The 121896-nt window shown below is 38.1% G+C and overlaps 7 protein-coding genes and 1 long non-coding RNA gene across 10 annotated transcripts in view; 5 read left to right on the forward strand and 3 right to left on the reverse strand.

The window, feature by feature from the left end:
• LOC119767049 overlaps positions 1–49205 on the forward strand; it is an 86083-nt gene extending 36878 nt beyond the window's left edge. Inside the window, exons 2-3 of the mRNA XM_038254352.1 lie at positions 5314–6039; positions 49158–49205. Coding sequence (XP_038110280.1) covers positions 5610–6039; positions 49158–49165 — 438 coding nt within the window. The 5' untranslated portion in view covers positions 5314–5609 and the 3' untranslated portion in view covers positions 49166–49205. The remainder of the gene's footprint in view (positions 1–5313; positions 6040–49157) is intronic.
• Positions 49206–51653: 2448 nt separating this feature from the next.
• LOC6043219 (protein limb expression 1 homolog) lies at positions 51654–87428 on the forward strand. 3 transcript variants are annotated; one of them, XM_038254350.1, is made up of 6 exons: positions 51657–51917; positions 67154–67512; positions 69569–70561; positions 85737–85900; positions 85982–86172; positions 86239–87428. In XM_038254350.1, the coding sequence occupies exons 3-6, from the start codon at positions 70486–70488 to the stop codon at positions 86603–86605; spliced, it is 798 nt and encodes a 265-aa protein (XP_038110278.1). In that variant the 5' UTR covers positions 51657–51917; positions 67154–67512; positions 69569–70485; the 3' UTR covers positions 86606–87428. The 3 variants fall into 3 exon arrangements, with proteins under 3 accessions (XP_038110279.1, XP_038110278.1, XP_001857706.1); XM_038254351.1 differs by lacking the exon at positions 67154–67512 and having other exon boundaries at positions 51654–51670; XM_001857663.2 differs by lacking the exon at positions 67154–67512 and having other exon boundaries at positions 69723–70561.
• Positions 87429–93089: 5661 nt separating this feature from the next.
• LOC6043220 (cytochrome b561 domain-containing protein 2) lies at positions 93090–94080 on the reverse strand. Its single transcript, XM_001857667.2, has 4 exons — positions 93856–94080; positions 93593–93797; positions 93386–93526; positions 93090–93314 (listed from the first exon to the last, which is right to left on the reverse strand). Exons 1-4 carry the CDS (start codon positions 94030–94032, stop codon positions 93160–93162), a joined length of 678 nt encoding a protein of 225 aa, XP_001857710.2. The 5' UTR covers positions 94033–94080; the 3' UTR covers positions 93090–93159.
• Positions 94081–98628: 4548 nt separating this feature from the next.
• LOC119766344 lies at positions 98629–100531 on the forward strand. The gene is made up of 2 exons (XM_038250834.1): positions 98629–98863; positions 98914–100531. Exon 2 carries the CDS (start codon positions 99038–99040, stop codon positions 100529–100531), a length of 1494 nt encoding a protein of 497 aa, XP_038106762.1. The 5' UTR covers positions 98629–98863; positions 98914–99037.
• A 437-nt stretch (positions 100532–100968) lies between these two features.
• LOC119767867 lies at positions 100969–101361 on the forward strand. The gene is made up of 2 exons (XR_005277753.1): positions 100969–101227; positions 101278–101361. It is a non-coding gene; the product is annotated as an uncharacterized LOC119767867 (long non-coding RNA).
• Positions 101362–110589: 9228 nt separating this feature from the next.
• Positions 110590–111321, reverse strand: LOC6043225. The gene is made up of 3 exons (XM_001857673.2): positions 111212–111321; positions 110990–111151; positions 110590–110932 (listed from the first exon to the last, which is right to left on the reverse strand). The coding sequence occupies exons 1-3, from the start codon at positions 111284–111286 to the stop codon at positions 110597–110599; spliced, it is 573 nt and encodes a 190-aa protein (XP_001857716.2). The 5' UTR covers positions 111287–111321; the 3' UTR covers positions 110590–110596.
• A 361-nt stretch (positions 111322–111682) lies between these two features.
• LOC6043226 lies at positions 111683–112365 on the forward strand. The gene is made up of 3 exons (XM_001857677.2): positions 111683–111757; positions 111815–111979; positions 112030–112365. Exons 1-3 carry the CDS (start codon positions 111683–111685, stop codon positions 112363–112365), a joined length of 576 nt encoding a protein of 191 aa, XP_001857720.2.
• Positions 112366–118131: 5766 nt separating this feature from the next.
• Positions 118132–119079, reverse strand: LOC6043227 (ATP-dependent Clp protease proteolytic subunit, mitochondrial). The gene is made up of 2 exons (XM_001857680.2): positions 118914–119079; positions 118132–118852 (listed from the first exon to the last, which is right to left on the reverse strand). Exons 1-2 carry the CDS (start codon positions 118953–118955, stop codon positions 118217–118219), a joined length of 678 nt encoding a protein of 225 aa, XP_001857723.2. The 5' UTR covers positions 118956–119079; the 3' UTR covers positions 118132–118216.
• Positions 119080–121896: the final 2817 nt, after the last annotated feature.

Here is a 121896-nt window from a genome sequence, read left to right on the forward strand (position 1 = left end):
GTTCTTTGAAAAAATCTACCCGTGTTATGCTTTAATTTTTCTGATAATTTTAGACCTAGTTTATCTTCTTATCTTAACTTTTTGCTCTACTATGATATTCATATTTTAAAGTTTGTGCTTGATTGTAATCATTGTTTTGCATATTGGATTATTGGATTTGGATGGAATTGTGCAGTTTAAAATTTCGTCAATCTGGAATACAAAAAGCAGGGATGCCAGGTACATCATTTTGTCTGTGTTTCACAGACTTTGGAAGTTGTTGTCCAAACATTTTGTGATGCACAGACAAACACAGACTTTTTAAATTGGAAACAGATATACACAGATTTTCCAAAAAATGGAGTGAACATTCGATTTTTGAAAATCATGATGGTTTTGACAACACTCCGCCCCCCCCCCCCTCGTCATTTTTTTAAGAGAGGATTGTTGATGTTCGAGTTTAGGTCAAGTATGTGCACAGACATGCACAAACTTTTTTCACCCAGTAGTTCAGACTTTTCAAATTCTGACCTGGCATCCCTGATTCAAAAGAGGTCCACTTATTATACTTATTTCACTTTTGGTAAACATTAAATAAGTCCAGCTTCAACATTTACCGTGCTTCCCCCCCTGAAATTTTTGGAAGACATAAAGTAGAGAGGGATGAAAAAAAAACAAGAAAAAAATTCTTCTTTCAAGGAATCCTCCTACAAAACAGCCTATCTTTCTTAAACCGGATCTCCTGACGATCTGGATAGTGGCCACCCTGTGGCCAATTTAGGCAAAGATCAATTTTGTAGTCTCAAATAGCTTGCTTATTATTATTTGAGATGTCGCTTGGCGTGTTTTGAAAAAAAAAAACATGAAAATGGCCATTATTACGGGTTCCCTGGGGGATCTCCTGGGAGGATCCGAAAGTGGTCAGAATTGAAGATTCTTCAAATAATGTATCCAAGTAGCATTTTTATGACATTTCACGAAGCCGTCGCAAGCCAAAATCCGATTGAAATCGAGAATTGGCCATATCAGTAACCCCCGAGCATGGTATCAATACCAAATTTCGGTATTCCTGGACCCTTTAAAATTTATCTTAAGGATTATGAAAGAGCAAAATGTGGTATCATACCAATTTAACGGTGCACATCAACCAGAGCTTTTGCACCAAGATGTTTGTTACAGATATTTTAGTATTTTGGAAACTACGGGACCTATCGATATAATTTTTTATTCATCTCCTAAAGTACTGTCTACGAAGAGATTTACAACAAAATTTGCTTATTTTTTCAATCAGATTGTTGCAGGATTGGGTCCGTAAGTTTGTCAATTTTGGAAAAAGAAGACAACAACTTCCTTGGTTGCTGTGCACCCTTAAGGGTATTGTTTTGATATTGCAAAATTGCAGAGTTTGTCAATGGTCGAACACCACATTATGGTATTCTTTTGGTATTACAGTATTTTATCAATTTCCTCTGAAACTATGGGAAAATTTTGACCAATTTTGACAAAATAATTAATTTTGCGCTAAAATGATGTCTCAAAGCAAATGTTTGAAAACCGGAAATTTCAAACTTGATTTTAAGCATTTTTGATATATCCCCTTAAAGAAATGACTTGAAATTGTGGAAAACTTTCTAAGTCAGGATGCCTAATTTTGGTATTGAAGTGTTTCATGAAATTCCTCTGAAACTATGGATTTTTTTTTAATTTTGACGAGAAAATGAAAAGGAATTCAGCGCTTGAAACCCAAAAATGTTAAATCTGTTTTTCAATTTTTTTATATGCCCACTAAGATTTTTTTTAGGTCGTGGAAATTTCTCTAAGTCGGGTTAACCATTAACTTTGAAAAACGAGTCAATCGACAGATTATTGAATTTTGATGAATTTCAATCCAGTTTCATTTTAATAACACATTCGCGGACGTGAGGTCGTGCGGAACGGTCGTCTTTATTTTTCGCTCGTGAGTGAGGCCTAGTGGTGAACAATAGCCCCTTGTGGCTATTGTTCTATTAGCAAAGTTTTTTTTTTACAAAGCGGAATCTTCCACGGAAGAGTTAAAATGGCCAATAGTGTGCGAAAGAATACCGTGAAGCTAGTTTTTGGACCGGGAGTGAAGGTACCGTCGTACCTGGACGTGCTCAAGTTTTCGATGGATGACTTGAAGCTGTCCGTAGCAGAAATCCACAGCATCTACAAAGATGAAAATGGCGGACAGTTCTACGTGAAGCTCGTGGACGAGGAAACATTTACGAAGTTCATTGCGGCCACAGACATGGAGTACAATTTCAAATTCGACGACGGAACGTCGGCAAAGGTTTCGGTCCAGCAGGCAGCTAAGATCTTCCGGTATGTCCACCGGAGATAGAAGACAGCTCGATCCAGTACGTTCTGGGTCAATATGGTACGATCCGTCAGCATGTACGCGAGCGGTTCCCAAGCGAAATGAAAGTGGACATCTACAATGGCGTACGTGGAGTTCATATGGAAGTATCCAAGGAGATTCCGGCACACCTTTACGTTGGTCATTTCAGAGCCCGGATTTTCTACGAAGGCCTCAAGAACAAATGCTTTTTTTGCAAAGAGGAAGGACACGTGAAGCAAAATTGCCCCAAGTTGGCGGCGATTTCTTCAGGCAGCGGAAGTTCGACACGACCATCTGGTGCTGCTATCCTGGGTAGGCCTGTAAAACCAGTCATCGATTCCAGTGAACCGATGACCCTGGAAATGACGACGTTGAACCAGCAAACTACCATCACCACAGAATCATCGATGAAGAAGCAGCATCTCACCAACACTCAAGAACCATGCGCCTCCATCACAACCACAACGCCGACCGGAATACCGCCAGCAGCGCCCAGTATTTCATCTACGAACATCACCACCACAGTCAAATCAGCAGCTCAAGCTACAGCCAGCAGTAGTGTTGATGCAGCGGAAGCCGCGCAGATTGACGGTACTAACACCAACGAAGCCGCGATCGTCGGCTACGATCCTGACATAGACGACCCGAAAATGGATGATGAAGCAAGCGAAATCGAACGGCAGAAGATCTTGAAGAGAACAATCAGCACGTCTCCAGCAAGCTCTGGTGGCGAAGCAAATCAGCAGAATGAAGAAAAGGGAAGGGGTGTTTCAAACGCCAAGAACGCCAAGAGGGGTTCGGGAAAGAGAGGAAGGAAGAAGAAGTAACATTTTCTTGATAGTTAAGTTAGCAGAGTGAATGTGGCATTTGTAAACTAACTTTTGTCAAAATTAATTACAATTTTGAGCTGAATGATTAGTTTGAAGATTATGCTGAAGAGAACAGGGTTCTAAAGCATTTTGTAGTACAGAAATGTTTATAGATCTGCACCTGTGGCGAAAATGTTAATATAGTTAACCAGCATAAGATAAAATTGTAAAACTCATAACTAATATTCAATAAAGAAACCTCTGAACAGAAAAAAAAAAAAAAAAAAAAAAACACTTATCTTGTTATTTTTCAGAAACTTCAAGAACTTCAAGCACACAGACATCAATGACAAATGCATTCGATGTGGTGAAGAATATCACTAAAAACAACATGGAATCATCAGGTGAGTAAATTTGGTTGTTGCATATGGATCATTTCCGTTTTTTTACTAACTGCAACTGCTGCACTGAAAATGGTATGAAAATACCAAATTTTGGTATTACTTGTGCAAATATCAGCGACCAAAATGTGCTTGTGGTTGCCCAGTTATAGATGGTAAAATACCACGAAATCATACCCAAATCTTGTGGAAGACCACAGGAATACCAAAATCTGAGATTTCAAGGGCGCGGGAATACTTAAAAATAAAATCATGGCAAAGTTTTGGTATTCAAGCAATGTTCAAAAATCCAGAAAACCTCAACTTGGTATTGAAATGGTTTTATTTTGAGGTATTATTTTACCCTTGGAATAACATGGTTTGGTATTGTTGTGCCCTTCCACATACAAGACTTTGGTATGATTTTATGGTATTTTACCATCTATTACTGGGTAACCAGGACCGTGGTGTAGGGGTAAGCGTTGTTGCCCGGTGGTATTTTTCGAGACGAGATTTGTCTGACCACGCCTTCCGTCGGATGGGGAAGTAAATGTTGGGGGGTAATTTGTATCACTTTCAGGAAAAGTAAAATCTAATCTCATCTAAAATGGCACGCACTGAAAAAGGAAGCTTTTTGACGCGGTCAATGTACCTTATTCCAATACCTATTTAAAAACTAGAAAAAAATCCTTAAATTGCTTCTTGCATCATCATGTTTTGTCCAATTCCTGTAAGTGATATTTGTGTTTTTTTTTCTGAAGCCTGAGATCACTTATCTGAATTTAATCAATTTCCGGATCTATCATCCGAACTATTGTTGTATATGTTGCTCGTTGAATTGTTTAAAGACATATGGTAGAGAAATCTAGAGACCATGAATTAGTCTGAACTTCGAAAATCTAGCAGTTCTGTCTCAGATTATCATGTACTTTCAAAAGAATTTATTATTCAGATAAAAATTAATTGCTCAGATCTTTTTGTGATCCAAGCTGTTATTAAAAGCCAAGGGAAAAAATAAGATACATTTCAAGAAGGCTTATTCCCGTTATACAATTTTAACTTATTCGCCAAATCCAGGTTGACGACCCTATCCGCGGTCGCGCGAAATTTCAAGCTTCCGAGAAGCCGGCCAAACTATGCCTCGGCCACGACTTTGTTTTGGACAATGTTCTTTTTCAAAGAGTTTTCCACCTCCTGCGCGCATTTCGTCTCGTCTACATGTCCATCAGATTTGGTTGTGTGTCCTTCCAGTACAAAAAGAGGGGTTCTTGTCCACGGTGTACCACGACCGGTTTTCAGCTGGACGGTTGTTTTATAGCGTGCTGCTGATGTTAAATCAAAAATTTGGCGACACTCTAATCGTTGCATGAAAAATGTGACAACGGGTAACAGAAAAGCAATCAAATAAATTCTTCCTCGTCCAGGCCCGGATGATGTGTGCGGGGTTGCTCTCTGATCGAAGCTGATCAGAGTAATGGAGTGCAATTTAAACAAGAGCCAAATTATAGTGTTTTTGTCGATTGTTTTACATAACTTTCAGTAATACTATGCAATCGCGGCGGTTGAACCACCATACTACATTGAAGTTTGAGATAACAATTGTAAATTTTTATTCAAATAATTTTTCCCCAATCTGGTTAAGGCTAATGGCGAAATATTACGTTTCAAGAGTACAAGTAAATTTCATATCTTAAATTATATTTTTCAGTTTGAAAAATTTGTTATAATAATACACCTAAAGTTGTTTATATCAAGCTAACGTAGAACTGTTTTCTTCTTTTTCCAGAATGGACGAACGATCGCGGCCTCGATAAATCTGTGATAATGTCACGCTCTTCCCCAGCATCTGTATTAGCGTTAAGTAGTGTACCTGAGTAGTGTTAGCAATAAAAATAAAATAATGGATAGTTTGTGATAGTGGCCACCGCCCCCACCCCTCACAATCAAGAATGAACAGAGCATCTAGCCCGTATGGTTGTGGACATCTAGGATCAAGGAACGTCTCATGCATAGTAGAGCGTGCCAGTTGTTGGTCGTTTCCACGTCCTCGACGACGACAACAACGGGACCACCGCAACGAGAATGAACCAGGTTCAGAGTGATCTAGTGACGTCCGTAACATTATCAGCCACAAAAACAGCAACCGCAGCCAAACAAACGAGTAACATCATCAACGGCATCGTCGGCGGCAAAACCGCAAATGCCAACCATCTCCTCAGTACCAAATCAGCAGCAGCAGCAGCAGCAGCAGCAACAATCCACAACAACAACAACAGTCTCAACAGCAGGAACCAGAACGTAACGTCCGGACCGGTCAGCAACAGCCACGGTGCGCACAGTGTTATTCATATGACAAACGTCAGTGTGCCGCAGAAGCTTCTGGTCCCGAATGGGAAATCGCAGGCCCCGGCAGCGCCCTCGGCACCCGATGCCCGCGCCAAGCAGGTCCTAAAGGAGGCAGTCGATGCCGTTGTAAATAGCTTCGCCAAACACACCCAGGGATACGGTCGAGGTAGGTGGAACTTTTTTTTGCTCTGGAAATGTATTTTTGACTTTTAAATACCTAGCAGTAGATATTTTGAGCTAAAGCCATTGCAGAATCAATGTTAATAGTAGTTTATGCAACAAGTTGCATAGCCTTGTTGGATAAATACGACAAGTATAGGAAAAATCGAGTTTTTCAACGAGATGCATAATAGTAGTTTATGCAGTTGCAGTTCCAAAAAGAGGATGATTTCAGCACGAGTCGTACATTTATCCAACGAGGTTCACCGAATGAAACAAGTGCTGAAAAGTTCAAGAAAATGACAGGAAAAGTGAGTAGTTTCACGACGGAATTGCAAAAAACATATTTATCATGGATATGATTTTTCAGTGAAACGCTTAGTTTCCAGTTCTAGTTTGGCGTCCATGTGTTTGGTCAACTTAAAAAAAACCAAAACAAAACAGTGTCGAAAAGTATTGCTTTCAAATTTTCAGAACTCGAATGAGTGCTATAATAAACTTATCAGCAATGTTGAAATTGGTTTAAAGAGTTTTCGCGATTTCGCAGGACACGTGAAATCCGTGAATTTTGTGAAATTTACTTTGAAATTTTTTTGTATCCCATACTCTGAACTTTTTTTTTCTAATATTTTATCCATGAAGTTCTAGTTACATCTACCAACTCACACGAAATTCGGAAAAGTTGCCCGACCCCTCTTCGATTTGCGTGAAACTTTGTCCTGAGGAGCAACTTTTGTCCCTGATCACGGATCCGAGGTCCGTTTTTTGATATCTCGTGACGGAGGGGCGGTACGACCCCTCTCGTTTTAGAGCATGCGAAAAAAGAGGCGTTTTTCAATAATTTGCAGCCTGAAACGGTGATGACATAGAAATTTGGTGTCAAAGGGACTTTTATGTAAAATTAGACGTCCGATTTGATGGCCTACTAAGAATTCCGAAAAAACGTATTTTTCATCGAAAAAACACTAAAACAGTTTTAAACACTCTGCCATTTTCCGTTACGTGACTGTAAAATTTTATGGAACTTGTCATTTTAAGGGAAATTTAATGTACTTTTCAAATCTACATTGACCCAGAAGGGCCATTTTTTCATTTAGAACAAACTTTGTTTTCATTTTCGAAATAACATTTTTGCAACCTCTGTGAAGTTAATTGTAGATTGTAATAAGTCGAACAAATTGCTTCAAAAAGATTGCAAAAATATTATGTCGTTTTAGAGTAATCGAAGACATACAAAGCGTAACGCCTGCGCACTATGCTAGGTTTTACTGTAGACAATTTATCAGGATTTCCGTGCGGGCAAAATAAAATAAAAACTATGCAGAGCCGGATATTTTTTGATTATAAGTTTTGGTGACGATAATTAAAATAAAATGACAAATAATACATGTGTCGATGTAAATGTTAACATTCGTTTAAGTTTTTTAAATAAAAAGTTTCTCAATTTTTATTGTCAACATAAAAAGATGTAAACAGTACTGAAAATGAAAGAAGTACAAAAACTTCAAATAATAATGAATAATTAATTCAATTTAAATGCAATCAAAACATTACAAAACTGAATATTCTTTTTCAAGTTTGTTTTAAGCCATTTTTTTACGAAACTTCAAAGTATATTTGTAGTTGTCATTTTTTTAAATTGCAATTATTGATCCCGTCAGTGGGGGTGACTATGGGTCAAAAAACGATACACCTCTCGTCATTTGTTAAAAACAAAATCAATTTAAATAACATAGAAAATCTTTCAACGTAGATTTGTTCTTAGATAGTTTACTAACATTTTCCCTAAATATGGTGGATTTTGATGAACACTACCTTAAATGCCAATAGATTAAAAATTGACCCAATCTCACCCCTTAGAAGGGGTGACATTGGGTCAAATGAAACTAAAATGATGCTCAAATACAACGATATGGTAAAAACAAGTCATCCAACAGTGTTTCTTGTTCGAGGGAATCGTATTGACATGCTACAATGTTTGAACTGGAGATTTTCAAACATTCCAATTCCAACTTGGGATTTATTTTTTCGAGAGGTCATTTTTGGCCAAAAACGTACCTAAACTTCAGACAGCTGCCAAAAAAACAGGATTTGTTCTAGGAACGAGATTTTTTCAGCGAAGTCATCTTAAGATGTCCCCTACACAACCATTTTAACAGAATTTAATTTCATGGAGAATAACCTGAGAACCTGTAAAATTATCATTTAAACCCAAAATATGACCAAAAATCGATTTCACGACACTTTGAGTCGATTCTGAGGGCAGATTCAGATTCAGCGGGCAAAATTACATTGAAAAACATATATTTCAAATGAAGATATCTCAAGTTTGAAGAAAAACACCCCTAAGAATTTTTCTGCGTTTGTAGTGCTGGATTTCTTCTTTTAAATGCAATCTAGCGCTTAAAATTTGGCTTGCGCCTTTTCGAGATATTTAAGTTTTAAATTTGCATCTTTGTTACCTTAAAATCACTGTAACTTTTGATCCTTATGTCCAAATTGACTTGTCAAATAATAAAAATATTTGTTTCTTAGAGCTCTAAAAGTGCCCCGAATACCACTTTTCTCTAAAAGTTAACCCTGAATTGCCACGTCAAAAAAACTGATTTTTGAAGATTTGCTCAGATGCTTTCTATAAATTTGGTCGTAGAAGGCGTAGATAACGAGATAAAATTTTGGTGTCTTCGACAAAGTTACTTGGATTGGCAAGCCCAACAATTTTCTAAAAAACGAAAAAAAATCCCAAAAATACTCCTGAAAAGTTAGATTTCCAAAATCACCCTAATAGTGAACCACAATAATTTCCAAACAAACCAAAAGTTGCCCCTTTCCATATGCAACAACTCTTCTGAAGACACCAAAGCTTCAAAACTTCATCATTTTACGGAAAATCCATTTTCCACTTAATTTTGCAATCTGGACCACTGTGCAATGGACGCTAACGCCAATTCTAATAATTGTTTGTTTTACTGCACTCTATCTTCCCTTAACTTATCCAAAAACTATTAAACTATTAAACGATAAATTTGTTCATTGTGAATCAAAAGTTTATTTGAAGTTTTCAAATATTTGTGATAAAAAGCCGTGATGAGAAGAAAAACACACACTTTTTGGAAATAATAATTTCAGAACCATAATTTGCAACATAATTTATTATGGCGCATCAAATGCCCTTGCCTGGATTCTAGGCTATCCTTGGAAGAAGAAGAAGCCGAAAACCGACTCCGATCCTTTTGCCTTCCTCACCTGAGGTAAGGCTATAATCCTGCTCGGAAAATGAACTTCTTTCAGAAACGTCGTAGACCCACCTTCATGTATACCCATCGACTCAGAATCAAAAACTGAACAAATGTCTGTGTGTATGTGTGCGACCAAAATTATTACTCAGTTTTCTCAGCACTGGCTGAACCGATTTAGGTCAAACTGGTCGCATTAGACTCGGTTTAGGGTCCCATACGCAGAGACGCATCGAGCTCTACAGGCTCAATAAAAACTCCTTACCTGCTCTGTATGGTAGAACAGAGCTAAGCTCTGTATGCAGCGAACAGAGCCAGCTCTGTATGGGGAAAAATAATATTGAATTGCATATATCTCAAAAACGATAAGTTTTAGAAAGTTGGCATGTTCTAGAATGTTGCTGGTACCAAAAGGTTCTATATTATTCTCTTAGACGTCATTACAATTTGATTGATTTTAGTCGTGCAAAACAAGTAAAAGCTATTTATTTTCTAAGATACAAGATATAGAATATTTTTGTTTTCGACAAAGTTGCTTAACTACCAAAAATGAACTCTTCACTGTTTTCCTCTGCTAGAAAAATTAAAAACATATTTAGAATACAGGTAATAAAATGACCTCTAATAAAAATAAAATGGCAAATTTCCATAGAGAGCATTTAGAGCTGAAAACTCTTCACTGTTTTCCTCTGCTTGAAAAATAAAAAAAATATTTTGAATACAGGTAATAAAAGGGCAAATTTCAAAAGAGAGCATTTAGAGCTAAAAACTCTTCACTGATTTCCTTGCTTGTGAAATAAAGAAAAAAATGTGGTTTGCTATTTAATTGAAACTTTCCAATGGTTATCTTCCTTAAAAAAATAAAAAATATATAGTTTTTTTCTGTTGAAATGTTAATTGATTTTCTTTTTATAAAATTTAAATAATTGTAAGAAGCTTTAGTTTTTATTTTTTTAACTTGCATATTTAAAATAGTTTTTATCTTAATTTGTTGAACATTTGTTTTGTCAAGACAAACATAAAAATAGCTGTAAAATAATTTTATTGTTTCCAATATTAATTACTTACCGGTACAATATAAGAATATAATTTTATAAATGTGTATAATTTTATTTGGAATTTCTTTCAACCATCCAGACGAGAGCATTTAACATAAAAACTCTCTATGGACACTCTGCTATACTAGTTTTCACTTCAGACGATCTCTACCAAACATGCTTCATATTACCTGTGCCTACGACGCGGTCGCTTTGTGTTTGTTGCAAGCAGTATTTATTATAAAAATATTTTTTATTTTTTATTTCAGTATCTATTGAAGATAGAGCTTTGGTTTCTTCGAGAGAGTTGTTCATTTTTGGTAGTTAAGCAACTTTGTCGAAAACAAAAATATTCTATATCTTGTATCTTAGAAAATAAATAGCTTTTACTTGTTTTGCACGACTAAAATCAATCAAATTGTAATGACGTCTAAGAGAATAATATAGAACCTTTTGGTACCAGCAACATTCTAGAACATGTCAACTTTCTAAAACTTATCGTTTTTGAGATATATGCAATTCAATATTATTTTTCCCCATACAGAGCTTAGCTCTGTTCTACCATACAGAGCAGGTAAAGAGTTTTTATTGAGCCTGTAGAGCTCGATGCGTCTCTGCCCATACGTCGCCATTGAATTGTTTGAAGTTTCGATAAGTAGTTCAAAAGTTATGTGTAAAAATGTGTTCTCGCAAATATCCGGGTCTCACTTGAATGTATGTAAACTATGTCCGAATCTATCATCCAACCCATCGTTGGTTAGGTAATCGAAAGACCTTTCCAACGAGTCCATAAAATTTATAATCTGGCAACCATGTCTTGAGTTATTACCACTTAAGTGATATTTATGTATCTTTTTGAAGCCGGATCTCACTTAAATGCATGAGCATGAGCATGAGAGATCACCCATGGTTGCCCCTCCGTTGCTGAACAGAAACGTAATATCCTTTCAGCACTACTGATTATAGGCTTCGACGATCTAGTGGTGTTTCCCTTATCAACAGCATGTATGAATGCGCTGAAAAGATAAAACACCATGATTGCTAAGGCTAGATCAGTTGCGAACAGGTAACAGTCATTGGCCACCAACGGCGCCCGCCATGTCAGTTTGTAGACCTCGATTTTAAGGGACGGGAATGTTAGTTAGCGCAAGTTGCTACTAGGGCAGCTGATTTACTCTGTGCTTACACCCCACGAGCGCCAGGAACCTGAAAACTTGTTAGTAGGATAGGGTGTTTGGTCAGGATTCATCATAGAAGATGATGATGCGACCCAAAATCATAGTGTTTGTTTAACGGTATTTTGTTTTATTCTCAAGGCAAGCAATCGGATGCTGCGGATGAGACATTTCCCGTTTATCTGTTGTTAAATTTTAAATGAAATGGTTTAGTCTTAGACAGCCGGCTGTGGAAAGATAGAACCAAAATCAGATGAAATTAATGAATGAAGGATTGAACAGTGCAGTTTTTAACTTGAGATGATTTAACGAGTTTTAAATTATTGATGTTTAGTGAGGTACTGGTTAACGTTGCGAACGACGAGTTACAATGTTTATCGAACTGAAATGGTATGATAAGGTTTTGTTGTTGTTGCACACCGACAACGGTCGCAAAAAATTTTGCGACCCAACGAAAAGGCATCGCAAATCGAACTGGCTAACTGTCATCGGGACAGCCAGAGCCAGCCGCACCTTCACACGCACGCGAAAGGAAGCATAGCATAGCATAGCATAGCATTGGTGTCTACCCGTAGCTGCTACTTCGTTATTGACCAGGACCCCCACACATTGCTCCGTGGACCACAGATGAAAAGTAGGAACCAATCATCACCCCTTCGCAATTTTCAAAGGTCCCTATCGTGCTGATCAATACCGACGCCGGCCACGACCAGTGGTAAGAACACGGGGAATTCGACCGCGATTCTCCAGAAATTCTCCGTCGGCATGCCTTCCGATCAACGGTGATGAAGGAAGGGCTTCATTCATTAAAATTATTTTATATCATAAGCCTTAAAACATATCCGTCGACGTGCCTTCCGATCCTCGATGATATGGAAAGGACTTAATCCAGCAATACGACTTGCTTGTCTCAAAAAACTATCGAAAACTATATAAAGAGAACAAAACTAAAATTCATCGGCCAACGAACGCGCGAACAAAAAATAAATGAAAAAAGAAGAAGAATAAATCCAATCACCCCATGCACTCGAACAGCGACACAAAAGAGACGGAAAATAGCACGAAAAAACAGGACTGAGCGTCCACACAGGCACCGCACTACTGATGCCATTATTTAATTATAATGACCAATCACCCCATGCACTCGAACAGCGACACAAAAGAGACGGAAAATAGCACGAAAAAACAGGACTGAGCGTCCACACAGGCACCGCACTACTGATGCCATTATTTAATTATAATGACCAATCACCCCATGCACTCGAACAGCGACACAAAAGAGACGGAAAATAGCACGAAAAACAGGACTGAGCGTCCACACAGGCACCGCACTACTGATGCCATTATTTAATTATAATGACCAATCACCCCATGCACTCGAACAGCGACACAAAAGAGACGGAAAATAACACGAAAAAACAGGACTGAGCGTCCACACAGGCACCGCACTTCTGATCTTTTTGAAGCCGGATCTCACTTAAATGTAAGTAAACTATGTCCGGATTTATCAACCTTTCCATTTTTTTCAAAACATTGATGAACTGGCAATCCTGTCTCAAGTTATGACCACTTCAGTGATATTTGTGTACTTTTTTATTCCGGATCTAATAAAATAGATGAAATTTGTGTTCAAATGTGTGTAAAGAGTGAGGAAGGCACCAACCACTTAGGTGGATTAAGTTAGTTTTTAACAAAAATACGTCGAAGATGAAATCCTTATATTTTTAAAAAGAAACTGATTTGGAATACACAATATTTCAATTTTCTAGCAGATAGCACTATCTCTTTATAGCATATTGAGGTTAATGATTTTCGAATTACACATTTTTTTCTACCCTTAGTACTTGCTAATTATTCTCCTGATGCATTCCCAAACCCACGGTTAATTGATTTTTTTTCTTCAATTTAAACAAAAGAACAAAAAAGTCCACCAAAATTCATAATTACAACACCATGTCACCGTCATTTTTTTCCATTTCCTGCAGCTGCTGGTGCATACTTTCGCGGCCAGCAATCGCTGCTCTAACTGTAAAATAGAGTTCGTCACTCTTTAGTGGGGTCATTTTTTCCTCTCTCATTTTTCGGGGGAAAGCAATTTTCAGTGATGTCCTGATATTTTTTTTCGTCTTGTCCGCCGCAACGACGATGCGCGCGTGTCCCGGCCAATGGCCCACGGTGAACATTGCACTCCTCCGGGACAGAATGCACCGGCGGAGCCCCGGACCATGTCGACGTGGTTGTCTTTGTCCGTCTTCTTGGGGCTCCCTTGTGCTTAATGAACGCGCGGCCAGTCATGTACCCGTACGCGGTGATGATTCAGCTACATTCATTTTTTAGGTTTTTTAGGCAGAAAATGATGTATTGTGTGATTTGAAAAGATTTATTTTCAATGTAATTTCTTTTTTTGCTCGCGCGCGCTGAGGTCCACGTTGCACACGGCACAGCACAGCACTCAGGGGGAAAGGAGTGGCCGCACGAAAATGAGCATCTTGTGGCCCCAGAAAAATGAGGCCTGGCCACCGCGGATGAAAGCAGGTGAAGTGTTCCATTTGTTGGACGATAATGGATTTCGGAGAAAATTAAATGGAATTGAATCCCGAAATGCACTGCCCCAAATTTCCATGTCAAAATGAGTGATGATCGACAGAAATGATTCGCCTTTTCTGATGAGAGCAAGCCATGTCAGGACGATGCGAATCCTTTTGAAAAAGGGCCTCTCCATCAGGCAGGGTCCCCTGTTCCGCCAAATGGGAGTGGCCCCCTTGACGAACGGTGTTGGTTCTTTATCCTTTTTTTGTGGCTGTTGCCGCGTGGTTGGCCCTTGGTCCACCACGATACGGTCGATGACCGTAATTAACCCAAAATTCGAGATGATTGTGCGAAACGTCAGCCGTGATGCACCGCAAATGAGTTGCGAAATGGAGGAGAAGTCAATCTGGAAGAGAAAAAGAAGAACACACGTTTCATCTGTTTGGATAGCACTATTTTGTTTGTTTGTGAAGAGTATTTTATGTAAAAGTATTAATTTTTACTCATAATTTATCGTATTTCTAAGTATTTTATCATCACCATTTTGGCCACCATCTTGGATTTAAAAACTAACTTAATCCACCTATGTGGTTGTTGCCTTCCTCACTTTTCACCAACATTTGGTGATATGATGGGTTTGGACACAATTTCTATCTATCTTCTATCTATATATATAAAAAATTTCGACGGTTTTGTTCGAACGCGAATCAATTCAACACAGAACGTCGGAACGAGGTGATATTTGTTGCGTTGGGTTCGTATAAGTCCAAGGAAGGTTCTTACGCCAAAAAGTAATAACTTTGGCCACTCTGGAACCGGTTCCAGAAAATCTGCAGATTATATGGAGAATGTTACGTAAAATCAAATTTAGATCACAGGAGGCTGAAGAAGCATAAGTGGTCATAACTTGAGACAGGGTCAGGGATGCCACATGATTTTTTAAAATGTCTGTGAAAAAGTCTGTGTATCGATGCCTCTGTGCTCTCTTGTACTAAGCATGCTGGTTTTCCTATCTAGTTAGCATAAGAGAGCACAGAGGCATCGGTATGTCTGTGTCTTTGTCTAAAATTCAAATAAATCAATTTACAGTCATAGAAATCTATCAAAAATTGTGTTTCTATGCATTTGAAGACTAACGAAATAAGTTTCGATTGATATTTTAACAAAATAACAATTTAATGAAGTTTTTAAAAAGTCTGTGTACCTCAAAAAATGTCTGGCACGAGCTCAAATGTCTGTGAAACACAGACAAATCTGTGTATCTGGCATCCCTGGACAGGGTTGCCAGATATTCAATGTATTGGACTCATTGGAAAGGTCTTTCGATTACCTATCCAACGATGGGTTGAATGATTGATCCGGACATAGTTTACATACATTTAAGTGAGATCCGGCATCAAAAAAGTACATCAATATCACTTAAGTGGCCATATCTCGAGACAGGGTTGCCAGATCTTCAATGTTTTGGACTCATTGTAAAGGTCTTTCGATGACCTACTCAACGATGGGTTGGATGATGGATCCGGAAATAGTTTACATACATTTAAGTGAGATCCGGCATCAAAAAAGAACATAAATATCACTTAAGTGGTCATAACTCGAGACAGGATTGCCAGATCTTCAATGTTTTGGACTCATTGGAAAGGTATTTCGATTACCTATCCAACGATGGGTTGAATGATTGATCCGGACATAGTTTACATACATTTAAGTGAGATCCGGCTTCAAAAAAGTACATAAATATCACTTAAGTGGTCATAACTCGAGACAGGGTTGCCAGATCTTCAATATTTTGGACTCATTGGAAAGGTCTTTCGATTACCTATCCAACGATGGATGTGATGATGGATCCGGACATAGTTTACATACATTTAAGTGATATCCGGTATCAAAAAAGTACATAAATATCACTTAAGTTGTCATAACTTGAGACAGGGTTGCCAGATCTTCATTTTTTTGAACTCATTGGAAAGGTCTTTTGATTACAAATCCAACAATGGGTTGAATGATGGATCCGGACATAGTTTACATACATTTAAGTGAGATCCGGCATCAAAAAAGTACATCAATATCACTTAAGTGGTCATATCTCGAGACAGGGTTGCCAGATCTTCAATGTTTTGGACTCATTGGAAAGGTCTTTCGATGACCTACTCAACGATGGGTTGGATGATAGATCCGGACATAGTTTACATACATTTAAGTGAGATCCAGCATCCAAAAAGTACATCAATATCACTTAAGTGTGCATATCTCGAGACAGGGTTGCCAGATCTTCAATGTTTTAGGCTCTTTGGAAAGATCTTCTGATAACCTAACCAACGATGAGTTGGATGGTGAATCCGGACATAGTTTACATACATTTAAGTGAGATCCGGCATCCAAAAAGTACATAAATATCACTTAATTGGCCATATCTCGAGACAGGGTTGCCAGATCTTCAATGTGTTGGACTCGTTGGAAAGGTTTTTTGATAACCTAACCGGCGATGGGTCGGATGGTGGATCCGGACATAGTTTACATACATTTAAGTGAGATCCGGCTTCCAAAAAGTACATCAATATCACTTAAGTGGGCATATCTCGAGACAGGGTTGCCAGTTCTTCAATGTTTTGGGCTCGTTGGAAAGATTTTCTGATAACCTAACCAACGATGGGTTGGATGGTGGATCCGGACGTAGTTTACATACATTTAAGTGAGATCCGGCATCCAAAAAGTACATAAATATCACTTAAGTCGTGATATCTCGAGACAGGGTTGCCAGATCTTCAATGTTTTGGACTCGTTGGAAAGGTTTTTTGATAACCTAACCAACGGAGGGTCGGATGGTGGATCCGGACATAGTTTACATACATTTAAGTGAGATCCGGCTTCCAAAAAGTACATCAATATCACTTAAGTGGATATATCTCGAGACAGGGTTGCCAGATCTTCAATTTTTTAGGCTCGTTGGAAAGGTCTTCTGATAACCTAACCAACGATGGGTCGGATGATGGACCCGGACATAGTTTACATACATTTAAGTGAGATCCGGATATATGTGAAAACACATTTTTATACATAACTTTTGAACTACTTATCGAAACTTCAATCTGTATAAAACTCGATCTACGGGACCCTAAACCAAGTCGAATGCAACAGGTTCGGGTCAAATCGGTTCAGCCAGTGCCGAGAAACATGAGCTAGTTTGTTGGTCACATACATACATACACACACACATACACACAGACATTTGTTTAGTTTTCGATTCTGAGTCGATATGTATACATGAAGGGGGGTCTACGACGTTTTTTTGCAAAGTTCATTTTTAGAGCAGGATTATAGCCTTACCTCAGTGAGGAAGGCAAAATCGGCAAAAAATCCGCAGAGGCAGTCCTTTTAAAAAAGGTGGACGATCTATTCGGTCGCAGAAATTACAGACTTGTTCAAATCAAGTTCTGCACATTTCAGGATCATCTAGACATTCTTACAAATCACTGGAAACAAGAATCGTACCGATTGGATGAGTAATGCCCGAGAACCAGCGAGTTGAAGTTACCGTTCCACCTTTTTTTGGAGGCTTGGGCGTCCGTGTAAGTTAGACATGCGTTGGGCGTTTCAGTGTTCATATTCAGTGTTTTTAAAGCCGTATCGCAGAGATGATTCGTAATTGGGTTGAGTTTGAGCACTGAGTGTTCGAAAAACAACACAATTCTGAATCGACAGGGGAGGAAGAAGCGTGGGGACACACCACCATACGCTCCGAGATTTGGTTGTATTCGTTGGGAGCACCATGCTAAGAAGGTTTGGTACTCCGGGACCCTCTGGCATGGGCCATTGTATTTTCACGAATACCCTGGACACTATTTGCCGTGGTTATAGCGCCACAACTCGCTCCACAACTGAGAAAAACTATTTTTTCCCAAAATTTCAACTTCAAGGGGTTGCACAGTGGGCAAAAACGGGTGAAAAACGGATCTTTTGATGCCGTCAGTTTCTGCCTGTCAAAAGTATCATTTTTAATGTAAAAATTTACGAGGAATCGATTTATGGTGCTCTCATTAGCGGCAAATGACGGGAAGTGGTCCATTCTACCCCATTTTGTCTTTTTTAGGGTGTTTTTCTCGAATATCTTCAACTGCCGTAGTTTGCCGCACTTCTTAAGTATCTTATTTTATGTATAAAATCACGAAAAATCGATTGGTGACACTCTCACTAGTGGCAAATGACGGCAAGGGTCCATTTCACCCCATTTAACCCCTTTCTGATGTGTTTTTCGAAAATACCTTGAAATTACATTATTTCTTACAGTTTCAACGTATATTATTTTATGTAGAAAATCAAGAGGAATCGATTGATGGTGTTCTCATAAGCGGCAAAGGCTCGTTTTGCCCCATTTACCCTATTTTGTGTATTTTCTTTAATATCATGAATTGCCGTGGTTTTCCAAACTTTAAATAAATGTTATTTTATGCAGAAAATCACGAGGAATCGATTGAGAACACTCTAAATTGCGGCAAATGGCGACAAGGGCCCATTTTACCCCATTTACTCCCTCTTGGGATGTTTTTCGTGAATATCTTGAACGTACTGTGCATTCTATAGTAACATTCTTGTAAACTGTATTGGAAATCATGACACGTTTAATATATTGACTAAAAACACATGAATTGAAAAATAAGCCCTTTCAGGATATTTACGAAAAACACATTAAAAGAGGTTAAATGGGGCAAAATGGGCCCTTGCCATCATTGGCTATCAATGAGAGTGTCACCAATTGATTTCTCGTGATTTTTACATAAAATAGTATACTTTCAAAGTGTAAAAACAGCGGCAATTAAAGATATTGGCGAAAAACACATGAAATGGAGTAACTGGGGCAAAATGGGTCCATGCTTTCATTTGCCGCCAATGAAAATGTCACAACTCGATTCCTCGTGATTTTCTAAATAAAAAATAACATACTCTAAAACTGTAGGAAACTACAGTAATTCAAGATATTAATGAAAAACACATAAATAAGGGGTACATGGGGCAAAGTGGGCCCTTGCCGTCATTTACCGCTATTGAGAGTGTCACCAATCGATTTCTCGTGATTTTTTACATAAAATAAGATACTTTAGAAGTGCGGCAAACTACGGCAGTTGAAGATATTCGAGAAAAACACCCCAAAAAAGGCAAAATGGGGTAAAATGGACCATTTTTCGTTTGCCGCTAATGAAAGTACCACCGATCGATTCCTCGTAATTTTTTACATTAAAAATGATACTTTTGTCAGGCAGAAACTGACGGCATAAAAAGATCCGTTTTTTCACCCGTTTTTGCCCACTGTGCACTGTGGGTTGTATCTCCGCAACCAGCAATCTGATCATAAATGTTTAAAACACAAATTACTTGAAACAAATGATTGAAAGTAGTAATTTTTTCTTTGAGAAGTATGTAAATATAAAAAAAATCAACCAAGAAAATTTGTATATAATAACAGCATTTCATGACTAAATATTTAGATAATAAGAATTTTTGTTAAGCACGCAAAAATATGCGAAAAAATGTCGATTTCCTTGAAAATATAAAAGTTATTTAAAATCTACATTTCCTATCTAAACAAGTTTTGGTAAAAAGACCACATTTTATGCACAAAATAATGTCGTTGGCAAATTGGTATTTTTCCATTATCATGGCCATATTTGAAAATGAATAATAATAATAAAAAAAGTTGTGGAGGAAAACTGGTCACAATTTTCCTATGGTTAAAGTAAAATTGAACAAAAAATATTTTTACAAATTTGTTTCGACTGCCGATTATTTTTCAAAAATTGAAACATCACATGAATCTTCTCATAAGATCAATTCAATAAGCATTTTTAGGCTAAAGTTTGGGGATGTTATTATTTTTTCTTTCTTATTACCGATGGTCGTGATTTTTTGATAACAAAATGAGATTTTTTAACATATCGCAATTTAAATGACTTTTGTTTTGCTATTCCCACCGGTTCAATTAAACTGACCAAATTGCAACAAAAAAAATCAGTCCAATTTGCAGGACCAAATTCAATCTTGTATTTCAAGTTGCAAGCAAATCAATTAGGTGTCAACTTGTCAGTTTATCGTCCATTAATGTCCCAAACTATCACATAACTCTTGCTGGTTGCGTGTAGGAAGCAGATCTCATTGACGCAGAGTAATGCCATAAGGCACCAAACCAGCAGCACGTAACCGTCAACACAACCCACAGAGTAGTGAGTGTGTGTATGTGTGTGGAAATAACGTAATTAAATAATACATTTCCTCGAGTTCTTCCTGCTAATGACAGCAGAATGCCACCCCTAATTACGTCTTCATTCTCCAATCAGCCACAGATATTTAAGAAAAAAAAGTTGCCTCGCACTGCGTTGAGTTGCGAGCAGCCAGCTGTTGCAATGATCTGCCGCAACAGGCGTACACGGTGTGTTCTACGAAGTTTGCATTGCGGAGGATGTCCCAGAGCGATGGCCCGGAGGATTTTGTATAGTGAAAGTAGGGGCGTTTCAAACAAAAATACCATCGATATTTTAATTTTGAAATGGATGCTAAAATTATTATTTTTTTCCTGAAATTAAGATTAGGCTGATACAAACTATTTAATGTTTTATTTTTGCTCCGTTTTCTATCTTTATCAAAAAATATTATTTCAAATATCAGACATTATTATTGAAAAATCCGCACAATCGATAGTGAACTATTAACTTTTAGTTTGCAATAAATCAAATAAAAAATATTTTAGAGTCGACTCTCTGGCTGTCGATCTTCACAATATCAATAATTCTCCATCTATCGATGAATTCTTCAGTCCCTTCAATCTGCATACTTCAATTATCTTCATTCCTCGATATTTTCCCTTGCTTGAAGGATCCCTTCCTCGACGGTCCCTTGGATTCTGTTTGCTTTGAAAATCTCTTCCGGTTGTCAATAATTTCACTTTCTCATGGCTTGCATAGACATTTTTCTTGGCGAAACGAAGCTTTGAAGAGTGTTTGACATTAGTTTGTTTTTGTTTGATGGACGTTGCCATGATTCTCTCCCATAGCTGGGTATCAAGAAAAAAATATTTTCAATCGAGTCTTCATTTTGCATCGTTCTGTAAACTGATGATTCTCTTCCTCGACGGTCCCTTGGATATTGACAACCAGAGAGTCGACTGTAATTGTAATAAATAGATCATCAAACCGCTCTCCCCTAAACTCCCATTTCAGCAGCACCTGAAGAAATGGTAGGCGGTGTGGTTTACTTTATATTTTGTTCTGCCTGACGCTGCCCATTTCCAGACCGGCAGGGGGGAAGGGGTATCTCCCATTAACTCCCGCGCACGTGCTGCTCTGCCCGTACGAATTCTGACCAACTCCACGCATTTCATGGTGCCTTTGAAACCTGCGAGGCAAACGTGATTTCTTCGTTCCGATTGGGAGGGAAGTGGAAGGGGGATGCATGTGCAACATTCGAGGCAACGCGCGCATCCTGAACCATTCTGGAAACCCCGGAGCATCCCGGGCGCGGGTCTTAATTGGACTGCACGAAACGCGAGCTCGAGCTGCGCTTGCGCCAACTTGCGCGGGGATTTCAATTTCTGGTTCAACTGTCGAGTTGTTGGTGCCCTTTGGCCAAGTGTGGTCACGACGACCGCGCGGGAGTTGTTTGCGTTTATGGGCCGTTTAGGTGGTCAAATTAGGCAATTTACAGTCAATTTAGACGCGCCGCGCTGCTGCCTACAACGATCCGGGACCGCCAGGGGACAGACATGGGGAGGTTTTGGGGGAACGAGATAATAACGCGAAAACGATTTTGACCTTGCAGCGGTTCGGATCTTTAGCCATGCTGCACGCCCCCCTTGGGAAGTGCCGGCCAACAGATCTCCGCGGCGGCGCATGATGGTGGTATTGAGAGATCAGTTCGTATGATGAATTGCTGCAGTCGGTGGAGTTTGTTGGAGGGGATTAAGTAAAGCGAAAATCGTGGAAGACGCCACTGGAAGGTGCTATAAATTATTTGCGGGGCCGAAGAATTTGCCAGATCCGTTTGCCGCTTCGTGATGGGCTTTGCAGAACCCGGACCCGATGACACGGTTGCTGATTTGAGGACATTAGCGTGATTTATTGGGGGCGCGTCAGATTTGAGGATGATTCAATCGGCGTTAGATTTGCTGGATATTTATTGAACAGATTTTAGTCGAGAAAGTTTGTTTCGGCTGTGCTTTTATTTATGGGGTTACATACGTTTTATGAAAAATCTTTGAATTGAGGCCAAGACAGTATACGACCCTACGACCACGAAAGAACGGTGAAGTTTTTGTAACTGCTAAGAAGTCTCAAAAAAAGTTATTATTTGACCAAATTTGAATTTAAGCGGTTACATAAAATGGCAACAGGCTTGGGTTCGATTCCCATCTGCTTCAACCTTCCATCGGATGGGGAAGTGAAACGTCGAACCCGCCCTTGAATGTTGTTAGGCCGTTAAGTCATTCCAAAGTGTAGGAATCGTCTCCAGAAGAAGACTGAAAATTTAATGTTCGATTCAAATAATTTTTAAAGCATTTTTGGAAACTTTAGCAATAAGAATTACCCATACAATTTCTCATAAAATTTAAAAAGTTTTGATTTTTGACTTTCGAGAAAAGGTTGCGCGTTTTAACTATTTTTGAACCATTTTTTAAATTTAATCTAATTAAATCAAACACAAGCCTGTTCCAGCCGTTCTTGCTTGCCCTTACCAGTGAAGCATCTCGGTCAAACCAGCGAAACTAAATTGCTAATTTTAATCTAGCCCAGCTGCGGGTTTTAACGACAAAAATCGCTGGTTTAGAGAAATATTTGGCAAATATCAGCCAAATCAAACCAGGAAAAACTTTCTGCTGATTTAGCGTTGGCTTCCCTTTCCTTGTACCTCGAAACCGCGGATCAATAGCAATTTGGTGTCAAATGAACTTTTGTGTAAAATTGGACGCCGTCGATCTCTACAGTAGGGTAGGGTAGTCATCAATGAGACACTTTTGGTTTTCAAATTTCGAAGATTTTTCTCATTTTTTCATCAGCATGTTTTAATGAGCTTTTTGTTGCATTATCTTTTTTTTAATGTGTTCTAACATTGACCAAAATATGAGATCGATCCGACATCTACAGCCAGAGTTATTCAACTGTCTCATTGTAGACGCACTTGGCAGGAACAATGAGACAGCTGGGGAACAATGAGACACACTACGAAAATCAAGATTTTTCTAGTAAAACATCATGTTTTTGTATTGTTCCATTGCAGGTAACTTGCCTTGAACATTTTAGATCAATTTTGCCAACATGAAACTTTAATTAACAAAAGTTATACTAAAAAGTATTTAAATTTTATAAAATCCGTATATTTATACCAAATAACTTTGTATTTTTGGTTAAATGAAGTTAAAACTCTATAAATATGCCAAAAATCACTTTCAATTCATGTTTTGAAAGATTTTCATAGATTTTGAAAAGTTTTATGAAGTAAAATCAAAGTGTCTCATTGTTACCCATGAGCTGAAATGAGTGGGGAACAATGAGACAGTCCTGGATACTGGGTATATTCTAAATTTTGGCCAAACCTAATGAAAGGATATTGTAGCCCAACTCAATCCCTATGGAACGTCGAAAGAAATTTGAAGAAATATTAGTTTTGGTGTTAATGGCAGCCTACGAGCGAAAAAGTAATTTTTGTCCATAATTTACTTTTACAACCCAGAATCAAACATTTATGAATAACTTTTCAAGGGAGCGTCCATAACCAAAGCCACTATAATGGCAGACGTGTATCCAGTAGACACACCTTTCCCCCAAATATGAGCCAGATTGGTTGAAACTACGACTTGTGAGAGCCATTTTATCATTGTTCCCCGTGTCTCATTGATGACTACTCTACCCTACCTGCAGAAATGACAGTTGTTATTTTCATCTCAGAGCTGACTGGCGAAACACAACAAGCTTTTGGGAGCGTTCTTTTATTACGTAACGCAGATTTTTAACCCCCCCCCCCCAAATTTTCATATAAATTTAACAAAAATGTATGCAGCGTAACACTGATTCGGACTCCTCCTCCTCCCAACTGCGTTACATAATAAAAGAACGCTCCATTTTGAACTAAGTGAAACTAAAAGCTTCTGAACCACTGTAAAAAACGCTGGACAAGCGCATTACCTTACGAAACCAGCAGATAAATCTCCTGGATGATTTTGGAATCCAGCAGCTCTTCCTGATCCAGCAAAAAAAAAATGATCGATTTCAATCCTGAAATATTCAATAAAAACCAAAAAAAAACTCCGTGAATTTTTGTCACTTTTCATATGAAAGAAGTTTCAATCTTGTCGTGCTATGCCTGAAAATTGATGTAAGTGCGACAATTGGCCAAAGGGATTCCAGGTCAGAACACGTTTGACACAGGAACGAACGCGACTAGCGTAAACATTTTCAGTTACAACTCGGGTTACAACACGTGTTTGTTATTGTTTACATTGCATGTTCTCGTTTTTGTTTGTTCAAGGTCAAACATTAAAACGCGTTTTTCTCGGAACGTCAAAAAGCGAAGTACGACAAGTTAGCACGACGGCGTCGCAATGGCGAAAATATTCACTAAACCAGTAAATTCTATTACTGGTATTGTCAAATTTTACCAGGCTGAGAAAATAGCGACTGTTTTTGCTAGTCTAAGCGAAATTTATCGCGTTTTGGCTATGGATCTCCTTTCAGTGTACAAATCCCTTGAAAACGTGTCTTAGTAATAATCCTCAATAATTAAAGGGGTCGTACCGCCCCACCATCACGACAAATAAAAAAATGGACCGTGCTTCGTGATCAGTTACCAATATTAACTCTTAAAGCAAAGTTTCACGGAAATCGAAGATGGGACGGGACAACTGGGCATCTTTAAAATCCGTGAAAATGTTTTTGTTCGAAACTAAACAATAATGTTTTGGTTCTCGGAGCGTATGGTGGTGTGTCCCCACGCTTCTTCCTCCCCAGTCGATTCAGAATTGTGTTGTTGTTCGAACACTCAGTGCTCAAACTCAACACAATTACGAGTCATCTCTTCGACACGGCTTTACGCAGTAGGCCTGGCCGCTTTAACGCTTGTGATGTTTCAATGCATTTCAATGCAATGGTGCACTACAAATGTTAATAAATGACAAGAAGAGTGCTAGGCGTCATCTAACCTAAGGCACTCTCCAGGATCCCTTCGAAAGATTGGCTGCGCTAGGGTCTGATTAGATTAGATTAGATTAGAAACTAAACAATAATGTTTTGGTTAAACAAGTAATGATACTTTAATCATGCAACACAAATTTTCATCTTAAACAGCAAAAAAAAAATGAAGGTTAAGATAAACATCCGTTACGGTACTCCAACACATTCGGAATGGAAAGGTTCCGTCTCCAAACTGTCAAACAGACCGTCATGTTCTGCGCGGCATGTTCCGCGCGCGCCGTTATCGATAATCACGTCACTATTGTGTGAAAGTGCAAAGATTCGACAAGTCATTATTTTCAAAAGCTTAGTAATCAATCATCCTGTAGCGTTCCGGACCGCGTCCGCTCGATCGTCTTTTTTATGTTCCACCTTTTTTTTCACGGCAAAAAAAAGGTTCCTGCCTTCATTTTCAAGTTCAAATCGGCGGAATTTGTAAACCTGCGATTTTTGTAGCTTCTGATGCTTCTGGATTTTTGTGGTTTTTGGAGGTGGGATCTTCGAACAGGATTTCTCGAGTTGATTTGCTAAAGGTTCTCCAGCATTGATTTGCAATGTTCTCTGACAACACCTGTTCAATTTAACTATTCGTAAATTGATCGAAATCTGTTAAAAAACTGCTTTGTTTACAAAAAATGTTTAGGATCTATTGAAAAAAATCCCGAGTTTTAATTGCTTTCAAAAAAGATAATTTGATTAGTTTAGGTTTCACAATTGTTTCTTAGAAATATTAAAGTCTTTTTTTTCTGAGGTGATAAAAATAATTGAAGACACATTTCAAAATCGAGTTTAGAATACTCAAATCAAAACCTTTAATTTATGTCAATCAATTTCTATTAAATTTTGATCGTTGTTCATTAATCATTCAAAATTAATCTCTATCCAAATCTGATTGCCGGAAATTACACTTCTTGCTCCCATGGTTAAACTCAATTTCACCCTGGCCTACACAGAAAAAAAAATCATGGTAATATTACATCTGGGAAGGGGTACATCTTTTATGTCAGAAAAAAGGTGTAATTTTACCACTTTTCTGGTGTAATGCCACTTTTTCAGTCTAAATTGAGGTAAAATTACATCATAAAAGAGGTAATATTCAACCTTCAAAAATTACAGCTTCCAAATTTACATTATTTTTTTCTGTGTATATGACCAACAGCCGTTGTGCATGCCATTGGAACATTTACCTACTTATTTGTGCATGAGTGTGTGTGTGTTTTGTTTCATCGTGCAATTTAAATACACTCTACGCGAGACACATGTATACATTTTCAATTACTGTATGTAACATAAGGACGTTTCACATGTATATTTATGGATTTTCATCCCCGTGCGCACTCCGATGTTGCACCATCAACATAACCAGGTTGGAGTTGGAGCCAGTAGCACCATCATCTCAGTCGGTATACGTACTACGTACGAACGGTTGGGGACTCTGATGCAATTCAAACTCCATCTCCGAGCCCAACTGCTTCAGCCACTTCAGTTGAGTATCTCTGCCGAGGTCCCTACTGCACGGTGTTCCAGAATACAACCGATTCTTAATTTAAATTATCCATTTTTAAGTGATTTTTCATTGCTATCAAATTACATCATTTTGTCACTTAAGTGTTCATAACTTGAGACAGGGTTACCAGATCGGTTCAGCCAAAGCCAGAGTTACCAGATCTGAACGGAAATAAACTGACAGCAACAATCTGAAAAAATCTTAGCCACTTTTCTCAAAGTTATCAGCAACAATGTGTTTAAAATAGTATATTTTAAGTCACAAAACAAAAAAAATAAAAGAATTAACCTAAGTCGGAGAGAAATTTTAGAGCAACATTATAGCCTTACCTCGGTGAGGATTGCATAAACCGTTTTCCGACACACCGCGCCCTGGTGATCGGATCTGCGGACTTCAAGCTCTTCACGGCGGCGTTCGCCCCGAGCTTGGGAAGCGTTCCGTGCTTCCATGGTATTATGTTTTCGCAGTGCAGAGATGCAATAAAAATTTGTAGTGACATAAAAGATGATCAAAGGTAAGAAACTGATAATTTATCTGGCGCAGTAGTTTATACTACACACACGGCGGCATAGTTATACCGGGATGTAGTTCCTCAACATTGAGCAGTTCTTCTAGTAGCGCACCGCTGCCGTTGAGTTGGACGCGTGTGATGGCCATGAACAAAGGAGGGTGCCCAATCGATGGGTCCGTCGTCGAGGTGGAAACTTTAAATATTTTGCTATCATGAATCAGTTTACCTGTTTGTTCGTTCAATACCCTGTGGGGCATTCTGGCTGGGCTGCTGTGGCTCCATAAAAAAGGGGTACTTCCCACAGTTAATCACCGGGTCCCCTCGGTGGAGGCCGTGCCGGTCGGACCTCAGCATCGTATACCGTGAGATCAGAAGCCGTTGAGTTTGGGTTGAGTCGTCGCATGTCAAAATGACATACCGATAGGAATCGATGATGATGACGAGGGCGATGGCGACTGCCGCGGCTGATTGCATAGCACACGGCAGCTATCTTGCATTTTTTTTAGTACGGCCATGAAGGACTATGAAAGGACCAAATGGTCAGCTGGAAGCTGCATGAGTCCATTATCGGGCGGTGCGACATTTTAATAGCATCAATAACGATTAAACCGGGGTGATGTCCTTGCACTTTACGCAAATGATGCTCAAACATGCTATCCGATGGTAATACTACCAGGATTGAATCGAAATTGTAGTTACCGTTCATCGAGCAAATTGAGTTGAGCCTCAATATTGTTTTTAAAGCCGGTAGCGTGCAATTTACGAGAGATATGCCATTTCGTGGCCGGAAGCAACAATCACTATTGTTATTGTTTTGTTTACACAAAAAAAACTTTCACGGTTATTTTGATCAATTTCACAGCTTCTAGAAACAACTAGTGCTAGTGCTTGTTTCGCGCTTCCAGATTGATTTTGCCGATAACGTAACGAGTTTCTATTTATGCCATCCGTTCAGCAACTGCGAACGATCGTTAAAGTATCGTGAAAATTTAACTACCCCCAAAAAAGCCGTTAAATCAACCTGTGCTGTCTCTTGGGAGGAGGATCAATAAATCAGCAATCGACGGCGTGGCCACTTGTTTGCACCCAGGTGGCAATTGAACACTTTTTATCCCTTACGCAATCACATGACTTGTCGAACTTTTGGGGTCGAGTGCTTGGCGGTAGCAATTACAAGTAATTACCAAACCTGCACTGCCTCTATGCCGAGCGCAACAGGTTAGATTAAACATGGCACCAATTCGTTTAGGGGCCGTGGCGGAGAGGTGGCCACAGGAGAAGGCAAGCACAAATCAGCTAATGTTTACGAGCTTCCCGTACTCGTTTGGCTTTCTCGTTTTTTCTTGCGCTATCAAGCCACACCTAATAGAACTGCGAAATTTATAGTTTCGTTTTGAAATTAAGATTAAAGTGATACGAGGTATGGAATTGCTTAAAGCTTTGAAAAGTGACTCCCAACTTGGGCACGGGTGATTGATTTTATGAGTAGATTGGGAATATATATCAATGCAAGGTCACGGGGTTAACTTATCGCAAGAGTGGAACAATTAGGCACGTACATTAGTTGCATTGAGTTATGGTTTTTATCTTTGTCTACCTTTACACATGACACTTACAAATTTGTAAACCACTCGAAAGAAACCGATCTTCATCCGACAACCTGAGTTATTCAATGACATTCACCAACTCCTCAAATTTATAGTCATCATAAACAATTTCCACCTTCCCAACCATAAGCTTTTCAGATATCTTTTCGGGGACTCACTGCAGTTACCCTCGAAGCTACAAATTGACAGATGAAAAAAGTGATTTTATTCGCAACACGTTGTGCGCGGTGCAACTTTACGTAACAATATTCATTTATTCTTATTATGCAGATGCCTTAACTTTCATGCTCAGTAGAATTCAGTTTTATTACGCACAAAAAGGAAATAATTGCACGAAATTTAATTGAGCAAGTGATTTGCTAAACAATGATCGTATTTCATACAACCTGTTTAAAACGTGGCGTACAAGCTTTCCGTAAAACTGAAAGTTTTAAGTGAGAAAAGCTACCCCGGTTGAAAGGTGAATTACGTTCCACTTTTTATACACAATAATGTGCAGGTCGCTCATCTTCTCGCTTACCGTTGGCCAATTATTTTCCCGTCCTGGCACATCACTAAAGGGTGAGGTGTCTAAAGCGCGCCATTTCCTGATCGAAAATTGGCTTTCGCATATTCATCGTCTCAAAAGCTCAACAGAGTCGTGTAATAAATAATATTTCTTCGTATGGTTCATACATAATGTCCGTCCGAAATTATTACACTTTTGCGCTGCCACGGCACGACGATTTGACCCAGTCCCTTCCAGAAGACTCTTTGAAGAGGGGGTTGAATGAGCGACCTACCGTAAAAAAAGGACACCGTCCTTTCCACATCTGATCGCGTCCGACAGCCAGCGAAATAAAGCATATTTCCCGAGAGGCGCGTTTTCGGGTTGATAAACCATGTTTTTGGACGCTGGATCTGGGGAAGCCAGCAGCGACAGACGCAGCAACCACATGGTAACAGAAATAGTGAGTTATCTTTGCGGGTACCGTTATACATCCCAATCAAGATTTTCGGATGTGCTGCAGCGAATCATTGCTGGTCGGCACACAGCACACTGTCCGCTGTCTGGGTCACTGTCAATGGATAGCACAATTGTTGTTGAATTTCTGAGAAAAAAAAATGAATGCATCTAGGCCGATGCAAATAGGCCATTCAAATATGGAGGATTTGTGCGTAGAGCGTCCAATTTCCCGGTGTTACAAAATTCCCGGCAAACGGGAAATTTTCAACGGATTTCCCGGGAAATTTGATTTTTTTCGAAAATTGTTCTAAACGTGGTTTTGCTTAATATTATCAATATTTAGCAATAAAATTGTATAGAATAGCAACTAAAATGATAAAAATAAGCGTGAGGATCAATTAATGACTTGACAGCTTGTAAAAAAGGAATATATAATTTGCTAAGCTTTTATTGGTAAGCTGTCTTTCAACTCGTACAAAATATATAAAAAAATATGATTAGTTTTTTTTTGTCAAGAAGCAGGTATTATTTTTAAATCACAGTATTTGGACAGTGAGTAAAATAAATCCATTCTTAAAAACCATAAAATTGCTTCCAAATTTGTCTCTGTGACCAGTTTGAGAGAATATGATAAAATATAATACTGAAAATTCAGCTGAAACAAAAAGAAAAAAAAATGCAGAAAAAAAAATCATCTCAGCAATTTTTTTTTTCCAGGACAAACTTTACTGGTATCAGCCCATCAATGAATATATAAACATGAAATTTACATCAGAATCTTCTTTTTCACTTGAAATACAATTTTTATGCAATTACTACTCAAAGTTTTTAAAATATTAGGAGCGAGTTTTGATGATTGCGTTTTTTGGGTAACCTTGATATAACAAAAAGTAGTTTTTTAATGATTTTTAAATGATTCAGCCTAATAAATGACCTCGGTTGAAAGAGCTCTCGTAATTTGTGTTGTCCAACAAAAAAACTAAACTCTATTCCCAGTTGTGAATGGTTCAGAAAATAATATCATCTGGAATGAACATGACGTGAAATTTTTAGACGGTCTGACGAAGTTCAATAAGAACAGTAAATTGAATTGGATAAAACCAAATAAAATACTTTCATTTTTTTGTTAATAAAAAAAGTGTCTAAAAGTTTAGAAAATGTATACTTCCGCTTGAATTTCAGGAATTCTCGGGAAATTTGTAAATTTATAAACGGGAAATATTTTTTTTTCTTAAAATTGGAAGCTCTTTATGTGCATACCATCAAACAAGCAAGAATCCCGATTTCCCAACTCGGATCATCACCCGAAATTTTTGCCCTTTTCTCGGGCAGATGCGAATAACTAAACGCAGGTCATTTCAACTATAAGATCTTATGAGAGCCAATGAGTAAGACATTGAGACAATAACAGCTCAAGTAATAGCAATTGGAAAATCATTTCATCATTGATCGCGTTATAATACAATTTGTTATTATTATTTTTAATTTTGCTTAATATGGCTTGAACCAATTTTATCATAACCATGAGCATGGTTGACTGACAATGGGCTACTACTCTGTTATTGACAGATCAGCTGAAGTTAAACAATGAATCAAAAACTAACTTAATCTACCTATGTGGTTGGAGCCTTTCTCACTCATTACCAAAAATGGGTGATATGATGGGGTTGGACACAAATTTCATATATTTTTTTGATCTGGAATAAAAATGTACATAAATATCACTTAAGTGGCCATATCTCGAGACAGGGTTGCCAGATTTTCAATATTTTGGACTCGTTGGAAAGGTTTTTTGATAATCACGAACAAACACGGACAAAAGCAGCGAACCGAAGATTGGCAATGACGTTTTGGAATTTTGACAGTCTGGAACGGATGAATTACCCCATTATCGATTTCCCGCATGGGTGATGTGGAAATTGTTGCACATGGCAAAAGTTGAGAATTTTGCAATTTATTATAATTTATGCCAAATTTAAACACGAATTTACAGCAAATCGATTTGAATACTAAAGATACACTAAAGGCACAATGATTTGATGTGCAATCTTGATCAGAATCGCGGTAAAAGCAGTTTAAGTTGAAAAATAATAATAAAAAAATCTGTTCTAGTATTTAACGATTTTTTTTTATGTTTCGTAAGATTTAAGTTAGTGCACAATGGTTATACATTTTTTTACAAAAAGGTAATTTTCGGTTTGTCTACAAACAATTTCATGTTTGTAAACAAACAACGTCATATTGCCAATGTTATTCGGTAGCTCATATCAGGCCATCGCCGGGGCCCTGTTTTCATCTCTAAAGATCCTAACATTTTTAGTCAATACCGGCGCCCTCCCAAGAAGCACATAGTTTTCCGCTATAATCCACAGCTTTTCTTTCAAGCATTACGGGATTCATGATTTTTTGGGTTAGTAGGATAAAGCATTGGCTTTTCAATGCCACCCGAGTTACGATGCTATGGGGTGGACTTTTGCAGTCCCATCAGCGAGCATCGATCTTATGGGAAGGTCTTTCTGGTTAACACACAAAAACACTCGCGAACAGTTATTTCAATATCTAATAAATGGAAAATTTGCTCCACTATCAATTCGACGATCAAATATTTCAGCGTGCCTTGAGCAACGATTGCAAAGACATTACTTTTCCACCGTGAATATTCAATGCTTTATTCGAAAAATTCAGGCACAGTTTACACAACGACGTGCCTTCCGATTGACGATGATATTGGAATGGCTTTCAAAATCACAAAACTATTAATCAAAATTTAAAAAAAAACTTAAAATACCAATAACTCACTAAAAATGACACTCAAGCAGCGGGGAATAACGGGTCTGCACCACGCTGTAGGAGGTGCCACAATGGTCAATTCAAAATTCTTAGACAATTTGATTGTTGCCCGGTACAACCAAAAATATCTAAGAACGTAAATTTCCACACTATGCCCCAAGGCTACGCCCATACAGTTCCGTGGGGATTTGGGAGTGATGTTTCTGCTGTTCACTTCACTAAAAATGACACTCAAGACACGAATAATCCTGCAAGGGAACTGCGGTCTTCCCGGTTTGGAGTCTGTGTACCAAAACATTCATAAGAACACCCAACCGGCGGTCGCATGATTTTGATGCATGGCAGCATGAAAGTATATCAGAATCTGCATGAAAACTGTCCTCATGCATTTTTTGCGATTTAGGGGTATAACATTTTTGCCCGTTACCGACAATTATCGACATTACCGACGGCAGATTGATTGTATTGCAGAAAAAAAAACCTTAACAGAACGAGGATTGAACCATCAACTTCTAGGTTGCTGATCCGACACGCTACCACCGCGTCATGGACGCTTGATGAATGGTGAGGGACAGAGCGCGAACATAATGTTCTCTCTAGATTGTTGCTCGGGGACGCGCCAGCATTCTATGTGTTGGTGAGAACTGCAGATCGCTGACGTGTTTACACGCGGGCAAAAATGATCTATGGGCTTGCTGCAAAAAATGTAATAAAATATAACATTTTCTGCAGCAAATTCACTGTTGCAGATTTTGAGATATATTTTTCGTTTGGGTGAAGTAAAAAAAAGTTGTTTTTTTTTTTTTAATTACTGTCATCAGGGGTGAAATTGGGTCCGGGGGTGAGATTGGGTCATACAAAAATGCTGAAATTTGTATGGCCCAATCTCACCCCTAGACACAAAAAAAGGTAAAAGGAAATCCAGTTTATATTTCCTAAAGAGATGTGAGAAATTTATTAATTTTCCATTTATTCTGCCCTGGAAAATAAAGTGCCAACCATAGACCACAGCCTGAGTGGGTGTCGTTTTCAACAATCAGTCGATAATTTCTTTTCATCGCTGCCGCTCTCCGGACAGCAACGTGACACAACATCAACTATTGCTTCCAGATCCCTTTCTCGCAGCCCCTTTTTGTTTGTGCACATCTTGTTGGGTCCGTCGCCCTGAACAAATAACGGTAAGTTCCTCGGAGAAACGCACTTTTACTCCGCCGACCCAGCTTCACGTACATCTAATTTACAAGGTGGTCATAATTAGTGAACAAATTTGAGACCTCCCTTGCGCGGATAGATTGTTGAAACTTGTGTTCCATGTGAGTCCAAACAAAATTAAACTGAAAATCATATGGGTAAACAAAAGAGGGAAAGAAAATCAAATAAAACAGCAAATCAATTTACGAACCGACGGGTTGTTCCCGTCGGAGCCCGTCCTGCTGGAAAAGGTGAGGTGAGAAAACATTGGCCCCTCCAGAAAGATGTCATTTCCGAGAAGTTGCTCCGTAGAACTCACACGATCCCCGCCAAGTGGGGTCAACAGCAGCCTCCTTAGAGGCGCAGCGTGAGGAGGTCTGCCCCGATCGCTGCGGAGATGTTTCCGTTCACGTAATGCAATATATCGATAATCATATGAATTTTATTGATTGACCACGCAATCAAGCCCGGTCGTAATAAGAAAATCGCGAAACACTGTCTGGTTCACATTTATTATACTTAAGTAGCATATCATCAGTCAATGAAATGCTATATAATGATTGTTCCCTCGGGGTCAGGTCCGATTCTTGGTTTGCCGTTTGTGCGAGCTCCTGTCTCGAAGTTGCAACCCGGTACGTCCTTATTTATTGCCGCGGAAAAGGCCCTCCTGGAGCAGTCGTCAGTCGTCAGGAGTTGCACATTATTACATCAGAGATGGTTTTTTTTTTATTTTGACGGGGAGGATTTTTGTTTTTACTTATGTCGACGGCTCGCGGGTGAACATGTAATTGCAATGACGGGTGTCCTTGCCAGCAATGTCGTATGACTTTCGCGTGGGAATTTCTGAACTGGTTTCGAACCGTCTGGGTATTTAGTTGGAAGCATACAGTTGAGAGGGCGCTGAACTTTTTACATGTTAAAACTAGATTTTTCCTGGATTGCAATAAGAGTGTTTGATTTCATCTGCATGCATCTGCTTCACATCAGAAAGGTGCGTTGACACTATGTTTCGTGAAATTAAATCGAAAATTAGAAGAGCCCTGAGTACATAAAAAGTGTGAACTTGTAATGTAATTAAATTATCATATTTCTAAAGTCAATCTCACGGTGCGTGAATTATTTCACAGCAAGAAGTTAGCGTAAACAATCCCCTTATAATTAGCCTGCATTCTCATAAAATTTCCTCCTATTTGACACACCGAGCGACAACCCACTGCGAAATGACCACGTTCGGCCAATACACTTTGGATTGAAATGTTATTGACTTTGTGTGTGAAACAGAGAAAATCTGATAACGTCATCATCGTCACACAACGAAACCAACCAATCTCTGCCAATCATTTGTAATGCATCTCTTCACACACCATCTTCTACCTTCAAAGTCCGGACCAAGGCTTTGCGTAAAACTTGCGAAGAACCTAGTGTTGCCACACGCATCAACTTCATCGTTATTGCAGCACTGCCTTCCATAACTCCCCAAATATGTCCTCATCAGAACCGTACGTGAGTAAAATGCTTAACTTAATTATTTCCAATACATTCAAAACGTTTCAAAAATATGCTAATAATATAAAATTAATATTTTACGATGGATTGTATCTTTTCATTAATAAACCTCGGAATGAAGATATTACCTCGTCTCCACCGTGTTTCCTTCCTTGGACGGTGGGATCGTTTAGTATTCGCATCGAGTTCTTCACTCGATGACGAAGATGACGACGACGACGACGACGAATGCCGGATGATGATGCGTTCTCTTCTATTTGCCAACCACATGTTGGTAGGTCGGGTTTGGTCCGGTTCGTCGTCCACGGCAGTGTTGACTCTATCCCGTACGGTTCTGCTGCTGCTGCTGGCATGTTCCCTTTGCAGTTCTTTCTTTCACCCTGTGTGCAATTCTCTGGAGAATGGGAATAATAAAACCATCTTTGGGTCAAAAATGGTACAAAAATCCGTTTAACTCTATTATTTGAAACTCAGAAACATTTGTTTTGTAAAAAAAAAAATCATTACAAATTATTTTTGAAAAAAAAAACTCTTGCTTGATATTTGGTTTAAAACAGGACAATTTGATAAATTTAGCAATCAAACCTAAAACCTAACAGATACGAACATATTTTCTAGCATTTTATTCTTGAATTTTGAATATTGGAAAGTAATTCGTCTCTGATCGTCAATCCAAAAGTTTGAGTTCAAAACCGGTTTAATTTGTGTTCATATTCAAAGTTAAATGGCAGTTTTTGTAAATATTGCTCGGTTTGTTCTAAAGGTCGTATCGAGGTGCTCCGATTTGGATGAAACTTTCAGCGTTTGTTTGTCTATACATGAGATGAACTCATGCCAAATATTAGCCCTCTACGACAAAGGGAAGTGGGGTAAAACGGGCGTTGAAGTTTGAGGTCCTAAAAACATGAAAATTTTTAAAATTGCACGCATTTCGGTAAAACTTTATCAATTCCAACTCTCTTAGATACATTAGAAAGGTATTTTGAAACCCTTGAAAATGTGCCACAGACATCCAGGATTGGTTTAACTTTTTCTCATAGCTTTTGCGAATTACTGCTCAAAATTGATTTTTTTAAAACCTTAATATCTTTTTGCAACAAAATGGGCGTCATATTCAATGTTTGGCCCTTTTAAAATGTAAGACCTGATTTAAAAAAAATCAAAATATTTTTTTTCGAAAAGATCGGAAAATTTCAAGAATTTTTCATGTTTAAACATTGAAAATCTGACCATTACTTACTGAGATATCGACATTAGAAAATTGTGAGTTGTTTTGGTGAGACTTAGAAAACTTCAATTTTCGTGTTTCTTTTCCTTTAAGCCGCTGTATCTCAGCAACCAGAGGTCCAATCTTAAATGTCTTTTAGACAATTTTATAGCCAATTTTATGAACTTTTCAAAAAAAATATATTTCTAGAAATGGTCACTCATGGTCACTATTTTTAAAAATCGCTGCAAATATTTCGCAAAAATCAAACTTTCGGTGGCTATATCTTGAAAACGGAGCTCTTTATCAAAAAATATGTAAAGTAGTTTTCGATTGCAAATTCAATTTGCATTAAAAAATTACGTCAAATTTGTTTTAGCATAAAATTTCGATTTTTTCCAAAAAATCATTATTTTTTCAATAATTCATAACTCGGCGGCAGATTTTTTGACCATATTTTCTCTATAGCTCAAAAGTGGCGAGTTTTTGTCCCCTAAAACATATAAAAAAATCTCGAAAATCAAAAATACGTATTTTGGGTATCGAGTTTTTGTGGAAAAAAAGTTGATAAAAAAATCAGCAATTTTTTTTTCCGTGTACCAATTTTTCCTCAATAGTCCTCAACAATACCTACAACTTTTCCGAATACACCAAATTGATCAGAAAATTCACTCAAAAGTTACAGCTGTTTGAATATATACCATTTTTGTATGGACAGCAGCCAAAATTATATGGAGACTTGTATGGGTGAACCAATGATGCAAAATAGCTTATTTGGTCATAGGGAAGGCCCCCACAAAGTTTGAGCCAAATAAAAAAATACAAATAAAATCCATTTCCGGTTTTGGTAGAGAATTGCTCAGCTTCGTGGTTAGGGCCAAAAATTACTCCGTGGGAAAAGTCGAAGATGGGTCGGGAAACTTTTTCCGAATTCGTGTGAATTGGTAGAGAATGACCATTTTATACATTTTGAACATTTTTCAACATTTTTATATCAAGCAAACTTCGCTGCCCATGTTCGCATAAATGTGTTATATTTTCGCGAAAAATTGGATTTCCTCCATATTTCTAGAACATCGAACTGGATTTTTTTGTTGTTTGTCTCGTGACACGTTCTATCCGTTTACGGCAGACGTGAAAAAATATAGCACATAACTTTAAACTGCTCCTCTTCGCATAATTGTCGCATATGCATTTTCATCACTTTTGAATTATTGATGCAGTTCGGTTCAGAATTGAGCAGTTCTCTAGGATTTCGGTCATTCGATTTGTTTTGTATTTTTTAATCCGACTGAAACTTTTTTGGTGCCTTCGGTATGCCCAAAGAAGCCATTTTGCATCATTAGTTTGTCCATATAATTTTCCATACAAATTTCGCAGCTGTTCATACAAAAATGATGTATGAACATTCAAAAACCTGTATCTTTTGAAGGAATTTTTTGATCGATTTGGTGTCTTCGGCAAAGTTGTAGGTATTGATACGGACTACACTGGAAAAAAATGATACACGGTAAAAAAAATTTGGTGATTTTTTTATTTAACTTTTTATCACTAAAACTTGATTTGCAAAAAAAAACAATATTTTAATTTTTTTTTAATTTTTGATGTTTTAGAGGACATAAAATGCCAACTTTTCAGAAATTTCCAGGTTGTGCAAAAAATCATTGACCGAGTTATGAATTTTTTAATCAATACTTATTTTTTCAAATAATCGAAATATTGGTCGCAAAATTTTTTCAACTTCATTTTTCGATGTAAAATCAAATTTGCAATCAAAAAGTACTGCAGTAAAATTTTGATAAAGTGCACCGTTTTCAAGTTTAATCCATATTTAGGTGACCTTTTTTGAAAATAGTCGCAGTTTTTCATTTTTTTAAATTAGTGCACATGTTTGCACACTTTAGGAAAAAATATTTTTAAAAAGCTGAGAAAATTCTCTATATTTTGCTTCTTCGGACTTTGTTGATACGACCTTTAGTTGCTGAGATATTGCAATGCAAAGGTTTAAAAACAGGAAAATTGATGTTTTCTAAGTCTCACCCAAACAGCCCACCATTTTTTAATGTCGATATCTCAGCAACTAATGTTCCGATTTTCAATGTTAAAATATGAAACATTTGTGAAATTTTCCGATCTTTTCGAAAACATTATTTTCAAAATTTTCAAATCAAGACTAACTTTACAAAAGGGCCAAACATTCAATATTACGCCCTTTTAAATTGTTAGTCAAAAGTGTGCAAACATGTGCACTAATTTAAAAAAATGAAAAACTGCGACTATTTTCAAAAAAAGTCACCTAAATATGGATTTAACTTGAAAACGGTGCACTTTATCAAAATTTTACTGAAGTATTTTTTGATTGCAAATTTGATTTTACAACGAAAAATGAAGTTGAAATAATTTTGCGATCAATATTTCGATTTGTTGAAAAAAAAAATTGATTAAAAAATTCATAACTCGGTCAATGATTTTTTGCACAACCTAGAAATTTCTGAAAGCAGGCCAAGTGCGAATGATGCTGATGATACCTCTTCAGTTGACGCTCAGGCGAGGAACATCCTGGAAGGAGCGTCACTGACTACGTCCGTAGTCCTGTTAGATCATTCTTGATCAGGACAGTATAGCTCTGGTTCCTTGCAAGTGTCCTATTTTCTTACCTCCACGTTGGCTTGGTTTCCATGATGACCTAGCTGGTGGCCTGTGGAAACGGATCGTAAACCTTTGACCACCGCGGGTCAGAGTCGAGACGGCTAAAAGAAAGGGGCGCGTCAATGTGGGAAAGGGAAGTTATTTGTGATTGTAGACGGTATTGTTTTGATTCGCAGTATGTTGAGTCAACTGCTGTGGATGTACCTGAACGTCGCAGAACGGGGTTTCTCTCCTTTCCATTTCCAGCTACCATCTATCTTCTGTTTATTTTGTTTCACTGATGTTCTAAAACGGCTGTTCACTATCCTCCATTTGATTTTGATTTTACTTATTTGATTCTCTTATTTCTCAACGCTTTTCCACTCTATTTTAACAATTGATGCTGCTGTAACAAACTGTCTGCTTTCCCTTAATTTGGCAGCGATGTCAATTTTGTTTATCATGTGCCCTTTCTTTATTTATCTATTTGAATAATTTCTCATCTTCCCTGTAAATTGCCCTCAATAAAATCTAAGCTTGTTTGTTACCTCTATTTATTAACTATTGTTAATTTCTTTTAATTAATTACTATCTTTCTTTCACTATTGATTCTTTACATAGTATATTACCTTCACTGTCCATTGTTTTGAAACTTCACCTTTTTCTTAAGCAAGTGAGGTTCGAGCCCTTACTAAATTTATGGAATGATTAAAGGATTAACACAAATATTACTATTGTACTTTTGAAAAACTTTTCTAAAATGCTTAGGACCAAAATATTATAACAAAACACCGCGACAAAAGAAATAGCAACAAATAAACACGACCCAACAATAGGGAAGATTTCAGGAGAAAACGATACACAGTAAATAACAATTAGTTTTTGAATTCAAACTAAAAATAAAACAGTTTTTGCCTTAATGAAAGTTGATAGGCACACTATAAATGGTTAGGCGCTTATACTTACATCAAACCCTACGTAATGTACCACCCCCGGCCGAGTTAAAATGCGTAACCGAAAAAGAAGGTGTGCATGCCTGGCACGAACACTCAAAGCGTGTTCTAGCGTGCTGCTCGTACTGACTCAGAGCAAGGGTGAGATGTAGGTGTAAGGGCAGTGCGTGTTCGTCGGGAACCTGGTGCATAAGATCGGTCAAGGCCCGTTCTTACACTGAAAATTGCGAATTGCGAATTGCGAACCTGGAAATTTCTGAAAAGTTGGCATTTTATGTCCTCTAAAACATATCAAAAAATAAAAAAAAATAAAAATAGTGTTTTTTTGCAAATCAAATTTTAGTGATAAAAAGTTAAATAAAAAAATCACCAAATTTTTTTTACCGTGTATCATTTTTTTCCAGTGTAGTCCATATCCATACCTACAACTTTGCCGAAGACACCAAATCGATCAAAAAATTCCTTCAAAAGATACAGATTTTTGAATTTTTATACATCATTTTTGTATGGACAGCTGCGAAATTTGAATGGAAAATAATATGGATAAACTAATGATGCAAAATGGCTTCTTTGGGCATACCGAAGGCACCAAAAAAGTTTCAGTCAGATTAAAAAATACAAAAATTAAAATTGAAGAAAATAGACCGATTTCGTAGAGAATTGCTCAATTATGTTCTCTTTCAAGAAGAAAACAATACATCGTAATTCAAATTATCAAAAGAATTTAGATATAAAGTTGATTTTGATGAAAAGTTATTATAATTAAGTTTTAATTAACCAAACGATCAATTGTCGTGTAGTGTTTGCAACTAAAATAAAAACAATAATTTATATCAGTACGAATCGAGAGCGTTTTTCAACACGAAGTGATGAATTTTTTATGCGTAAACCAAGTGAGGAGACGAAATTTTTGAATTAAATTATTTTCGCTGAAAAAAGTTCTAGTTTTCTGTATTTCTAGTAAAAAATAATTTCGGAAAAATCGATTTCCCAAAGATTTCCTCTCATGTGTGGCTGTGTGTGTGTGTGTGGTTTGGCCTGACTTTACCTTGACTCGAGTGCCACAAGAGTGTGCCTCGCAAAATTCCGTATGGTCATTTCGCATAAAAATGCAAATCTGGGCCTGTTGATGATTCAGAGATCTTTGCGCGAAAGGAATTTCTTTTATAACACGGACCGGACACACGGACACACGCTCACTCACATAAATTCCCAGGGACTAGCAGCTGCTGGTTGATTTTGTGCATGTGTGAATGGTGCATGCATGCTGAACCTTGTCCAGGGCCAGGCCGGCGAAGAAGTAGACATGACTAATATATCTACATTTTTTTTTTCGCGAATCAATCCATGCAGAAGAGCTTTTGCAGCGCTGTTGTTGCTGGCGTTGGTGTCCACTCCGGTGCTCTGGTACAGCCAGTAGAGTGCCTTGTAGTGGTAGGTGGACCGATTTGCAGAACTCCACGTCACTGCAGATGGTCTCCGGTACAGCTGCTGTCCCCCCTCCCGTCTTCAACTAATCGGACTAGATGTGGAAGAGAGAAATTGTTTGTGGTTCTCCAACGCATCAAGGTTAATTCTTCATATATTATAGAATTTGTAGCGACAACGTCAAAACCAGCTGTGGTTCTCGCGTATTCGATGCTGCCCAAAGTAAAAATCTACGCCATCTCAGGATGGCCCCCTTCGTGACAGTAATCTGTTACACCCCCGCGCCGAGCTCACGGGCCGTGTCCGTACAAAGATCGTAAGCAGCTTTATGTCCGACGATGGCTTTCAACTCATCGTCGTCGGATTCTGGAGGATCACCAGGTTGGAGGAGGCCAGGGACAACCCTCGCGGTGTATTGACCGCGATGCAAATGAATCGATATTCATATTACACCCACAATTTCTTTGCGCGCTACCGCGAGTGCTGCTTAACGGCGGTGGAGGTTAATTCTTTTTTTCAGAGAGATGAATAATATTTTGAATCACCCACATTCAAAGGGAACACATTTCTTGTTTGCCATTTTTGGGTCAGTCGATAGCTGTGGTAAGCTCATTGACAATTTTGGAATAAGAAGACAGCAACTTTGTTTACCTGAATATCTCAACATTTTCTTGATTATATTTTACTAACTATTCAAACTTTTACTTCTTACTTCTTCTTGATGTACTTTTAACACTCCTCTACCATGGTCAATATGATTCCATAGCATTCCGCATTTAATTCGTGCTCTTCATTTTGCATAAAAAATCAATCCAATCAAAGTCACCCCGTTTAACGGTAGTCCAACTTATTTTATTATACTTTTCAAAGAGTCAGATGACCTTGCAGTAAACAAATGAAATTTCTGATTGATCTGGCACATTCAAAAAGCTCATGGCTAATCTGAATATCAATATACACTTTCAAAGACATAACAGGAATTCTGATCTTGTTTCAAAAACATTAATATAAAAAGTTAAGACAATTCAAAACTATTCACCAATAAAGCTAAAAGTGAAAATTAACCATTGAAACGCTGCTCAACCCGAAACCTACTAAAACGACAGCCCGTTACCCTCTATACGGTCAGTAATTACTGGTAGTATCAGCAAGGCACGATTACCACCACAGATTGTATACCTTGTGCGATGGGATGCGGACCCGTACAAGAGATGCGGAAGATCACTGTGACCAGATTGAGCCAAAGCCTTCGTCCCCGGCCCGCCTTCTTCCGCCTGCGCTCCTTGCCCTGATGCTGTGCCGTGCGAATGAAAAATCGGCTGACCGTTTCATCGAGAAAAAGGAATGCAGCTCGGCAGCAGCAACAGAAGCAACAGCAACTCTGCAAAAGGAGAGTGCACTTAATTTTAGGCCTCCATGCACTTGCTGACACTGTGCGTCATTTTATTATCTCCCGTATAAGTATGCATGTTATCATTATTATATATGAGTATCGGTATCAAGCGATTTTTATACATTTTCCCGCAGCACCACCAGCCGCAGCAGTCTTCATTCTTGTAATAATTTTATAAAATAATATTCTTGTTTTCTTCGTGCGTTTCTTGGCTCCAAACCATACCACCCTGCCCGGACCTCGATATTGACGCACTGTCGCATAGTGGGAAGATTTCGTTAAAACTTCTATCTTTGTATAAAATTATACAAAACTTGTTACAAACAGAGGCGGTTGATAATCAAATTCGATACACAATAATTCCATGTTTTGTTCTGTTTAAGTCCCGTACTAAAATTTCACTTTGTTGACACAGTTTCAACCAAGTAAAGTTTGGCTCCCACCTTGTCCCACTGTGTCCCCGATTCAGGTGGAAAAGATTGAACTCCACGCGGAACGTGAACACGCGGTAAAAAAAAATATAACCTGAAATGATCATAATAATTGCGTTGTCTCCTTTTCATTTTGGGCAATTTCCAGAAAGATCGACAATGGCCCTCACGATGGATGGTTGAGGGATGTAACGTAACATCCGAGGCACCTGAATAAAAAGGCCAGAAGGCATTTTGCGCGGGCTCCCGAGCGGGGCATATTGTTAAATAACGTCGTATAAAGGGTTCCCTTTTACGCTTCCTCCCACCCCCCCAGTGGCGCAGCGTGGCAAGATCTCAACGGCGACCGACGACAGTGCGGTACATATTCAAGTGACGAAAAGTTGACGATCTGGTTGGGCAGCAGCCAGTATCGCAAGTTGCGCGGTGCTTCCATCTGCGATTAGTGAGGGCACAAGTATTTTTTTCAATATCCTGTATAAGCGGTATTTTTTTAACCAATCGTTCCAAAATTTTGAGAAGTTGTTTGAGACCCACAGATGAATAAAAAAATGTGTTGCTGAAAAAATAATTTTGAGTTTGATTTAACCCTGTTACCTCGCATTATTTGGAAATAATGTTCATCTGAATTATTTTTTTTTAAATTAAATGCACAGCACACCAGTTAAAATAAGAAGATTAATATCACTCAAGTGACTTCATCTTGAGATAGGGTTGCCAGATCTTCAAACATGTTGACTCGTTGGGATCTGATAATCTAAACAATGATCGGTCGAATTATGGATCCGGATACAGTTTTCATAAAGATAAATGAGACCCGGCCGAAAAAAGTACATGAATTCATAAACCTCACTCAAGTTGTCATAATTTGCGACAGGGCAATCAACTGAAAGCAATTTAAAATGCATTCCCCTGCATTTAGAATGATTCCAAGCATGTTTGTGTAAGTTAAAATTCTGTTGAAGTTTACTCATTTTCATGTAAACTAATGCATTTTCCAATGACTTTTCATTGAGATGTTTAAATTGTGGCTTGTAGTTTCAATTATTTTTTTTTTTATTTTTTTACTTCAAGACAATTAGAGGGTGACGAGCGGGAATTTCCGGGAAAAAATTCACGGGAAATCGACCATTTTTAAACCTGTGGACTTCCGGGAAATTTGTTCGAGACTCCCAGGAAATTTATATTTTATAAATATCCAAGCAAAATTATACAAACTAATCAGAACAACATTAGAAAATTTGAAATTATTTAAAACATTGGATGTTACATGTAAGATGTTCAAGTCCGAATGAACCAATGCTTCTTTTATCTTCTTATTCAAAAAGTGTAAATGTTAACTTTTCAAAAATTCCAATAACTTTAATTGAGAGAACTTAAAATAATGTTGACTCTAAAATTTACCTTAAAGCATACTTAGCAGTTGGACCCCAGGAAGGAAGTCTAATGAGCAATTCCAGCTCAAATCAGGATTTTTTCTGGTACTTTTGTACCCGACTGTCTCCTATTTCAATGAAACTTTGTAGACATGTTATACTAGGCCTATATAAGCCATTATAGTACTCGAAAATAACATTTGGGAAGGGCGAAAGGTATTTAAATATTTTTGTATTTTGCAATTTAAAAATTACTGTATCTCGAAGCCGTTGCATCGTATCAAAAAGTGGTCAAATACAAACTTGTAGGAAATTGGACGGGCTTTCTGATAAAAATACACTGAAACAAAAATACACGCCACTTCTATGAAATTTTTCAGTTTTTAAGCTTAAAAGTTAAATTTGATGGTGACGTGACGATTTTTTTCGCTCAAAATTTTTGAGTAAAAAGCCTAAAATGTAAAAAAAACTAAAGAAAAATGCAGGCTTGTATGTCTCTCTAAAAAAATACAAAAATCATTTACTACAATTGTTTTTTTGAAAACTGGTCTAAACGTCAATATTTTTCAGAATCGATAATGGGAATCGATAATGGGAATCGATTCCCCAGACAATTTTACATAAAGTCTCCATATTGACCATTGCCCTAAGTTCAATCCTTGGGAAGATACAGCGGATTTAAAAATAAAAATGTTGAAAATATAGGTTTTTTTTGTGGTTTTTGGTAATTTCTATTTGACAGACTTGGTTTTTCTGTCTCGTAAATATTTTTACCGGACAGCTCGTCCCATTTCCCATAAGTTTGTCTTTGACAGTTTTTCAATTTGACTTGTCTTATTATTTACGTAAGCTTATTTACTATCCAGGTTTCTACCACACTGAAAAAAAAATCTATTTACAGTTATGAGCAAAGTAATTAAACTTATATCTGTAAGCCCATACATTTAACTGAAATGCTGTCAAAGACAAACTTATGGGAAATTGAACGAGCTTTCCGGTAAAAATATTAACGAGACTGAAAAACCAAGTCTGACATACAGAAATTGCCAAAAACCACCAAAAAACCTATTTTTTCAACATTTTTATTTTTAAAACCGCTGTATTTTCCCAAGGATTGAACTTAGGGCAATAGTCAATATGGAGTTTTTTATGTAAAATTGTCTGGGGAATTTATTTCCACTATCGATTCTGAAATTTTTTTACGTTTAGACCACTTTTCAAAAAAAAGTTGTAGTAAATGATTTTTGTACTTTTTTAGGAAAGACATACCATCTTGCATTTTTCGTGAGTTTTTTTGTAACATTTTAGATTATTTCCTCAAAAAAATTTATCGAAAGAAATCGTGACATCACCATTAAATTTAACTTTTAAACTTAAAAACTGAAAAATCTCATAAATGTGGCGTGTATTTATATTTCAGAAAGCCCGTCTAATTTCCTACAAGTTTGTCTTAGACCACTTTTTGATACGATGCAATGGCATCGAGATACAGTAATTGTTAAAATGCAAAATACATTTTTTTTTTAAATACGTTACGCCCTTCTCAAATGTTATTTTCGAGTACTGTTGGCTCCATATACACAAAAATGGCTTATAGGCCTAGGATAATACGTCTACAAAGTTTCATTGAAATCGGAAAGGGTCGGGTACAAAAGTACCAGAATATTCCTGATTTTAGTTGGAATTGCTCTAATGTTTTTTTAAATATATTTTTCCTCATCCAAGCATAACAATCCTTATTATCTATATTTTTTTATTCTTATTTATTTGATTTCGCTGTATCAAGATAATTTCCTATTTTGATGTCAATAAGTCATTTTATGTTTCGCTTCATCCTCAATATTAAGTTATATTTTGTAAGAAAAAACTCTGGAAATCTTTGTAAAATTAAGGTCCGCCAAATGTGGACATTCCTATTTCTTCAATGAATATTTACAGTTACCTTAAAAAAGAAAAAAAGCAACTTTAAATTGTTGTTTTGAGTCGCAATTTATCATATTGCAAAAATCCCGATACTGGGAAATTATATGTCAGCTATTTTTTACTTCACAAAAATCTAATAACAAGTTCATACAACAAGTTGTATTTGCAGATTCAGAAAAAAAAATCTAAAGGTAGATCATAGTTTCCAAAAATAATGAGGCTACTAATGAACGTTTCATTGATTAAGTATGAATAAATAGTAACTGAATTCATTGAAAAAAAAATATTTATAATTTTTCGTTATACACTTCCGGGTTCCGGGAATTCCCGGGAAATTTCCAAACTCAACTCTCGATTCCCGGGAAATTGAAAATCTCGATAATCGTCACCCTCTAAAGATAATGCACAGAATGGTCAACCAAACAAAACGTGTTTGTTATTGTTTACATTGCGTGCTCTAGTTTTTGTTTATTCAAAGTCGGTTTTTGCTAAAAAAAACCACGTTTGAGACCAGTTTTGAGCAAGCTGTGACTTTAGACTGGACCTAGATAGCACCTCACTTTCATCGGTGAAGTTTAAAAAAAGTTTTCCGCAAAAAAAAACAAAATTTCGTAACCCTGCTCCTTTTTTTTGCTAAAAATTCGTCTTATTGAAAAAGTTTTGTTCACTCCAGTATGGCTGTAATTTTAAAATAAATTGTATTCTTTAACCACCGTCCATCTCACAGCCTCCGCGCAGCCGGTGCATATGCATTTTACATGCATATGAACCGCCAGCATTATCAGGTGGAAAAATATATAACCGGTACTACTAGTGTTGTGTTGTTGTGCTGGGAAGTACACGACGACAACGAAGTTGACCGGCACCTCCTGTCCGGGTCCACCCTTATCGATCGACTAGCCCTCTGTCGCCTTGTTACAGTAAATTGTCCAACTCCTTCCCCCCCATCAACCTGGTCCCTGTGACCAACATTAGTTGTATGCACCAAGCGCGGCACCGCCAAAGGATTGGCCATTGACCTGAGTGTGCGAAAATTGAGCGCTTGCCAGAGCAAATTTCCATAAACTGGTAACGGATTGGCGCCCTCTCCCCGGGAGACTCCATTTAGACGGTGAGGTGGTCTCTAGATCCTAGCCTCCGAGGGGCCAATGGCAGCCGCCCGGGGCCGTTTTTATCTTTCACGAGAAAAAGGCAAATACTCAACTTATGCATTAGTAGGTTGCAAAACTTTTGAATTAATGCAAGAAATAACGCGAAATTTCGAAATGGCATTTTTTAGACCAAAAGCTACTCCGAATTAGAGGGCAAAATTTGTGATCTTATGGGGCCTGTCTCGATTGAAAAAGAGAAAAAGAGAAGCAGAGAGAGACCAAAGTGCACAAAATCAGGTAAAAGTAACCGCGCTGCGGGAGAAGAGACGAACCCGAACCCGACGAACAATAAACCTCCACGGAGAGTGGCATCGCGCCCAGGAGAGTTTTGTGCTCGGGAAGCAGCAAATCACGCGAATACCCTCCACTCACAGCACAGGATTGAGTTCTTCTTTCGTCACACTAAATATGCACACAGATAAAATTAAGGTACGCATGCACACCGCGATCTTCGGATGGTGCAGAGGTGTTTGATCGAGAGATGCTCTGCCTTTCCAGTGTGTGATTCAGAGAGACAAATAAAAAAACAACTAATAAATGGAACGGGTTTCGAAGCTCGCGGGTGACTTTCTCAACAGACGGATCGGTGATTCTAATCTTGTTTGAGAGATTTATTTCAAAATATTATCATTCTGAATGCCATTTTAATTTTAAAATCGAGCTTGTGATTCATTGCTCGCATATGCTTCAACTTTATTAGTTAGAAAAGCCCATTTAAAAAAGTATAGGGTAAAAACCATCATTAAATCCACTTTAAGGTGGTTGGTATAACATTAATAAACTAGTTTTCAATTTTCAATTTAAATTTATTCATCAATTTATTCATACCATTTGATATGTTAGTCCAATTCTCCATAACCAGGGCTCATTGGAAAGGTCTCTCGAATGCCTATCGGTGGGTCGCATGACGGTTCTGGATAGCATTTTCGTCGAAATACCCATGATCCGGCCTCAACAAATTGTATAAAAAACATTTTGTTACAAAAACCACCCTTTCAAAATCTTATGGAATTCACCCAAAATCAGATTTAGAATTACTTTTGAAGTACTTAACTAAACATTATAATTGATTGACTTATCGGACCCCAAGGCAGGCCGAATGAGACCAAAACGGACACAATTCACACAATATTTTCAGCCAGTCCTTAGATAATCTAGAGATATTATTTTGATCAAGCTCTACCAAACAATCTACACCTCTACACCAACCTCTACACAATTTGGGGCTGAGTAGATAGGTGTACGTGAAGGTGATTCTAGAAGATCTTATTAGGAAACTCACATTTGATTGATTTTATTGCATTTCCTCAGTAAAATGAGGAAGGTAAAACCAACGCAGAATAATTCAATGATAACTAACGTAACCTTATTTTTCTTTTCTTTGCAGGTAATTAACATTTGATTCCTAGCGTATGCGTGAGTAGAGTGTTTAAAATGCGTAAGTGCACATCTGTTTTCTTAAAAAAAAATCACAGCCAAAACTGGGCAGCATTCGTCCGAGAGAGTAATAGTCTCGAGCCGAGAATATATTGGTTTATTTCCAAATAAAATCAATATGTCCTAAATAAAAAACAAAATTGATCTTTAACAAATTGAAATAATAAGTTAACTGCCTCGATCATTGTATGAAATTTAATTAACGAATTGGACAACACATTTGTTTTGTTTGTGTGAATTAGAGGCATTATTCTCTATAGTTTAGCATTATGCTATCAACTAAATATGGGGCACTATTCTCTAGAGCAAGCGTGCCCAACATCCGGCCCGTGACAGCTCTTGTAAACGGTTCAATGAGACTTGTCATGGAATTGAAAATTTTAATTTAATGCAGTAAAAATTAAGTTTTGAAAAATATTTGAAGAGCATCTTATTTTTTCTGTTAAAGCCATTCAAAATTAATTATATGTCCTGCTTAAAAAAAAACTAAAAATCGTTATCGCCATCAGGGATGACATTGGGTCTGGGGGTGAAACAGGGTCATACAATTTTCTACAGACCCAGACCTAATGTCACACTTGATGACAATACATTTCAAATTCCAAGCTTTTTAAAAAAAATAATTACAGAATGTTTAGAACAAGATGACAATTATGCTACTGTCAAAAATTTATATCAGTAAACGTAAACGTAAAATTTTAAATTGTTTTTTTTTAATTTAAATTTAAATTTTTCACATTTAAGAGACACTTAAAAAAATGGATTTATCTATTACCATCTCACTGCTCATTAAAACATGCAACAAAATGCAGGAAGAAGCATCCCAATTGGTTAAATCTAAAGGGCATTTTAGTGAAAAAATTGCATAATTTTCAAACTCAAATAAAAAAGTGTTCCATCCAGATATCAACTCGGTTCGACCTGCAGCTTGTAGGGGACATTTGGGACTACCATCTGAGACTGAGAACGCTTTGGTAAGGCAGAATAACATATTAAATAGACACTTTTACTTTTAGTGATTTTTTTTTTGTTGTACATTTTTGCTCGGGACCCCTTAGATCCCATTTTCTAGTGATAATTTCATCATATTCGTGTTTCTAAGACAATTTCACAATAGAAACATGCATAAAATGTTTATTTTCATCCATTTTAATCCTTTAAAAAACGAAAGTTAAAAAAATCTTCGATTCACATTTATTGAAAATCAAGTTCGTTTCCAAGGATACTAGATGACACCAGAAAAAAAGCAATAAGAAGTCAGAAAGCAAGTTTCTAACAACAAATATACAAAATTAGTTGTTTAAATAGTGAAAATCATCAAATTGGATGGAGCTAGGAGCGAGTGCTTAACCTGTCAAACAAACGAGAATATCCCCTTATTAAGTTTTTCAACTCACCACAAATGTTCAAGATAGACCACTGTTCAACAAAATGGTTCTTAGGCAGATTTATTGGACGCGCTTGGTCTCTTACAAGTAAAATTATGGAGCAGCATTGTTGTTGTTGTTGATGTTGTGGATTTTATTAGGGGAAATTCGTTCCCTTTGGTAAATTAAATAGATTTATTTCCGGAGTTTTTTTTAAAAAGGTCCAATAAACCGCCTTGAGTCAGGAATATTAAAAAACACCCAAAAAGCAAAAACTGAAAATTTAGTTTATTGGACCTTTAAAAAAAAACTCCAGATTTATTCTAGGCCTAAAAACACCGTTGTGTTTCGTGGTGATGTTTGGTTCGTTGTGCTCGATATCCATACTGATCGTCGCAGAAGTTTATGGAGCAGCATGGTGTTTTATATTAACACCGAACTACAAAATTTCTGCGATTTCACAAATCGAGGGAAGACATAATTGAAGTCTTCCTCGGTATTTCGTATCTTGTCGTATTATATTTTGATTCCTCTTGAATTGATATATACATTTTTTTTCAATCAAGATCCACTGTGAATTTACCTAGTTCATAACAACTTCTATTACGCTGTAGCAAAAATTGACAACTGATTTAGATAAGAAGCCCACCTAAACATTTGCGTAAGAAATGCCTAAAATCAGCCCATTTCTAGCGCTACACGACCGACACGATTCCAATCATGATCACGATACTCTCCCCAACTTTTATGCTTATGCTAGGCCAAAAAGCTCCCCGCAGTCAAAGGGTAAAACATCGAAAACTTTTATGCAAGCCGCTCAACGCGCACACACACCAAGAGATCTTGTCATCCATACAGGCGCGTCCGTGAGAGCCCTCCGAGTGGGGTGAGAGACCACGGGGCCAATGATTTGTCCACCATAGAAGAACCTCCGTGGGACCCCAAATCTCTCCCTCTCTTAGGGGCACCCTCCAACATGTTTACGTGTGTGTGTGTGTGTGCGCGCGCGCTCCTAGGGAGCACGTCCGATCGTGTTGTTTTAGCCTCTCCCGTTGGGTTCTTTAGTCTTTTAAATGTATCGCTGGCGTATTGACGTGTAAGGCCATTCCGTGTGTGTCTTTTTTTTTATTTTCCCATTTGTGTCTCCCTTTTGCCGTCTTTTTGTGTGGTGCCGTTGTTCAGCTTTTGTGCCCGAACCGAACAGAAATTAGTGAAACGAAGATGAATTGAAAAGTGCGACTTTTACGAATGGCCTCGGGAAAGGGTTGAACCGATTTCTACGCGTGTGAACTTCGTATGTGACACGGTCTCGAACATTCGTGAGCTCGTGCGTGCGCATTTGTGTGAGTTGTGTGTGTGTGTGCGTGTATTGCACATTCGCGGAGGAATCGCAGCAAAAAAACGCGAACAAAACGGCAAGAAACGGCGATAGACTTTCTTTTTTCTTTCCCCCGCGCGCTCTCTGCTCCTCTCCACACTCTCAGCTCTTTTCTGCCGAGTGGCAAAGAACAAGTTCTTTTTGCGTCCCACTCTCTCGCTCTGGCTCTCACGATTTCGCTGGTCCGTCCGTCTCTTTCGCGAGTTCAGCGAGATTGCGACTTTGCATGTATAAGTTTCTCGTTTTGAAGATACAGCATCTTGTTTTTTTTTTCGCGAACCTAGAAAGTAAAATAATTGGTTGCATCGTTTTCGATTTCGGCCCTCAGTAGAGGAGGAGGCCCCTCGAGCGAGCGAGTTCACGAAAACTAGCAGCGACTAGTTCCGGGGAGACAATCGAAAGTAGTTCATCCTGGGTGTGAATGTGTGTGTGTGTTTGTGTTTTATGTATCAAAGAATAGGAGGAAAGGTGAAGACAAAGGAAGAAGCAATAATAAACAACTGCACGAGGAAAGGGCAACAACAACAAAAAAGTTAAATTAATTAGCAGCAGTATGGTAGAATACTGCTTTTATCGTTTTGAGGTTTCCTCTTTCTTTGACGTTCCCTTCGGTTCCAGCTTTACTCTCCCGTTACAATTTTGCTTTTACTTGTACCAACTTGCATTCAAACAGATGTCAACTGAAATGATGCAACAGTCCATCTATACTTGGATCAAACTTCTGCAAACGGATATCAGAAAACAACACAGAACCACAAAGACCTAACGATTGCTGAGAGATAGAACGCAACTAACTTCTCATGCTTGTGTGCTCTCTCTTTATTCTCTTGATTCTCTTAATTGAATGCAAGTTCAAATGTCATTCAAAGAGTTATATTCTCCAAGTCATTGCACATTTTTGAATTAATGTTTTAGTTAAATATGAGGAATCCCATTTGTGACAAAATTTGATACGGAATATCTAATTGTCTATTGACAAGGAAGTAGCTTTGAAGGGAAAGTTTTTTGTAAATTTGATGATTCATGAAAGTCTCCCACATGACTTTAAATTTTGAATTTTAGCGAAATATTCTATTCTTTTTATGAAGAATATTGTTGAATTCAAGAGCCTCTCTTGCTCTGGCATTTAACTTATTTATATTAGCTTCTTTTCATCTATTTAACTCAGAAAACGTCTTTAATTGACATAGTAAAGCAAGCAATAGGCAAATCAATGAACATAAATTGCCCACAAGAGTTTCAACTTTTAATTCTCGCACATCTGGCTGTTGGCACTCACTCTGTCTTATGAGATATTTTGCATTTGCAAAAAAGAGCTCCAAGATACTCTAAACTGGAGACAGCGACGAACCCATACTCGTGTCGAGCAAAGTCCCATTACTTATGCTGTACATGCTGTAAATCTGGCTGCTGCTGATGCTGGTGATGAAGCGATGCTCTTTAACAGTCGTGTCTCTCATGAGTGCCGCTGCATGGAGACTGAGAGAGGTATGAGGGAGACTTTGCTAGCTCATATTTGCAAAATAGTGCAGAAGCACCTGAAATAACACAAACTAGAACAGCAATGTTGAAGAAGAAAAATCTTATTTTTATGAGGATGTTTTCTTCTTTACACTTACTTACAAATCCATACTATTGCGAGTAAAATGATCTAGTTTTTGTTCGAGAGGTGTACACTTTTCGCATGTACCTTTTAAATTTCTGTAGTTGCTTTTTTCAGACTGCAAATGCAGTCTTTTTGAGCCATCCTTTTCCCATAATTTATGCAAATACCCTGCTGATGGATATAATTCAATTAGCCATGGCCGCACCGGACAACTCTACTCGCTGCAAGGTTCCCCATGAGTTCCAAATCCTACGCGCGCCCCACAATCGCTCATTTCTCATCTGGCATGGTCTATTTTTGTCTTCTTCTCTGTGTAAAACCAATCGGTGGGAGAAAATTTCTTTTTCTGCAGTAAATTCAAGATTTATAGCCTTACATGTTGTGTCAATAAATACGAGGGGTGCTGTCCAGGTAGAGCTCAAACCCCCAGCACCAGAAAGCTGAACGCGGTCGTCGTGTTTGCGCCGTAAAATCTAATCTCAACTGTGCTTACTTTCATCAGTCTACTCCGGGGTTGCGCCACTAAAAGGAAACCTCGATCACTCGCAAACTCTCGATCTAATCACTCGGAGAAATGCATCATCCTTTGGTCAAACTTTCCTCTCGAAAACTAAAGATAACTGCATGCAGTGTGAATCACACACACTGTTGGCATTCACTTCAAACAAAGTCCTCGCATGCTAATACCATTAGTTGGACACAAGCTGCTTGTAACCTTGCCATTTCGCAGTCACCACAGTAAGCTCTAAGACATTCATAATCACGTCTTAAGATTTTTTTCTGCATAAAAATAAGTAGCTGCATCCGCTGACTGAAATTACTTTATTCTCTTGCTAAATCAGGTTCGTCGCTTTAGCATTGATGTCGCCCGAATCACCTCGACGCCGTCGTGCAAACTTGTCGTACGTCGCTTTTTGACGTTCTGAGAAAAACGCGTTTTAATGTTTGATCTTGAATAAACAAAAACCAGAGCACTTTACATTGCAAACACGTTTTGTGTGTTTGATCATTCTGTGCATCGTCCTGATGTTTGGTTGAATTTGGTTGCTGGAGTCCCGAGTTATAACTGAAAATGTTTACGGTAGTTGAGCCCGATCCTGTGTCAAACGCGTTCTGACCTGAAATCCCTTTGGCCAATTGTCGCATTTTTATCAATTTTCAGGCTGTGTCAAGATAGCACGACAAGATTGAAACTTCTTTCATATGAGGAGTGACAATAATGCACAGAGTGTTTTTGGTTTTATAGAATATCTCAGGATTGAAATCGAATTTTTAGGATCTTTGAAGGTCAAAAGGTGAGGCATTGTGAGCTGCACAAAATGGCGTTCTCAACAAAATTTGGCCCAAAATGCACGTACGACATGTTGGCACGACAGCGACGACCTGGCGACTCCAAGCAGCAATCATCGCCTTGCTCGAAATGCTGATTTCAGCTAGTTTTTCAACTTCCACCAAAAACAAAAAAACGGTGAAATCCTATGCCGTGCAGCAGCAAACAGCGATGGTGCTCTAATAAAAAGCCTCACTAAATCAAATCCAGTGCGCCGCCGTGTCCGATTTCCATATCAAATCCGACGCGAGGAAAAATCTTTATGGTTCGCCGTGGGGCCGAGTTTCGCAAAAAGTTCACGATGGCCCGGTGAGGACCGGATTCTTCAGGATAGGCGTTGTGACAGAGGACCAGCGCGGTCAAATTTTAGGCGACGACGACGACGACGACGTTCCTATCAGGTTCGATTAAAATCTTGTCATTTTAAGTACTCCGCTATAAACGCGTTGGTCCATCGTTGTTCTGTTCGCGCATACCGCTTACGCGTTCCGTTGCGCGATGCTGTAGGGGAGCGATGGGTTCGTTGGCTTTTGTTTTGAGCGATTCATGCACTATAAAATGTAATTTTTGGGTATTTTGCGCACATAGTACCACCCTAATTCTCCACACAAACTTTGGGGGAAAACGATTCGGCACTGCCTGATTTTTTTTTAATTCAAGGTTTATTGGGGACCCTAAAGTTCATGCTTCCCCTCGAGTTGAGCCTGCGCAGTCATTGTTGTCAATTTTTGTAGGTCAGCGTAATAGCTCAAGCTCTAAGAAGCCTAGCGCCTCCATGGATGTAATTTAGGGAGAGATATTGAATGGAAACGCTTGATTACAGAGATTTTTTTCATAGACATTTATCAACCATTTTTTTGTAATTTTTAAATCTCCTGAAACTGTTTGGGTGCCTTCCGTTTGTCCAAAATAGCCATTCTGCATAATAAGTTTGTCCTTACAATTTTCTAGTAGCTGTATCTTTTAAAAGATTTTTTAAAATAGATTTTTCGTTTCCGGCAAAGTTGTAGGTATGGATGAAGACTACATACAAATTTCGAATCAATCTACCTTTACCCTCAAAAAACTAAAATTCTCGTGTAAAATTCGATCCGAGTTGATGCAGCGAAGAAATAAGAGTTTTTGAGTAGATAACATTTTCAAATAAAAAATAATGTTGGGTCATTCTCCGCCATAATGTTGCCCCAACCCCTCTTCAATTTGCGTGAAACTTTGTCATAAGGAGAAACTTTTGTCTATGATCACGAATTCGAGATCCGTTTTTTGATATCTCGTGACGGAGGGGCGGTACGAAAAAAGACGCCCAAAACTTTTTTTCGTAAAATCGCGATAACTCATGATGTTTATAAGCAAACCCCTTATGTCTATATATTAAAATTTTTTTAATTGTCTGCCCTACAAGTTTGTACAACATTGTTACACTCTAAAAAATAATCCTGCAAAGTTAGAAAAAACACGAAATTTTAAAATGAAAATTTTGTTCTAAATGAAAAAATGACCCTTCTGGGTCAATATAGATTCGAAAAGTACATCAAATTTCCCATAAAATATCATGTTCCAAATTTTTTTACAGTCAAGTAACGGAAAATGGGAAATTTTTTAAAACTTTTTAAAACTTTTTTAGTGATTTTTTCGATGTAAAATACGTTAATTCGGAATTCTGAATACGCCATCAAATCGGGCGTCTAATTTTACATAAAAGTCCCTTTGACACCAAATTTCTATCTCATCACCGTTTCAGACTGCAAATTATTGAAAAACACCTCTTTTTTCGCATGTTCAAAAATGGAAGGGGTCGTACCGCCCCTCCGTCACGAGATATCAAAAAACGGACCTCGGATTCGTGATCAGGGACAAAAGTTACCCTTTACGACAAAGTTTCACGCAAATCGAAGAGGGGTCGGGGCAACTTTTTCCGATTTCGTGTGAGTTGGTAGAGAATTACCCTGTTTTAATAGCTTTCTTTTACCCTTGCTGTGTATGTCACAATTAAGATGTGAACGTCATGATTCGAACTCCGGACACATTTATTAGCATATCATTTTTGTTATAGCTGGCAAAAATCAAATCAGGATGTAGTATAAACAGCCAGTTTTAAGAGAATGCAGGCAAAATATGTCTTTGCTAACAATTTTTCATCAGAATTTCAAAATTAAAATGACTTGTAACAGTTGTGCTTCAAATCCCGGACACTGATAAAAGTTGATTCGAAATCCGGACACTTTTGCTTCGAATTCCGGACACTCGATTTTGCTTATGAATCGCACGAATTTGGACTGAAATGTTAGTGAATGGCATTCTTCAAGTCTCAAATAAGCTGATAACATCAAAACAATCGATATTTTATATAACAATTTGCTAAAATCTACGAAAATCAGAACCATAAATTTCTGCTTTGCCTTCTCGGTGTTTCGGACGCCTATGAAATATTTCAGTGAAATGTTTCACATTTTTGGTAAACTTATAATTTTATTTTATTTTAAATGAAAGTTGATGTTAGAATTCATCAAATAACGCAGTTTTGACATTCATAATGCGAACTTAATCCAAAAAATTGATAAAACAAGATGAGGTGTCGAATCGTCCAGGAATTTGAATCATGACGTTACATGAGTAATAGAAAAAAACTATCATTCAATGATTGATGCACCAAACTATCACCCGTCGCTATAGCCTATGAGTTCTCTTCTTTTAGCTCGTGCTTGCCAGCAAGAGCATTCTCTTTCTATCACTCCTTCTCTTTTCCAAGTTGACGAACACTCGCCGAAGATTATTTTGTTTTTTTTTTTAAGGAAAGCCTTCGGACTCCTAGGTTCGAGAAGAAACTTGCAATAGAGACCACAAAAGACCTGGGGTTCGTTAAAGTGGATGGTTTGATTGATCTATTGAAGAAGTCAGGAGAATAAATGGCTGGTGAGAACTGAATTTGTCCATTGAAAGGACTTTATGTTGGTTTTTCTGTTTTAAACATTAGCGCAGAAAAAATATTTAAATGATGATTTATTTTTTAAATATCAATTACGTAACTCGATATTTTCGAATTTAATAACAGTAAACATATCATTAAGTCATGCTAAACGTGGCTCCCTGAACAAGCTTCAATCGACAAAATAGATTATTTCGTCGCCATCGTGCTAACTTGTCGTACGTGCATTTTGGGTCAAATTGAGCTAAGAACGCCATATTGTGCAGCTCACAATGCCTCACCTTTTGACCGTCACAGATCCCCAAAATTCGATTTCAATCCTGAGATATTCAACAAAAACCAAAAAAACTCCGTGCATTTTTGTCACTTTATATATGAAAGTAGTTTCAATCTTGTCGTGCTATCTTGTCACTCCATGAAAATTGATGTAAGTGCGACAAAAGACCAAAGGGATTTCAGGCCAGGAAAGTCAGGATGCGTTTGTCGCACGTAGAAGCTAGACTACCCTAAACATTCGAAATTATAACTCGGGACTCCAGCAACCAAATTCTACCAAACTTTGGGACAATGCACAGAATGGTGAGCCAAACAAAACGTGTTTGTTATTGTTTACATTGCGTGCTCTCGTTTTTGTTTATTCAAGGTCAAACATTAAAACGCGTTTTTCTCGGAACGTCGAAATGGCGGGTGTGACAAGATAGCACGACGACGTCGATTTGTGGATTCCCTGCCAATAAATATAACTGAGTATAATTGCTAAGGAATTACATTAAGCTACCATGCGCACCCACTTTTATCTTTGGGGATAATAAAAATATGGGGGTGCGCATGGTTGCTTGACTGAAGCGTTAGTCAAAAGTAGTAAATTAAAAAAAAAATCATGAGAAAATTTGCACTATTTAAAATAATTTCAATTATTCTCTACAATTACAATTGAAATGTTATATGAACAAGTGTAGTCAAATTAATTTTGTTCAATCCATTTTTGTCAAATTAAAAAAAAACTTGAAGAACTTACTGCACCCCCCTCAATCCATCATCCCCTGTAATATTTTTCGAAATCACACTCTGCTCACAGAAACACGCACCGGCAGCGGCCTGGACCGCCGCAGGATTGGAAGGAGTTTGAAAATTACCCCGAAAAAAATGCCATCGTCGTCCCAAACCACCACATCAAGATCGAACGAGCCCCCGAAACCCTGGCATGCACCACACGACGATTCGTCCGGTGGTTGGCGGAGAAACGAAGCCGCGCATGATAATAAATTCAGCCTTTCATTATATTGGCTAAATTTTCATCAGTTCATCGCGCGCCACAGCCGCGATGTCGCGTTTTTTCTTCTGTTTTCTTCTCTCGTCATCGCCAATGTCGTGTGACGGTGCGCATGAGTGTGTGTGTGTGTGTGCGTTTATAAGCACGACACACAGGGCGAGCAACCTGTTCCGATCAATCGGACCCCTTTCGTCGTCGTCGTTGTCGTAGGACATTCTCGCGACGAGTCGTCGATTGCCGATCATCGCGCGCCGGCTGAAACTTGATGTTGACGACACTCGGGCCGAGGTTGTTGTCGTTGCACATTGAGCCAAAATTGGATTTTCAAATGTAAATTTATGGAAGCATTTCGAATTTAATTTTAAAATTCTGTCGGAGAAATTTAACATTGTCTTCCAAGCAGAAAAAAGTTTTTAAAGCGAATTTGATCATAGTCTTTCAAAAGTGGAAAATATTTTATCTAATTCCATTAAAACGACTCAAATCAGATTTAAAAGGCAAGAGTTCAGAGGAATAGAGCTCTTAGCATATATTTAAATTGGTTTTTCCACATTTACGGAAAACTCACAAACTCTTGTGATAATTTGTTCAATTGTTAGATACTTAGCAAATAATATATTATATTATATTTGCCAAATATTCTCCTGATAATTCACTAGTAAAAGTTGTTATTGTTCAAAAATATTGAGTTTTAAGATTATTTTAACCAAGCGCAGCAAAACATTGAAATTAATCCGTTCCATAACTGTGAACCTCTGTTGTACCTGCCACAAAACATAATTAAGCTTGAGTTTCATTGGTTTTACCATTTGAAGTCATTATTTAGTTGGTTGGCATTTTGCGAGACGAGATTTGTCTGACCACGCCTTCCGTCGGACAGGGAAGTAAGTGTTGGCCCCGGTCTAACCTAGAGGGTTAGGTCGTTAGATCAATCCAGGTGTAGGAGTCGTCTCCCTGGGTCCTGCCTCGGTGGAGTCGCTGGTAGGCAGTTGGCCTAACAATCCAAAGGTCGTCAGTTTGAATCCCGGGGTGGATGGAAGCATAGGTGTAAAAAGAGGACACCTAGTTTCGAGTAGGAATCTCACAATCGAGATCGCCGAGGCAATGTCGTAGAGCGAATAATTTGATGTTGAATGCCATGTTGGATATTTTTACACAAGGCAAATAAGTTTGCAGTTAGTCGATGCGCGCTTTTTACTTATTATATTTTCATTGATTTTTTAAACATTTGTCTTTGTTGTCAAATGGGGTGAGTCAAGGTAGCTTTTATGGATTTTTAAATTTTTATTATTATTGTTGTAAGTATTTTGAACATAAATAATGGCAAAAAAACAAGACTGGTGGGAAATGCATTTCAAAACACTTTTTTCATTCAAATAATGAAACCGTTAGCTGTATTTTCCATTCTTTCGACTTTGGTCAAAGTTGATTTAAATATTTTTTACTAATTATTTTAAATGATTTTATTTAAAAAAAACTAGCTTAATCCACCTAAGTGGTTGAAGCCTTCCTCACTTTTTACCTGGCTTAATTCTCTCTTATTCAGATATTTTGAATAGAGCTACAAGTATACAAAACATAACTTAAATTTAGAAAAACAAATGTAGAGGTAAAACAAAGTAAATGCAACAAAAAGCTCATTAAAACATGCTGATAAAAAAAATACAAAAATTGTTGAAAGTTAAAAACCAAAAGTATGAGATCGACCATCTACAGCCAATGAGACACTCTACGAAAATCAATAATTTTCCAGTAAAACGTCATGTTTTTGTATTGTTCCATTGTAGGTGACTTGCCTTAAACATTTGAAAGCAATTTTACCAACATGAAACTTTAATTAACAAAAGTTATGCTTAAAAGTATTCAAATTTTGTAAAATCCATATATTTATACTAAATAATTTTATATTTTTGGTTAAATGAAGTTAAAAGTCAATTAATATGCCAAAAATCACTTTCATTTAATGGTTTGAAAGATTTGCACAGATTTTGAAAAGTTTAACGAAGAAAAATCAAAATGTCTCATACCCATGGGCTGAAAGGAGTGGGGAACAATAACACAGCCCTGGATTCTGGGTATATTCCAAAGTTTGCTTAAATCTAATGAATGGAAATTGTAGCGCAACTCATTCCCTATGGAACGTCGAAAAAATCAGAAGAAATTTTCAAGGGAGCGTCTATAACCAATGCCACTATTATGGCAGACGTGTATCCCCAAAATATGAGCCTGATTGATTGAAACTACTTCTTGTAAGATTATTATTACATTTTATCATTGTTCCCTGTGTCAGATTGATGACTACTCTACCCTAACTTGTTTCATCAAACTAAAAAAAAAACTTTCAGAATTATTTAATGTCATGTTTCAGAGTTCTATAGCAGAAAAATTATGAAGATATGGGCAGGAACCACAATAACATAATTGTTTCAAATTCAATCAAATTCAATTTCTTTTAATTTATTCGAATTTGACTTTAAAATAATCAATTTGGATTTTAAAAGATTTTGATATAATTTCAAATTTTATACATGATTCAACTTATTTCTCCAAAACACGATTTTCACAAAGATCAATAAATTGATTTATTAGGATTTTTTCCTTCCTGCTGAGCAGCAAGCAAGTTTTAATTCCGAAAGGAAGAAAGGGATTAAAATCAATCCGCTCTGGTGGGCTTCCCGGTCTTTCCCCGACCAGGTCAGACCCCGTTCGACCTTATAGAGAAGGTGAAATAAAACGAATAAAAAAAAATCTCGCCCCAAATGTACGTATAATATACACCCATTATAAAACATGCTTCCCAAACCAATATAACCGAAGCGCCCCGGTCTGCGGTCGAAGCGCCAATCGATAATGTGAGAGATGATGATGCCCGAGCATAAGATGATGTGAGAGGAAGATAACAACAACAACAACAACAAAAAAACGAGAGCTCTGTGTAGTGATTTTATTTTTCACCCCGTGGGCGCAACGGGCAGCAATTATTTGGATTTCGGAGAATTTCGTTCCGTGAGGATGATGATGGCGATGATCATGATGGTGTGCTACTATTGGACTACTCCTTTGGAGCATGGGTCAACGAATCCCAAAAAATAGACGAATTGGGAACAGAAACACACGGCGCGTTCTTCAAAGTGTTTTTTGCTGTCAGGTTTACAGAAAAACGAAATTTAGTTGTTTTTGTTTGATTCGGATTTTATCTGATGTCCGAGTTTAATAATTTGTAGTTTTTGTATACTTTCTCAGCAGTTTCCTACGATAATAGACCAATCAAATATAATTTTGATTCCGGCACGTATAGATTCGACTAGGCAATTATAACAACCCGTTTAATTTTAGTAGGCTGAATTGTTACATAAATTCATTTCAATAAACTTGATATTTGTTTACGGATGAACATAAAATAATCGACTGGCAAACTTGTATTACAAAAATGGCCGAGATTTGTCTTAAAAGAATTAAATAACAAAAATGTTCCAGACTTTCTTTTTAAATTAAATTTAATTGAGATCAACATTATGAGTTCTGTTACTATTTTGTTTTTGTCCTCTCATTATGTTAATATTTGGCATTTTTTAAATAAATCTTGCATTTTATGTTTTGTTAATACAGTGCCATTCCGTTTTTGGAAACATAAATTTTTAAAACATTTCTGCTTGCCAAAAACCAACGTCAATTTTTTAATTGTTCAATATTGTGCGAAGTTTTAGATTGGTTTACGATCAACTATTTAGAAGAAAAAATAAGTTAATCTCATTCAAAAGTCGTGTTGCTAAATACGGGATGTCACTGTATACTTTAATAAATTTGTTGTTGAGTTTCTATTTTATTGTAATTTTTATTTATTTAGACATTTTATTCCTAGGTTGATAATGTCATTTCACAACAAGTTTTTGATATGCAAAATACATTTTTGCAATTCCGTCGTGAAACGACTTACTTTTCCTGTCATTCTTGGACGACGAAATAGCCTACTTTTCTGTACCAAAAATAACAGAATCGAATAGCAACACTTTTCAAAATAAATGCTGAAAAGTTCTACTTTTCAGCACTCAAATAGGTGCTGAAAAGTTGAACTTTTCAGCACTTGTTTCGAAAAGTAACACTTTTCAACATTTTTTTGATTTAAACGATTTATTGACAAAATACATGAAAATTTGACATAAAATTTCACTCAGTATGTGTTTTTTGGAATTGCAAAAAATGTTGTATGGAACTCGTTGCAAAACTTGATTTTTTCAGCACTCTTCGTATTTATCCAACTCGGTGAACCTCGTTGTATAAATGTACGACTCGTGCTGAAAAAATCCTCTTTTTGCAACTTGTTGCATAAACTACTATTGAAGTGCATATTATTTAATGTTCTATAAAGTGAAAAAAACCCGATTTAACATCACCAGAGGTGAAATAGAGCCTTTCTTACAAAATGATGAAACTCCGACAAATATATTGGTGCAATTAATTTTGATACCACCCAGTGAAAATTTTACCTAAATCTTCGAATCTTTTTAGGCTAAACCTCGAATGCCGGTTTATTTTTTAAATTTCAGAGGTACCCATAATGTGGTATTAATTAAGAAAAACATATTGGTTTAACATTATTAGAAAAAATAAAGGGTACTAAGTCTTTAATATTAGTCTATGATTAATATGGTGGGTACGGATTTTGAAAAGTTCTCAGATCAAGTTCTGGTGTGGTTCCCCTTGTAGGGCATATCCATAGAGACTCTCACACCAAATTTCAGCTCATTTGGTTGAAAACTGGCTTGTCTCAAGCGGGTTCAAGTCTGGAGTTTTTTTTTGAAAAGGTCCAATAAACCAAATTTCCAGTTTTTGCTTTTTGGGTGTTTTAAGAACCGCCTTGAGTCAGGGGTATTAAAAAACACCCAAAAAGCAAAAACTGAAAATTTGGTTTATTGGTCCTTTTCAAAAAAAAAACTCCAGAAGTTTACATGGAAATTACTATGGGAAATTTTGAATTTTTGTTCATTCGCTCCTACAGGCGTGGGGAAAACATGTAGAAACTTCTAGCATGGCCAGAAATGAGCGGAATTGTCTGGAGAACAACTTTCCCTAAGAGACCAGGTCGATTCGTTTAACCCCCATCGAGCTCAACGGCAATACATCCGGGGTTTTCGGAACCAACGGTTTTCCCCAGAAAAGCATCAAATTTTCCTTAGCATGCTATGAATGCTTGATGAACACCGCGACGCCACATGTCAAACAGCTACCACGTGGACTAGCATGGCCTATAAAAAAATACTTTTTATGACTTTTTGAACCTTAGAATAATCATTTATGGTGACCAGGATACTATTCAGCTGTATTCTGAACCTCCAAATAAGCAAAAAAAAACTGTTATGGTGCAAATTTTACAATCACATGGTAACTGTTTGACATGTGGCGCCGCGGTGTTCATCAAGCATTCATAGCATGCTAAGGAAAATTTGATGCTTTTCTGGGGAAAACCGTTGGTTCCGAAAACCCCGGATGTATTGCCGTTGAGCTCGATGGGGTCTGAAGGAATCGACCTGGTCTCTTAGGGAAAGTTGTTCTCCAGACGATTCCGCTCATTTCTGACCATCCTAGAAGTTTCTACATGTTTTCCCCAGGCCTGTAGGAGCGAATGAACGAAAGTTCAAAATTTCCCATGGTAATTTCCATGTAAACTTGAACCCGCTTGAGACAAGCCACTTTTCAACCAAATTAGCTGAAATTTGGCGTGAGAGTCCCTTTGGGTATGCCCTACAAGGGGAACCACACCAGAACTTGATCTGAGAACTTGTCAAAATCCGTACCCACCCTAATGATTAACTTAAAAAAATATGTATCGATATTGCACTTTGTCGATCTATTATGAGAAGCCAGAAAGAACACTTTCACGCGCAGCGTAAATCGCGCAAACGTAAATGTGCTGGCGTTTATGCTTCGACTTAACGACTTGCCGATCTTTCGAGCGAGCACGAGCCGGGACTTCGAATTTTATGTTCAGTATATGTTTTTGTAACAAACCAACAATTTAGTAGGAAAAAGTAGGGTAAAAATAAGACGTAAAACACTAATATGGCTAAATCTCTGGAAATAATTTTTGGAAAAGCTTTAAATTTTGGGCCCAAGCAGTTTATGGCGCATGTTTTCGAATGGCTTTTTGTTTGAAACTGAATTCTTTTAATTTAATATTGTTATCTGTAAAATAGTCCAAAAAATACCTCTAAAAATGTCTTTGACCACATTTACTGGTCGAAAATTACGAATCGAAAAAAAAATGTTCGTCTCCGACCCCACGGCTAAAAATCTATAATATAAAAATTGTGGGTTTTATGAGCGGTTTTCCAATGATGGAAGACACAAATTTTTAAGAGCGGATATAGACAGCGCTCAAGTATTGCAGAAAAAGAGCTCCCAAAAATCAGGCTTTGAGTTCCGGGCTTCGGGCCAAAATTCAATCGAAAGAGCGCATCAAAACCATTAAATTAGTTATAGGATTTTTTCTGGGACAGTTCGCCGTCGTGCACGAATTTTTTAAGATTTCCGAGAAAAGCTTTTTTCCAAAAGCAAACCTTAAACCTTTTTTTGTAAGAAAGGCAATTGCCATTCTTGAACGATGAAAAAGCCTTCTTTTCTGAACCAAAAATAACAGTATCGAATAATAACACTTTTCAAAATAAATACTGAAAAGTCCTACTTTTCAGCACTGAAATGGATGCTGAAAAGTTGAACTTTTCAGCACTTGTTTCGAAAAGTTATACTTTTTAACATTATTCTGATTTAAACGGTTAATTGACAAAATACATGAACATTCGACTTATAATTCCACTCAAAGGGTGTTTTTCGGTATTGCAAAAAATGTTGTATGGAACTCGTTGCAAAATTTGAATTTTTCAGCACTCGTCGTATTTATCCAACTCGGTGAAACTCGTTGGATAAATGTACGACTCGTGCTGAAAAAATCTTCTTTTTGCAACTTGTTGCATAAACTACGTAGTATAGTATCTACGAGTCGTACATTTATCTGACGAGGTTTACCGAGTTGGATAAATACGACGAGTGCTGAAAAATTCAAGTTTTGCAAGGAGTTGATTACCCATTTTTTTGCAATTTCTAAAAACGCTTCTTGAATGGAATTTCATGTCTAACATTCATATGTTTAGTGAATTTATTGTTCAAAAGAAAATTAGGAAAAATGTTACTTTTTGATACTAGTGTTGAAGAGTTCAACTTTTCAGCACTGGTATTGAAAGGTATAAATTTTCCATTCTGTTATTTTTGGTAGGGAAAAGTATGCCGTTTCGTTTTCTAGAAGTGCAGGAAAAGTTGACAGTTTCACAGCGGAGATGCAAATTATTTTTTTTTGCAATTCCAAAGAACATCCTTTAGGCGAAATTGTAAGTCAAATATCGATGTATTTAGTTAATCCACCGTTTAAATCAAAACAATGTTGAAATGTTTTACTTTTCAAAACAAGTGCTGAAAAATTCAACTTTTCAGTATCCATTTCAGTGTTGAACAGTAGAACTGAAAGCATTTGTTTTGAAATGTGTTTCCATTCGATTCTGTAGTCTTTGGTAATGAAAAGTAGGCTGTTTCATCGTTGGAGAATGATAGGAAAAGTTAGTAGTTTCAAGACGGAATTTCAAAACTGGTATTTAAGTGGCCACTCTAAATAAACTTGATTCTCACAAAACTGGCAAACCTTGTTTTAGTATTACATACTCGGATCAATCAAACTTCTCCATCGCTCATATTCACACCCAACTACTCATAACAAGGGGGAAGAGGGGAACAAAAAAATAAAACCCTTTTTGATCCTTTCGTAGTCCGTTCACACACTGCGCCCCCGAGTAGTGAAGTGATCAATTAAACCGTAAAACGCCACACTCACAAAACGCTCATCGCTCGAAGCCAGAAACTTGCGTCCGACGGAAGAACCAAACCCAAACCCCAGACAGACAGATACACCGATGAAGCAAACAAACACAGCGAGACAGAGAGACAGAGAGAGAAGGAGTTAAGGGAACAGGGCATAAATACACTTCTCATGCAAGCAATTATTTTATTTTTCAATTTAGCTCTTTGTACGAATATATTGCTGGTATATGTTTGTGTATGTGTGTGATTGCGTTAAGAACGTGTCCAACTTCGCTTAAAAAGGTTCCCGCAAGAGGAAGAGAACAAGAAATTACCATAAAGGAAGCCTCCCCGAGGGAGAGAAGCTTCCAGCTTCCAGTAGTGTTCGCACAGTTGGGCCGTCGGGTTCGGAACAGGGGATTATCGATTTCGGCCAACGAGAAGCCGAAGAGACTTGAACGCCAGCGAACCGACAGCGAACCTCTCGCTGCCAAAGTCGTTCGAAGTGACTAAGCCGCGCTGCTGGAGCCAAGGCAAAGAAGAGTGCAGAAGAGTTGCGACAAAGGGACAGAGTGCGACAGTGAGTTTGAAGATAGAAAGAGAGCGATTCTCTGGATTTTCGCCGTTTACTTTGTATTTTTTTATTAAGATAAAACTTTTCGTCAAATTGTTCGCTTTGCATAAATAATTTGCACAACAAAAAATCCGACAATCGCATGCAAAAGCGTGCACATCATCTTTGTGAGCTAAAGCATGTTATAATGTATGAAAAAACGTCTCAGTTATCTCCCCGTCTTCATCGGTGTTTATCTAGCAAATTCCACATAAAATATGACATGCTTTTGGTCTCAAAGGTAATGTGCATGCTTTTGCATGCGATTTTACACAGAAATGTTTTACTGTGTGGTTCTGCAAGTATCTCTACAATTCTGAAAACGAATTCCTACTTTTGATAAGCATTTAGAATAATCAATTCTGTCGAAAGAGAAACTTATAAACACATAGCTAAAAAAAAACTTAAAATCTCTATTAGGTTTTATTGCAAATCAAATGGTGAATTTATTATTTACTGAATAACACTAAATTGAATTGAATTAAAATGAAAAATTTCAATTTTAAGCAAAAAACTTAAAAGAAAATGTTATATTCCGGATATAAAAAACACTTTCAGATTATGAACAAAGCTTACATTTATGATTTTTTCATATTTTCGTTCAAAGAAAGCAACCAATAGTTTCATGAAATTTCAAAAAGAAGATCCAATTTCAAATTAAAACTTGATATTTTTAATAATTTGTCATAGGATCATAGGAAATAGGGACACTCTTTAACTGAGGCTAGGTATTTTTTTTATGTTTTTGTCCAAAATATGTCTTTTTATTTAAAAATACTTAAATAAGAGTTTTCTGCCAAATCATTTTTTTCAACTCAGTTAATATTTTTTGTTTGCTCCCGAGTTATTTGACATCAATTTTGCGATGGGCTGATTAATCAATAATTATTATTTCGTCCATTATCGCATAAACGCATTGCCACATTTAAAACAGTCAAAATAATAAATTTGTCTTGGAATTGCTATCTAAAAAAATAATGCAATAATGACAAAAAAAACCAAGTTTTTTTACCCCGCCTCTAGGCGGGCTTCATTTAAGAATAACCCAAACATCAATTTTTAACCAATTTTAGATCTTTAAAAAACATTGAACTCTTTAAATTTAAGAAAATTTCAGGGGTGGAAGTTTTACTTGTTTTATGTAACTTTGTCAATGTTTTAAAAAATGACAAAAAATGAGGTCAACTTAGGCTAAGTTTTTTTACTAACATTTCCTTTATTTTAAATAAAAAGAAGTATGCGGTGATTTTTGTAGTATCCCAGACGATGCCTCTACACATTACTTTTATAATTTAAATGATAAAAATGCCATTTTGTATAGAAAATGCGAAAAACAAGCAAAAAAGATAGAATAGACCAAATACTACCAAAGACAAACATAAAGTTAACAACATTAATGCAAATTAAAATATTAAAAATGAAGCAAGAAAAAACATAAAACAAATTGTTGCTCTAAATAAGCTTCTAAACACGGGAAAAATTAAATTGTTCGAAAAAAACAAAATTTGGCAGTAGAGGGTTTAGGCTATTATAAATACTTTATGATTTATTTTTTTATTTAGGCTGGTACAAATTATAAATAATGTTTTTTGGCTGGTAACATCAATCCATTCATTTTGTGAAAAAGCATGTTACGAAGAACTTTTTCAATTTAAATTTATTTTTTAAATCAGATTTTTAGATTTATGAAATTTGATCGATAGTTAGAGAACTGTAATTTTATGATTACAGTTTATTTTCCTTCTTGGTTTATTTGACAGAATTAAAAAGAGGAAATAAAGCTAAAGTTTAAAATTGTGGAAAAGCTACCACGAGTAACCCATTTTAATTAAATAATTGTTCCGATTGTGAAAAATTGTATTGTTTAAAAAATATAATGAAAATAAATTTGCTTACTATTATTTAAAAGACACAGTAAGAAATATTTTAATTAACAGCCTTCGTTGGTCACACGTATCGAAAAAGTTTTATCCAAATGAAAAAAATACAACATTAAAAGTATAAAAAAAATGCGATTTTCCAGAGAACCTCTCCAGCCAAGTGAGTGAGTGGTGTGTCCGCGGAAGCTGTGTGCAACCGGAGAGAGGGGATGAGACAGAGAGAGCCGTTTGCGGTGCTCCTCTCCTCGTGTGATGATTTACCCGGAAAGCGTTAATCTTCTGAATGAACCATTGAAGGAGAAGGTGGAGAGGCCAAACGAAGAAGGTGGTGAAGACGAAGACGAGTTGAGTCAGACGAAGAAGCCAGACGAGGGCTCGAGGGATGAGGTAACCAACACTAGTGTGCCTCCACGAAGAAAAAGAAGACAACAACGGCAAACGGTTGCTGATGGTCAACGGCAGCAGCGCTTCAACTACTTTTGTTGAGCTATTAAACAAAACAAAAAAAAACACAACAACTCAGCAGTGGCTGACTGACCCGAACCCCCCTTCGAACTCGAAACGACGACGACGACGACGGTGGCGGTGAAATTTGAGAACTCGAGATTGGCCCTCTCGCGGTGGTGGTGAATCTTCGGGGGCCAACTCTTCTCCGCGGGAGCATCGTGTGGTAGCACAGCAGCGCATTATCAAAACAAAAGTTAAATAAAACAGAGTAGGAAAAAAAAGAGTCCAGAGAGAAAGAGCAATCGAGGAGAAAAGATCAGGAAGCGAACGGAAAAGCAATAAACAAAGAAGGCAAACCTTTAAAGTAGGGGCAGCGCACATTGCCTCACAATAAACATACATACATACATTCACACACACAGACTAGTTTTGAGAGACGTCTTGTGGTGTGTGGTAGTGATTCATCTTGTGGTAAAACTCGTAAAACTGTGTGTCGTGAACTCGCCAAAATTAGCGTACGGCTTACGTTTTTTCTCTCGTCTGCCGAGGTGGATAGTGTGTGACGGAGGAACACTTCCGGAAAGGGCGAACACACACACACGCTGCCTTCAATATGATGGTCTACTCGGAAGAACCCATCTGGCCGATACCGCACATTCCGGCGCTGTACGACGACGGAGATTACGGTGGTAAGATTATGTGGGAGAAATTAGGTTGTGCTCTAAGAATATTTTTTTTTTGTTTTTTTTTCTTGAAACCAAATATTCAATCGGGCCGGCAGCGCAATTATGGGAAATATAATCTGCATCAGACTTGAGGGCTTTTGTTAATTTGATTTGGTTAATTGCGGTGGATATTCTCGAAATAATTCGAATTGTCAAAAATCCACCAAAGCATCTACCACATTGATCGCACAAAAATCTGTGGTAGAAAAGTATCCACCGGTAGATGCTTTGGTGGATTTTTGACAGTTCGAATTATTTCAAGAAAATCCACCGCGGTTAACCAAATCTAATTAACAAAAGCCCTTTGGATTATGCTGATACAATATCCGTTTCACCCAAACTTCTGTTTGTCGTAGAAGGCTCATATAAGGCATGATTTCATCTCATGTATAAACAAATAAACGCTGATAGAGTAATACAAATCAAAGCGGCCTCTAGAACAATTCAAGCAAAACTCTAAAAAATGGGCTCTTACTCTGAACAGTTAAAGATAATTTAATTTACTGAAAATCATGTGGCTTAATGCATCTCAAAAAACTTAATAAACATTTGGTTTTGGTTCCAGATGCGAAAAACAAAAAAACAGAGTGATTGAATTTTCTTTTTTTGACAAAAAAAGACGTAACAAATTTTTTAGTCTCCTAGTTTTTGTTTAAACAACCAATCCAATCAAAAGTTTTTCAAGCATTTGAGTTCTATTCGATCAAATATAAAATAGTAGTTTTCATGCAACACGGTGAATTAGGAACATTTAGCACGATGCCTACATTTATCCAACGAGACTCGGTCGAGTTTGATAAATATGACGAGTTTTGCAACGAGTTCCATACAAAGTTTTTTTTTTTATGTTTTGAAAATATGTAGTTACTTTTTGAGTCATTTCTAGTGATAAAATGACCTAGGGATCATCCATAAACCAAGTGGATCCCTGGGGGAGGGGAGTGGGGTCAACGATAGTCCACACTCCATACTAAAAAAATGTCTTGAATGGAAATTGTCCACGAGGGCAGTTTAGGTTTTGTGCATGCCATAAATGCCTAATAAGGTTGTATGAGGTTTTTCAGAACCCTAATAAAACCTATAAGATTAAAAATGTTGCTAGGATTATATCTAAAACTATTTTTTTCCATTAGTTTTGGAGGAAAAATAGTAGGCCGATTCGAGGATTACAGGAAAAGTAAGCTGTTTCACAACTAAGATGCACATTATAGCATACATTCCAAAATCAAAATCCAAAGTTTTTTTTAAGATTTTATAAGCTATTGTGTTTTATATGTTTATAGGTCGCACAAAAAGGTGTATGGAAAAAATTGCAAAAATGTATGTAGCACAGTAGGGTGTATTATCAAGATCGATTTTCGATTGATCGCACAAAAATCTGTGGTAGAAAAGTATCCACCGGTAGATGCTTTGGTGGATTTTTGACAGTTCGAATTATTTCAAGAAAATCCACCGCGGTTAACCAAATCTAATTAACAAAAGCCCTTTGGATTATGCTGATACAATATCCGTTTCACCCAAACTTCTGTTTGTCGTAGAAGGCTCATATAAGGCATGATTTCATCTCATGTATAAACAAATAAACGCTGATAGAGTAATACAAATCAAAGCGGCCTCTAGAACAATTCAAGCAAAACTCTAAAAAATGGGCTCTTACTCTGAACAGTTAAAGATAATTTAATTTACTGAAAATCATGTGGCTTAATGCATCTCAAAAAACTTAATAAACATTTGGTTTTGGTTCCAGATGCGAAAAACAAAAAACAGAGTGATTGAATTTTCTTTTTTGACAAAAAAGACGTAACAAATTTTTAGTCTCCTAGTTTTTGTTTAAACAACCAATCCAATCAAAAGTTTTTCAAGCATTTGAGTTCTATTCGATCAAATATAAAATAGTAGTTTTCATGCAACACGGTGAATTAGGAACATTTAGCACGATGCCTACATTTATCCAACGAGACTCGGTCGAGTTTGATAAATATGACGAGTTTTGCAACGAGTTCCATACAAAGTTTTTTTTTATGTTTTGAAAATATGTAGTTACTTTTTGAGTCATTTCTAGTGATAAAATGACCTAGGGATCATCCATAAACCAAGTGGATCCCTGGGGGAGGGAGTGGGGTCAACGATAGTCCACACTCCATACTAAAAAAATGTCTTGAATGGAAATTGTCCACGAGGGCAGTTTAGGTTTTGTGCATGCCATAAATGCCTAATAAGGTTGTATGAGGTTTTTCAGAACCCTAATAAAACCTATAAGATTAAAAATGTTGCTAGGATTATATCTAAAACTATTTTTTTCCATTAGTTTTGGAGGAAAAATAGTAGGCCGATTCGAGGATTACAGGAAAAGTAAGCTGTTTCACAACTAAGATGCACATTATAGCATACTGTTCGGACGTTGCCAAATAAACCGGTTCTTGAAGCAGCCTTTTAGTAGGATCAGCTCAAAACTGCAAATTTTTATTTATTAGCTTTAAATTCATCGATTAGTTGTAATAAACTTACATTTAATGGTTTTCCAATTTGCTTTCGCAATCCGAACAAACTGTGTCTGTTGTAGACGATTCCTGGCCTAAATTACGCATAATTGTTAGATTTTAATTATAATTCAACCTCATCCGTACTTACAAGTGAAATAATAAAGAAAATAATGTAAATTCCAACTAGCCAGAAATTATGTATAATCAATTAAATAGAAAGTAATCCAAGTAGGCACGTTTAGTGCAGAACTTCTCCTCTCAACTCTATCTAGATTTTCTTCTTACTACCTATCAGCCCGTTCATCGCGACCGCAGGAACTCGCCAAACGCAGCTCAGCAGTTTCTGGCAGGGTCGCTGCTACAGTCCGGTGCGCAAAATCCGGACTGCGGTGCTAACAAACCTCCCACCCGTAACTCTGGTCCAGACTCGGTTCCTCGGTCAGATTTACCGCCAAGCTCCAGCACCGCAAGCTTACTCACCGGACGACGCAATACGCTCTTGTTGGTCCTTACCATCGCCTGGCGTATTCTTCCATCTCGTCCATGTATCAGCTGCTCGATGATTCCCCGTGTCCAGCTGCGTCGGTTACTCGCGTCCGTGATAAACACCAAGTCCCCGACGGCGATCGGTTGGCATTCCCCATACCACTTGGTTCGCTTGTTGATCGTTGGAATGTACTCTTTCACCCAGCGCTGCCACAGCAAATCACCCAGCTGCTGCGATCTCTTGTACTGGTCCCTCAGCGCTTGTGCAGGATCGACAGGAACGGATTCCAGCTTGCGTTCCTCCGAAGGAAATCCCCGAAGGAAATGGTTCGGAGTTAGGGCCTCGGCATCGGCGGACGCTTGGGGCAAGTACGTCAACGGGCGACAATTAATCATTTCCTCCGATTCCGCCAGAACGGTCAGCAGAACTTCGTCCGTCAAGCGCCGACCGTCATCGAGTGCCTTCATCGCCGCTTTGGCCGACCGCACAAGGCGCTCCCAACTCCCACCCATGTGGGAGCCGAGGGCGGGTTGAAGTGCCACTGCGTCCTGGCATCCGTGAACGCCTCCGCGCAGTCGATGTCAATCTGTCGTCCCTGCAGGCCCAATTCTTTGCTAACCGCTTGAAAATTAGTCCCGTTGTCCGAAAAACTCCAGCGGAACCCCACGGCGGCACATGAAACGACGGATGGCCATGATGCAAGACTGGCTAGTCAGGCTGTGGGCCACCTCCATGTGGACAGCCCTGGTAGTGAGGCACGTCAGAAGAGCCACCCACCGCTTTTCAGTTCGCCGTCCGACGCTGACGTTGATTGGGCCGAAATAATCGATTCCGACAAAACTGAACGGTCGTCTATTCGGCACAAGTCGCTGATCGGGTAGCGGTGCCATCCTCGGGACCTTCGGTTCGCTTTTGTAGACCTCGCACCAGGTGCACTGTTCGGTAACTTGCAGGGCGGCCGTACGCACGTTCTGAATGTAGAATCGCTGACGGATCTCGTTGACCACCGTTTCGCGGTTCGCGTGACCGTACTTCCGGTGGTAGAACATTAGCAGCTTCTTGGTGATATCGTGGTTCTTTGGGAGAATGATGGGGAACCTCAGCTCGAACGGCAGGAACTCGGCGTGGGCGGACCTTCCCTCCATCCGGATTACGCCGTATTCGTCCAACATCGGAGAAAGCTTGAACAGAGGACTGCAACGTTCCAAACGATGCCACCTTTCGGGCGGCAGATCCCGGTTCTTGAGCAGCGTCTTGACCTCGTCGGGGAAGGCCTCGTGTTGTGCTGCTCTCCACAGGAAGTTTTCTGCTTGCCAGAATTCTTCCCTCTCGAGTGGCGTCACCGCTGCCGCGATCGTTTTGTTTACTTTTTTCAGCAAACTCGGTGTTGACGGCAGCGTTGCGATCGGCTGGCCCAGCTGTTTTTTGCGGCAATTCGAAACAAAACGTTGGCAGCACGCTATTGTTCGAATCAAAACATTCCAGGACGAGAAACGAGTTGTGTCAACAACAGGCTCGATCAGCGTAATCTCGTGGAACAGGTGGACGGCTCGGAGCTCTTCAGTTGGGTTGATTTCTACCGGTTCTTCCTGAGGCCAGTACGTTTCTGGGCGAAACATCAGATCTGGGCCGCAGACGAACTCACCCTTGGGGTCCAACGGCTGGCTGGTCTTCCACTTGGTCAGTATGTCCGCGATGTTCATGTAGCCGGGAATGAATCGCCACTCCAAGACGCACGTCCGACTTAAGATCTTCCCGATGCGATGCGCCACAAATTGCTTGTACCTCCTATGGTCCGACCTTATCCATGCCAACACCGTCTTAGAATCGGTCCAAAAAACGGTTTTTGTGATCGGTAGTGAGTGGCCCGCCTTGATAGCCACCGAAAGTCTCGAACCGAGTTCCGCTCCGTCTAGTTCCAGCCTTGGTATGGATTGGTTATTCAGTGGCGCCACCTTCGTCTTCGCGCCGACGAGCGCACACCTTGGTTCACTTTTAATGACTGCTCTCAGGTAGGCCACGCACCCGTAGGCGACCTCGCTCGCGTCAGTGAAAATGTGCAGTTGCAACCCGTCACGATCTTCCGGCCCCGCTGATGGAAAATAACAGCGAGGGATTTTGAAGTCGTCGATTGAAGGGATTACTGCTATCCACCGGTTCCACTTGGGTGTGTGTTCGCCGTCAAGTTGCTTTTCCCAGCCGGAGCCCGAGCGCCACAAGTCTTGGAGAAGGAGTTTCCCGTGAATGGTGAACGGGGCCAAGTATCCATGGGGGTCGAAGAAACTTGCGACGCAGCTGGCCACCTGTCGCTTCGTCGGGAGCTGCTCCCCAGCGACTAGCGGTTCCAGATCCGCGCGCATTTTGCTTGAAAACACGAACACGTCTTCATTGGGGTCCCAAGCGACGCCTAGGACTCGTTCAGTGTCGGTAGTTTTGTTTGAGGTGAAGTTGACGAGTTGTTCCGTCCTTGGTTCACCCAACTGTTCCAGGAAAGCCGCGGAGTTTGAAACCCAGCTCCGGATGTGAAACCCGGCCCCCGCGTGGATCATCCTAACTTCGCGCGCCCGTTTAACGGCTTGGTCGACTGTATCGGTACTATCCAAATAGTCGTCGACATAGTGTTTGTCGACAATCGCTTCTACTGCATCCGGGAACGTGTCGGCATACTCCCGCGCATTTTTGTTTTTTACATACTGCGCGGAGCATGGGGATGAGGTTGAACCGAATGTTGCCCTGTCCATCACATAGATTTGCGGGGGGCCAGAGGGGTCGTCGCGATACAGGAAACGCTGGGACTGCTTGTCGCTCCGCTTGATCTGGATTTGATGGTACATCTCAGCAATGTCGCCCCCAAAGGCGATCGGCCGCTCTCGAAAATGGTACAGCACCACGGGCAGGTTCGTGAGGAGGTCCGGTCCCTTTAAAGGGCCGAATTCAGCGACGTTCCTTGGACAGCTGCCGCCGCGTCCCAGACTAAACGGATTTTGTTTGGCTTCTTCGGGTTTAGCACCACGTTCAAGGGGAGATACCACACCTTGCCCGGTACAGCGTCTTCCACGTCCTGCGCAGTGAGCTTGTGCGCATACCCCTTTGTGACGTACTGCTCGATCTGCTTGGCTACGTTTTCTTGCAGCTGCTGGTTCTTGGCTAGCTTCCTTTCCAGGCTTTTCATTCGCTTGACTGCCATAGGGTAGCTATCCGGAAGCTGGGGTTGATCCGCTCTCCACAAAAGTCCAGTCTCGTACCGGTCACCTACTCGAACAGTCGATTCCTCCAAAATCTCACGAGCGCGACGATCATCTGCGGATTCCGGCAGCAACGACACTTGGACACCGGATTCCTCTTGGATGAAGTAGTTCTTCAGCAGCTCGTGAAGTTCCAAGTCAGCTGCGTGCAGGACGTCGTGGTGGCCGGAGAATGCAATTGTCTGATCTCGGTCATCCTGGGGACCGTACACTGTCCAGCCAAGATGCGTGCGCACGGCGATGGGCTCGCCAGCTTTGCCGACACGGGACTCCAACGGAGCGTAGACGTGGAGATGCTTCAGTCCGATCAAGATTTTTGGAGTGCCACTCCGGTAATCGGCTACCGGCAGATCCTTCAGATGCTGGTATTTGGCAGCTATAGCGGAGTACTCCAGGGTTTGTTCCGGGAGCTTCAGTTGCTCGACCGTGTGTACATTTTTCAAAGAGAACTTTTTGTTTGAGTTGAGTCCCGCAATTGAAACAGTAACACACTTCGAGCCTTTTTCTGTCCGGGTCATGCCGGCTGTCCATTTGACGATGATCGGTTGGGATTTTCCTTCTAGCTGGATTTGTTCGGCCACTTCTCTTTCCAGGAGCGAATACGATGCACCTTCGTCGAGAAAAGCTATCACGTCGACGGACCGTTTCCCGTTCAGCAGCTTCACTGGAACCATTCGAAAAATGACCGGTTGGTTCGCCTGCAGATCGTGGACGTTGCATGGCATCGTCACAGGGGCCATCCGGAGCTGGTTCTCTGGCGGATGGAGCAGCGGGTGATGGCGTTCCTGACAAGCTCCAATATTGCACCGGGTCTTGAACCGACAGCGTGATTGGCCATGCTCATTCAGGCAAATGTTGCACAGCTTCCACCTGCTGACTTCCTTCATACGCTGGTCCCACGACAGCTTGCCAAACTCGTCGCAGTACCTAACCCGATGATCTGTGCGCTGGCAGATTCTGCATGGTTTGCGATCCTCCTGAGCAGTCGGTTGTCGATGGGTGTTAGAAGTTTTCGCACCTGTCGCTTGTTGTTTCGCCACTTCGCCAACGTGCGTGTGCAGGTAGCCCTCCGGATGCTTTTCTTTCCGCTTCTGCTTATCTCTGCCGTCCCGGCCACCTTGTTCGTGCTGCGTTTCGGTGAAGAGCGTCACTTCACTGGCGTCTGCAACGATTTCGGTCAGGAAATCCGCGAAGGTAGCTAGGGTCACCATTTGTTGTTGACGCTTGTAGCGTACCCACTCGAGCTTCGTACCGGATGGGAGCTTTTCCACGAGTTCTTGAATGAGCATAGGGTTGACAAGGTGATCAAGAAGCCCTGCTGCAATCAGGTGGTCGCTCAGCTGTTTAACCACGACGCCGAACCGGATGAACGTTTGCAAACGGTCGATACGAGGCGATTCGACCCTTTTTGCCTTCAGCAGCAACGCTTGAAGCAGGAGTTCCGGTCTTCCGTAAAAGTTCTTCAGCGTTTCAATTACTGTCGGGACCATCTCTGGATACAGCAATTGGCCTCCTACCATCTCGAGCGCAGGGCCTTGGATGGCGTCAATCAGTCTGCCCAAATTCTCCAAGTTCGACCAGTTGCAGGCCAGGTTACTGTTGCGCCAGCTGCTGTAGAAAATCGGCCAGTCCTCCGGCTTTCCGGTGAAGGTTGGCAGCCTCTGGAACGGACCCTTTCGTGCCGCGAGATGGGCCTTGGTTAGTTGCGGCCCGGGCTGGTGGAACTCCTCGGGCGGTGGAGGAAGCGACGGAAGCGATTGTTCATCATCGTCTTCGGAAGAACTTTCGTGCTCCGATTGCTCCGGAGTGAGTACCGGAGAAGGTTTCGGCGTAAATTGAGGGTGAGGAGCAGGATCGGGATTCTTTGAACGTTTTCCAGAGCTTTCCCCGGCGCCTTCTCCTGATCCTTTGCCTGGCTTGACTTCCGGATTCCGAAGTGGCGTAAGTGGTTGCTTCGGCAGTTTATCGGAGCGATTGACAGGAGTGGAATGTTTCGGGTAAGCGCCAGTGTGATCTGCCTTGGAGTGGTGCTTTTTGACCACAGGTTTTTGCGCCTCAACCGCCGACTTCCCGTCATTTGCTACGCCGTACTGCTGCTGCAAGAGTTCCTTCATTTTACGCATCTTCTCATCGGCCGCCTTTCTCATTGCCAGCATCTTGCACTCCAGCTCATACTCAACCTGCCGCTTCTCTTCCAGCCGTGCTAACTCCCGCGCATAGTTCCGTAATTTGATCCGGCGCATCACTTCCAGATCCATTTTATGCTGCTTTTCAGCATTCTTCTGCAGCTCCTCGTTCCAGAGGTATCTGGTGTCCTTAAGAACGTCTGTATCATCCCCAGCGCCGTCGCCGTTTCCGTCACCGTCGCCCGTGCCGGCGCCGTTACCGTTACCGTCGTCCGTGCCATCGCCGTCTGGGTCAGCCTGGCCCGCACACGTCTGGCAAATCCACGAAACTTCTTCCACATCTTTCGTTCGACCCACACAGTTGGCGTGGGACAGCCGAGAGCACTTTCCGCAGCAGATCAGCTTAGAATCGGCGTCGACCGGCTTTTCACACAGCGCACAATTGAGGTTTTGAGCGGTGATTTCGAGGTTAGAACCTTCATCCTCAGAGCCGCTCATCATTAAATTTTTGAGTTTTGTTCGGACGTTGCCAAATAAACCGGTTCTTGAAGCAGCCTTTTAGTAGGATCAGCTCAAAACTGCAAATTTTTATTTATTAGCTTTAAATTCATCGATTAGTTGTAATAAACTTACATTTAATGGTTTTCCAATTTGCTTTCGCAATCCGAACAAACTGTGTCTGTTGTAGACGATTCCTGGCCTAAATTACGCATAATTGTTAGATTTTTAATTATAATTCAACCTCATCCGTACTTACAAGTGAAATAATAAAGAAAATAATGTAAATTCCAACTAGCCAGAAATTATGTATAATCAATTAAATAGAAAGTAATCCAAGTAGGCACGTTTAGTGCAGAACTTCTCCTCTCAACTCTATCTAGATTTTCTTCTTACTACCTATCAGCCCGTTCATCGCGACCGCAGGAACTCGCCAAACGCAGCTCAGCAGTTTCTGGCAGGGTCGCTGCTACAGTCCGGTGCGCAAAATCCGGACTGCGGTGCTAACACATACATTCCAAAATCAAAATCCAAAGTTTTTTTTTAAGATTTTATAAGCTATTGTGTTTTATATGTTTATAGGTCGCACAAAAAGGTGTATGGAAAAAATTGCAAAAATGTATGTAGCACAGTAGGGTGTATTATCAAGATCGATTTTCCAGCACAACAATTTTTCAGTTCTTGTGATGTGAAAACTTGTGATTTGTGCTTCGAATTCAGTATACAATGCAATATAAATCGATAATTTTATAAACAAAACTATTTTTAACAAATTTCAAGTAAAATTCCGACTTTTTAACAACTTTACCGAAAATTTATATGTAGTTTGCTAAAAAGCTAAAAAGCTTATACACTTAGTAAACTAAATATAAACATTGATTTTTTTGCTTAAAAACTATATCAGCTACTTTAGTGATGGTACATTTAGCGTACAAATAAAATTTGAACATCTTAAATATGATTTTGACAAGAAAAACTATGACTATCAAAGTCACCCCGGAATTTAAACTAAGAATTTTTAACGTAACTATTTTTTTAAACACTATTGCAAAAACTTTTTTTTCCAAAATTGTGCATGGACTTTGTGTGGCCTACCCCAGTACATGTTTTAAAAATAATAATCTTGAGAAAAACCTTACCTGTTGGAAAATCTTACAAAAACAAATTGAAATCCTATCAAAGTCACCCCGGTTTACGGTACTCTTGTTTCGCTACTTGCAGATTACACTATACTAAAAAACTTTCTTTATGTGTTTAGAGATTATTGCTTGCTTGTTTCTTCTAAAACTGATTTCCACTTGATACCCGATGAAAATGATTTTTATAGAAGCAATTATGCCAACATCAGGTTCCAATGGAAATACATTCTTTTCTTCTAGTTGATACATTTCAAAACAGTGCTGAAAAGTACTACTTTTCAGAATTGTTTTTTTTTTGTGAGGAAAAGTAGGCCGTTTCGTCTCTCCCGAAGAACAGCAAAAGTTGACAGTTTCATAGCGGAATTGCAAAAAGTACTTTACACCATGCATTTGAGTGATGTCTTAGAATTTTAAAATTATCTTGACGGCCAATAATATTCAAGTGGACGTTGTCAAAAAATGTGACTTGTTGCTAAACTTGACTTGTTAAAAAAAATGTACGACTCGCGCTAAACATTGTTTTGTTGAATTTTATTGAATAAACTACTGTCAAATCTATGATTTTTGAGCAGTCATTGTTTTTGCCAAAACCGTACCTCAACTTTAAACAGCTACCAAAATTATATTAAGTATTTCAGAAGAGACAGGTCGTTGACACCAAAGTGCTGAAGCAAAAGCCGATACGAAGATTAAATCAGTAGATTATCCTAATGTAATGATCACTTCGAAACTTATTTCCATAAATTTCAATTCACGGCACGTTCCAGTTCAAAGCTCTTTGCTTCGGTACATCTGGAATCCGCTGGAATCCAAACCAGTCCCAGCCATCGTCAGCTGATCCTGTTCTGCAACAAGTCTCAAAGTGGGGAGCGCAGCTTATGAACGGTACCGGGAGGAGCAAGCACGATGTGCGTCATCAGCAGTGTGTGGCAACTGCTTGGAACCTGCAGTCCAAACCCACGGCATTTTCTACGCTGGATCGCGTGAGAAAAAACGTTCAGTTCTCACACACACCTCTCGTACATTTGACCAGAAGAGGCCAGAATGAGAATTCAAATTGCCTTCCAGGAAAAATCACTTGCCCGTCGTCATTCATAAATCGATGGGCGAAGCGAAATTTCCAAAGCGTCGGATAAACGCCCAGGGTAAATATTTGATGATTGTCCGTGAAATTACCGGCCAGGGAGCAACAGGCAGCAGTCAGGGTTTCACTGCTGCCGCGGGATTCGCTTTGCACTTAGTTTTGCCGAAAGTTGTGTTTAACACACCCATTCATATCGCCTTTTTCTGGGTTTGATGTAGCTGCACTTAATTTCAATGGTCATTCATGAGTTGAGATGTTGTTGAGCTGATGGAACCAGCAGTAGATTTTTTTTTTAGATATGGAAATCAAGTATGTTCAACTGTGTTTTGGAAATAAGAACTATACCAACTCAACATAATCTAAGCCACAAGAATCAATGCCTATGCAGTTGACCAAATCTCAGAATCAAAAGTGGAAAGTCTTAATTTCTTTTTATGTACAATAAATATTTTCTTACTTTTTAAAAAAAAAACATTTAAATTGCAATAATAACACTGTGATTAATGTTGATTTTAAAAAAAAACTGATTTTGACACTGGCAAAGTTGATAAACATGAAATCTGCTCGGGAGTTATCAAACATTATTTTGGTAAATGGGTCATTCCAGGTCAACTGAGTACACTTTAGGACTCGACCTTCACCGATTTGGAACAAACTTGGTGGGAACGTTCATCTATCGATAGTTAACAGAAATCCCAAGTTTGGAGCATTGACGATTGACGATTTTCTAAAAAACTTTTTTTTTTATTTTAATCATAACTTTGCAACTATTTGAGCAAAAGACTTTCTACAGGTTGCATTTTATAGAAAACTGTTCAAGGAATTCAATAGAAAAAAATGAGTATAAAAAATCAGTTTTGACCAATTTCTATGATTTTATTTGTTTTATTTTATCACCATCGTGTTCCCCAGACAATTTTACATTATAATAAATGTAGACCTCAAACTAAAATGAACTACTGGCGAGATACAGCGATTTTACTGAAAAAGTTAGATTTTGCGCAGCTCTTAAGAATTGTAGAGCGAATGGCTTCGTTTTGAAAATTACAAGTCCAAACTTGAATAAATGAATGAATGAATAATTCTCATACCCGCCGGCGGCTTGGTCCAGTTCACAGGTGTACGCTTGATCAAACAAATCGTTATCTTATGTTCAGTAATCTGTACACCCACGTACATATGTTTTTTTTTGTACGAATTTTGTTGTTACAAATACCAGTGCTTATATCAAAAGAAATTTCCCAACCCCCCAAAGCAACGGAAATTTGTAACAGGTGTAGGGACACATCACACAGACGAAAATTACAAGTCCAAACTTAAGCTAATATTGCTAACTTTAAATTCATATAACAAATTTCTTAAAAATCAGCAACTCATTTTTGGGTCCCTTTTAGGGTCCCAAACAACATCCCAAAATTTGGGAGCGATTGGTTAAGCCCACATTTGATGAACCTTACGTAAAATCGTTATGAAAAAATGTTCCAAAGACATTATTTAGTAAAGTTGTACCCTAATTCCTAATTCCTAATTTATAAAAATATTTACATTAGAATCGATTGAATTTTTATGCTTTTCCTTCTAATAGGCAGTCAAAATCATTTGAAGTTTTTGTGGATCAAATATTTAAAACCAAAATGTACTTAATTTTCATTGAAATAAACAAAGTTTTCAAGTGATGGGCATTTAAAAATCAATAAAAATAAAAATATGTTTTTTTTATATTTTTTCATCATCTGCAGAAATTGGCAGTCCTGTTATATCTCTCTATTAAGAGATAAGCTATTTTCCCGTAAAATTTCCAAATACTTCTGAGACAAATGTTTCAATGGTAAAAATCAAACTCAGTGAAATTAAAAGCGACTAATATTCAGATGCAATTGAATGCAATGTTAAGGTCACGTTCCACATTACCTGTATTTTCAGTAACAGATTTTTTAAATTTGCTTCAGAAAAAAATGCTAAGTAATGTTTTAAAACTTAACGTTATTTTGATGAATTTCTCAATTCTCAAGAAGAGCCGCTGCAAATATTTGTCAAAGTTTTTATTTAGCTCAAATAATCAGGGGGCCTTTTTTACAACAAATTCTATATATTAATGGCATTAGACTTTGGAAGCTGAAAATATTATTGAAATTCATGTATTGAAGTAAAACAGTACAATATTTTGTTTGCTTTTATGACAAACATGACGTCAAAAAACGTAAGTTAACTTAAATAATCTACATTTGCAATTGATTGATAAGGGTTCGGTTGATTGAAACGTGAACATTAAGGAACTTTCGAATCAGATAATGAACAGGTTAAATTGGCCATGAAACAATTATTATTGTTCATATTTAGAGTTTTTTTTAAGGTTTTATATGTTTATAAGACCTATTAAAAATACTCTAGATATCAATTGAGCTACTTATTTTTTACCGAAAAATTGTATAATTAAATACGAATGTCAATTTTATAATAAAATAAAAAAATACAAATTTCAAGTCTGTAGGATATCATGTAAACATCACTCAAAGTTTCAGCGCCCTCTAGTTGGGAGCATTTTTGACGTTTGATCGCCTATGTCTATTTTCAATAAAAATTATACGTGAAAAAACAAAGTAAACAGAATAATTATTGAAAGAGCTATCGAATGATCTATTTATAAATAATTTAGTTTAGAACCGTAGAAATGAATACTTAAATATAAATTAAATGTTTTTTTATCGTAGTGCAAAGTTATTAAGTGATTTGTGTAATTAATTGGCAGACTGGCAAGTAATAAAGGCTTCTGGAAACCCTTGTCCACCATATTGCCCCACGGTGTATTTTTTCGAGACCTCAAAGTTAAAAAATTCGGTATGTCTGATATTTGGCACCGTGAAAGAAGGGCTCTTTCCCTACATTTTGCGGGGTGTACCGAAATATTTCGTCGGGGGGTCTAGAGCAACTTTTTTGAAGATTATTTTTCGATTTATAGGATATTTGTTCGAAAAAGTCACAGAAAATCCGTGCATTTATGTTGATATCACTCAAATTTCTTATGAATATGCCTAGGGGACTCTAACCAAAATATTTGACTAATATTTGACCTCCAATAATTAAAATTCGAACTAGATTTACCAGATTTCTAGCTTTCTTTGAAATTACCCCAAAATCCAAGCTGGAAACCACGATACATACCACGATTCCAATCAAATTTACAACTCCAATACTTCTAACTAACGTGAAATTTTCCGTGGATTCTATATATGACAAAAATTGAGACCAAAAAGTGCCACTATGGAGGCCTACAGGGCAAAAACTAACGTTGTAAAATGTTTGTTTTGGAAAAATCGAAAAACTATGAGAAAAACTGCGATTGGCCAAAAAGTTAATACCGCAGACTTATAGTCCATATAATTTCTTTTGACCTATGGAAGTATGGGTTTTGAAGGCTGTTGCAAAAAGATATTAAGGTTTTAAAAAAATCAATTTTTAACAGTAATTTGCAAAAGCTATGAGAAAAAGTCAAACCGATCCTGGATGTCTATGGCCCATTTTGAAGTGCTTCAAAAGACCTTTCAAATGCATCTACGAAAGTTGGAATTGATGAAGTTTTACGGAAATGCGAGAAATTTTAAGATTTTTTAGGTTTTTTGGACCTCAAACTTCGAAGCCCGTTTTACCCCACTTTCCTTTGTCGTAGAGGGCTCATATTTGGCATGAGTGCATCTCATGTATAGACAAACATACGCTGAAAGTTTCAACCAAATCGGAGCCCCTCGATACGACGTCTAGAACAAACCGAGCAGAATTTACAAATACTGCCTCTTAATTACCTTTCACATGATGGGCACTGCCTACTGTGTTTTGTGTGGGTCTAGGTCAGGCCAGTAAGGTGAGGAAGGCAAAAAGTCTGATAGATATGATTAAAATATTAAGTTTGGATTATTTTTTTGAATCACTGCTAACTGTCGGAAGGAGATTCTCTTCTCTTGAGGACACCGTGAATGATTTTGCTTGTTAGCGTCCAACCACTCATTGTTGGCCCTTCATACGGCAGTTATTAGAAAATATCTCACAACTAACCCGATATTTTCCTCCTTCTCGTTACAGTCAATGTCGTCGAGGCGCTGCAAGAGTTCTGGCAGATGAAGGCAGCGCGGGGAGCCGACCTGAAGAATGGCGCCCTTGTGATATACGAATCGATCCCGTCCACGAGTCAACCGTACGTCTGCTACGTCACCTTGCCCGGCGGCAGCTGTTTCGGAAGTTTTCAGGTAGTGCAAATTCAGAGGATTGCATTGAGTTGCAGCTGGTTACTAAAGAATGTTTCTTCATTTTTTTTTTTTTTGTTACAGAATTGTCCCACTAAAGCCGAAGCCCGACGATCATCCGCCAAGATAGCTTTAATGAATTCCGTATTCAACGAGCATCCGTCCCGCCGGATCAGCGATGACTTCATCGAGAAGGCGGTCCTGGAGGCGCGGGCGTCCTTCAAGGGGGAAAACACAGAAGAGGACGGACCGGACACGGGAATCGGTGCCTTCAGGTAAGGGATTGCGAACCGTGTGAAGTCTTGTAATGTGTTCTAATTGATTTTTTCGCACTCTCGCAGGTTCATGCTGGAAACCAACAAAGGACGAACGATGCTCGAGTTCCAGGAGCTGATGACCGTCTTCCAGTTGCTCCACTGGAACGGTTCGCTCAAGGCTATGCGCGAGAGGCAATGTTCCCGGCAGGAGGTGGTCGCACACTACTCGAACCGCTCGTTGGACGACGAAATGCGCCAGCAGATGGCGCTGGACTGGATCGAGCGTGAAAACGAAAACCCCGGACTGCTGAGTAGGGAGCTGGCGATCGCCGAAAGAGAACTAGAGACTGCTCGGCTGGCAGGACGAGAACTGCGGTTCCCCAAGGAGAAGAAGGACATCCTCCAGATGGCGCACAACCAGCTCAACGTTGGCAGCAATATCAACAGTTGAACAGCAGGGCACGTGGTGTTTTTGAGTAGACATTAGTTGATGTAGGATCAAAATTCGATTAAGATATTTGTATTCCAAGAAGTGCATCTTTTGCTATGATTGCTCTTTGTATAACAATGACATTGGTCTCGTGCTTGCTTTTTGGAATCATAAAATGTGAAAATTCCTTATTAATTTAACGGATTTGTTTTTATGCATTAATGATTACGTTTTTTGTTTGATATATAGTTTTATTGTAGAAGCAAACGAAGCAAGCAACAAGATAACATTTTCGAATAACTTATAATCAATAACGATCAACCAGAACATAAGCTCAAGTAAATGTGATTTTTATTTCCATACTTATACGACATAAAAGTAACATTCCATAGCCGGTATAACTGTAAACAGCATTTTTAATTGGTGGTGGGGTTAATTTGTTTACAAATTGTCTACTTTTTATGCTCTAATCCTTTTTTTTAACCTATCACTACTACTCGATGCTTCAACTACAATTATAATAGCAAACAAAATCTACAAAATATTCCCATCTATAGTAATGACAGCACAAGCAATAGTTAAGAATAGCATATAATCGAGAAGGAAAAATTAATAAAACAAAAATAAACACATAGACAATAGTACCAACCCATACTAATGTACATACAATAAGCGTCAGCCTGTTTGTTGATCTGAACTGTTTCATTACAGCTTTTTTTTACTTTACCTACCACATATCAAACCTGTATCTTTTAGAAGATTTTAATAAGACACAACCAAGACACACAACCTGAGGAAAACTGTAAGAGCAATGTTGCATTCTTGAGGCAAAACAATTTTTATCTTTTTTTGATGAGCAAAAAGTTTTATTTATCCAAACAAAAAATGTGATTTTTATTGAGTGGAAAACATAGCTAGAAAAATTTTAAATTTTGAGCAATCAAAAAGTTTTAATTTATTTTTATAAAACAAACGAAATGAAGCAGTATATTTACAACTAAAAATTACTAGTTTAGAAAATGTTTTTAATTGCAATTACAAAACCCCCCCTTTCGGCCAAATTTAATCTTAAAATTTAGACGAAGATTGTGATTTATGCGTTAAACTAAATTTTAAATATTATTTTAACTGTAATCAACCGCCAACCGAACGGTGTTTTAATTCTAGTATTAAAAATAACAAAAATCGTGGCAAACCGACACGACAAAATGGCAGAAAGATAACACAAAGAAAAAAAACAGAAGGAAAAAAACACGTTGACAGCAGTGTGAGGGCATTTGTGTAGTACCATGATAAACCAGCGTTAACAGATCAAGATCAGATGCAATTTAGTGGTTTGCCCGTCGTTGAAATGTAAAAATAATGAACGGTTTTAATGGAAAAAGGCGTGAATAAATAGTTTCGTTTTGAATAAACTTTGGGTGCGTATTGTTTCGTGCTCGAACGATGAAAGAAAAAAATGGGGTGGATCAAGGATATTTGAAAAAAAAAAGTCACTACCTGTCTAGAGCACTTAAAAGCTTGAAACTTGGAAAACGGCTCACTATATTTGTTGTTCTGTGTCTGTTCTATCCGAAACTAATCAACCATATCCAAATATTATGCAATAACAAGGCTAAAACAGCTGTCCCGTTTTGCCCCAGATCACCCAGGCCCCCAAAAAAGGCGGAACAGTAACTTCAACTCGATGTGTTTCGACCATTACACAACCAATCGATACGATTCGTTTTTCCAGAGATGTGTAAGGAAGTTAAGACTATTCTAGCTTATTGCAGAACTCGATTTGATCAAATCTGTTATTTCTGTGGCCAAGGCATCTTTACAAATCTCTTTAACAAAATCGAAGGCTTGAAATCAAACATTCTTTTTTATCTTTTTACTCCTTAATGAACTGAACTTTTACTTTTTTATGGAAATTGAGCAAATAAAATCGAAATATTAAATAATCTGAGCAAATAAAATCTAGATTTTGGAATGACTTTTTTATCAAAAAAAAAGTGTAAAAAGTTATCACATCTTATTCCTTTAATCAAATCTGATCTTATTAAATCTTAACAAATACAGGCGCAACCGGTCCGAAGAAGCATCCTGGAAAAAAATGAGTATTGATTAAGTCCCAAGTCCTTTCCTGTAATTATTGCACATTGCAATTCATACGAAGACCGAGCCACGTAGCCTAGTGATAGCGCTTCCACCTCGTAAGCGGTAGATCGGGGTTCAAATCCCGGCCCGGAACAACACTGATGATCTTTTCCCTTATGGATTAGATTGCTTAGTATAGGGAAGGTAGTGTATCGTCACAACCTGGACCTTATCATGACACCTGAGCAGTTCTCTAGGATTTCGGTCTTTCGATTTTTTTTGTATTTTTTAATCCGACTGAAACTTTTTTGGTGCCTTCGGTATGCCCAAAGAAGCCATTTTGCATCATTAGTTTGTCCATATAATTTTCCATACAAATTCGGCAGCTGTCCATACAAAAATGATGTATGAAAATTCAAAAATCTGTATCTTTTGAAGGAATTTTTGATCGATTTGGTGTCTTCTGCAAAGTTGTAGGTATGGATACGGACTACACTGGAAAAAATAATACACGGTAAAAAAATTTGGTGATTTTTATTTAACTTTTATCACTAAAACTTGATTTACAAAAAACACTATTTTTAATTTTTTTATTTTGATATGTTTTAGAAGGCATAAAATGCCAACTTTTCAGAAATTTCAGGTTGTGCAAAAATCACTGACCGAGTTATGAATTTTTAATCAATACTGATTTTTCAAAAATCGAAATTTTGGTCGTAAAATTTTCAACTTCATTTTTCGATGTAAAATCAAATTTGCAATCAAAAGTACTTTACTAAAATTTTGATAAAGTGCACCGTTTTCAAGTTATAGCCATATTTAAGTGACTTTTTGAAAATAGTCGCAGTTTTCATTTTTAAATTAGTGCACATGTTTGCCCAGTTTTGAAAAAATATTTTGAAAAGCTGAGAAAATTCTCTATATTTTGCTTATTCGGACTATGTTGATACGACCTTTAGTTGCTGAGATATTGCAATGCAAAGGTTTAAAAACAGGAAAATTGATGTTTTCTAAGTTTCACCCAAACAACCCACCATTTTCTATCGTCAATATCTCAGCAACTAATGGTCCGATTTTCAATGTTAATATATGAAACAATTGTGAAATTTTCCGATCTCTTCGAAAAAAATATTTTTGGAATTTTCAAATCAAGACTAACATTTCACAAAGGCCAAACATTCAATATTACGCCCTTTTAATATGTTTGTCTTGATTTGAAAATTCCAAAAATATTTTTTTCTAAAAGATCGGAAAATTTCACAATTGTTTCATATATTAACATTGAAAATCGGACCATTAGTTGCTGAGATATTGACGATAGAAAATGGTGGGTTGTTTGGGTGAAACTTAGAAAACATCAATTTTCCTGTTTTTAAACCTTTGCATTGCAATATCTCAGCAACTAAAGGTCGTATCAACATAGTCCGAATAAGCAAAATATAGAGAATTTTCTCAGCTTTTCAAAAATATTTTTTTCAAAACTGGGCAAACATGTGCACTAATTTAAAAAAATGAAAAACTGCGACTATTTTCAAAAAAGTCACTTAAATATGGCTATAACTTGAAAACGGTGCACTTTATCAAAATTTTAGTAAAGTACTTTTTGATTGCAAATTTGATTTTACATCGAAAATGAAGTTGAAAAATTTTACGACCAAAATTTCGATTTTTGAAAAATCAGCATTGATTAAAAATTCATAACTCGGTCAGTGATTTTTGCACAACCTGGAAATTTCTGAAAAGTTGGCATTTTATGTCTTCTAAAACATATCAAAAATAAAAAAATTAAAAATAGTGTTTTTGTAAATCAAGTTTTAGTGATAAAAGTTAAATAAAAAATCACCAAATTTTTTTACCGTGTATTTTTTCCAGTGTAGTCCGTATCCATACCTACAACTTTGCCGAAGACACCAAATCGATCAAAAATTCCTTCAAAAGATACAGATTTTGAATTTTCATACATCATTTTTGTATGGACAGCTGCCGAATTTGTATGGAAAATTATATGGACAAACTAATGATGCAAAATGGCTTCTTTGGGCATACCGAAGGCACCAAAAAAGTTTCAGCCGGATTAAAAAATACAAAAATTAAAATTGAAGAAAAAAGACCGATTTCGTAGAGAATTGCTCACCTTAGGGAAGGCGACCTACGAAATGTTAACATCAACCTTAACATGTCAATATTAAGTTAAGAAACAGCCACTGAGTTTGAGTCAATTTAGCACAACTTTCTAGAACAGTGTTTCTCAAACTTTTGCGATCCATTCCCCCCTTGACTGATTTGCAAGAACTTCATTCCCCTCCCCCCTTATTTTTAATTTACTGGTATCAATGCACAAACATAATTAATTTTTTTAGGTTTGCAAAAAAAATACAGTTTTCATAACAAAAAAAAAACTATAGAAGGTATTTGAAAACTTTTTATTTTAGTTAAAAAAAATTAAAGCCACTATTCTGAGCTTCTTTTCGTTCAAATTACAATAAAAAATACAATTATAAAATATGTACAAATATTAATATTAAATAATATTTGAAAAACTTATTGTCAACTGCCAATTATTTAATAAAACATGCTTGTTAAAAAGTGTCTTCCTGTGTGGATCAATCGGACCGCGCACTGGACTCACAATCCAGAGGTTGCCGGTTCGAATCCCGGGGCGGACGCAAAAAATTCTAAGTGTAAATATAGGTATTCGGTGCCCTCTCCCCGTGCCCATACCTTCACACTTAGGAGACCCGGGAGGCGGAGTCTTGTCGCAAAAAGAACGATACACGCCTGTGGATCCGTTGACGAAACCGCAAGGTTTAAGAGGGCCACATTATAAGGTGTTACGTCGATTCCGTTTTTTTTTTTTGTTAAAAAGTGTACAAAAATCTCACAGAAACCAGCAAATCTGTCCCAAAAAAATCTGCTTGAGTCCAAAAAATACAAATACCTCAGAAATATTAAAAAATCATTTTATTGTTTCAAGGAATGTCAAAATTCACAGAAATTGAAACTTTAATAACTATTTTTTGGGAAAAAACAAATGTTGTTATTACTAATCAAAGAAACTGAAAGTTGCAAAGAATGATTCAAATAATGATTCAAGACATTGAATTTCTATTGAACCCTCATTCCCCCCCTAGAATGGCCAAATTCCCCCGCAGGGGGGAATTTCTCACCGGTTGAGAAACACTGTTCTAGAACAAAGCTTTTTTTTACCCACGCGCTAACGCGATACAGGTTAGGGTTCAAGTGTCCCCGGGGATCAAGTTTTCCCACTCTCCCTTATTTTTTGTTTGATAAACTTATCAACTGCAAAGCCCTTTCGCATTTGACGTTAAATGTTATATTTTGAGCACAAACGTACAGGTTTGATGTGAAATTGTTTTAAATTATAGAAAATTAATAGATTAGATGAATAAACACCCTTTTGTTTAAGATTCCTTCAAAATATTGATAGGGGAATCAAGCTACCCTATCATTCTGAAAATGTTGGTTGAACAAATTTTTTTCAAAACGCTTGGCATGATTCAATGAGTTCATCTGATTAAATACCCTCATCAGAAAAACATAATTGAAACATTTTGCTTTCAATTCATGCAAAAAGTTCATAGTTTTGTAAGAAATTGAGAGAGTTATGTGTGATACAATATCCCCTATTTATTTACAATTCATCTGAATCACCCCAAAAATGTATTGCAAACAATAAAGCACCCAGACCTACTGCGTTGCATTAACCGCTGAGACAGATTATGTGAACGGATAACATTTCACAAAATCAACAGGGGAGGAAGGATGCGTGGACATACCGTACCAAACGCTCCGATTCAGTTATGATGTGGTGTGTAAGTGTAAATTAGACAGATAAATAAACATTTGGGGGTAAATGGGATTAGGGATTGGGAATAAGGGTGGGGGGAAACATACAATTTTATCAATGAACAGTGTTATCAGAACGCAGTAACCATGTTGGTCGTGCAGGATTATAAAATGTACTTTTTGGTGATGTCCAGTCCACGTCCAGCCCAGGTCCACGTTGGTCGCAGATTCTTTCAGTTCTCAACTTTATTTTTTCGTGTTCCTGATCCCTAGCAGTGTTAAACGATAAATGGAGTTTCAAACGGAATTCAACTCCAACTTAAACAAATTTTGAACACCTTCATAAATGAAGTGTGAAAAACCTTTCCATAAGCTCATCTTTTTTATTTGAACTTTATACTGCTATATACTGGTATCAACCATTTGTGGGCTGATTGGAAATATCGGCAGGAGTATATAGTTGCATTAAAAAAGTTGAAGTTGAAGATTTAAAATAGATAATTTAGTATAGATTTAATTTTTCTTCGGAAAAGTCACTAACATTGATAGAAATTGTACATATTCATCTGCAAATTCAGTTTGTTTGATAAGACTTATTTCCAACAAAGGCGAGACATAATATGATCAAATTGGGTGTTTTCTTTATTGCTTTTCAAGTTCTCTCCTCAAACACAATAAATTATGGTCTAACTCATCATTCCCTTGAACTGGTTGAACATGGTTTTCGAAACACCAATCAACGTCAGAATGATAGTTATGGAAGAAAATGAGATCAACATGTTTACATTTTCTGCCGATTGCATTCTTCGTGGTGAATATTCCAGCATAAGGGAAACCATTCCTGCCAAAAAACAAGTAAAATTAATTGATTGAAGGAGCGAATCTCCTTCTTTGCAATTGACATCTGCTTACCGATAACAAACGCCACAATTCCGGTCAGGTAGTGGGACAATTTGATATAAATAGGCTTGATTAGGTGTTTGATTTTCATCGCGTAAAGTGCCGCCAGCCCATTCATCATAGACAGCACTAAAAACACCATTGAGACTAATCCTAAAACAATCAGAGGCACTCATTGATATCACTGTCACTTATCGAGACAACCCGACCAGCTCATACCGGTAATCGCGTGGTCGGACTTGAAGTGTGCCCGCCCGTTATCTTCCTTGATGTAAATCTCCAGGCCGACTCCCACAAAGATCGCCACAAATCCAAAGGCCTGCAGAACCCAGTGCCAGCGCCGTTTCACTTCGTTGCCGTACAAAACTGTCCAAGAATTGGCACTGTACAGCGTTAGGAAGGATTCTGCCATGAAGAATTGATACTGCAACAACAATTGTTCTCATCACTTGAACTTGCTCACTATGGTTGTCATAACTTACTCCAATTGTACACAGAAACATGTGCCACGTGAACAGCTTGCCAAATCCGTTCATGTAGGAAACATAAGACAAATATATCGTAACGTAACCTATCAACACGTGATTTATGGTATTGAAAGCAACCGCCAAACAGTTAACCAGCGGTTCTTCAGTTTTTAACGAAGCTTCGGCAGTCATTTTGAATGGAATGATTGTAGCTACTACACCGTACCAGACCCGACAAGAACTGTGGACTGCAGTGCAAAGAGTTTTATAAAATAAGTGCCGCGGATATCTGTACGATCTATTGCTACCTGATTTCGACGCATTACGTGCATCGAAATTGTGTACTTATCAAGTCTCGTCGCTATAAATGAATACGGAGAAGAAAAAAAAACTCTGTGGAACTGACTTCACGGAGTGGATGACGTGACAATATACTTGTAATTGATAAAAGAAATTTTATGGTCGTTATTATTAAAATTTACCACTGGAAAAAATCTATGTAATTTTAAATTATTTTACTAAGCATGATAGTTGAAGACAGATACTCAATGTTGACGAAAATATTAAGCTGAAATTTTAGTAAAATAAATATATTTGTGCAAAGTAAACCAAACAACTTTATCAAATCAATGCCGTTTTTATCAGAACATCCTTCCGCATAACACCTGTGTTTGCAAAGTGGGAGCTATCTAATAACCACTTCTACTTTAAGTGGCACAAGTGCGACTCATGTTAAGGGATTCAAATATTTCAAGTATCTACCAGTAGTAATCCAGTTTTCATTAAATTCAAAAAATTGAAAAAAATATAAAAAATAAATTCAAATAATAATTAAGTGAGCCAATCTCAAAATGTTTTAGATGTGAAAGCAGTTATCCTACTTTCAAACAATTCATATGATAATGCAGACCAGACTTGATTATCCAAAGTTTTATTATTCGAAGCTCTCAACAGAAACTAAATCAATCTTATTTGAGTGGTTGGCTGTATGTTTCACAACCAAATAAAAATTCTGAACAGTTATATTCACCGACATCTTTAATAAGATGTTCCCATATCATTAAAAGCATTTTTTGAGTATACTTAAGACTACCAACTGTACGGAGTTTTTTCTTAGCGTAGGGGAGAGTGGGGAGACTTGATCCCCGGGGACACTTGTCTTTGTTCTAGGAAGTTGTGCGAATTTAACTAATACTCATTGTAGGAAACAGAGAAAAAAAAATAAAAAAAATGTTTAGTTACACACATTTATCTGCTGCCAAAAACCTCCAAGAGATCTTTTTTTTGTTTTGATATGTATAGAAAACACACAAAAAATATTCAAAAAAATATGTTTTTATATATGAATTGTTTGATAAAATTATCATCTCCAAAACCCTTACGCGTTTGACGTTAAATTTGTCATTAAACTATTTCAATAATCAATTTTTTTAAAAAGTGCTTTTAGGGAGGCTTGATCCCTGCATTTTTACAGTCACTGGAATCAGCCTCAAGATTAATTAATTGGGCTGGGTTTTCGTACATAGTTTCCTTTAGTATAGTTGTACATAACTTACTGCAGTTTGAACCATTTTTCAAAAGTTTTATAAACAAAAATTACCAGCTTTTGTAATCATGCTTAATTTTGGTTAAAAAATAATATTTTTTGTTTTTAAATATTTTACATACTAAACTTGTTATGTTTTGAACACAAACGTACAGGTTTTATGTGAAATTGCTGTAACTTTAGAAATATAAGATTTGGATGAATAAGAAACATTTTGCTTAACGTTTCTTCAAAATGTTGAAAGGGGGATCAAGTTACTCCTTACATTTTGAAAATTTCGGTTTAAAATATTTTTTAAAAAAGCTTGATTCGAAGAGTTCATCTGATGAAATACCCTTATCAGCCAAATATAGTTGAATGTTTAAGCTTTCAATTCATGCAAAAAGTTCAAAGTTTTGTGAGAAATTGACAAAGTTATGTGCGATACAAAAAAGGGGATCAAGTCTCCTCACTCTCCCCTACGGATTTTCGGCCTTCATCGCGGATTTTTAACAGGCTGGATTTAAGGACGGTTTTTTTCGTATAATACGGATTTGTACGGAACTTGGTCGTTTGAATAACACATTCATCCAATAAATGATCAAAAGCTTGTGAAATCCTGTGAAATTCTGAAACACTGGATATTTATTGTAAAAGCAAACTTGCTATTTTGTAAACTTTTAAACGTTAAACAAAAAAAAATAAAGAATATAACAATTTGATTCAGCAAATCACGATTTATTTTGAGAATGAAAATATGTTTCATATTATTTATTCAATTGGCTTTAATATTTTTTTTAAATGATTTTTTTCGAACAGGGCTCTAAATTATACTCTCAGAAAAAAGCAAAACCTTTGCTCAGGAACTCCCAAAAGACAGAAACAAAATGTTCCCAAACTGTGATCGGTTGCATCAAGCGAATAAAAAAAAACGCCCAAATGTTTAAAGTTCAATGACAGCGGCGCATGAAATAATTTCGGAAGCAGCCATTCCTCAAAGGAAAATACTTTAAAACGTCGTTAGAATCAATAAATTGGACACTTTGTCCGCTGCAGCAACAACAAAAAAACTACATCCTCTGGACACACGCAGACGCGCACTTGCTGGCGGTGAACACGTTTTTTAGTTGTTTTATTATTTTAGCTGAGCTCGCAAGTTGATTTCGCTAATTAAGTGCGTTGACTTCTTTGCCACCAGCACCGCGAGGAACGGACGGGGATCGATCAACCGTCAACTTGCAAGCTGTTCTCTGGGATTTTGGTTTTTTTTTAGTTCTACTTTTTTCAAAACAAACAATGTGCCATGGGTTTACTATGTACATATGACCTTTTGAAAAATAAGCGAGATTTGATGTTTTTGCCCTTCGGTTAACTAGGAAGAGGCCAATAAACTCAGTTTGTAATTTCAAGTTAAATTTTCAAAATGATGGTGGGATTTATTTTGTGTGGACAATTTTTCACATGAAGGGGGGGGGGGGATAGAATTTACAAAAAGTATCCACGTGGTTTATGAATGGCCCCTTACAAGTTTAACCCAAATCAAACGCATTCAAATAAGTAAACAAACTTGAAACTCTTGAGTTCTTCAAGACTTGTTCATCGCTCTCTTGTATTGGCTCAAGAATCGCGAGCTGAGATAAAGTGAACATAAAATAAATAATTCTGATCATGTCATAAAAGGTCTCTTGCTGTTGTTCTTATTCGTTTTCCCGCATAAAAAAAACAACAAAGAAGATGCATTTAGATAGAGAGAGTGCAAAGTTAGTGTACCGCGAACACACACATGGATTGGACTTTTCGGCGCATCGAACGCAGGACATGGACGACCGACGTGACGATCAGCAGCAAAAAGACATCCAGCGATCAAAATTAACAGAGAACCAAGAATGAGCCGAGCCGACGAGGAATGCCCAGAGCAGTTGCAACCCAAGGGAACACATCAAATGGACGAAACGATGAAAGGTCGAGAGCAATTTGACCACTCAACGATCGAATGGCTTTTTAACTGATTTATATGTGAAACTGCAAACGGCGGATAATTTCAAAACAAACAAGGCAAATTGATATCGCTGTGGGATCCTGAACTTCTTAATTGAAGTTAACTTTTATAAGCAAAATTTGATATCATTTAAATCAAAGGAAATTTTTAGAAAATTTAAAAATTTAAAAGCTTTTATTTTTTCAACTGAAGATTTCTTGACTAACTATTAATCCGATTAGCAATTGATCATTTTGTCGCTTGTGTGCTATCTTGTGACAACGACGATTTTGATCTAAAATGAGTTTATGATGACGTTCTATTAGACTCACCAAACCCTACAAGATATTTATTTAATCCGATTTTGGAAATTCGCTTCCGTTTCCCGGATATCGCAATACACACTCGTGACATAGACCAATTTCTCATCAAAATGATCGTGCATCATACAAATGGAAAATGGAATTTTTCACAAATTTATTTCGATAAACATTTTTTAAATGCAATGTATTCTTTTGGTTTTTTTTTAAATTAAGTCGGTTCAACTACAGTCCAGACTCGATTATCTGAAGGCCTTGTCAAAATTTTCACTTCGGATAATCAAGTCTTCGAATAATCGAATCACAAAAAAACCCTTTTTTATTTTCTACGCTAAAGTGATCTAGAATTTTTAAATACAAGATGGCGGTCAAATGGTGGAATATTGAATGCATTTTTTAATTAGATAGGCTATTCAAATTTGTCTAAAAAAGGGTTGCAGAACTCGATTTTGTTGTTAAAAATAAGATAATCGAGAAAAACGAAAAAAAAACATGCTTTTTGTTCATAATTCGATTGTTCGCAGTCCCGTTCAAACCTTTGGATAATGAGCAATTCCAGCTCAAGTCAGGATTTTTCTGGTGCTTTTGTACCCGACCCTCTCCAATTTCAATGAAAGTTTGTAGACATGTTATCCTAGGCCTATATAAGCCATTTTTGTGTATATGGAGCCAATTATACTCGAAAATAACATTTGAGAAGGGCGTAAGGTATTTATATGTTTGTATTTTGTAATTTAAAAATTACTGCATCTCGAAGCCGTTGCGTCGTATCAAAAAGTGGTCAAAGAAAAACTTGAAACAAAAATACACGCCACATCTATGATATTTTTTGATTTTTAAGTCTAAAACTTAAATTTAAAGGTGATGTCACGATTTTTGTTCGTTCAAAATTTTGGAGGAAAAAGCCTAAAATGTTACCAAAAGACTGACGAAAAAGGCAGGAAGTTATATGTCTCTCCCTGTTGCGACGAGAATAACGTTCCACTACAGGTTTAGCCGAGTGGGAACAAATCTTTCTTAAGGGCATTACCAACTATTGGAAATGTAGAAAGGAGAAGTAAAAAGTAGGAAAAAGAAGATCGATAGAAAGGCAAAAGAAACGACCAGAAATCACAAGTACGACAAAGATCCGGCCAAGCCGATGCCATTTGAGAATTAACGTAGAAGTTGGTTAAAAAGTAATTCGCATACTGTAAAATTGTAAGTAAAGCTTCTACTATAATTGTATCCAACTAATGAATTAAATAAAGTTTTAGCTAATCACCAACTAAACACGGTTGCCCAGATTTGCTCAAAGAAATTCAGTGACGCTGACTCTACCTAATCTCAACACTAAAAAATTTTACAAACTCCTGCGGAATTTGCAACTCAACGATGGAGTTCAACTGCAAAAAGTGCAACGAACCGGTGCTGGCAAATCGTGCAGATTTTCTTACGTGTTTGCAGTGTGATTCACGCTACCATGCAGGCTGCTTGAGTAGGAACAATTCCACACCTAACCCGGAATGGTTCTGCGAGGAATGTTCCGCCGTAATGTGTCAATATGGACCGCTGATGCTCACTGTTCTGGACCTACGGAAGCTGGAGGAAGAGATTGTTGTGGAAAAGAGGAATTTGCGGAAGAAGTTCGCTGTTCTACAAACTCAGTTGGACACGATACAAGGGAAAACTAAAACTCTGGTGGACACTTTTTCTTCGACATCATCGGTCGGGGAAGCCCAGATGTTATGCGCAGCGCTGAGAGACGAGTTTACCAGGTTGTATGCTGTTCAGCAATCGCCAACAAAAGTACACACTGAGGATCATCTTCAACAGATGTTTGCGCGTCAGGTCATCCCATCTGATTTGCCCAAGTTTAGTGGTAGACCCGAAGACTGGCCGATATTTATTAGCAGCTACAACAACTCCACGGAAGCCTGTGGTTTCAGCAACGTTGAAAATTTGATTCGGTTACAGCGTTGCCTCGAAGGTCCAGCTCTCCAGTCTGTGAGTAGTAAGCTTCTGCTGCCGAAGTGTGTTCCTCAAGTGATCTCCACCTTGAAGTTACTGTTCGGTAGGCCAGATTTGTTGATATCAACTTTACTATCACAAATTCGCCGCATACAAGCCCCTGAAAGTGAGGACCTCAACTCACTAATACATTTTGGGCTAGCAGTGCAAAACTTGGCAGATCATATTGTGGCTGCTGGACTTCACGACCATCTAAACAACCCATGTCTGCTGCAAGAGATGGTTTCTAAATTACCAACACATATGAAACTAAGATGGGCCACTCACAAACAACTTCTTGGTGTGGTGAACATTGCGAGCTTCAGTGCCTTCATGTACGAGATCGTCGTAGCAGCCAGCCAAGTTACCTCCACAATGGTCACCACTGTAACTCGTGAGATACCCCTAGAACGCGAGGATGCTCATTGTTGTGAAAGTGACGCAGCAAGAGATCAAGTACCGGAGGTGGATTCGCGATTGAGCCGCCGAGAGAGGAATAATCGATGTCTAATCTGTGACGAAAACGGACATCGGTCTCAGTACTGTGCAGTGTTCAAAACAATGCCGGTCAGTGAACGCTGGGACAACGTAAACAGAGCGCAGCTGTGCCCTAGCTGCCTGAACAGACATCTGCCGTGGCCCTGCAAGACCGCTACAGCTTGTGGAATTGAGGGATGCGGTCTGAAACATCATCGACTACTGCATACAGCGCTGCAGAATCCACCTTCGACATCTGGAGCATGTTTCACGTCGTCGAAAACGGAGATTTCTGCTGGTCTGAAATATGTTCCGGTACGATTGTACGGGAAATCTAAGACAGTGGACACGTATGCGTTTATCGACGAGGATCAACAGCGACGATGGTGGAAAGCAGTCTAGCTGAAGAGTTACAGCTTGACGGTCCAGTTGAAGACTTCAGTATGCAGTGGGTGGATGGGACGAAAGCTCAGAATACCAATTCTCGGACCATGGGTTTTCAAATCTCGGGTATTAATGAAACCAAAAAATATTCATTGTTTAACGTACATACTCAAACGAAACTTTGCATGCCTAAGCAAAGCATTAGTGCAAAGAAATTGAAGCAAACATTTTGTCACTTGAGGGAAACAGATATAAAGGTTACCAACATGCTAGGCCGCGCCTACTGATTGGACTGACCAACACACACCTAACAGCACCAACAGAAGTGCGTGCAGGGAAAGTAGGAGAACCAATAGCTTTCAGCTGTGCATTAGGGTGGTGTGTATATGGGAACAAGACGCTTGTTCAATAATTATTCTCTAGCAAATAAGTTTCTTTGTAACACTCCTCCAGGTCGTATTACCGGGGGGAGAATGTTGCGACGAGAATAACGTTCCACTACAGGTTTAGCCGAGTGGGAACAAATCTTTCTTAAGGGCATTACCAACTATTGGAAATGTAGAAAGGAGAAGTAAAAAGTAGGAAAAAGAAGATCGATAGAAAGGCAAAAGAAACGACCAGAAATCACAAGTACGACAAAGATCCGGCCAAGCCGATGCCATTTGAGAATTAACGTAGAAGTTGGTTAAAAAGTAATTCGCATACTGTAAAATTGTAAGTAAAGCTTCTACTATGATTGTATCCAACTAATGAATTAAATAAAGTTTTAGCTAATCACCAACTAAACACGGTTGCCCAGATTTGCTCAAAGAAATTCAGTGACGCTGACTCTACCTAATCTCAACACTCCCAAAAAAATATAAAAATCATTTATTAAAACAGTTTTTTTAAAAGTGGTCTGAACGTCAAAGTAATTTAAAACCGGTAAAGGCAATCGATTCTCCAGACAATTTTACATAAAAGTCTCCATATTGACCATGGTCCTATGTCCAATCCTTGGGAAGATACAGCGGTTTTAAAAATAAAAATGTTGAAAAAACGGTTTTTTTGGTGGTTTTTGGCAATCTCTATATGACAGACTTGGTTTTTCAGTCTCGTAAATATTTTTACCGGAAAGCTTGTCCAATTTCCCATAAGTTTGCCTGTGACAGCTTTTTGATTTGACTCGTTTTTATATTTACGTAAGCAAATTTACTATCCAGGTTTCTACCACACTGAAAAAAATATTCTATTTTCAGTTATTAGCAATGTAGTTAGCTTGTATCTGTAAGCCCAATTGAATCCAATTGAAATGCTGTCAAAGACAAACTTATGGGAAATTGGACGAGCTTTCCGGTAAAAATATTTACGAGACTGAAAAACCAAGTCTGTCATATAGAAATTGCCAAAAACCACAAAAGAACCCGTTTTTTCAACATTTTTATTTTTAAAACCGCTGTATCTTCCCAAGGATTGGACATAGGACCATGGTCAATATGGAGACTTTTATGTAAAATTGTCTGGAAAATTGATTGCCACTACCGGTTTAAAAAAAATGACGTTTAGACCACTTTAAAAAAAAAACATTTTTAATAAATTATTTTTGTATTTTTTTAGGAGAGACATACCATCCTGCATTTGTCGTCAGTCTTTTGGTAACATTTTAGGCTACTTCCTCAAAAAGTTTTAATGAAAAAAATCATGACATCACCTTTAAATTTAAGTTTTAGACTTAAAAATCAAAAAATTTCATAGATGTGGCGTGTATTTTTGTTTCAGTGCATTTTTTCGGAAATCTCGTCCAATTTCCTACAAGTTTGTCTTTGACCACTTTTTGATAAGACGCAACGGCTTCGAGATACAGAAATTTTTAAATTACAAAATACAAAAAATATTTTAATACCTTACGCCCTTCTCAAATGTTATTTTCGAGTACAATTGGCTCCATATACACAAAAATGGCTTATATAGGCCTAGGATAACATGTCATTGAAATTGGAGAGGGTCGGGTACAAAAGCACCAGAAAAAATCCTGATTTGAGCTGGAATTGCTCCAATCGATATACGGATGTTCGAAACTTCGGGTAATCGAGTCTGGACTGTATTAAATTAAGTTTACCGTCAGTGGGAAAGTACTCCAATCGTAATTTCTTAATAACAAAAATAATTTAAATAAAATTAAAAATCTTTTAACATAGAATTATTCTTTGACAGTTTACTAACATTTTCCCAAAATATGTTGGAATTTGATGAACTCTACCTAGATGCCAATCGTTTTAAAATAGGAGGGAGTGACATTGATACAAATGAAACTAAAATGATGCGCAAATACAAAGATATAGTAAAAAAACAAGTCAACCTATAGCGTTGCTTGTTCGAGGGAATCGTATTGGCATGCTACATTGTTTGAAGTAGAGATTTTCAATCGTTTGAGTACTTTTCAAACGATTCCCAAAAAATATTTAAAAAAAATATTTTTCCGGAGGACATTTGTGGCAAAAAATAAACGTATCTCAATTTTAGACATCTGCTAAATAACTGGATTTGTTCTACACAAAAAAAAATCTTGTTAATATTACATCTGGGAAGGGGTACATATTTTATGTCTGAATAAATGTGTAATTTTACCTCTGAAAATGTGTAATTTTACCTCTTTTCTGGTGTAATGTCACTTTTTCAGTCTAAATTGAGGTAAAATTACATCATTAAAAGGTAATATTCAACCTTCCAAAATTACAGTTCCAAATTTACATTATTTTTTACTGTGTAGGAACGAGATTTGGTCAGGTAAATCTTCTTAAGATGTCCCCGTAAAAATCACATTGACTCAATCTCACCCCGCAGTGTCACCCCCACTAACGGTACGTTAAAACAAAATAACTTCACTCTTCATAAATGTAAGGTCAAATCTGTCTGATTGATTGCTCTTTCCGATAGCCTTTCGTGCAAAATCAGGTCAAATGATTCTCCCATATTGGATTTATAAAAATACCATGTTCGTCCAATAAAGGAAGACAGTTGAACCAGTCTCAGAATAGCCCGTGCAAGCCAGCCGTTAACATTCAAGCCAAAATATTTTTCTTAAAATGTTCATGCACTGATGAGAGCTACTTCCAATCGTTGGAGGCTCGTCATTTCGTCGAGATCGGGCTATCTTGTCGCACTTGCATTTTGGGCTATGGACACATTTCAGGATAATGCACAGAACGGTCTGCCAAACCAACCGTGTTTGTTGCATTGCATTTTATTGTAAGCTCTAGTATTTGTTTATTCACGATCAAACATTCAAACGCGCTTTTTTTTTTAAACTACGAAAAACGACTTACAACAAGATAAAACGATCACGTCTTTTTATAGTCTATTTATAGTGGGTAAAAAGCATGAAAAACGATGTTAATTATATCAGAAAATGTAACATAAAAAGTTGTCAGTTTATTGAAATGAATATATGATAATTCCTTCCTAAATAAACCGAAGAAGAATATTTGTGACCCCCTTTGTCACTCTATGAGCAACGCAAAGTGGTGGTGAAATGGATGGGAAAGAAAACGGCAATTCGAGAGAAAAACGTTTTCATGCAATTTAAAATTTTAATTTTTATTCTGTACACTTTGCGATGCCTTTCGGCAGCAAATACTATACGATGTATCAACAATATGAAATGGCTCTGGGTTGAAACGGTGAACAATTCTCATTTTGGCTAGAAGACATTTTTAATTCACTAAGTTTTTTGTATTGTTATATATTTTGCTTGTTACTTTCGGTGACATCAGATAGCTCTAATTGAACGAAATAATGTTGTTTCATGGCAAAGATATCAAATCTGCAATACAGTTCTGTTCAACGGAACATTAAAACAATTGCATTAACAAAAAATAACGTTCAAAGTTTTTTTTTCATAAAATTATTTTTTTATAGATCCTTTTCGGTACAGGGGCCGTGTTAGGACCGAGTCGGTTTTTGTAATTACATTGTTAGCTAAAAGTAATTACAGAGGATCTTGTGTGTAAATGTTATAGTCAAGGCTAAAAACCCAAAAATAGCATGTCTAACGGCAAATCGTGTAACAGGCCAGGTTTTGATGGATCTAGGCTAAATCGACCCTGCTGAGTCCGAATATCGCGGTCACGAAGCCCGATTCCTTAAGGGAAGCGAGATATTCAAGATGGCGACCAATATGGCGGCTATTTAGAGAAGTCAACAATATCACAGTATGAAGGTTGTCGACGTGTCGATTTTAACTAATTTCGGGTCGCTGAACCCGAATATGACCATGAAAATCGGTCACGGCGATCCAGGAGCGTGTGATCCAAGATGGCGTCCAATATGGCGAATAGTGAATCTTCAAGTATTTTTAAACACCATGTAACAGGCTTGTGACCAATCAAATTTAACTAATTTGGGGTCGCTGAACCCGAATATGACCATGAAAATCGGTCACGGCGACCCAGTAGCGTGTAATCCAAGATGGCGTCCAATATGGCGAATAGTGAATCTTCAAGTATTTTAAACAACATGTAACAGGCTTGTGACCGATCAAATTTAACTAATTTGGGGTCGCTGAACCCGAATATGACCATGAAAATCGGTCATGGCGACCCAGTAGCGTGTAATCCAAGATGGCGTCCAATATGGCGAAGAGAGAATCTTCAAGTTGTCGACGCCATCTTGAATTACACGCTCCTGGGTCGCCATGACAAGCCTGTTACATGTTGTTTAATAATACTTGAAGATTCTCTCTTCGCCATATTGGACGCCATCTTGGATAACACGCTACTGGGTCGCCGTGACCGATTTTCATGGTCATATTCGGGTTCAGCGACCCCAAATTAGTTAAATTTGATCGGTCACAAGCCTGTTACATGTTGTTTAAAATACTTGAAGATTCACTATTCGCCATATTGGACGCCATCTTGGATTATACGCTCCTGGGTCGCCGTGACCGATTTTCATGGTCATATTCGGGTTCAGCGACCCGAAATTAGTTAAATTTGATCGGTCACAAGCCTGTTACATGTTGTTTAAAAATACTTGAAAATTCTCTCTTCGCCATATTGGACGCCATCTTGGATTACACGCTACTGGGTCGCCGTGACCGATTTTCATGGTCATATTCGGGTTAAGCGGTCCAAAATTAGTTAAAATCGACACGTCAACAACCTTTATACTGTGATATTGTTAACTTCTGTATATAGCCGCCATATTGGTCGCCATCTTGAATATCTCGCTGCTCTTAAGGAATTCGGCTTCGTGACCGCGATTTTCGGACTCAGCGGGGTCGATTTAGTCTAGATCCATCAAAACCTGGCCTGTTACATGATTTGCCGTTAGACACACGAAAATGAGCCCTTTTTCGATTTCGTGCCTTGACTATTAGTGAGAAGGGAGCCGATTACCCGCGGCCTACTCTGGGTTAGTAGGGAAGGGATTGATGTTAAAAGACAAGACGTGGGAAGGGAAGGGGGATTTTTTAGGGGTCTTGGTTGGCTCTGCTGGCCTTTGTTTTTGTCCTAACGTTCGAAGTTTAATGTATTTTTTGCAATTCCGTCGTGAAACTACTTACTTTTCCTGTCATTCTTGAACGACGAAATAGCCTACTTTTCTGTACCAAAAATAACAGAATCGAGTAGCAACACTTTTCGAAATAAATGCTGAAAAGTTCTACTTTTCAGCACTCAAATGGGTGCTGAAAAGTTGAACTTTTCAGCACTTGTTTCGAAAAGTAACACTTTTCAATATTTTTTTGATTTAAACGATTTATTGACAAAATACATGAAAATTTGACATAAAATTTCACTCAGTGTGTGTTTTTTAGAATTGCAAAAAATGTTGTATGGAACTCGTTGGAAAACTTGATTTTTTCAGCACTCTTCGTATTTATCCAACTCGGTGAACCTCGTTGGATAAATGTACGACTCGTGCTGAAAAAATCCTCTTTTTGCAACTTGTTGCATAAACTACTATTGTTTCACTTCTGCATTTAATGATGTATTTTTATAATGGAAAAAAAATATTTATCATATTTCGGCCCTCTGAATTACTCCTCCCCAACAGCAAAAAAACGGCACAATAATTGAGAGAAGACGGTCCAAACTGTAACCACAAACCCCCAAAGATCGAGCCCAGCAGGACGACCAGCCCCGGTTTGTGGCGGAATAAATAAATGCGTTTAATTACGATTCCAGATAGCAACGCACTGCGGGTTACGGAGCGGTCAACACAAAAAAATTGGGAAATTTTCCAACCATTCCGAAAGTGGTTTTCCCTCTCCCTTCCCCTTGCTGCACTGTTCCCCACACAATGTTCGAATTCATCCGGTGAACAGTTTCGGACCGAGTCCTTTTATTTCCCGAGCAGAGAGCATAGCAATGCATCAAACGGCTGACGTGATGATGATTTACAAAAAGGGACCTGAACCGGTGAGCAAGAAACGAACCCGTTGGAGAGACGAGGAGTGGTGGGACTTGTGCGGGGATGGGGATGGACAAAACGAGAGCAATTGTCCAATTCCGTGTGATGTTTCCAAAAGCAAATGCAGCCCCGCAACCGTCTTTTAGTGCTTTTTTAGGAAAATTAAGCCAAAAGAAGCCAAGCTGAAACGCACCACATGGAATGGTCAGGATTCCTTTTAAAAAGCGAGAAATGGAGGGCAATGGACGCGCGCGGTGAATGATCTGTGGGAAAAGTCATCATTAATATTTCGGAATGGAAGGGCGAGGTGGGGGCTTTTTCTCATTAAAAGAATTCTTTTTTTTTCCTCTGATGGTTGTAATTGTTAGCACAAAATTATGGAAACATTTCACATTTCTCGGACTTTGCAGGCTGCTTAAATTGAAACTCACGTACAACGATGGGGCAGGCACATTTTGGAAGGTTTTTAAGATGGCAGGAGAAATTCAACTGAATTTTAAGATACAATCAATTTAATTCCCCAGTTGCAACTACTTTTAAGAAACAATCATATAAATTTATTGTTGAAACGTATTACAAATAATATTACAAAAATGATTACAGAAAAAATAACTGTTAGGGAAAGACACATATTAAAATGAGTGGTAAGGCTAAATGTCTTATTGTAACAAATTTTAAATGACACCTCCGGTGGAATAACTATGGCAAGCATTTAAATTAAAAAAAATGCATTTGCAAAGATTTTTTTTTCCTTTTTATTAAATTTCTTTTTATGGTTGTTGTACATTGAAAGAAGATTTGTTCTGAATTGCCGAGCCATCAGGCTTATACAGAGTTCCAGAAAGCCCAAACATGATCTTCAGACCGTGAACTGAGGCGGATCAAGACTTTAGTCTGAATAGAACACCGATTTTACTAGACCAAATCTGTTTCTACTGGAGCACCCAAATCATTAAAAACATTGGCAAAGTCACATAAAACAAGTTTAACTTCCAACCCTGAAATTTTCTAAAATTTGAAGAGTTCTTCTTTCCAATCCTTTTTTAAAGATCAAAAATCGGTTGGAAAATTGATTTTTGGCGATTTTTTAGATCGAAGCCCGTCTAAAGGCGGGGTTAGGTTGTAGAGGGTTAATTTAATCTCAAATAATTGAGCATAACATACTAAACAAGTCTAGCATCCAAATTTGAAACAACGAACAATACAACAATTAAAATGTTTGCTAAAAAACACACATTATTGATCTTTTTATTTACAGTGGCAGTGCGTGGCCGAATGGTTACGCTGTCCGCTTTGTAAGCGGATGATTCTGGGTTGGATTCCCATCTGCTGCAACCTTCCATCGGATGAGGAAGTAAAATGTCGGTCCCGGCCTTGGTTGTTAGGCCGTTAAGTCATTCCAGGTGTAGGAGTCGTCTCCATGCCATAAGTACAAACAACACACCAAACCAAGCCTACTCCGGTGGAATCGCTGGCGGCGGTTGGACTCGCAATCCAAAGGTTACCAGTTCAAACACTGGGGTGGAAGGTTCCTTGGAGTAGAAAGAGGTTTGGGTGCTCTCCCCATTCAACCCTTCGGACTCCTAGGTTCGAGCAGAAACTTGCAATAGAGACCACAAAAGACCCGGGGGTCGTTAATGTAGATGGTTTGATTTGATTTTGATTTACAATATTATCACCTGACCTCAAAATAAGTACGAGATCTCTTGTGAGTTTTAATAAGACTAATACAAATGTGATTTAGTGTAAACGGTACAATTTATAACCAAAACACACAAAAATATGTTGATTCGGTTGAAATCCAAAATTCATAAATGTGACTTACAGTTGAGCATAAACCCAACCAATTACACTTTTCTGTAGTGATTTATACACTCAATGGGTTCCAGAAACATTTCTCAAAAAAGAATTCATCGAAAAAATGATCTGAATATCAAAAACATTGCGGTTTTTGGGAAAGGGGTGTGCAATTTTATCAGAAAATCTCCCAAATTTTCAATAAAACCTTTATAACTTTTTTCCCTTATTTTCAATCACTTTGCGTGCTTCGGGAAAAATTTTCCTTGCATCATTTCCCATATGAAATGATATGATCTGAATCATAAATCATGTCTATGTAGACTCATAACAATACTAAATTGAAATAGACGAAATTTGGCCCCATAGGAAAAAAGTTCAAAAACTTCAAATAAGGATAACTTTGACTTTTCCCGACCAAAGATTTTCGTTCGCCCCGCAAATGAACGGGGATGTTCCACACTTTCATATGTATATGACAGTTTTCTTGCTATTTCTCAAAAAATACTACCCCTCGGAAAAAGACGCCGTGCAATGCGTTAACCAAAAACATCACAAGCGTGTAGGCCAGATCCTTGCGCATCTTTTGGTATATATAACATTGAAGTTTGGAGTACGCAAGTATCTGGTCTACACGCCAGTGATGTTTTTGGTAAAGGCATTGGTGGCCAAAGTGCCTCAAAAATAGACATTTTTGAAAAAATGTATTTTTACTGGTTAAATCCCATTTAAAATTGAAGGGCGGAGCGCCAGCTCCTGTTACGTCCAATCAAGCTCATATTTGGGATTTAGGCTCAGTATGCCCACCGGAACAAACCCCTGAATGCTCGCCAAAAAGTCACTTTTGTTACATCCTAGTGCACATGCAGCAATTTTATTTGAAAGGAGAATAAAACAAAAAAAAATCTTGCCCCCGAACGGAGAACTTTTTTTCGGTTTATGCTTTTTTTCAAATTGAATTGCTGTAAGTACCTATTTATTCTAATATTTGTATTTTGAGAAGGATTTACGGATCAATTTGGTGTTTTCGGAAAAGTTGTAAGTAATGATCGGAGTTTTCTTTTTTTTCGATGGACAGATAATGTTTTAGTATGAATTTTGAAACACTTTACCAAACTTTTGAATATTAATTAGCTGGATTAAATGAAATTACAGTCATTCCAAATATTCGGAACGGTTTACAGATCGGCCAATGTTCGAAAAATCATAGAAAATCGATAGTTGAACATAATGATTTGCTTTTACCTTCGGCGAAAGTTTTTCTTGTGATCTTTCCATTGATGTTTCGACCGATTGTAACTTTTTACTTTTTATATAATTTTTTAAACATTGACCTTTGAAATCCACAAATTCGGAACACTCTTTTCTTACGGATGTAAACAAACTTTGGTTCTCTCCAGGAGTACATATTTTTACAAAATAATGACTTCACACACTGAAACCTATGAAACTTATGCTTATTGATGTTTTATACATGGTCTGATAACGTTTTTTTGTGTGAAAATATCAGTTAAATTCCGGTGTTCCACAATTGTGGGAGGCACAACAAGATCCCACAATTATGGAACTGGCAATTTGGAGGCAATGTGTTGCAGCTCTGGATAAAATAGTCTTGAAATGAGGTTTTTTGTTCAATGGTATTACTTTTACTATAGTGAAATAGCAAGAGAATGGCCAAATGAAGGTCCTAAAAATAGTAGGGTCGACAGAAAAGCTGCATTTGGCATGTTATTGACAAATTATCACAAAAGTTTTCTGATTTTGTGAGATGACTGTACCCGAGAAAAAGACGGTTAGGCTATAAAATACTTTTTCAATAATAATAAAATTTTAAAGCAATTTTCTGATATTTATTAGCAACTTAACTCAGCAAATATTTTAAACTCGTTAAATAAGTTACGGTTTCTCATACCACCCGACGGAGCAATCCCCAGCAAGGCAGTACAAGTCCTTCTTGCTAGTTTTCCCCTTCAAGGCCAGCTTGTGATGAGTCTGCCAGCGATATCCTTCGATGGGAAATGTGGTGAAAAACTTCAGATTCATCGCACAGTTTTCGAACGTGTACAGGCCCGGTTTAATCGGACAGTGTGGGGTCGGTTTGATTCCTTTGAAAAACGACGCCAGCAAACCATTTTCGTCGTTGATGTACGTACAGATGCGGGACAGGGTGATCGTTTCAAAATGCTGACAGGACTTCATATCCAGCGAGCATCGATTGGCGATGATGGTAAACTGTAAAGGTTTGATTAAGGCATCTGTTTCGCTGATAAAGAAATAATTCATTTATACCTCCAAAGGCTCTTGAATTGTTTCGGTGACGGTGAAATTTCCGTAAAAATGAACCACATTATTCTTTATCGAATAGTTCAATGTTTTGAAATCGAGAACATACTGATCAGAGTTTGAAGCGTTGCAGGTCGCCATTTTCAAATCGTAAAATTCTTTCACTCGCTGTAATTGGTGGAAACGTTTGTAACATTGTATTACACAATACATTAAAGTTTTACTTACCATGGTACTGCAAAGATGCAAATAGAACGACATTTTCAGTAACAACCAGAACATATTGTTCTGTCCTTTAAACATTCTTATGATTTATTTCACGTGTTAAACTTGTGTGTAAGAATGACAACTACTGAACACAAGAGCACTGAGAAAGTGGCCGCTTTTATTGCAAATTTCCACGATCTCCACCATAACGGTTTAACAACTCAAAATTATCTAATTATTCATAATTGAGTCGCACATTCACATATTGCACGGTACATTACTCAAATGATGGAGATCTCAACTTAGAGATTTGCAAATGGTTCGAACTCAAATATCAGAAATATGTCCGAGCAAATTTCCCCTGCTACGGAAATGCTTAAAATGATTTAATTTGGCTGCTTTAATTACACTAAAATGCACACATCACATTATAAGGGTACGGTCACGTTACCAAGTTTTTCACATTTTTGTGTGCCACATAGAAGGTACAACATGTTTCTAAAGCTTCACAGTTCTATTCTCGTTTCGTTTATTCTCCTACTATGCATACAAATAATTTCGAACGCTGTAAGTATCAAACTTTAGTTGTCATACATTGTAACTCAGTTTTACCGCTTATCTCAGCGTGTCAAGGAGTTCTTCGACATTGAAATGGCCACGTGTACCAATCCAAACACCGAAAAATTCCTAATTCAATTTCCTGGTGCAATAAACCACACATTCAAGGACAACATGGTCAGTTTGCACGGAAACTTTACCGTAACGGAAGTGATTCAGGAACCACTGGAGGTGAGAAAAAGTCCAAAATAATATGTTTAAAACTTTACCCGCTTCATCAGTTCATAGTGGTCGCCCACCGGTGCACGATGAACATGAAAACGTGCGAACCGTTCAACACGATCGCCCTGTCCCGCATCTGTACGTACATCAACGACGAAAACGGAATGCTGGCGTCGTTTTTCAGGACGATGGAACCGAACCTGCGGTGTCCGATACGGCCGGGCCTGTACCGGTTCGTGAATTCGACGATGAATTTGAAATTTTTCACCGCATTTCCCATCGAGGGCTACCGTTGGCAGGCTAGCCTCAAGTTGTACTCCAAGGAGAAGGGCATCAAACGGGAGCTGTACTGCCTTTCCGGACACGCTTCGATGAAGTGGGTTAAGAAAGCTTAACAATATAGGGGGAAAGGGGGTAATATGCACCCCTTAAGGGAAAACTGTGATTTCTCAACCATAACAGCATTTCTTTGAAAGAATTTCGTTAGATGTTCATAAATAACTATTATTCAACGTCATCCAAGTGAAAAAAGTCATTAAAAACCTCAAAATTGTTTAAAAATAACAGATTTCTAAAAATATGTTTGATTCATTTCAAGCAACAATGCGGGGCAATATGCACCGCAACATTGGGGCAAAATACACTACAACAACGGGGCAAAATGCACCACAACATGGGGCAAAATGCACCGGCTAAAAGCAGTTTTCACTAGTCACCACTAGATGACACCGCTGTTTTTACAAAGGAGCTTCACTGCGGTGCATTTTGCCCCGACTACGTTTTTTGTAGAAAATTTACTTAAAAATGCATTTTTTGATGTTTTTGGACTCATCTATCTACACAATAATGAAGATTATGGCAAAAACTATATACCTCAACACTTACAATAACAATGAATGCTTTTTATACTGTCCAAAAATCAAAATGAAAGTTCATTGAAAATTAGATGAAAACACAACATTTTAAAGTTTTGCAAATAACTTAAGCTGTTTTTATACCACGATGCTCAAATTTTTCCAGCATGGTTTTGCAGTGTTACGCCTCCAATTTCTATGATTTTCCACACGAAAAATTCTTTCAAATACCGAGAAAAGCAGGGGGTGCATTTTGTCCCGGGGGTGCATATTACCCCCTCTCCCCCTATAGGTTGCGGTTTAAAATTTTATGTTTGCTATTAAATAAACCTAACATCGTGGATGTTAATTGCTATTAGTAAAACTAATCAATAGCAGCCTTAACATAATAATACGTGGGTCATTTCGTGTCAACTGGGAACACTTTTGGACTCGACCTTCACCGATTTTGACCAAACTTGGAGGGAAGTTCATCTATCGATAGTTAACAGAAATCCCAAGTTTGGTAGACCAAAAACATTTCAACCCTTAAATGCCTTCCAATATTGTTTCTTTCCAGTTTATGGTTTGAAATGTGATTTTCACCCATTCCTTAATTTTATATATTTTTTATTTGATCACCATCGTGTTTCCCGGACAATTTTACAAAAGAATCGATCTCAAACTAAACCAAACCATTGCCGAGAAACATCCCTTCAAAAATAAAAACTTTGAATTTCCTATGCAAAACTGGTTGCGCCATGTAGGGGAAGGTGGGGCAAGACGACCATATGGGACAAGAGGAACAATCGCTCGTGCGGCCGTAATTTTTACAATTTTGATTGTGTCCAGTATGAGGAATTGTTGCTAGCAATGCAATTATTTGATTCTACTACCACATAACCGCCAAAACGACGTAAACGCCAAGGGGCATAACATTGAATGAAGTTTTTTTTCGAAACCATAGTCTTCTTATAATTTTTGGAATGTACAAAATAAAGCTTGCTATTTTTCCTAGATCAGTAGTGTCCCTACCAATGACTAGCACCTATTATGATGTATGATTTATATTAGGGTTATTTTTGTTGAGAGCTTTTAAAAAATAGTGTTCAGGTGGGGGAAGTGTACCATATGGATTGTTAGTATGAAAAAAATTACTTAAAAACTGATAAACAGCAGTTAAAAAAAAATGTCCACGCAAAATACAGTGATATTATGCAAAAAGTACTATTTATCATCTCAGTATTTTGTTTTTTCGTAAAAGTTATCAAATTTATAGTAAATATTATTATCTAATCTAAACATGAAAGAAACGTTTCAAATACATTCTAATCTGATGAATCTAAGTGATAACAGTTCAATTGTTAGCAAATTAACATGGTGTTTCATGCATTGTTCCTCTTGCCCCAACGGGTTGTTCGTCTTGCCCTAGGGGTTAATCACTTCGAGTATACTGCATACGCGTATCATACGCACATAATATTCTTATTGTCTGCATACCGTATTGACGATATAGACCCCATATTCGTCGTATTTGAGGTCATATCTACCCTGATATCAGCGTGAATATCATACGCGCATAATACTCGCGCAGTATTCCTTGGCTGCATACCATATCGACTCCAATATTGGCTTCATATTGGCGCAATATCAGAAGGGAATTTCCCTTTGGTCTTGCCCCACTAGTTGTGTAGAACGTACGGAAAATCAAAAATGTTAAAATCATTTTTTACATTAAAAAACAGGATTTAAAAAAATGTTCTATCAATGTCTTAGTCAAGAACTGGATTTTTTAACGTTTTGAATGGGTTATAAGGAGGATTTCCTTAGCTTGTTACACTTGCCCCACTTTCCCCTACGAGTGCATTGAATTGCAAACTCCTGAAAGTAGGCGTTCTTCAAAGAAGGGAAACTGTTTTGACTTGTGATAACTAATGTTCCCTTTAATGAATCATTTTTCATTTTTTATAGAAGAGCAATTCTCTAAGATTTCGGTCATTCGATTTTTTTTTGTATTTTTTAATTCGGCTGAAACTTTTTTGGTGCCTTCGGTATGCCTAAAGAATTCATTTTGCAATATTAGTTTGTCGATATAATTTTCCATACAAATTTGGCAGCTGTCCATACAACAATGATATTTCAAAATTTAAAAATCTGTATTTTTTGAAGGAAGTTTTTTGATTGATTTTATGTCTTCGGCAAAGTTTTAGGTAGGGATAAGGACTACACTGAAAAAAAATATACACAGTAATTTTTTTGGGATTTTTTATTTTATTTGTCAATAAAACTTGATTTGCAAAAAAAACACTATTTTTATTTTTATTTTTTTTTTCATTTTCTGGTATGTTTTAGGGGTCACCAAATGCCAACTTTTTAGAAATTTCCAGAACGGGCAAAAAATCTTCGACCGAGTTATGATTTTTTGAATCAATACTGATTTTTTTTCAGAAAGTCGAAATATTGGTCGCAATTTTTTTAAATTAGTGCCCATGTTTGCCACTTTTGAAAAAAAAATATTTTTGAGAGGGTGAGAAAATTCTCTATATTTTTCTTTTTTGAACTTTGTTGATACGAACCTTAGTTGCTGAGATATTGCCATGCAAAGGTTTAAAAACTGGAAAAATGATGTTTTCTTAGTTTCGACCAAACAATCCACCAATGGAATACCCGATTCGAGTGGTAGTTTGACAGTTCGCTCCATAAGAAACACATTGCTTACTACCAATCGCGTCGGGTACTCCATAGAGTTATCTAAGCCCGCTCTCACACACACTACCACGCCATTGATTTTGCTGGCTGGTACAAAATTTAACCTCAATCTTTTTCGTGTACGTACACGCAATACATGCGCACGTAGATAACTCTATTACTAATGTCTAATGCAGGGATGCCAGATGGTTTTCTAAAAATGTCTGTGAAAAAGTTTGTGTACAGTCATCCCTCATATTCGGAACAGTTTACAGATCTGCCAATGTTCAACAAATCATAGAAAATCGATAATTGAACATAATGATTTGGTTTTTCCTTCATTTGAAAGCTTTTCTTGTGATCTTTCGTTTGATGAATAGACCGGCTGTACATTTTTACGTTTTATATCAAGTTTTTAAAGAAAAACATTGTCCCTTGAAATCCACAAATTCGAAACACTTTTTTCTTACGATGTAAACAAACTTTTTTTTCTCTCCAGGAGTACATATTTTTTACAAAAAAAATGATTTCACACTCTGAAACCAATAAAACTCAAGCTTAGTGATGTTTTAAACATGGTCTGATAACTTTTTTGTGAAAATATCAGTTAAATTCAGGTGTTCCACAATTGTGGGAGACACAATAACATCCCACAATCATGGAACAGGCAATTTGGAGGCAGTGTTTGCTGCTCTTAATAAAATAGTCTTTAAATGAGATTTTTTGCTCAAAAAGTACTAGTTTTACTAGTGAAATGGCAAGAGAATGTCCAAATAAAGGTCCTAAAAATAGCAGGGACGACAGAAAAGTTGCATTTTGCATCCTATTGACAAATTACTACAAAAGTGTTCCGAATTTGTGGGTGTTCCGAATATGTGGGATGACTGTATGTCTGTTTAATTGTCTAAAATTCAAATATTCCAAATTACAGTCATAGCAATCCATAAGATATTGCCTTTTTGAGCATTTGAAGACAAGCGAAATAAATTTCGGTTGATATTTTTACAAAACAATAATTTAATGATGTTTTTTAAAAGTCTAAGCATCTCAAAAAATGTCTGGCACAAGCTCAAATGTCTATGAAACACAGACAAATCTGTGTATCTGGCATCCTTGGTCTAATGTCAACGTCGTCGTGCTGTCTTGTCGCAACCGCCATTTCGACGTTCCGAGAAAAACGCGTTTTAATATTTGACCTTGAATCAACAAAACGAAAACACGCAATGTAAACAATAACAAAAACGTTTTGTTTGACTGACCATTCTGTGCACTGTCCCGAAGTTTGGTTGAAGTTGGTTGCTGGAGTCCCGAATTATAATTACAAATGTTTACGGTAGTCTAACTTGTACGTGCGTCAAACGCGTTCTAACCTGAAATACCTTTGGCCATTTGTCACACTTACATCAATTTTCAGGGAGTGACAAGATTGAAACTACTTTCATATGTAAAGTGACAAGATGCACGGTGTTTTTTCCGGATATCGTTGAATATCTCAGGATTGAAATCGACTTTTGAGGATATGTGAAGGTAAAATGGTGAGGCATTATGAGCTGCACAAAATGGCGTCCTTAACTCAATTTGGCCCAAAATGCACGTATGACAAGTTAGCACAACGGCGACGAACTAATAGTCCGATTTGCAATGTTGAAACATGAAACATTTGTGAAATTTTCCAATCTTTTCGAAAACAATATTTTCAAAATTTTTAAATCAATTCTAACATTTCAAAAGGACCAAACGGAATGTTAAGCCCTATTGAATTGTTAGACTTCATTTAAAAAAAATAAAACTAACCTATAGGAAATGGTAATATTCAAACAATTACCGAAATTAAACGTTACCGCTTAGAAGCCATATGCAGATATAAAATCAAAGGCCATGAAAATGACGTGGTTTTTACTCCAACGCAGTCGAACATGAAGCATCAAGTTAATTACAGCACGTTGCTTATTTTAATAGCAGCCACATTTTTCACAGTTGGCTCCAGTGCTGTGAGTAGTTCTTTAATTAGTTATCCTAAAAAAGTCAACTAATGTTGTAAATTTTCTTCAGAGAGTTAAACAGTTTGCCGATATGAAAATTGCAACGTGCACCAATCAGGAGAGTGATAAATATAGCATTGATTTTCCCGGATCCCACAATTTCACCGTGAACAACAACGTTGTGAATTTTCACGGCAATTTAACGGTTTCTGAAAAAGTTAAAGATTCATTGGAGGTAAACGTTGTGTTATTCTAACTGTCCTATCACTCTTATGTGATTTACCGATCCTATTTTGTTACTAGCTCACACTTGCCCTTTTTCGCTGCTCAATGGATATGAAAAAGTGCGAATATTTTACCACCATTCCTGTGCCACGTGCTTGTGACCACATCAACGACGAAAGAGCTCTGCTGGCGACGTTTTTCAAGGGCATGGAACCGCCGATGCGTTGTCCTATCAAGCCGGGAATCAACAGGTTTGAAAATTCGACGATTGATTTGAACTTTTTTACCACTTTTCCTCTGGAAGGGTATCGTTGGCAGAGCAGACTGAGGCTGTACACCAGGGAAGGTTCAGTTAAAAGGGAAGTTTACTGTCTGGACATGCACTGCACGGTGAAATGGTTTAGGAATCCTACGAAATATATTGGGCTGGGCGATAGTTGTGTCTAATGATTTATTCTGGAATTACGGATTACATTTAAAATCTGAAAAATTCAACATAAATTATGTTTGAAATGCTCTCACGAAGAACCCTCGGTGGACGACGGCGGATGCTCGAGTACGGTGTCGATAATGCCCAGCGTTTGCGCTTCCTCCGGGTTGAGGAATGTGTCGCGTTCCATCTTGGCCAGCAGTGTTTCGTACGGCGATTTCGTATGCTTGGCATAAATTTCAGTCAGTTGCTTTTTCAGCTTGAGAATCTCTTCCGCTTGAATCTGGATATCGGTGGCCTGACCCTGCGCCCCACCAGAAGGTTGATGAATCATAATCCGTGCATTTGGCAACGAGTGACGCATTCCGGGTGCTCCGGCAGCCAACAGCAGCGAACCCATGGAACAGGCCTGGCCAACGCACCATGTGGCGACCGGCGGTTTCACGTACTGCATCGTGTCGTAAATGGCCAGTCCAGCCGTCACGCTGCCTCCGGGTGAGTTAATGTACATGTGGATGGGTTTTGTGCCGTTTTCCGACTGGAGGAACAAAAGTTGTGCCACAATTAACGAGCTAAGATCGTCATGAATGGGACCCATCAGGCAGATGATCCGTTCCTTCAACAGCCGGGAGAAGATGTCGTAAGCTCGTTCACCGCGGCCGGTTTGTTCCACGACAATGGGAACCAGATTGAGCAATCGGCTTGCGGACGTGTGCAAATTTCGCTGAAAATTATCATCACTTTCATCATCAGCCTTTCCCCACAAACTTCATCGATTTACTCACCGTTCCCACGCAGGCACTCACCAAAGACTTGAGGCGCATCATTTTAAGGGCAGTTTTGTTTTATAAACTTATGCTAATCAAAGAAAAAACTCAAATTTCCTTGAGATAAGCCGAAAAAGATGGTAAAAATTTATAAACACCGTTTCGCAATCACAACAGACGGATTGACAGATGGAATCCGGCCCACAAATGCAGGGCTGGAATCAGTCGGCCAGCCTAAGAAAGGGTGGTGAATTTAGCCACAGACAACAGACGTTTGGGCTCGATTCTTACCTTGTGTAAATCATTGCAACGGTTTTTTAGTTGTGGCAATCCGTTTGTGGCGCTGCAGTCGCTTTGCCCTGACACATTGCCCGCTGTCAAAATATCGCTTTCCGCCTACTGTCATTTTCGTTTCGCCATAAGATTTGTCGGTTTTCAACGTTTGTTTGTTGTTCGTTTGTTCTGGATGAAAAGTTGATTTCGGCCGATTTCAGCAAAATCTCTCGCGCTTGCAGCTGCTTGACAAATGTGAGGCAACCAAAGTGGCCAATCTGGTTCCTGAACCGATTTTAGCACCGACGGATAGCCGATTGGTGTACGGCGTCTTTATGGAGAAGGTGTGCAAACGACCGACGTTCCAATCAAGATTCCCTCGGAAAATACGGTCGCCCGGTAACATTTGAAGAACCACAAGTCGCACAAGGCCATCGGTTTAATCTCTACTGATCCTTACTTGACCAAATACGACACCGCTTTGGCACTGACGGAAGAGGATAGGAAGGGGAAGGGTGGGGGTTGGAGGATCGCTTGAACTGGATATCCGGTGGGGGAAACTGACGTGCCGGGGGGAACATTCGAGATGGCGACGAGGGTTCGCCGGAAGTGTCGGCACTAGAAGATGGTGTGGTTTTCGAGGGCGTTGAAGAGGTTGGTGTCTTGGAGGTGAGGGGTGAGGTGTTCGTGGAAGCTAGTTTGTCGGTTCCGGAGATAATCTTCGGAATGCGGTCGTTCGGGGCCAAAACGTTTACGAGGTCTTGCTGACGGCGCCGATGACTTTCACAATTTGTCGTGTCATAACGTGCTGTTTCTCCATCTTCGACAGTTCCGGATTGTTTCATTTCTGGTCCGGAACCATCTTTTTTCCTCTGAGAAACGTTTTCCCACCAGGTCTCCTTTCTCTTTCGCTCTCCTCTTTAGGTTTTGTTGATAAACATAACCAGCAAGAATTTGACAGCCTCAAGCGCGGCCTTGGTTGCTGTGTTTAAAAAAGCATCAGGCTAGACTCTTATTTTAATATCGATAATTAAATGGAAAAAATACATCCATATGCTCGTAAATCGCGTTGATTAATTATTTAAGTAGATTTACTACAGCATAAAAACGTAATCTTTACCTATTTACATGTTTTTTCGAAAAATTGAAATAATATATTTTTAATATATTTCTAGGTGATGCATTTTCAAACACACCTTCTCAGAAAACCATCATGGCTGCTTTAGAGAGTGGCAATAGGCTAACAGATGGCGCTAGTAGATTAGCAGGATGCGGCAGCCATGTTTTTACACAAGATTTTCAAATTATTTTGTTCTAGCCGCTACGTCTGTTGTCTGTGATTTAGCCGAGACACACTCGATTGCACGTTTGTCTCGTTCTGTGCAAATTTTACAAAATAAAAAAAGCGTTTTCTATCTTTTATTCCTTCCAAAAGATGTTATTGTACGATCAGTTCCTAGCTGGACACGTTCACTGGAAACGACCGGCGACTCAGTGACCGACGAAATAGGCGGCGGGTCAGATGCGGGCATAAAAATGTCAAAATCTCTTCCCCCCTCACTTCGTCTCACCATCCAGCTGCAGCTTTGTTGACAAACAAACGGAGCACGCGGTCGCATGATGGCGGCATCGAGCCAGAATTAGGGGTGATCATGTGATTAAGAATGAAAGTTTTTTCAAGAAAAATAATATTTTTCCGACCGTATAAAAAAATTGCGAGCATGTTCAAACAATTATTCCTGATGTCGGAGAAGTGATAAAAAAGCAAAATTTTAATCCTTAATTTTTCTATAAATTGAATTTTTTTCACGCCAACTTGGAACCCCTAGGTCTATCCACGACCGTTTCCCAAAAATTGAAATTCTACTTTGAATCAAGGCACCGCAATTGCATAGCAAGTGCTCTGATGTTTCAGTTTGAGCATGAGCATGAGCATGAGCATGGTTGACTGCCAATGAGCTGCTACTCCGTTATTGACGGATCAGCTGAAGTTACACAATGAACCAACAGATGAATAGTGGGAGCTAATCATCCTCACTGTATAACCCCTGAAGATCTCTGCTTTAAGTCAATACCGGCGCCCCCCCAAGGAGATGCAGTTCAACAAAGGTAGGAATGTTAGTCCGATAGTTGAAGTTGCAGACTCATCAGACACAGAGTTTGTCGCTCTATACCTGTTGACACCGCATGAGACCGTTGAATCCACAGCATCTCCTTCAAGCATCACGGGAAGTGGGGAATTGTGTTAGTAGGGGAAGGAAAGGGAAGGTCAGGATTCATCTTGGTAGATGATATGACCAGAAAGTGAAACAATCGTTGCCTTCCGAGCTACGACGCTATGAGAAGGACTTATCAATCGCGTATTGTTTTACTTCTTACCGCCGGCGTGCCATCCGAGCAACGATGCTTTGGGAAGGACTTTCAAAACGAAATGAATTTTGAATAAACGTATTATTCGGTGATGTACAATTTAGGATAGATCAGGATTCATTTTTGTAAGATGATATGACCAAAAAATGAAACATTATCGCTGCCTACCGAGTTGCGACGCTTTGAGAAGGACTTATCAATTCCTCAATCGCGTATTATGTTTAACTTCTTACCGCCGGCGTGCCATCCGAGCAACGATGCTATGGGATGGGCTTTCAAAACGAAATGAAAATATAACATATAATTCAACGACGCGAATCTCTATTTCAATGCTTTCCCGATCTATTTCTCGCGGGTT

This window comes from Culex quinquefasciatus, chromosome 2 (assembly GCF_015732765.1).
Source record: "Culex quinquefasciatus strain JHB chromosome 2, VPISU_Cqui_1.0_pri_paternal, whole genome shotgun sequence".
Classification (NCBI taxonomy): Eukaryota; Metazoa; Arthropoda; class Insecta; order Diptera; family Culicidae; genus Culex; species Culex quinquefasciatus.

What these genes read in the sequence shown, in the direction of transcription:
- LOC119766344 (XM_038250834.1), top strand. Translation starts at nt 99,038, where the DNA reads ATGGAGTTCAACTGCAAAAAGTGCAACGAACCGGTGCTGGCAAATCGT.
- LOC6043219 (XM_038254351.1), top strand. Translation starts at nt 70,486, where the DNA reads ATGATGGTCTACTCGGAAGAACCCATCTGGCCGATACCGCACATTCCG. An exon ending in CGACGACGGAGATTACGGTG is followed by an intron (nt 70,562 to 85,736) that starts GTAAGATTATGT and finishes TTCTCGTTACAG; the next exon opens with TCAATGTCGTCGAGGCGCTG. An exon ending in ACGGGAATCGGTGCCTTCAG is followed by an intron (nt 86,173 to 86,238) that starts GTAAGGGATTGC and finishes GCACTCTCGCAG; the next exon opens with GTTCATGCTGGAAACCAACA.
- LOC6043225 (XM_001857673.2), bottom strand. Translation starts at nt 111,286, where the DNA reads ATGTTTAAAGGACAGAACAATATGTTCTGGTTGTTACTGAAAATGTCG. An exon ending in TGCATCTTTGCAGTACCATG is followed by an intron (nt 111,152 to 111,211) that starts GTAAGTAAAACT and finishes CACCAATTACAG; the next exon opens with CGAGTGAAAGAATTTTACGA. An exon ending in CAATTCAAGAGCCTTTGGAG is followed by an intron (nt 110,933 to 110,989) that starts GTATAAATGAAT and finishes AAACCTTTACAG; the next exon opens with TTTACCATCATCGCCAATCG.
- LOC6043227 (XM_001857680.2), bottom strand. Translation starts at nt 118,955, where the DNA reads ATGATGCGCCTCAAGTCTTTGGTGAGTGCCTGCGTGGGAACG. An exon ending in TGAGTGCCTGCGTGGGAACG is followed by an intron (nt 118,853 to 118,913) that starts GTGAGTAAATCG and finishes GATAATTTTCAG; the next exon opens with CGAAATTTGCACACGTCCGC.
- LOC6043226 (XM_001857677.2), top strand. Translation starts at nt 111,683, where the DNA reads ATGTTTCTAAAGCTTCACAGTTCTATTCTCGTTTCGTTTATTCTCCTA. An exon ending in TACAAATAATTTCGAACGCT is followed by an intron (nt 111,758 to 111,814) that starts GTAAGTATCAAA and finishes CGCTTATCTCAG; the next exon opens with CGTGTCAAGGAGTTCTTCGA. An exon ending in TGATTCAGGAACCACTGGAG is followed by an intron (nt 111,980 to 112,029) that starts GTGAGAAAAAGT and finishes CCGCTTCATCAG; the next exon opens with TTCATAGTGGTCGCCCACCG.
- LOC6043220 (XM_001857667.2), bottom strand. Translation starts at nt 94,032, where the DNA reads ATGACTGCCGAAGCTTCGTTAAAAACTGAAGAACCGCTGGTTAACTGT. An exon ending in TGTTTCTGTGTACAATTGGA is followed by an intron (nt 93,798 to 93,855) that starts GTAAGTTATGAC and finishes TTGTTGTTGCAG; the next exon opens with TATCAATTCTTCATGGCAGA. An exon ending in GTCCGACCACGCGATTACCG is followed by an intron (nt 93,527 to 93,592) that starts GTATGAGCTGGT and finishes TGATTGTTTTAG; the next exon opens with GATTAGTCTCAATGGTGTTT.